This window comes from Artibeus jamaicensis, unplaced genomic scaffold, assembly GCF_021234435.1.
Source record: "Artibeus jamaicensis isolate MK-2021 breed Jamaican fruit bat unplaced genomic scaffold, CSHL_Jam_final scaffold_847, whole genome shotgun sequence".
NCBI lineage: Eukaryota > Metazoa > Chordata > Mammalia > Chiroptera > Phyllostomidae > Artibeus > Artibeus jamaicensis.
In genome coordinates, this window is record NW_026522057.1 from 2,545,944 (window position 1) to 2,677,731 (window position 131,788).

Consider the following 131,788-nt stretch of genomic DNA (forward strand, 5'->3'; position numbering starts at 1 on the left):
AGGTTTGGTGTGGATGAAGGTCCCTTTCTCAGGTGAGACGGCTGGGGGATGGGAGCCCCTCACAGGGCTGACGAGGACGTGTGCTCAGGGTGGAAGCAAAATGTGGGGCCTCCTGAGAAGCTGGGAGTGAAGATTGGGGGACAGAAAGAGGGCTCAGGCAGCCCCGGCTATGGGCCCTCTTACCACCAGATTACTTCTTGCCTTAGGGCCAGGTCAAACACCTTCTCTTTGCCCATTTAGCAAACATTCATCTAAGTCCCCTACTTTGGGCCAGACTAGGCTGGGAGGCAAGTATGGCCCTTGACTTCAAGAAGTTCTCAGCCCAGTAGAGGAGACAGATGAATCAAACCATAATTATCATGTCAATTTGCATTTCATTTCTGCACTGTGGCCTGGAGGATTTCTTTGGCATTCCCCCACCCGCCCCCTATTTTAGTATGTGAACAGCAGAGGAAAGAATAACAATTTCAGCACAGTGCTATGGTTACTAGACCAGCAGTACAGCTGAATGTGAGGCTGTCTGGCTGGGTGTGGGGGAGGAGGGGCTAAAGTGGGATTCCCGAAGGACCTGGTTTTGGATGCAAGGCACCAGGAAGGATGCCAGGCTCATACAACCACAGCATGGCGTACTTTCCTACCACCGACACATTCTTAGGAAAAAATTGTGTGTCAGTGGTAGCAAACCAGAAAACGCATTTAAAACCGGGAGCATCATCACCGGGAAAAATCACAGCTGACATTCTGGTGTATACCCTGCCAGAGAGTCTCTGATTTTAACGCTCATACAAATACATTAAGGAACTCTCAAAATACAAATTCTGTTTCAGTAGGTCTGGGGTTGTGACTGGGATTCTGTTTCTCAAATGTTCCCAGCTGATGTGTGTATGTATTTTGGGTTGTTTCCAACTTTTCAGTATTGTGAATGATGTTGCCGTGAGTTTTTGCGCATAGATTTAAAAATTATTTGCTTGTTTCCTGTATATAAATTCCTAAATGTGTATCACTGGGTCAAAGGTAAAGCGTATTTTGAGACTTTGGGTAGATACTGGAATTTCTCCACTAAAAAGGTAGAACCAGCATAGACCCCCACGAACACTATGACTGCCCAACCGCCCCCCCCAATACTGACACATAACTATTGTCAATTTGTTCAACAGAACCTGATCTTTTATGTCGGTGTGCACTTCTTTGATTAATGGTGAGGCTCTGTAGAAACAAAACACAACAAAAAAGAAGACAAATTTTAAAAAGGAGAGAAAAAAATAAAAAAAAATAGCAAGGCTCTGTATCTTCCAGTTTCACAAAACTTGTGTATCTTTTGTAAATTGCCGCTTTGTGTCCGTGCCCACTTTTCTACTAGGATATTTACTTTTGTTCTTGTTGATTTGAAAGAAGCTCTATTGATCAGGGATGTTACCCTTGACTTTTTACAAATGTTTGGCATGGTGTGCTTAAGTATTAAATAATACTTAAATACTTAAGTATTTAAATAAGGCTGGGGCCCTGGCTGGGTAGCTCAGCTGGTTAGAGCATTGTCCAGATAAGCCAAGGTTGAGGGTTCGATCTCCAGCCAGGGCACGTACAAGAATCAACCAATGAATGCGTAACTCATCAATCTCTCTCTCTCCCCCTCTTCTTCTCTCTAAAATCGATTAAATGATTTTTTAAAATTTACATAAGGCTGGAATTAAGCAGTGGAGAAGAGGTGGGTCAATGTCACAGAAGAGTAAGCTGAGTTTCAAGTTCCAGGCTGTTACCAGCGTGGATGCTGAGAGGCCACTCGCAGCCCCCTTGTGACACTCCGGCTGTCCTCCCGGAAACTGGGCGGCTGCACTCCTCAACAGCGTCTCCTCCCTCCCAGCAGCTTACGCGGGTCCCGAGGCTTCCTTTAGACTCCAGTGGGCTTTCCTTCACGTGACACATATTCTTCAGATATGTTATCGTTCATTTTATCAAGGAACACTGACACCTGTAACCAAAATTGAGGGAGGGGAACTTTCCAAAATGAATCTAATGTCCATTTGGAAGAACACTGGGGACCAGCACTAATTAATTGTGAAAAACTACAAAGATGATGGGGGGGACCAGCTGTGTCAGGTGATAAAACAAAACCACAAAAAGTACACGAGTCGTTCTGGCTTAGGACAGACAATGAATGAAACAGACCCGAGGCCCAGAAGTAAACTCTGCGTTTAAAACTTCAGATGTAATTTTTTTTAAGGAAGCATTACAAATCAGTGCCCAGAAGAAGGTGATCTAAACTAATTTGGGGAAGAAAACAATTTAGATATTCACATTAACCATACACTAAAATATTTTTTAAAATAAGAATTCCAAAAGAGTAAGCAATGGCAGTGGCTGGTATGGCTCAGTGGACTGAGCACTAGACTGTGAACTGAAAGGTCAGCCGTTCGGTCCCCAGTCAGGGCACGTGCCTGGGTTGCGGGCCAGGCCCCTGGATGGGGCGTGCGAGAGGCAACTGATCAATGTTTTTCTCCCTCTCTCTCCCTTCCCCTCTCTCTGAAAGTAGATTTTAAAATATGTATTTTTTAAGAGGATAGTAAGCAATGGAATCAGATTGACAAAACAGAGTGAAGGAAACCACTGCCTAAGATGTCTGAGTCAAGGATCGTTCTCCCCACAGAGGGCTGGACAAATTTAATTTCAGAGTCTTCAGGTAAAGAAATCGAAGTGCACGGTGCAGCCAACGTCAGGGGCGTTTGCTAACGGGACCCACGAGCAAGGCCTCAACAGTCGCCGTCCAGCCTTCCTCCTTCAACAGAAGGTTAATGCAGAATCCGACACGGCATCTTTAATGGTTTCTGGGGAAATCTTTGAGCACAGATGGCAAAATTAAAACTGAGAGTGAGTCTAACAGAGATTTTAAGACCTACGAGAATCAGAAACTTCGTAATCTGAAGTGAAAACACTTCACGAGGGAGCACTTCACCCAAGGAAAGGCAGAGACTAACAGGCCACCCCAGGAAAGTGGCGGCCGAGTGCAATCCAGCAGCGCAGGGCAGGGAGGAAGGATCGGGAAGACTTACTTGAAATGAATGCTCGAAAGATTTTTCATAAACATGCAATTAAAATGCTGTTTATTGATTTTCAATTTTTAGAATGAAAGACTTAATTACAGAAATAGAACAGGAAGTATTATAAACTTGACAATGTGACATAATAAAAAAAAAAGGTAGCTGGAAGGGGATGGGGAAAGCGAACTAATTTCCTCATTCTTCATAGAGGGTAATCAATAGGTACCGCCTCAGGTGCTAAATAGATGTTTAAATATATTAAAGTCATGGGGGAGCTCCAGAAGAATTAAAATACTGTATCTAACAAAATCAGAAGGCACAGGTGGGAGATCATATAATTTAATTAATCTGGCATTTTCCTGTGGAGTCACCTGGAATCAGCAGCTGAGATGCCACCCACTGAGGATACGATGCTCACCACCCGAACTAGAGGGGGACGCTCCAGGGCGTGGAACTAGAGTTGGGGAGAGATTTTGTATCCTTCAAGACTGAATTATTTTGATCTATTTTATTGTGCACATCCACTTTGTAAATAAAAAAGCTATACTGATAACCATTTTTTTAAATTATGGCACATCCCTAACAAGAGTATGCAGGGGCCTACAAAGCGAGAGACACTGACGTGGAAATTCACGGTACACTCGGATGAAAAGGACAATTTGCAGGAAGAGGTAACATGATTCTCGTATGAAAAATAAAGTTTATAGCCCTGGCTGATGTGGCTCAGTGGACTGAGTGTCAGCCTGCAAACCAGAAGGTCGCTGGTTTGATTCCCTGTCAGGGCACATGCCTGGGCCAGCTGGGGGCATGTGAGAGGCAACCACACACTAATGTTTCTCTTCCTCTCTTTCGCTCTCCCTTCCCCTCTAAAAATAAATAAAATACATATTTTATAAATAATAAAAACATTGTATAATTTTTAAAAATTTGTATTTCTAGAAATTAAAGTGCTATTAATTCTTTATTAAGTGCTATTCTTTTTTTTTTTTAAAGATTTTATAAAAGGAGGAAGAAAGAGAGGGAAACATCAATCTGTGGTTGCCTCTCATGCGCCCCCTACTGGGGGACCTGGCCCGCAACCCAGGCATGTGCCCTGACTGGGAATTTAACCAACGACCCTTTGGTTTGTTTGCAGGCCAGAGCTCAATCCGCTGAACCACACCAGACAGGGCTAAATGCTATGAATTCTTTACAGAACATATGGAAAATTATGAAGAAAGAAAGAAATGCAACTGGCCATCATCAGGTAATTCAGTTGGTCAGAGTGTCGTCCCTATAAGCCAGGGCTGCTGGTTCCATCACCTGGTCAGGACACATCCAAGTAGCAGCCAGTGAATGCATAAATAAGTGGGGCAACAAATCAATGTTTCTGTCTCTAAAATTTTAAAAAACCACCTCACCTCACAACATTTGGTCTGTTTTCTTCCAGATATTTTTTCTCAGTGCACCCGACTCCGTTTTCAGATAGAGGCGCCTACAGTGGGGAATGAGCCCTGCAGCCAGGCAGACCCAGGAGCAAGGGCAACTCCGCCACCCTCCCACTGGGAACCTCGAGCAGGGTCTCAGCTCTCACCACCAGCCTCATCCTCTAGCTGGCAGGCCAGACTGTGGGGTCTACCTTGACCCCTCTTTCTTTCCACCCACTCTGTAAAGAAATCCTTAGTTCTACTTCTAACATGTACCTAGCTACTTTTCACCAAACTTGGACATTCATTCCTTCTTTCTAAAAAAAAAGATAAATAAATATTTAGAGAGGGGGGGAGGGAGAGAAACATCAATGTGCAAGAGAAACACTGGTCATCATCTTTTGCATGTGCCCCAATTTGGGACCAAACCCACAACCCAGGCATGTGCCCTGACTGGGAATCAAACCCACAACCTTTCGCCTCACAAGACGATGCTCAATGCCACAGTGCTCAGGACTGGATTTTTCTTTCTTCTTTTAATCCTACATTTCTACTACCCAGAGGGAAGTGGTAATGTTTTGTTTTATTTCCTTCATTTAAAAATATTTTTTAATTTATTGATTTTAGGGAGAAAAGGGAGAGGGAAACATTGATTTATTGTTCCACTTATTTATGCTTTGATTGATCCTTGTATGTGCCCTGAACGGAGACTGAACCCACAGTCTTGGTGTATTGGATGCTTTAACCAACTGAACTACCCAGCCAGGGCTCACCACACCTGGACTCCGCCACAGTCCTTGGCGCCGGCCCGTTCACTCTCTGACCTCATCCCTCACTACCCTGACGCCCTCTGTTCACAGCACCACAGCTACACCAGCCGCAACACGTCAGGCCCGTTCCCTCCAGGGCAGGACCTTTGCTCCAGCTGTTCCCTCTGGCTGCAAGCTTGTTTTGAAGATGTTTAGGCAAAAATCTCTCATCACCTCCAAGTCTTCCTTCAAATCCCACCCTTTCAATGAGGCTTTCTCTGACCACCCTAATAATCAAACCCCTAATCTCCGCACCTCCACTTCTTAACAAACTCCCTATTTTTCACACGCATCATGTTTCATCTGATGGGAGTGTAAATACCACAAGGGCAGAAGTCCTTGCTCTGTGCACTGGTATGACTAGTACATAGCAAATGCTCATTAAGTACGTGTTGAATGAGTGGATGAGACCTAATTTTCTCATCTACAAAGGAGTGAAATAGGATCCACCGTGTACTTTGCTGTGATGATTACGTGTCTTTCCCTGACTGGATGCTAAATAAAATGAGTGAGAAAAGATAAGTATCATATGATTCTACTTATATGTGGAATCTAATGAACACAATAAACTAACAAACAAAACAGGAACAGAACCAAGAGGGAAGGGGCTTGGTGGAAAAAAAAAAGGTGAAGGGATTAAGCTAAAAAAAGAAAGACACAGATAACAGGTGATTATCAGAGGGAGGGAAAAGTGGGTGGGGGGAGATAAGATAGGGCAAAGCAGGGATAAATGGTGATTGAAGATCTGACTTGGGGTGGTGAAAAAAATAAAGTGAACCACTACTCACCTCATGAAACATTCAAAGGGCCAGCTTACGTCACCTCCTCCAAGGAGCCTTCCTTGACCCCGCCACAGGCTCAGGTGTTGTCTCCGTGTGCCCACAGCACCTCTGTGGCAGGTCCCTTCACCATGACTCTACCAAGTGTATGTCTGCTCCCAGTCCAGGGAGCTGATCCCATGGGGGGTGCTCTGTACAGGCACTGGTGGCTCAGTCTTCAGAGTTTGTACCCGCTCCTCTCAGAAAGTGAGCGCCATGCCAGGAGCCGGTCTTGTCACAAATACTCAAGACACACCCCTGGCTCCTTAGGAGCAGGAAGTCGCCAGCACCTACCCTTAGGTACTAACTTACAGAGCTCAGACTCTGGTTCCAGAAAGAGCTGAGACAGAGGCCTGGTTTATAAGAAATCTGATTATTCAAATTTATTACCATCAAGAAGTATGCAATGATGCTGTAGTTCTCTTAACAAATAGAAAACAGACTGTGTACAACAGTGAACTCTACAGCACTAGCATCCACAAGGTAAAAATGAATGTTTCATCCAACATTACCAACCCTGGATTGTTGATCTTGACCGAGCCTAGCTAGATCTTGGGACGTCTGCTTCACGTCCCTTGGCTAAACAGCTATGCACCCTTTCCCGCCCCCACTTACCTACCTAGATAGTGCTGCCCAGAGGAAGAGGCCCTCTCCCTGCCCCTCAGCAAGCCAAGATTATAAGGATTGATTATAGTACCATTAAAAGAATTCCAGTAGTCTTGCCACATTGGTTTACGAGGGCATCTTGAAGGAGTGGAAAAGAGCAATTCTCTTGGGCTTTGAAAATAGCTGCAAACCAGGGAGGAAGATCATCTGACCCCTTCTCTGAGTAAAGACATGTGCTACCTGGCCCACTGGCCCGGACCTGAAGGGCCTGCCGTGCCCCTGCTTGGCCCTGAGGTGTGCAGGGTGTGGCACACACCCTGACCTGTGCCAACTACCTTGGCCGCATGGCCAGACCCCCAACCTACCAACACCACACCACGCCGCCACACCAAAATGCTGGGGACAAAAGCCAGCCTCTGTGGGTCCAGAGGTCAGCTTGGCAGCTCCCCTGGGGAGCCCCGGGCAAAGGGAGCCACCTCCCCTCTCAGGGGTTTGAAGCAGAGGCCAGGAAATGACTCTTTTTTTTAATCTTTTCCTCTTTTTTTGTTTTTTTGGATTGTTTGTTGTTTTTTGTTGTTGCTTTTTTTAACCTTTGCAAACACAATGGTGATGAGAACGCCTCGCCGGGCTCCCCCAGACACGCCTGTGGTTCTGGGCTGTGACTTACACACACACTGGAATAGATGACTGGGGCTGAGTGTTTCCTATCTCTTCCCCGCCCACCACTGCCTGTGGCGCCTAAAATAAGGCTCTTAAGGAAAACAAAACTAAACTAAAAAAAAAAAAATTGTTCCCTGCATTTGGCTGAAACGGGATCTTGTCTGAAAGGCCTGGAAGATCAGTGAGACCCCCCCTGCTCAGGCTGCAGCCCCAGCTCCACATGCATGAAGAAGGCATGTTCATCCTTCAGCAGTAGAAGTTATACAAAAAAAAAAAAAAGAGATCTGAGTGAACTCAAAAAAGAAAGGAGATAATACCCCAATCCCAACAGCAGCTCGTTCTGCAGCTAGGAATTTGCAAAAGGACAAGTCAGAGGGAAGAGTCTAGGATCCCTTTGTCTACTCCACTTAATGTATAAAAGGAGGCCTTGCCCCATCCCCACCCTGTGAGAAGCATGAGAAATGCGGCAGCGGAACAGAGACTCCCAGCAAGCTCCGGGCAGGCCTGGAGGGGAGAGACGGCTGCCTGCTGGCCCACCCCTCGAGGGGGGTTTCTGGGCTCTCTGTTTGGTGTGGCAATGTTCCTGAAACGCTGTGATCCCGGTGGGCTGTGCTCTGCCAACAATGGCATCCGTGCAGAAGGGCTGGATGATGGTCGGTATGGCTCAGAAGAGCTGGGTCCCCTCCGGAGCCCCCAGGTAGGGGCGGCGAAGGAGAGGCTGCGGTAGTTACGTTGCATAGTGATCAAAGCTGCCGAGGTACTCCAGGGCCGCACGGTAGCACAGCTGGTACTGGTCCTGCCGAGAGGGGCATGGTCAGCATGGACAGGGCCAGCAGATACCCCAACACACTGCCAAGGGCACTCACACTGCAGTCGGTGTGCCATGGACTTAGCCTCTGCTGGCCAGGAGCAGGTGCTAGGTCCAGACATCTGCCCCAGGCTATGTCCAGAGAGCCCGAAAGAACCTCTGAAAGCCCATCTCACTCCCCTTCCCACTGCCCACATTCACCTACCGCTCCCCTCTGAGGACCCCTACATCCAACCCCAGGAGGAGCTGGGCACACCACTGGTGCTAGGTGCAGAGCTGCTGAAGGAGGCACACGACCCGCCCACCCTGCCCCAGAGCCCCAGGCAGAGCTGGCCACAGTCAGTGTCCGTGGTGTGTGCCCATGTGCCGGCCCACATACCTCCGTCTGCACCATGGCTGGGCGCTGGGTGCGCAGGGTCTTCACCGTCTGGAACATGTCCACCACACCCTCGTAGCGCATCCGCTCCAAGACGATGCTCAGAGTGATGAACACCCCAGTGCGGCCCACACCAGCACTGCTCGGGGACAGCATTAGGTCAGGGGTCCTGTCTACCAGGCCTGCAGGTCATCCCCGCCCACGACCCTGCCTAGCCCTCCAGCAGCAGGCCCCACCTGCAGTGCACCGTGATGGGCCCGTCCTGTCCAAACTGCTCCTTGGTCTTATGCACCTGCCCGATGAAGTCGATGAAGCCCTCCCCCGTCTTGGGCACGCCCTGCTCTGGCCAGTCTGTGAACTGGAACTGCCGGATTGTCCTCGACTGCCCGTCCTGGGAGAGACAGGAAACCAGGCTGGTGCCTCAGGCTGCAGCCCCACAAGGCCAGGAGAGTAGGACAATGACACAAGGAGGCACCCTGGGAGTTGGCCCCCAGCCTCTTCTCACTGGAGCCTCAGACTCCTGCAGCTGGAGCTGGGGCACCAGGCAGGCAGCCCCTGCCCCACACGTGCTCAGGCAGTTACAGACATGCTGTTTTGCAAATACACACACTCCCCCTGTCCAAACTCACCCGGGCGTCTGTGACCTTGAACTCACGCAGAATATACTGTGGCATATTGTACTCGGCCATTGGGTCAACGACAAAGTACTGGTAGCGAGCAGAGCGCTCCGCTGGCCAGTACTGGTGGCATTTCTCCTGTGGACAAAGGGCCAGGCCCCCATGATCAGGTGGGGAGGAAAGGGAGAGGGGCGTTTCTAGGCAGCAGAGGATTCCGGGACAGTACCCCTCAGGTGGTGATAATGGGGGGGGTGGGCAGAGGCTATGCTGATGGAGGCTGGGTTATGAAAGGAAAGAAGAGAAAGGCAGAGGCCGGTGTACTGCCAGGTGTAAGGGGCGCCCTGGGTGGGGGTGGGCTCACCCTGCCCATCTCCCGAAGCCTGGTCAGCATGACGATGATGGTGGAGTTGTGCTCCCAGAGCATGCGCCAGAAGTCCTCGGTGCTCTCTGCCAGAGGCCCTTGTGTGGCTATGTAGGCCTTTTGCTGTCTGGGGTGGACATAAACTGGACATGCTGGAGGTGCTGTGCTCCCAGGGTCTCCCCAAGACTGCCTTGTCCCTTGGGGTCCCACCCAGGTCACCCTCCCCAGGAAGTCTGGGCAGGCCCTACTCTGTTGTGCCCCCAGCCAGCCAGCCACAGGCCTAGGTACCCACAGGGTACGGTGGGCAGACGCAAGCATGCTGACCTGTAGCCGTCCAGGAAGCTGGCGTTGATGTAGTCGGAGCCCTCCACACCCCGGATGGGCTGCAGACACACTCGGGTCAACTCGTAGGGCATGATGTTCACCAGGCGGTTCTTGAACTTGTTGCAGGGCAGGTTGGCGCTGATGAAGCGGGACGTGTGGGCCTTGGAGCTGGCCAGCAGCTAGGGAGAGGGAGGGACCGATTGGGCCTGGCTTCCTGGGGTCTCATCCCCACCACTTGTCCAGGCCCACCCCTCGGCCCACCTTGAACTCGAGCTCCATGGCAGTCACACTCTCCCCGGGAGGCACTTGGCCCAGCTTCTGGATGTGGGCGTAGAGGTTGCGGGCAGGCACCTCTGTGTGTCCACACGTGGCGGCCTCCAGCAGCGCCTCGTGGATGAACACGTACTGGTCCTCCGTCTGCACCATGTAGTTGCGCTGGGACCGCATGCACGTCACGTGGCCGTAGATGTCCACCGTCTTCTCGTGCTTCATGCGCTCCAGCATGGCGTCGATCACGATGAAGCAGCCCGTGCGGCCCACGCCCGCGCTGCAGGACACGGCTCAGCGTGGGGCGGGGGTCCACCCCCCTCCCGCCCCACCCTTGTGGCGGCACTGTACCCCCTCACCTGCAGTGGACCACCATAGGCCCCGCATCTAGTGGGTTGCAGGCCTTGACCCGCCGCAGGAAGGCCAGGATGGGGGTCGGGTACTCGGGGACTCCGTGGTCTGGCCAGGCCATGAACTGGAACTGACGGAGCTCCCGCTTCTCACTGGAGCCGCTCTGGAGAGAACGGTGGGGAGAGATGTGTGACTGGGAGACTCTGCGTGCCACAGGCTCAGGGCGGAGCAACCCGGAGCTGGCCACGGCAGCACACTCCCACACTGCCGAGTCCCTAACCTCTGACCCCAGTTCCCGCCTGCCCATGCCCAGCACGCCACAGTCAGACTGCTGTCCTCACGGGGCGTGTGCGGGGGCCAGGCACCGCAGGCCATACCTTGTGGAGTGCAAAGGTGCGCACAGTGTACGTGGCCAGCTCCACTGTGTCCAGCAGAGTCACCTGAACGAGGCCGTAGGTTTCAGTGCCACGGACTGGCCAGTACTGATCACACTTCACCTGCAAAGTGACAAGCAGGGCAGAGTGCAAGGATGTCTGGCAGTGCCCAAAGGTTTGGAGGGACAGGGGGCCCAGGGCAGAGGCAGGGAGGGCGGTCTGGCCCACTAGGTTCCAAGATGCCCCCAACTCTCAGCTCCCCTCTGCCACCCCCTCACCAAACCACGTCAGGTGCTCACACTACATCGCCACCTCGGCCCTGGCTGGGGGGCCTGGGGGGGCTCAGGGCCGTAATTGAAATTTATTTATTCATGACCAGATCGCACCAGGCACATTTGCTGCCAAATTTACCCATAACGTTTAAGTGCCATTTTCAAGCTCTGTAAATTTTACGTTCCAGTCAACACTTTGCAGCGCAAAAGCAGATAACAGCAGTTCTCTCCACTAATTAACTGAGGAGCTGCGTTAGTGCCCCGGGAACACGCCGGCATCTGGGGAACACGTCAACATTCCGGGAACATGCCAGCAACCGGGAACACATCAACGTTCCCAGAAAACGCGGCATCTGGTGCAACATATTAACATCCTAGGAACCCACTCATGTCTGGGGACTATGAGCATAACACCCCAGGAAAACAGCACTTGGCGAGTCCCTTGCGGAACTTCTTTCCACAGGGACAGCGCGAGGTGCCCGGACTCGTGTGGTGGTCGAGGCTTCACCACCCCACCTCCTGGCAGAGCCCTGCACCGTCTCACCCGGGACTTCTCCTCCAGCCGCGTCATCATGACCACGGTGGCTGTGCGCTGCTCCCACACCATCCGCCAGAAGTCGCCCATGGTTTCGGGCAGTGGGCCCTGCGTGGCGATGTAGGCGTTCTGCTTGCGGTAGCCGTCGATGTAGTTGGCGTTGATGTAGTCACTGCCTGGGACACCTATGGATGGGAAGGGACATGGGAGAGCGTTACTCCAAGGCCCCCCTCCCCACCCACCACACCTCGGTGCACCCCCAGGACTTGAGGGCCTCTTCTGCAGGGTGTACTGTGACCCCAGCCAGCAAGGAGGAGAGCAGGGGATGGGAGGGGGCCCGCCCTTGGCTCACCATCGATGGAGGTAAGGATGACACGAGAGTGGTCGTAGGCAATGACATTTGCGTAGCGGTTCTTGGGCTTGTTTACCTCCAGGTTTGAATTCTCCCACGTGAACTGCTGTCCAGGGTCAATGGACTACAGAGAATGGAGGAGGCAGGTGGAGAGGGTGAACACGGAGGTCTGCCTCCTGCCCCCGAGGGGGTCCTAGCCTTCCAGGTGGCACCCACATCCTATCTTCGCTCCTAGGACACGGCCTTCCCCTCTAGTCCAAGGCTCCCATGAGGAGTGAGCTCTGGTTCCCCCAGCCATGAAGTTCAGGGGCTGCCACACGACTTATGGCTACGGTATCTAACCCCCTTGGCTGTAGTGATTGGGAGTGAGCTGAGTGCAGGGGGAAGTCCCTCGGGCCCTGCACTCAAGTAATGAAATGAGCACAGAACCAGAGAAAGCAACGGCAGCCCTCTATGCTGTGCCTGCCGCTGCCTAGGGCCCTGGACACCCATGCGCGGCCTTGTCTGGTTCTCCTCCTACCTCTCTGGCTGGTTCTCCTTGGACTCCTCCCCTCCCACCCGTTCTGCAGGCAGGGCACAGTGCTCTTCCAGGGTTCATTCCCCAGCCCTCTTCGACCTCTACAACCCCTCCTGGGTGACCTCATCCTGTCGCAGGATCTTACATCCGTGTGCTGGAGCTGCCCATAACTCAGCCTGCAGCCTCCAGTCCAAACAGCCAGCAGCCTCTTTACACGATAAACAATCCTTACACAATGTAGATCTAATGGCCAATTTCCTGCTTAGTGACTTCCATGGCTCCTCATTGCCGCACCTCAGATGATAATAATAACAGCTCAATCTTCGCGAGAACTTACGGCATGCTTGGCACTGCTCTGAGCACTTTGCACGGATTCCCTCATCTAAACTTCCTATGAAGCAGGCTCTATTATTATCTTCCCTTTACAGATGGATTCAGTCCAGTTCTCAGCACAGCACACGGTGTCCTCCATGTTCTGGCACCAGCCCACCGCTCTCCTCAGGACAGCCCGCACTGCTCCGTGAGTCCGCCCAGCACGCCCGCCCCTCAGCCCACCTTCTCTGCACCCCTGTCACATTCACTATTGAGCCATGTTGTTCTACTCCACGTTGATTATCTGTCTGCACTCACTTCACCACAAACTGAGCTCCCTGAGGCCATCTGTCTCCTTATCCCCACCACAGAGACGGCACATGGCAGGTGCTGGACAATGAGTGATGAGTGACTGACTGACCATTAAAGGTAACAGAACTATGGGATCCTAGCTGAGGGAAAGCCCATGGCAGGCCAGGGTAGCCAGAGAAGACTTCCTGGAGGAGGAGGGTCTTATAAGGAAAGCCCGGACTGAAGGACAAAAGTGGGCAGAAGGTGGACGGGGGAACCCTGGGCCTGGGCAGGCAGCACAGAGCCCCACCGGAAGGGAGGGCAGGCGTGGGACATGGCACTTAGTGTGCACGGGCTGAAGACCACGGAAGGCCTTCCTGGTCAGCTGACAAACTGAGGGCAGGGAGCCCAACTCCCTGGAGTTTTTACACTCAAAGCGGAGCCTTACGCAAAGCAGGGCCCGGGGGGTGCTCTGTGGGTAGAGGCGGCACTCTTTCCTCGTGGCAGACACGTTCACCAACCTGCCCGCCAATCTCAATGTCCTCTGCAGAAACCCGTCCCACAGCCCTTGGAACCTGCCTGCCCACAGTCAGGTTCCTAGGAAGGGGAGCCTCGGTGCCCTGGATATCACACACACGGCCTGGACATCTGACCAGACAGGAGCAAACTGCCAGGCTGGGCTGAGCCAGCCTTTCCCCCATCACTGATCGAGGGTTAATCCCGTGTGAGGTCTAGGCCCGAAGCAGGGGGAACAGCGGGACCAAGCCACAACGACAGCTCCTTCTGTGCTCCTCAGAGGAGGCAGGGCTCTCCTTGTTACCACCTTCACTGGCAAAGTGCCTCCCAGCTGAGCAACTTGGAAGCCCTCAGACCCCACACCCAGGGAACAGTGCTCTGAGTCCCCAGCAGAGAGGAGTCGAGGTCAGAGTGAAGAGAGTGTGAGGAGGGCCCTGCACGGGAGGGTTCGTGCAGCCTGAGCTGAGTCCCGCAACTCCCCGTGCAGCTCTGACAGCATGTGAGCACTTGCCGGTGCAGGGCGCAGGCGGGGCTTGGTGTCAGGCAGGCCTGGGTGCGAATCCTACCTCTGCTACTCATCAGCTGTTTGACCCTGGGCATGCCACCTCCCCTCTCTGAGCCTCGGCTTCCTCATCTCTAAGACAGAATAATCCCAATACCCACTGCACAGGGTTGTGGAAAGGACTGAATGCAATGATGTATGCAAAGTGCTTAACCTGGTGCTGGCTCACAGAGAGCTCTTGATAAACGCCAGCCATTGTTATTGACACGTGTGTGAATGTGTGTGTGCACGTGACCCACTGCCTGCCTTGGTGAGCACCTGGGCAGGTGTCTGAGTGTCCAGGCCCAAGGTACTGGGAGGGCCTCAGCCAGGCTCAGCACCTGAGTGGCTGAGTACCCAACTTGCCACTGCTGACCCCTCCAATGTGCGCTCTGGGGAAGCCCTCGACCCACAGCTGGGACTTGACAGAACAGATGCTGGCATGGGGTAGGCTTGGGCCACGCACCTGGCCGGAGGTGGGGACGTCTTACCTCATACTCCTGGGAGAACTTGAGGCCATCGTTAGCTTTGAGGCGCTCAATGTTGTCCGCTAGGTCAGTGATGGGGATGGGCGGGTGGTCTCGCATACCTGGGGGCACACACAGGGTAAGTTAGCATGAAGCCTGAGGTGAGGTGGTGGAGACAGCCCCGACGCATGTATGTGCACATATGAACATGTGTGACCATGGAGCATGTGGCACTGGTGGCATGGACACAGCGGCACATGCGGCGCAGCAGGGATGGCGGAGCACACAGCGGCTGGAGAGGGGAGAGGACAGGGAGGGGTGTGAGCATGTCGCTGGGACTCGGCACCGAGTGGGGGCACCAGGGCCCCACCTGGGGGGCTTCATTCCTCCCAGTCTGGGCTGGAGCCCAGGTTGGGGGCAGCTGCAAGGAGGGGCTGTGGGCTTCCTCAGCCTGCACCCCCACCCCAGGGGGTCTGCCTGTGGACAGCCCTCCTGCCCCTCACTGGCGCCAGTCACCGTGGGAGACTCCATGACATCACTGGATGGAGTGAACACGAAGTACAGAGACGTGGAAGAGTGATGGAGAAGGACTTGGAGACAGAAGCAGAGGTGAGGGGGGAGACGTGGAGGCAGAAGAGACACCCAGAAAAGTGTCAGACTGAGGCTGGAGGCCAGAGAGGCGGAGAGACTGGACCAGGCCAGTGAAAGGGAGAACAAAGCTGGAGGAAGCAAGGAGGAGAGGAGGAGGACGGAGAAGGGAAAAGATGGGGAGCAGGAAGGGGGAAGGAAGAGAGGAAAGGAGAAGAAATCAAAGGAGAAGGGTGGTGATGGGGGCGAGAAGAAGTGGAGGAAACAGACAGAAGCCAGAGCAGACCCCAGACATGGGAACTTGGAAAACTAACTTGAGATATTCGGGCAACTGGGGACACTGGAACCTGCAGGGGAAAACAACAAAACAAAACAGAACAAAACAAATAGCAGGGCAAGAGAAGAAATCCCATTAACCTTCTCTGGTTGCATCAGAGTGGAACACAAGGGGGGTGGGGGTGGGGGGTGGGCGGGCGCAAGGTGGGGCAGGGGCTGAGAGGGCTTGGGAGGGGCCCGCAGGAGGAGGGAGGGGCAGGGGGCAGCGAGCCAAATCCCAACACAGGCCTCCTCCTGCTCCCAGAGGGGCACAGACCACTTTCCCACCCAGAGCTGGGCGCTCCCAACTCCCAGGGGCCTGGGAGGCCTCTTTTTATAACTATATTCTTGCTCCAAACCAACCCTCGTCCCCTGAGGTACCAAAATTAGACCTTAGCTATTTTCAGACGATTTGGCAAAAGCTAACTATGCTTTTGTACAGAGAAATGAGGCACATGTGGCAAGAAACGAAAGGGTCAGTCTGCCCGAGGACACGCAGACGGTGACGGATCACTCCTGCAGCTTTTCTGCGCAGTTGAAAAATTTTCAGAATAAAAATAAGAGGAAAAAAAACGCAGAGACCCTGAGCCATGGAGAGTGCCGCCGTCCCCACTGTCCCTGTTTTTACTGTATTTTTTTCTCCATCACCATTGATCCCTCTGATAACCCCTCCCCCCATGTCCCTTGTTCTTCTAGTGTCCCTGGTTCACTCACCCCTGCCTGTGTCCACAGGGGCACCTCTCCCAGCCAGCAGCCTTAGTTCCTTGATCTCCAGATTTCTGGTGACACTCACCATGCCCCTCCCCACTGCCTGACCTGGGCTCCAGTCCTTCTGGCCCCTGGGCCCTGCACTTGGCTTCAAACACCACTGTGGACCTCCTTTTCTTTCCTCCTCCTTCCCTCTGGCTCCTGCAGTCACAGGAGTCAGGATCTGTCCCCTGGGCACTTGGGCTTCTCAGCAATCCTCCCGGGCATGGCATGCACATACCCAGGCCAAAACCGATCTCATGACCCTGCTCTGACCCCTTCCCTCTCATCCTGGAGAAAACAGGCCCAGCGCCAAGAACTCCAGCAATGTGTCCCCTTACACCACCTCATCTGCATCCCGTTACCTCCTGGTCCAGAGCTCAAAGGCACCCCCAACACGCCTTTCCCAGGCTAACTCATACCCCACACCCAGTGCTTGAATCCCGAGTCTCAGATGCTCACTCAAATGACCGGTGTCCATAAACAATGCCATGTGGGAAAGAAGAAAAGTCCTTTTTGGATCTCATACCCCTCTCCTCCCTTGCCCTGTTCCTGCCCCTCCTGTCCATCGCACTTGGCCTCTGAAAGGGTTTCTCCCCTTGTTCCTTCCCTGTTCACTGCTCCTCAAGGCGCTGAAACGATTCTGCCCTCGGGACTTGGCTGCGATGCTCCCTCCAAGGCACCTACTGCCGAAGCCGATGGTCCCCCCACCCCCGGGTCTCCAGCCACTACACATCACCAAGTCCTCTCTGGCACAGCCCTCCCTGCCCCGGCTTCCGGGACACTGCAACCCCCTTGGCTCCTCTTCATCCACCCTTCCTCAGTGTTTCCCCTCCTTCCCTGGCTGTTCTCCCCAGCCCTCTCTTCTCCTGGGCTGCCCATCCACTCTACTTTGACCATTGCATGCTCCTTGGCACCTCCCACGCCTGTGGTTCTGGCCAGAATGTCAGGGCCAAGGTGCAGACTGTCCAGAACCCTGCTCCTACCCCATTACAGGCCTGCAGTGAGGAGCCATCCTTCATGGCCCCCAGCTTCACCCCATGTGCAGTCAGCCCAAGCCCTGCTGTGCTGTCTCCTTCATGCTTCTCCGAGCCTGCCTTCCCCTCAGCCCCACTGCCACCTTCGAAAGTCCAGGCCTCAGCACCTTCCACTTATTTGGTGGCCTTCTAAACAGCCCCCTTCCCCAACTTCTCCCCCTTCAATCTGTCTTCCATGCAGCAGACAGAAATATTTTTAAATCACAATTCTGACCTTGGTGCTCCCCTGGTGAGCCTCCCTGGTCCCCTCAAGGGGAAGCCCAAACCCCTGAGCCTGCTGCTCAGGTTCCTCTGTGACTGGACCTCCACCTAACTCTGCAGCCTCACCTCTGGGCTCTCAACATCCCCAGCCCCAGCGCGGCAGAACACTCAGTGCCTCTGAGCTGCGCCTGTGCGTGTTAGTTCCACCGACGAGAGCGTCCTCCCACCCCCCTTGCTTGATTAATGCCCATATGGCTTGGCATCTCCTCTCAGAGGAGGTTTCTTGGCCCTCCAGGGCCCCAGCATCCTGGAGCTTTGGTTCCTCACAGATACCCGGGTTGCAGCAGCCTGCCAGGCCTGCCTGGTCCTCTCTCTCTCGTGTGCCCTCAGAACTCAGTCACCATGTCGTAAGGGAGCCCAGGCCACAGGAAGAGGCTTCGCGTGGCTGTGACAGCTGACAACTCCAGGTGGGCATGGAGCTGATTCTAGCATCAACCACCAGACATGTGAACGAATGCGTCTTCAGAATTTAGGGATCAGCAAACTTTGCTATGAAAGGCCAGACAATAAATATTTTTGGCTTTGTGGACATAGTGTATTTACCACATCTACTTAGTTCTGCCTTTGCAGTGGGAAAGTAGCCATGGACAATGCATAAATGAATGAGCACAGTTGTGTTCCAATAAAACTATCGGCAAAAACAGGTGACTGGCCACAGGCCATTGTCTGCTGACCCCGGCTTTAAATGATTCCAGCTCCCAGACTTCAAGTCTTCCAGCGGAGGGCCCAGACACCCTAGAACAGAGACAAGCTGTGCAGGCCACCGTGCTCCTGTCTGCCTTCCTGACTCACAAAATCTGTGAGGGATGATACATAATTACTGTTGTTTTCAGCCAGTAAGTTTTAGGGTGATTTGGCATGCAGGAATAATGAGCTCCTACACACACAAGCCCGTGTGCATGTTAGTGCACTCCTTTGCACCAGCGTCGTGTGTCTGTGTCACGGGCACCCAACAAAACCCCGCCGTGTGCACAAGATCAAGGATGACGGATGGACGAGACGTGGCTCCTGGCTCCCCAGAGCTTGGACCGTCATTGACGCACTTCCAGCCCAGGGTGGGAGGTGTTGTGACAGAGGAAGCAGAGAGGTTCTGGGAGCTGAAGGGAGCCTGCCCCAGGCCTGTGTGCGGTCTGGGAGGTATCACCCAGGGAGAGGTCTGAGCCATGTCTGCTGGGCACACGGAGGGAATGGCACTTTGGGTGGAAGGAACAACCAGAGAGTCTGGTGAGAGCGACTGGGAAAGGACAAGCAGACACCAGGCCCTGTGCAGGCCCCCCATGCTCTCACGGGAAAGCTGGGGCCAGCCTCCAGGATGGGTCCCATACGTGTCTGATGTGGCACTTTCCACCAGCACAATCCTCTTTTACGTGAAGGGGCCAGAGCGCCAGTGCATGGCGGGGAGGTGGGCTGTGTGAGGGTCCTCGGCCTACGTTTGGACAGACCAAAGACAAGGCAGGGCCTAAGCAGCCTGGCCTCCCCTGACGAGCTGCTGGGCCCTGGAGGACCGGTCCAGCTATTGGATCTGGGGCTCCTCAGTCACTGCAATCAAGTGGCTGATGCAGGGAGAAGGGCAAAGAGGAGCAGGATTAGGGCGTGAGGCCAGGGTCCCTCGGCAGAGACCCCAGGGACCTGCAGGCACAAGCTGGGGCAGGCAGGCTAGAGGAGCTGCCCTACCTGGGGTCTGGTAGTTGAGTCTCCGCATCTCCACAGGGTCGGAGGAGTGGGCCAGCAAAGAGTCCTTCAGCCCAATTGATTGCTCGTCCTTGGAGGACGGGGAGTGGGTCCTTTTCCTGAAGAGGCAGAAGGGCATTCGGTAAGAACCCGGGGTCCAGGCAGAGGGCAGAGATGCATGGTGTGGTGTCCACGGCTCTGTACCCCACCCCAGCCCCAGCCCCTCCTAGGGTCTCTGAGCGCAGGGGAGCCAGGGGCAGAGCAGCCTCAACATGGAGAACACTGGGTGGGGGTGGGGAGAGGACAGAGAGAGGTACAGCAAGGGAGAAGGGGTGGTGGAAGCTGGTGGCTCCTTCTGACAGAGGACAGGTCACTGCTGGGCAGTGGCTGCTGGCCCCAAGGCAGTCATAGCTGAGACAGGAGCCACCAGGAATAAACATGCAAATGACACATAAGATACGCAAACATCACAGGGCGCCAGGCCCCAGCTGACTCTTAGTATTAGGATAGATGCCCAGGGCAGCAGGGACAGGACAAGGAGAGCATCACCCTAGCCAGGCAGTCCTCCCTCGATGGCCTCAGCTCCCCTGAATACAAGGACAGGGTCAGAGACAGACGATGGCTCCAACTGCTGACAAGCACCCAGGGGCTGCCGCTGCTCAGCAGAAATGGGTACGCGGGGTGGGGTGGGGGATGCTTGGGAGAGAAGACCTTGTGTGAGTTTGCACAAGTGCGCAGCGCACACACTTCCCCACTGCCCTACAGGCAGCGCTCTCTGCACACGTGCAAGACTCTGTCTCCTGTAGCACTTAGGTGACACAGAACAGGGAGCCCGGTGAAGGCTCCGGGGTGCTCAGAGCCAGTCTGCGCACACAGGGGGTGCATCGGAAGTCTGTGCTATGCCTGTGCCCTGGAGAAAGGGCATTCCTTGTGCAGGGAGCTAGTGGAGAGAGGGTCAGAGCCTACCCCAGGGCCTGCTGAGCTGATTGGTCAGCCACAGGCCAGGAAGCTTCTGGTCAAAGCACTGCCCCTCCCTGCTGGGCCCGCAATGTACAGAGGGATAAGAAGTGATGGGGGAGGCGTGTGAAGAGAGAAGGAATGACTCCTACCTTTCTTGTTTACTAGGTCCCGAAAGATAGGCAAGGACAGAAGAGAGAACGGTCACTGTTTCTGCCAAGAACTCAGGGCCTCTCACGACATGGGGGACACTGTGGCACCTACTTGGCACGCACAGGGAGGGGGCTGCCTCTCCTGACGGACACCAAGACCCAGACGGGAGTGGAAAGGAGGATAAGTGGGTAAGGGGAACAACCTCAGGTCCCCACCCACAGGTGTCCGTGCCCTGGACCAAGACAGCCCCTTCTTCCTATTCACCCTGGAAGGAAGGAGCCGGCTCCTTAGGAAGGAGGCAGTGGGTCCAGGTGAGTGATAAGGGACCAGGGAGAGATGGAGCACAGAGCACAGGACCGCACACGTGAAGACATGTTCAGACACACAGCCCAACACGCATTCACTGACAAGCATTCGCCCATACGTCTTGTGGGTTTAGTCTCGTGCTGGGCGCTGGAAATGCCGGCCCAGTGACATGCCCAATGAGGCGGGGACAGATGGGGACAGTATGGGGAAAAGGTGGGGGCCCAGAAGAGCCTCGCAGGCCTGGAGGGGAGCCCTGAAGGATGAGATGGCAGTTGCCAGGTGGGCAGGAGCAGGACAGCTGCAGAACGGAGGGGACACAGTTTGAACCGGCAGGGCAGCTGCATGAGTTCAGTGTGACAATGTCAGGGTGGTAGCAGGGACCAGACTACAGAGGTGTTTGATTGCCAGGTGACAGAGGTCAGGGTTGATCATGGGAGCCACTAAAAAGACTCAAACTGAAGTGACACAATGAAGTCTTTGGTAATACCTTTCAGGCTGTGAGGTTAATGGGCAGAAACGAGACTCCGAGAGCAGGGGCTGCAACTACCCGAGAGAGAGAGAGAGAGGACTGAGGTGTGCTGTGTGCCGGGTCCCCGGCTGCCTGCTCGTGCATTACCTCGTGGGGAGCCCACCGGGACAGGAGGAAGAGCAAACCCATAGGCATTCAGGAGAGGACTCGCAGCAGGCAGTGGAGCCAGAGGAAGAGGAGGGTGGAGGGCGACACCCAGGTGTGACTGGTAATTGGAGGGATGGGAGGAGGGTTTGGGAGAAGGTTCAAGAAGCACTGAGTACAGGACAGCTGAGAACGCCGTGGTCACACGGCAAGCACTCGACCAATGCCCACCAAGCAAACATCTGTGGGCATGTGGGCCTGGCCTCCCGAGGCCCGAGCAGGAGCGCCGGGCTGAGGAGTCATCTCAGAGAGGCAGCACAGGAAGTGCTGAAGGTAGGAGACTGGGAGAGGGCACTGTCTCGAAGCTGAGAGACAAACACACTCACATCCACCAAAACAGACCAACAGACAGACATGCCCATGGATGCACGTGAGCCAGCCCTCTGTGAGGCCGAAGCTTCTTATCACACCCACGCAACACACCCATGTGCACGCACACCACTTCTGCTCTTCCTGGCTCCCCAGTGAGCCCAGGCCAGGGTGCAGGCCAGAGTGGTTGCTCTGGGCCTGGATGCAGCACACCCAGGCAGGGCCTGAGAGACCAGGGGCAGGTGGCTGTCCCCTGGAGTCCTGAGCTCGGCGCTCACCTCTTGAACAGGAGGATGGCGATGACAATGAGGATGATGAGGATGACCGCCAGGACAGGGCCTGTCACCCACAGCATCTCAGGCTCCTCCTGCTGTTGCGCTGGTACCACCTGGACCACAATCTCATCGGAGTAGGGGCTGGCGGCATAGCGCTTCTGTGGCTGAGGAACAGCACAGCTGGTGAGCTCCACGTGAGATCTCCCACCCTGTGCCCACCCAACCCAGAGAACGGACTCAGGGGCTGGGCTATGCTGGCCGGGTGGGACTCGTCTCCCCTACCCAACGGCCCGGTCGGCTCAGTGAGTCCCTAGGACAGCTTATGTCTGACTTTCTCGTTCCCAGAGGCTGGTGTCTTGAGATCCCTTGTGCAGATCTGGGGTCTCTGGGGCTGCCCCAGGCCTGGGATCTCAGGGTGTTGGAGCCTGGCATGGGGTCTTGGGGTGCTGAGGGCCCAGGGGCTCAGGCAGACCTGGTCTGCAGATTCCTTCAGGGAGGCGAGCACGAAGCACTGGTAGCTCAGGTCCGGGGACAAGGGTCGGTTGTAGAAGCCCCGGTAGCTCTTCTTGTCCCCCAGGGTGAAGGTTTCAGGGAGTATGTCCACCTGAGCAGCCACATAAGGCTTCAGCCGCTCTGTCTGCCGCCGGCGGCGGCGCTGCTCCCTGCCGCCCTGCTCGATGGCCTCCAGGAGCTGACAGAGCAGAGCGCAGAGTCACACTGGGTCTTGGAACACGTGTCCCTGGGCTGAGACCAGGGCTCACCTTCTGTGTAAGGTGAGGGCCCGAGCCCAGCCCTGCCTGCTTTCCTCGCAGAGAAATGCCGGACACCAGACGGCAACGCCACTCCTTCCCACCAACCTGGTGAGATGATGCCCTCTGGTAACCTGCCTCTCTGCCTAACCAGAATGGACCAGTTCCACACCACTCAGAAGATGGGGACTCCAAACATCCTGGGGGCTCCTCGCTAGTCCCACTGAGGCCTTCAAACCTTCAGGAGCCTCTAAAGCCTACAGAACTCGAGGTTTTCCAGACCCTCAGAGATGTCTGTATTTTTTCCCACCCTAGGGAGTCCCCCATAAGCCAGTTCTCTGAAACTCCTGGGGGCCACCTCAGAGTCCTTCTCCCCTAGGAGTTGCCTGGTTGCCAAAAGAGGTGGCCAGAGTGATTCCAATTTGGGGGAGCCCTGGGGGCTACAGCCAGCCACTGCCACAGGGCTGTCATAAGTGCTGCCCTGACCCATCCCTGCACCTCGTCCAGCTCCAGCTCCTCGGGCGTGCTCCACCGCGACGTCAGCATGCTCCCACCCACACGGTCGACGGGCACCACCATGATGTAGAACCATCTGCGTGGGCAGAGCAGGGAACAGGACTGTCACTGCCTGTGCTCATGTCGCTAGCCCTACCCTACTCCCCACAGCCTCGCCTGCACACCTGACGAGAGAGGGGTCCTGCACGTGGGGCATGGAAAGGGTGAAGCGGCCGTCCTCCATGTAGGCAGAGGCAGGCAGCGGCTTGTGGGGCAGGAGGTCGGGGGCCGTGCGGATGGACACCAGGTGCTGCAGGCCCCCGGCGCTGCTGCCCCGGTTCATCAGCACGAATGAGTACTGTGTGTCCGGCTGCAGGTCTGCGATCAGTTTCCGCATCGAGTGCCCGTCCACCTCCACACTCTGCCCGTTGTACAGGATCTGCGGGGAGAGGGGCCCCATTGTGAGCCTGCAGGGCAGAGCTCACGCATGCACACCCGACCAGGATCCCGTGTCACAAATGCACACAAGGGGACGTGGCTGAGGCAGTCCTGCGCTGGGGCTGGGTTGGCCATGGCCACCACCCACCTTGAAGGGTACAGCCGACTTGTAGGAGTCGGGAACCTCCCAGCTGAGTAGCACAGACGTCTTCATTGCAGCCGCCACATGGAAGTTTTTGGCAAACACTGCGGAACATAAGGAGGAAGTCAGTGCTGGTTGTGTGGGTGGGTGAGCAGGACTGAGAGGCTCCCCACTAGGAAGATACGGACACTTGTTGAGGTGCCAGGGTTAGGAGTGGATGCAGAGAACCAGGCACCCCACTCCCAGCTGGCTTCCAATCACACAATTCAGCTCCCAGCCCCAGCTCTTCCACACAGTGAGGACCCAGCCAGCAGATGCCAGAGCACCCATGCCCTCCACAAGTGCTTGCTTTAAAGCTGGGGGCTCACAGGCACCTGGGCAGAGTGGCCACAGGTGAGTGGACCCGGTCGTGAGAAGCACGTGGCCGAGCACCAGAGCAGTGAGTGGAGCACGTTCATTAAGAAGCTGGTAGGTCACGGCCCCGAGAGATCAGTGTCACGTACCCAAGAATGGTGATACAGTCAAAAAAGCTCAGTGGGTCAAGGTCACAAGAGATTGGAAAGTCACACAGCAGAGGTCAGTAGGTCAAGACAGCAGAGGTCGGGGGGTCACACACCAAGAATGTGGCGCCCGTTCGCTAGAGGTTAGTGGTCATGGTCATGAGCGACCGGAGGGTCACAGAGCAGAGGCTGGTGGATCAGTCGCCAGAAGTCAGTGGGAGCAGCAGAGTTCCCCGGGCGCAGCTCTGTGGCCGCGGCACACACCTTGATCCATGGGCATGGTCCGGGACTGGATGCTGGGGCTGAGCGGGCCAGCGCCTTTGCTGGTCCACGCGCGGACCTTGATGTCGTAAGTGGTGTCCGGCTTGAGGCCGGAGAGAGTGAGGCGGGTGCCGGCAGTGGTGTCCCGCAGCTCCTGCTGGCTGTTGATGTCGCGGTAGACCACGGTGTAGTTGGTGATGCGCCCGTTGCGTTCCGCCAGCACCGGGGGGTCCCAGGTCAGTTCCGTGGTGGAGGTTGTCAGCCCCACCACGTTCAGGTTTTGTGGGAAGCCGCTGGGCACTCCCTCGGGGGTCGTGACCTCCTTCTTGAACTCCTCACCTAGGCCGGCCCGGTTCTTGGCAGCAAGCCGGAAGACATAGGTGGCCCCCTTGTGCAGGCCAGTGACTGTAAAGTGTTGGTCATCCTTGCCAAAATCTATGGTGTTGGGCCTCGCCTCATCGGCCCGCTGGTACTGCAGCCGGTAGCCCAGCAGCTCGCCCGGCAGCTCCTTGGGGGGGTGCCACTGGAGCAGCGCGGTGTTCATGGCGGTGGCGCTGACCATCATGGTGGGCCGGCCTGGGACTGAACAACCACGCACTGGGCTCTGGCACGGCCCTCCTTCCCGCCCCCCCAGCTCCATCTGCACCCCTCGCTCACCTGCCCCCGTCGTCGTGACGATCTTGGGCTTGCTCCGGGCACCGTCTCCTTTGGTGGTGTAGGCGGCAACGGTGACGGAGTAGGTGGTCTCCGGGGTCAGGCCACTGATGGTGGTTTCCTAAGGAAGAGGGAGGAGCCTGTTCCTACCACGGGACGGCAAGGAGAGGCCGGACTGGGCCACCACCTCAGGGGCCTAGCCAGTGGGGCGTCCCCAGGGCCAGAGGTCAGGCAGGCAAGACATGTGCCCAGGAAGACCCCGCTGGCTCCCGGAGCCGCAGGCCTGGGGCAGACAGCTCGTCCTTCCTTTCAGACAAGAACAAAAGGCCACACTGTTCCTTCCCTCCACTGTGCAGTGACTGACACCTGGTGAGGTCTGTGCACACGCGACACACAGGGCACAGGGCCACGCACACACACACGGAGCGCCTTGCATGGCTCTTGGCACACACATTCTGTAGCCCGCAGCCCTTCCTGAATAAGCAGGTGGAAGGCCACCTGCAGGTATGAACACATCCCCATGCACACCCACAGAGCAAGGTAGAGGCATGGTCCCAAGTGCTACCCTGCAGGACCAAGTCAGAACCCCACCTGAACCCCATCGAGGCACTAGTGCCCTGAGATACCTCCTGAGACAGGGAGAAGAGACAAGGACAGGAAATGCCACCCTGGGGAACACACTTCCCCATCCCCCCAGTGATGCCTGAAAAGTCCCCTTGCCTTGGCAAGCCCTGCCCCTATGCCCGTGTCCAGCCAAGGCGTCATTTCCAGACATGCTGAGAAACCATGGGAGTCTAAACGACATCACACAGAGGAAGAGTGGGAAGAAAGGAGGGACCACCGTGCAGTGGGCACAGAGCTGTTACCGCCAGCCCTGGTGTCCCTCCAGCTCAGCCTTGGGTGGGCCACTGCAGCCACCACCAACCCCTCACAAGCCCCCTCCAACCCCAGCTGGAGGGTGTCCCAGGGCTGGGACTCCAGAATGCACCAATGCCAAAACCCAGCTCTCCAGACTACCCCCCAGCCTGGGCGCAGAGCAGGTGATTTTTCATTCCCGGGATCAATAAGGCCTAACAATCAGGATCGGATTTAACTCCATCCCTGTCTGGCCAGAGCTGGGGCCAGGCCCTGGTCAATCATGAACATTGGCCTGAAATTGCTGCTCAACAGGCTAGAAGTAAGGATTAGAGGCAATGCCAATTGCTGCTCAGCTCGGCGCTCCCATCTAAACACCTATTTTCTCCAGATGCAGCTGGTGCCCTGTGGATCTTGGTAGCTCAGGCTGGGAGGAAAGGCAGGGGAAGGGGAGGGGCCCATGAGCCCAGCTTGACCCAGGTCTTGCCCGCACGCGCACACCTGTTACTTACATAGTCCTCGGGTTCCTCTGGCTGCCACTGACCGCGGAGAGGGAGAGAAAGGGAGACAGGATGTGAAAGACTCAGGCTGGAGAGCGCCTGGCCCATGGAGCGCGGATGGAGGACGAGGGCCTGAAGTGTCCAGGGGGTGGCAACCCACAACCACTCCCCTGGTTTGATCCCGGCCCCTGCCTCGTGAGCCCATTTGTGTGCGGCAGGGCTGAGGAGGGGAGGGCTCCCAGCCACTGAGGGATCAGAGCGCACCACCTGAAGGTGCGTTGGGGGCCAGGCCAGCAGACAAGGGGGTGGGCAGGACCACTCAAGCAGAAGGGAGGGAACACACCATGGGATGAGCCGGAAGGGTGACTGTGCGACCCAGTTTGCCTGGGACAGTCCTGGCCTAAGTGTGTTGCCCTGCTGTGATCCCGGCGGGGGTGACAGACTACATAGCCATCCGAGGCAGAACGAGTGTGCCGGGCCGAGAGGCCTGCATCGGTTGCAGGTGGGGGCCCAGGGCAGGCAGGACAGCAAGATGACAGAGCTGTGAACGGCCAACTCGAAGCCTGGGCCCTGCCCCATGGGCACAGTGGGAGCACTCAGACCCTGTTCCTTCCTGGGGGTGTCTAAGACCTTGTCATGGTAGGAAGGCATGTGCCAGGGCTGACAACGCTGCTATTCTCCGGTGCATTCTTCTCTAGGCCACGGGGCATGGAGCTGTATTAGCTGGACAGGTGGAGAGAGTGATGTCTCCATTCTGTGGCCCTATGTCCCTGGGGGGCTGGGGACTGGCAGGTGGAGAGCACGGCATGGAGAGATGGTCCAGGACGTCTCCGAGACAGGGGCACTTGGGGTCCTTCAGCCTAACCACCCTCCCAGTGCTGCTCTGCCTCTGTCCACTGTGCCCAGTTCCTCCTGCTCTGGTTGAAAGGCTTTGCAAGGAGAGCAGCGGAGGTCGTTAACAGGCCTCTGCTGGCCACGGCCACTTTCCAGTGTGTGGCTGGGCCCACCTCTGCCCTAGGTCCCTCGCCTGGTGGGAGAGCTTCGCTGTGCAAGCCAGGCCCAGTCAGGAGGGCCTCACAGGGCACCTCTCCTGCACTGGAGGCAGAGGGAGAGAGAAGAAGGGAGAGACAAAGCGGGGGGAGTGGAATGGGGAGACAGAAAGAGAAAGGGAGGGCGGGAAGGAATCAGGGGAGAGGAGACAAAAGGTAATGAGACAGACAAAAACAGTCAGTGAGAGAGACGCAAACAAAAGAGAAAGACAGACCACGAGAAAGGGGCGGAAGGACACAGGGAGGGACAGTCACGGACCAGGAGAACCAGAGACAAACCCGGGGATGTAATAAAAGGAGGCGGGTCTGGCCACGCACCCATGGGGGGCACGTACCCCATGGTTCTTTCAGAATGGACAGGGGCCCTGGGCCTAGCAGATGGTGCTGCTGGGGGAAGGACAGGCTGTGGTGTCCTTGATAGACCATTCAGGGGACAGTTGGGCCCTGTGGCCAGGCTGGGGACCAGGCCCCATCTGCTCTCCTACCGGCTGAGAGCAGAATGACCCAGTCCCACGGGGGCCTCAGGGACAGGCCTTTCACTTTCTGTCGGCTTCCCTGGAGCCTGAGCTCATGTTTAACTCCCACAACCCTCCAGGTCACGGGGTGCTGGAGGCACAGAGGGCAGAGTCTCTCCTCCTCCTACGGCCCAGCTTTCTGCAAACCACTTGGGACCAGAAGGGGGCACCCAAAGTGGCTTCCCCAGGGCCTCAAGGCTGACAGCTGTGCTGCTGGCCCCTCGGAGGGGCGGGGCCGGAGGGAGCCCATTCCCGAAATGTTTGTGAGTGGGTGTGTCAGCTGAGGCTCCAGGAGAAGCCCTCAACCTGCCCCAGGAATGCGGGCGGGTACAGACGCCCGCCTCCTCACCCCCTTGTTCTCTCAACACCCACAGACTGAGTGGGGAGAAGGCGCCCTTGCTGCAAAAAGGAATTCTGTTCGGCGGGCTGGGCCCAGCGGGAGGCACGAGGGCCCCGTTGGGGTGGGTGAGCCCACTGGTAAGCACAGCACAGGCATGGGCTTGCACCTCTGATCCCCACCCAGGTGGGGGAGGGTGGCTGGTCCTGGGGCGAGTCTAGGCTCCTCCCCTCAGGGTAGCTCAGCGCTGCCTCCTGTGGACCCCCAGGGGTCCTGATTCAGATGGGCGGACCCTGAGAGCCAGCACACCAGATGTCAGGACTCTTCAGCTGAAGATTTTGGGAGGGAACCTGCAATAGCAATTACAGCCCTCTTCCCAAAGACCCCGAGACTTAGCTTCTTGTCCAAGCTCAGCCACCTACTTACACTGAGAAATTCTGGACCCCTCGCATCAGCTCCTGGGACCCCAGGTTCTCCATGTAGACGGCAACCCAGTGCTGAGGATGCCCTGGGGACCTCACCCCAAGCTCACGGGCAGTCATCGACCCCCAGGATGGAGCACAGGGTGAGATGTGAGGTTGGCTGGCAGGCCCAGCACTTGAGAGTAATCACAAGGGGCTAAGCCACCCTCCTCGGGGCCAGGCAGAGACCAGCACCCAGACTGGCCATTCACAGAACTGGGCAATGGCCAAGGGCCAAGCTGGGGGGAGAAGACTGCCCAGAAGAGCTTTCCTGGCTCCTGGCCCTGGGAGGGGCAGCTGGCCAGCTCGGCACTGTCCAGGAGGCAGGTACATCTTGAAAGCACAGCCTAATGGACGGCGAGGGTGCTCCCTCCCAACCACCAAGGAGAACTTCAGGGGACTGAAGTCTGGGCGTGGTGACAACTGGGGCCTGTGGTGACAGACCCTTAGTATGTGCTGGTGGCTGAGCTGCAGAGGTGACTGCAGGCCTGGCACTGTCACCAGGGCGGAGAGATGGGGCTGGCAGGGCCTGTCCCTGGAACCTGGCCCTAACTTGGTCAGCACCTCCCGTGCCTGACACAGCAGGATGTCTCGGTGTCAGTCCCTCTGAGGGCAGACAGCAGAGGGAGGCAAACCTGGGCTCCAAAGAGGCCGAGAGTGTGTTGCCGCCACCACCTTCCCACCCCACCCACCGCCTCCCGGGGCATACCTGGGCCTCAGCCAGCATGACATCCTGGATGACGGGCGGGCCACGGGGCTCACCGTTCTCTAGCCGCACGTAGGTGACCTGGTAGCCGCGGATCTGGCCGTGCTGCTTGCTGGGGAGGGGCAGCTTCCAGGAGACGTGCACGGCAGTGGAGTTCAGCGGCTCTACCTCCACCTTCCGTGGCGGTCCGCTGGGCACTGGGGACCAGGGAGACAAGGAAGCGGGGCCTGGTGGCGTGCTCCTGGCTCGGCAGGCACAGCTCACACCAGTGCCTTGCCTTGGTGACCCACTGCCCCCGGAGGGGCCTTGATACAGCCTCCTCAGACCGCCTGTCCCTGGAGAGGAACTTGCAGGGTTCCCTGCCTGAGAGCAGGGAGAGCCCAGGACCTGCCAGCTCTCTGGCTCAGGGCTGCCTCACTCGGTGGGGAGCAGAGAGGCCTTCAACAACCCCAAAGTCAGTACAGCCTGATGATTCTGTTTTGAGTGTTTCTTGTACCAATATTACCAATATTCCCGGTTCTGACCCCTCAAATCTTGGAAGGGGCTATTTCCACTTTAGTTTTTTAAGGCTCTGGCTGCCTTGGAAAGAGCCCCAAAGGCTGGGATTTGGGCACAGGCTACCCCATAAGCTACATCTCCTCAGCCTCAGCCATTCTGCCTGCACCAGAAACAGGACTCCTTCTGGGCTGTGGGAGCAAAGGCCTTGGGCTGCAAGGCAGATGGTGTCCAGGCAGAGGGCCTCCCCTCCCTGCCCTTCCCCGTGGGTACCGCTGCCTACCGTCCTCGTTGGTGCGCACCAGCACCGGGCTGCTCTCGGGGCCGGGGCCCACGTCCGTGTGCGCCCGCACCCACACCCGGTACTCCGTCCACTTCTCCAGGCCCACCAGGTCCCAGCTGGAGTGCTCGCGGCTGATGCCGTTCACCACCTGCCGCCGGCGGTCCTCGCCGTCCACCGCCTCGTAGGCCACCGAGTACTGGGTGATAATGCCGTTTTGGCTGTCGGCCGGCGGTGGGACCCAACTTACCCGGACTGTGGTGGAGCCCGTGCTCACACAGGTCACCTTCTGGGGAGGGGCAGAAGGGGCTGGGGAAGACAAACGGGGGAGGGGGGAAGCAGGCAGATGGAGGGGGTGTTCGCAGGCACGGCAATGAGTCACAGAGGGGAACTCACCCAGGCAGGTCATTCCCCAAGTGCGCCATGGCCATCCCAGGGCCCCCAGGCTGGCTACAGCCACTGCTGCCACACAGCCCTCCTGCCTCTGGACCACAGGCGTGTGTGAGCTCCCGCTTGCTCTCTCCCCCTCTCCCCCCCCCTCTCTCTCTCTCTCACACACACACACACACACACACACACACACACACGGTGTCTCCCACACACATATGGGGCTCTAACCCAGTGCCTCACGCACATATGCTGTCTCGCCCCAAACACAAACGGCATCACATACACACAAGCCCGGGCCATGCCACCCCACTCCCACACCCCACACACATATCCACGCACGGAGAACCTCTCCAGATGCTGTTCCCACAGCTCTTATCTTCTGAGGACAAGCAGCCCCACTGGCAGTCCCAGCAAAGGGATGTCCCGGCCTGTGCCTGCCTGGACCGGGCGTCTGCCTGAGCCACAGGTGACCACAGAGGCTGGAGGCCAGACGTGCAGGGGGCCAATGGCCCCTGGGGTAGTTTGGAGAAGTACCTGCAGGAAGTGCTCTCAGTCACTGGGTCCCCGGGGTTATGAGGCAGGTCTGTGCTTTCCTTGTTCCCAGGGACATTTCCGGACCCTACTCCCACCCAGGACTCTGCTGCCATCACATGGGCCTCCTTGCCATGTCAAGTTCTGCCACCAGCCCCTGCCCAGGTGACGTCAGGCCTCTTCAGCTCACCGGCCCTGGAGTGCCCCACTGCCGAGACTTTCTCCTTCCCAGCACTGCTGTGCCCAGGCCCTGGATGACGCTGCTCCTGGGAACAGCCCTACTTCCCAAACTACGGCCTCCAACAGCCCCTTGTAGACCTCACCTCGTGTCCCAACCCAGCTGGGCTCAAGGCCCAGCATGATACCTCCTCTCCACATCCCAGAGACCTCCGACCCTTGACCTGCCACCTTCCCACCCCCAACAGACACTGAAGCCCTCCACCTCACCACTAGCCTGAACCCCCTCACCTCCTCGTCCCGCTCCTGCCTGGCCCGCTCTGAGCTCCAGATGAATCCACCTCTCCACCTTCTCTAAGGCAGCACTGGGAGGGTAGAAAAAGCCGCCTGCCCCATCAGGGTGGCACCCTCCGAACACATGCCCCAAGGCTGGCCCGGGCCTCCGTGCCGCCTGCCGGTCTGTTTTCTGCCCACCTCACTCTGCCACGTGACAGAGTAATTCCAGTGACTCCAGTGATTCCAGTGACTCCTCCATGCTTCTCAAACTTCCAGCTCCCATTGCCTCCCTTCCTCAGCACATGACCTGTCTCCTGCTTTGCAGAGAAAAATCAAAGCTTCCCAAAGGCAGCTCCCTCCATCTCTTGCTACCTAACCCACCAACAGACCTGCATTGGCACTGATTCTTGTCTCCCCACCGCCCAGAAGGGGGGCTGTACTCTCCTGTCCCAGGCCAGTCACTCCCATCACCCGTGCTCTGCCCCTTTCCCCTTCCTGGGCCTCCCATGACTCTTTTTTCCCGTATTTTCTACATCACCCTATCAACTCCTTCTTTGTAGCATTTAAATATGCTCAAGATTTTCCCACCTGAAAAGACAAATCCTCGGCATGGAGGCCCACATAATGGCAGGATGTCAGCTCCTCTCTCCCAACTAAACAGCTGATGTCCGAGCTTTCTGTCTCTGCTTCCTTGCCTCCCATCATGCCTTGCATCAGTCCTCATGCCACCAAAACTCTCGTCCAGGCCCATTCATTCCTCCACGTTCTGAACTCCAGAAGACACGGTGTGTTCCTCTAGCCCTGACCTCTGGCAGCAACACCTGGTCTGCTTCTTGAAACTCTCTTCTTCCGGCCTCCAACGCCCGTCCTCTCAGGGACCTCCTGCCGTCTCCGGCCACCCTCCTCACCATCCCTGACCTCAGTGTGGACCCTGGCTTCCGGCAGCCTGTCAAGCATCACCATGTGGGTGGAGAATAGTACCTGAGCTTGGGTCCTGCTTCTGTGCCATTTCCTACCCTCAGAAGAGCCACCACCCTCCTCCCAGGTCTACTCATCAGAAGCACAGGGTCCACCTGCTGTTCCCTCTCCCTCACCCCCCACACCTCACCTGTCATCGAGCCCCGGGCAGCCTGCACCCCAGGGAGCTCCCACGGCCTCCACCACCGTCTCGCCTGAGCAGCTGTCTCCTGCCCAGATCGCGGCACAGCCCCCTCACCCCTGCCTTCGCACGCAGTAGCGTTGGCCCTCCCACCTGTCCTTTGCCCCTGTGGTCAGGTGGTTGCTCCAGCCACACTGGCCTGTTGCTCACCCCTGGCCACAACAAAGCACCTTCCTCCTTCAGGGCCTGGGCACCTGCTGACCCCTCCCTGAGGCCTCTGTGTCATGCTGGGAAGCCCCCGACCCCCCAGGCCTGATAAGGTTCCTGTCCTGTCATCTCTCCACTGTCCGACTCCTCCACAGCAGTTCACACAAATGTAATTAAAAGCTCATTTGGATAATCGCAGGTTCAAGGGCTGTGTGCCCACTAGACTAGGACTCCCGTGGGCAGAGGCCGTGTTGGCCGTGCTGCCAGCCCCACAGTGTGCATGGACCCTGGCGCCCAGCAGACTCGCAAGAGCTGCGTGTGGGATGAATTTGTGAACACCCGGCCACACGTGGCCTCCTGACATCACTGGCACACTCGCGTGTGGCGCTGCGGCACGGGCTACCTCACAGACACTGCCATGCTTTAAGGCCATCACATGTGCTTCCTGTCTCAACACCATGACCCCGCCCCACTGCATACCCCCGGCACTCTCAGCACAGAGAGCTCACGGACAGTGGTCTGCTGCGGCCATGCGACCAGACAGCAAGAGCTGCGGAGACCTACAGACAAGGTCATGGGTCAGATGCCCAAAGACACACTTGCTCGGTCCCAATCCTAAGAAGAGTTTAACAGACTGAGACCTGGCTGGCATGGCTCAGTAGACTGAGCACGGGCCTGTGAACCAAAGGCTCACCCGTCGGATTCCCAGTCAGGGCACGTGCCTGGGTTGTAGACCAGGTCCCCAGTGGGGGGCACATGAGAAGCAACCACACATCAATGCTTCTCTGCTTCTCTTTCTCCCCCTCTTTTCCTCTGTCCCAAAATAATAAAACCTTTAAAAAAAACGAAGAGCGCCCTGGCTGGTGTAGCTCAGTGGATTGAGCACAGGCCTTCAAACCAAAGGGTCGCTGGTTCGACTCCCAGCCAGAGCACATGCCTCAGCTACAGGCCAGGTCCCCAATTGGGGACGTGCAAGGAACAACCACATGTTGATGTTTCGCTCCCTCTCTTTCTCCTTCCTTTCCCCTCTCTCTAAAAAATAAATAAATAAGACCTTTGGGAAAAAAAAAAACACAAAAAACCCCGAAGAGCTCCACAGACCCCCTGGGAGGGACACAGAGACTCACTGACCCACACCTGCAGGAGATGCACGGCCAGGTGGTTGGACGTGACACACACTCACAGCACCAGTCACACACGTGCGGCATGCAATACACAAGTTATCACACACACAGCCTCGTGGACAGCCCCACACACAGATGGCCACAGGGTCCCAGTGCGGGCGCATGGACACGCTCAGTCCCATGGTCTCACTCCGACAGGTGTGCTCTGCGGGCCTGGTGTGACTGCACAGCTCAAACACACTCATGGTGCCAGGCGCAAGGGAGGGGACATGGGCTACAGGGAGATGAGATGCAGGGGTATGGGGAGGGCGATGGCTGCCACAGCAGGTCCGGGGCACAGTGAGTGTGGTGGCCCACCACTGATGATGGTCTAGTCAGCGGGTGAGACCAGCGCAGAGGCAGGTTGGGGGAGGAGATGAGTCACACACACAGAACTTACCTGGGTGGGGCGAGGGGGCGTGGTGGGGACAGAAGTCAGGCAGGGAGCGGTGAGTGCAATAGCCGCCTGGCCGCGGACTAGAGGGCACTTACCTGTCCCTCTCTATGGGTCCAGACCTGGAGCCCAGGCCAGGGTCTAGTGCGGGGCCCAGCGGACCTGGCCGCCTGCCTGGGCGCGGGGGAGGGGGCGTGTGTGTCTGTGTCCCAGCCCAGCGGTGGCACGCAGTAGTTTCCGAAGACACTTACTGGACTGTGCTGTGCGGGCCTCAATGGTAGGGGTGAAGACGCCCACCCCCATCTCAGAGCGGGCGGCCAGCTGGAAGCGGTACAGCGTGTCGGGCTTCAAGTCCTCCAGGGTGTAGGAGGAGGTAGGATCGAAGGTCACCTTGTGCTGGAAGAGCAGGGAGCACTCACTGACTGCTCTGACCTCAAACAAAGGTCACTCAGAAGCTGTTCCCCAGCATGAGGTACAGCTGACCCCTGTGGAGCCACCGGGGCTCCGGGGCTGCCTGCTATGCCACTGGATACCTGGCCTGCACGAGGGACGCACAGCCCCAGGGGAACTCTCGGGCTCTGCCAGTGCCACGTGAGTGGCAGAACCTGGGAGGCTCAAGGACAGACCTAGTGACTCTGCCCCCAGCACAGGGTCACAGAGACTAAGAGCCATAAAGGCTGCATGAGCCACAGAGTCCCAAGGAGAGCCCCAGGGGCTACAGAAATCTAGACAGGCCTACCTGGGCAGGCCCAGCACAGACACTGAGGGACCAGGAGAGGCCCTCCCCCTCCTGCCCTCGCTGAGCGCTCACCTGCTGGCCTTCGTCCTCTGCGGCCCAGTATACCAGCTCATACATGATGATCCGCTCCTGAGGGGGCAGCAGCCACGAGAGCTGAATCCTGGTGTCGGACTCCGCCTCGGCCTGGAAGTCCGCGGGCTGAGCAGGCACTGCAACACCCCAGGCCAGGCGAGGTCAGCCTCACTGATGCCCCCAAGGGTAGGGGCGCCCAGGGGGAAAAGGCAGGGGAGGGCAGATCTTCACCCCCACACCCTTAGCCTGCATTCCAAGCGACCACACATAGCTTTTTGAATACAGGCTCTCATCCTCCCCGAACCTCTAAGTGCACAGCCTGAGAACACAGCCACTACTTTGTCCCCACCCCCAGCTCTGCTGCGGCTGCCCAGCCAGCGCGCTGCCCACACCTACCTCCTTGCTGCGTCTTGACCTGGATGGTGGGGCTGGGGGGTCCATCACCTACAGCGGTGAAGGCCAGCACACGCAGGCTGTAGGTGATGCCAGGCAGCAAGCTGCCCACGGTGGTGAGGAGCCCTGCATCTGTGTTGTGCTTATGCCAGGCACTCAAGGGGCGGCGGGAGTCGGGAGAATAGTAGACGCGGTAGCCCCGCACCAGGCCGTTGGGCTCCTCGGGTGGCTCCCACTGCACCAGCATGGTGCTGGCGCTCAGCATGCGTGCCTGCACGCGGCGTGGGGGGCTCGAGGGCGCCTGCTCCCCGGTGCGTGCCCGCACCGCCTCGCTGGGTGGCCCTCGCCCGATGCTGTTCACTGCCAGCACACGGAAGATGTATTCTGAAAAAGGGCTGAGGCCGCCAATGCTGTAGCGAGTGGTGGCCACACCGTCCACCTCCTGAAAGGGGCCCTCTGTGCCCGATGCGCGGTACTGAATGCCATAGTAGGACACAGGCTCCGAGTTCCCAGAGTCCCAGGTCAGGGTGACGCTGGTGGCGGTCGTCTCTGTCACCACAAGGTCAATTGGAGGCTTCGGCAAAGCTGGGGACAAAGTGAGAGGCTCAGGGCTGCCTGGGGTCATAACCCCAGGGGTCATGTAACCTGAGTGTGGTTGAACTCCACAGCCCACCTTGATAAATGGCCTGGAAAGTAAGTGGTGACCTCTGAGGGAACCTAGTGGGGGTTGGCACCTGTCTGTGACCCCAGAGGCCTTGCATCATCCAGTGCCTGCCCACGTCACTTCTGGGACTGCCTGGATCTGCACACCAGCCCCTGTGACTCATCTATCAATCAGACCCAGACGAGACACTGCCTGCCTGGGTCCCGGGAAGACAGGAGACATGCAGGCTGCGGTTGACACCTGCTTCCGCAGCCTGCCTGGGCTCCCCTGTGGGTGCATACGTATAGCAGGGGCCAGGGAAGGGGAAGGTGTTTCCTTGGTGAATGGCCCTGAATTTTAGAAAGAGTGATGGGCCGCTGGCCCACAGAGCCAGTGACTTGGCTGAAATTACAGCTAAAGAAGCCCCAGGCCCACAGCCAACACTGAACAAAGAATTGCTGAGTGTCAGGCACCGTGCTATGCGCCTGCTCACATGGGCTTAAATGCCAGTGTGAGAGGTGAGCACCTGGCATGTCGATAATGATGTTGATGTGGGCAAGGACAGCAGAAAGCAGGGTGCTAGGTGGGAAAGAAAGCCAGGGACTCTCTTTAGATGGGGTGACCAGGGAAGGTCTCACAGAGCTAAGACCTGGACAGCAAGACAGAGCCAGTGATGGCCAGGGCTAGGTGAGGCGCCTAGCGCGTCAGTGCGGGTGCGAGGCGCCTAGCACGTCAGTGCGGATCCTGGTTTCTATCCCAAAGCCAGGGGCAGACATTGGGAGGCTCTCCCCTTCTTTAAAGGGAGAGACACAACCCTGCTGTGCAGGATGAAAAGAGCACTCAGGCTGCAGAACGAGGAGGACGGATCGAAGGAGGCAGAGCAGGGAGGCTGGGGGAGCCTGCCACGCACATGCACTTGTCCCAGGGCTCTGGGAGCCCACACGCCCCTCGGTTACTGTTTATCCTGTTTTATATCCTCCTTGCCAGGAGGCTGGGAAACCCTAGGGTCTGTTGCTATGTGGTGGTTAGAGGCGTGTGCTGTGGAATCAGACCCCCAGGGTTCAAGTCCCAGCTCCATTATTACTTCTGTGTGACCCTGCATCTCAGTTCCTTCACTTGTAAAAGGGGGATGGGAGTACCTACTTCCCAGGGTGACAATGAGGCTCAGTAATGTAATCTGTGCTTCCCAGCATGGCCTCTGCCCCCAGGACTCAGTACTTGCTAGCTACTGCTACCGAGACTATGAATGGAAAGCTCTCCTTCCACCCCTGGGGCCAGGAGGACTCCAGAGCCAATGCATCCAGGAGAGGGCAAGACTGGGCCTGGCCCGGCCCCGCAGCAGCCATGCATGCTGGGACTCCGGCAGTGCACTGCGACAAGGCCGGCCTGTGGCACTCACCTTTCACTGTGACCTGGGCTATGGCCTCGATCATACCCAGGGAAGAGATGGCCACACAGGTGTAGTTGGCAGAACGCACGACATTGCTGAGCTCCAGCACGTTGCGGCCGACCGGCATCTCGTCCTCCTTGGTGAGTTCCTCGGCGCCCATCATCCACTTCACATAGGGCATGGGCGCACCCACCGCGACGCACGTCAGGTTCACACTGCCACCCGGCATCACCTCCTGGCTAGTGGGAGGGATGGAGAAACGAGGAGCCACACGGCGCACTGTGGGAGGAGGGAGAGAAGCACTCACAGGCCGGGCAGGGGATACAGGGGGATGGAAGGGCAGGGGCCCCTCGTCCAGGAAGCCCCTCTTGTCAGAGCGAAGCCCACCTCAGAGACAGGAGGGGCGGAGTCCCTGGGCCCTGGTTCACCACCTCCCACACCACTTTCAGGATAGAAGTCGCCCCTGCACTCAGGGACTGTCTGGAACACAAGAGATTCTGCAACCAAGCTCCCATTTGACAGCCAAGGAAACTGGGGCCCAGAAAAGTCCTATCTGCCCAAGGTCAAACAGGGACTCAGTACAAAACCCGGGCCTACTCAGGGCCACAACCCCAGTCACCTTCCAGTGCCTGCCCCTACCTGCTCCTGACCTTCCCCCCACAAGGGTCTGCAGAGGGGCCCGCTGGGGCCCCCTCGAGAGAAGTGCAGGCACCCTGGTGGGGAGGGTCCTCGGAGCATGGCTGGGGCCGGGCGGAGGACCAGTCTAGGAATGACACAGAGGCCTTCTCCAGAACTGCCGCCTCCACCTCCAGGCCCCAGGAGAGATGAGGGCCGTGGCACAACTGCCTGCCGTGACCTCAGCCCTGCTCAAGGCACAGCCCAGGAACCCAAGAGGAGAGGCCGCCCCCAGGAGGGACTGGCCAGGGGCAAGGGGTCTGGGTGGGCCAGGGACGTGGTCCACGGGCAGAATGGGCATGACGATGGCAGTAACATGATGAGGGAGTCGAGCAGACGGCTTTCCGAGCCAATGAACAAGGACCTCAAGGGGGAGGGTGGCTGCGCCTGGCCACAGCCTCCGGCCTTGGGCTTCCCAGGTCAGAAGCTGCTCTGAGCTTCTCAATCCAAGGCACAGCCAGGTGACCCGCCCCCCAAAGTTGCAAGCCTGGCACAGACATTTGGAACATGCAGAGAGAGGGCAGGCATGCTCGGCATGCAGACAGGTCATGCAGCTGGCGGGCAGAGGGGGTGTGTGTCCTTCACGGGCACCCCTGCAGACAGGGCTGGAAGAGGCAGGCGGCAAGGCTAAGTGACCAGCAGGCACCGCTGAGAGTGCGGGTCTCACAGGACTCCTGTGGGGGAGCCCAGGCATGCAAAAAAAGACCATAGTGCCCCACCAGGAGCGCCTCCATTGGAGGTTTGAGGCTCTGCTGCTTGCGCAGCCTAAAACCACAGAACTGGGGCTGGAAGCAAATGCAGAGACCACCCAGTCCAACCTCTGAGCTCCCTGCACAGGGGTCAAGCTCTGGCCCAGACACCAGACATCCAGCAAACCACCAGGTCCTGCTAATGCACTGCCTGTGCCACCTTTCAAACCCACCACTTCCTCTCCAAATCCACGGGCAACTGGCAACCCGAAGTCCCAGCCACCACCATCTTTCTCTGGATGGCCGCGTGGAGTTTCTCACTGTTCCTCCTGCCTTGCTGTCCTCCAGGCCCGCTGCCAGGAATGGCCCTCCACAAACAGCTGGCCCAAATCTGCTCTCCCCACTTCCCTGGTAAAGAACTCCTGCATGGCTGCCCAGGGACCACTCAGCCCCGACCACACGACCTACCTTACCGAGCCCCTGCCTCAGCTCCATCTGTGCTACCTCACTCTGGGGCCTCCCGACAGAACTGGAGCCCCACCAGTGCCCTGAGCAGGCCAGGCATGACCAGTGTCATGGGCTTGGCCATTCCCCCATGTCCCTAGGCTGGATGGAGTCTCTGCACGTCTCAAGGACACGCAGCATTCTACCTTCTAGACTGGTATTGTCATTTCCTCTAGGGAAGCCATCCCATTCTTACCCCAAGAAGTACGTGACCCAGATCTGGATAATGTAGTCTTTAGACCTTTGTAAAAATGATTAGAATGGTGGACCTCCTCTCTCTACTTTGGTGGCTAACTTTAGAGGGAGTGGGGACAACATAAGAGGCCCTGCTGAGAATGAAGCAGTCAACTGACTGACGAGAGCAAAGCTAAGAGACAGGGACAAATGCCCGCCCAAACTGTTTAAACACCTGGATCCAGCTCTGCCTGACACCAATCTCCATTTCTCAGTCTGGTAAGACAGGAGTTTCCTTGTTTTGCTTAGGCTGATATAAGTGGGTTTCTGTCATCTGTCCTAAAGCTGGGAGTCCACACCGAAGGACAACAGCAAGTCACAGGTAGAGCAGCTCTGTGTGGCAGAGGACAGGTGGACCCCAGCATGGCTGGCAAGAGGAAGCCACAACAAAGAGCTCCCTGAGAGCATGCCTGCCCCCCAGACAGCACAGAGGTGAGGTCAGGAGGCACAGGATGAAGCACAGCCCGGCCTGGCGGCGTGGGCACCCCTGGCCTCTGGAGCTGGGCCTGAGGGAGGGCCGGGGGGACAGAGGTGCAGATAGATCTGTTTGCAGGCCAGGCCCAGGCCTGCGGAGTGTGTGGGGTCCAGCACAGCCCAGGCTGGACAGAGGGAGCAGCTTTAACTGAGCAAGTCTTTACTCTCAGACAGTGGCTGCCCCATCTCCTTGTTCATGGCAGTTTGGGGAACGGGAACCACTCTTGAGCACCTACCACATGCCCGAAGGTTTCCCCAGCTATCACCTTCCAATGACAGATAGGGAACTGGCTAAGGCACTCTCAGTGACATGCCCGCGTTTATCCGGGTACTACAAGCAGCCTGTCTGATGGACAGCTCATGCCATTGGTGCCTGGCTGACAGGGCTGAAGAACAGAGACCCAGGAGACTTCCAAGAGAAGCTCCTGAAGCTTCCTGATTCTGGGTGGGACCTGGGGAACCTGTGTCAGGTGAGAGGGCTGGACGGCAAGCTTGGCCCCAGTCAACGGCTGGGTCCCTGAACATAAGAGCCAAGAGCCCCAGGAAAAAAGGAAGTAGGTCCTTGATCCACAGACCCTGGACTCCAACCTAAGCAGTGCAGAAAGCTGACTGGACTTCAGCCCACAGTCCCCGGAGGACAAGGTCTCTGCCCACTGTCAGTCAACGGAGCACCTTCGGGCACTGAGAATAGTTTTGCTTTTATTTTTTTGTTTCCCCACTCCTAGAGGCAGGTGGAAGGGAGAACTCCAGGGACTAAGAATAAGATGTGACCCTCAGGATCATCCCTAGCACTAGGCAAGGGACTCCAGCCCAGAGACTGCTGGGTGGGCGGCCCTTGACCCTTATGGGCTGCAGCTACAAGGCGAGAGAGGCAAGAGACACCCTCCCAGGATCACCACCACCTGTGGGGCCACATACCCTGGACCTGCCCGGAGAAACAGCCCCCTTCCCACAGCCACAGTGACAGCCGCGCTGTCGCCCCCCTGCCCCCCCCCCCCCCCCACTGCCACAGACACAAGGCCTCCAAAAGGGACGGCACTCATCCCGGACTCAGTTGCTGACAGAAGCAACAGCAGGGAAGGAAAAGCCAGAGTCGGGAGAAAGGCACTTAGGCGTCTAACGTTGCCTCCGACAATGCCAGTCTCTCACCGTTCCCTGTGCATCCTGAGCGCTGGCGTTTTACAGACAATTTCCAAAACAGGGCCCTGCCATTTTTGGATTATATTTGAGCTGTAACTTTTAAGTCTAATTATTTGCGCTGACAACCCCTATAATAGGGCGGTGCGGCGCCCGGAGGGACCGGCATTCAGGGGAGTGACAGCCTAATCGCAGGGGAAGGCTGCCCCGCAATCTGCATTCACTTGCGGAAATTTCTCTGATGAAAATAACACAACATTAAGGAGGGGATCAGGGGCAGTATCCACTGTATCAAGATAAAATAACTCTTTAATAAATAACCTTGTGGCTGCCGCAGAGCAGTAATTAAATGCCGGCGCGCTCGGCACACAGTTTTAAGTAAAGCTGGAAAAATGTAAGATGTAATTATCAGCGCCAAACAAATTACCAGCCCAGCAAATCCCCCCGGAATATTTAGAAACTCATTTCTGCCTTCCCATTAAATATTTGTGTACGTGCTTATTTTTGGTGGGACCACCGAGAGGGTGGGGAATGGACAAGGGAACAGGAGGGTGGGGAAAAGGGGTGCAGCGGGAGGCAGCTGCAGGCTGGGCCGTCTGCTGATGGCTGGTTTCTGAATGCCCGGGGAAGATCCGCCCGGTCAGCAAAACGGTGTAACCGAAATGCCCCAGAGCTCAGGAGAGCATCTGGGTGGATGCTCAGGGCTGTTATCTGAGCCGAGGCCACAGCCCTCCTCCTGACTGGCTCCCTCGCCCTTGAGTGGAGGAAACTCAAGCCACGGAGATGATACAGAGGGGGCCAGGTGGCCCAGCTCTGCTCCCTGGGGCTCAGCCCAAAGCCCTGTGGACAGGTGACCCTCCCCTGGCCACTCAGACCTCGGGGCACAAAAAGAACTGCTCTCCCCTGCAGGGGGGACTGAGAACAGGGCCCATGTGAGACTGCTATAGTACATATTGGAGCGGAGTCTTCAGGAAGCCCTTTCCAACCTGTGGCTCCCAAGTGGGCCTCACTAAGTTGCAGTTGCCTATTCAAGGGGTGAGCTCCTTGGTTGGAATGCCCAGCACCCAGCATGGGGCTGAGGGAATGTGAGCCATCTGGGAGACTTGGGCAGAGAGAGGGGCCTAGGGCACGTGGGAAGCCTTGCATTTAGATGTGGCCAGAGAAGAAAGGGACAGAGTGTAGGGGACATCTTCAGTGGGCCATGATAATACCACCCACCCTGTGTCATGGACACTAAGCTCAGGAGGCAGACCGGGGCTGCTGCTGGGGGAAGGGACAGGGCCGGGCCAACGCTGCAGGACTTTTGTCCTGTGCTGCAGGACGTCGAGGGGTGAGCTCGTTCTTCTCACCTAGACAAGCGTTTTCCCTGTCTTCTCAGTGGCTTTAGCTGAGCTCAGGCAGATGGGGAGTCGAGGTGACTGGGGGTTGCGGAAGGCCCCACAGGTGCACATAAAGCACTTCTGCTCTTACAGTGCCCACAGCCACACCTGAACCCCACCCAGAACAGACAGCTGGCCCGGCCTGGGCACAAAGGTGAAGTGCAGCTGCGTGCCATGCACATGCCCACCTGAACACCCCTGCAGGGGAGCCCTGCTGAGGGGACATGCAGACGCAAGTTGTATCAGGGACCCAAGCAGCAGAAACATGCAGTGCAGGGGGCATGCCCACCCACCCCTGGTTCTGCCTGCCGGCCGGCCCAAACAACAGACAGCAGAGCTCAACTGGCAGGCAGGCCTGGCTGGAGCGAACCCCAGGGAGCTGGCCGCACCCACTGGTCCCTACTGACAGGAGCATCCCATCGATGGGCGGACTGTAGATGGATAAGAAGTGAAAAGGACCAACCTTCTCGCTGATCTGAGAGATGAGAGTTTGGGTTGATGGCAGAGTGCGATGAGGATGAGGAGGGAATAAAAAAAAGACAAGGAGAAACACAGAGAGAGTAAAAACAGGCCAACCCTCATCTGCCCACACAGCACGGAAACGAGACAAGACTCTTGGGCCCCACGCACACACACGTGCACGCAGACCACACCGCTCACAAAAGACTCAGGACTCATGGAGGACACGGTGGACAGGGCTGAGTCCCCGGGCAGGCGCTGGGATGCCAAGGGCGGGGCGGGGCCAGGCAGCCCGGACGTGGGGCACAGGCACGCCCCCCTGCCTCACGCGCACCCCACGGCTCAGGCAGACCCAGAGAGCTGGGCTCTGGGGTCAGGGCCCACCCAGCCCACAAACCCACCAGGCACACAAGCCACCAGAACCCCGCCACTCTGAGGAAGCCCCACACCGCATGGTACCGCAGTGCAAGGAGCTGGTCTGGGCACCTGTGGGGAAAAAGGCTGTGAAGACTTCACCCTGTTCAGAGACACTGCGGCCTAGCAGCCAGCTCCCTGCAGAGAAGGGGAAAGTCGGGGGCGGGGAGGGCGGGCTCTGCGGAGGGCGTGGCCACGCCCTGACCCCCAGCAGCAGTACATCCTCTTGAGAGCTGGAGGAGAGACGCTGTGGACGGGAGAGTGAGTCACTCCGAGCAGGGAGTCAGAGTGTGGGGGAGAGCCGGGTCCGCCTCGCACGCCTGGGCCTGCTAGACCGTGGGTGGAGCTGTGGGCAAAGTCGGAGCAACCAGAGGACACGTCTGTCTCCCGGCAGAGCTGTGCTGACAGAGGCGGCGGCAGTTGACGGCCGAGCACTTCCTGCGTGCCTGGCGCCATGCCGGGAGCTTCACACTCGCTGTCCGATTACACGCAGCCAGCACACGCCCTCAGAGAGGTAGTGGGGACCCTGAGAGTCTAGAGGCAGGATCAGAGCTAGACATTGAAGCCAATGTGAGGAGGAGACACAGCCTCGAGCTTGGGGGACAAGAGTCAGAAATGGACGGAGATGACCATCCCCACGGGATGCTGACCATTCGGGGCAGTTCTCACCTGGGGGGACTCCCCCAGGTGGCCCTAGGGAAGGTCTGGAGACTTGCTGGGTTGTCATGAATGGGCGTTTACTGGCATCCAGTGGGCCAGGGATGCTGCTAGACATCCTACTACAATACACAGGGCAGCCCCAAACAACTGAGAGTTATTCAGCCTGAAATATCAAGTGTCGAGGTTGAGAAACCGTGGGCCACAGTCCATACTGGTCTGGAGGCTGAAGCTGAGGTCCTGATAGCTGGTGCCCCACAGGGGCCTCCCTCCGGCCTGGAGGGTAACAGGCAGACACGCTGCTGGGAGGCGGTGGGCACAGACAGCTGGGCAGGCTGGCACTGGGGGTGGGGGAGCGTTCTCTGTGGGAGCCTGCTCACAAGCAGGGTTTGGGATACGGAGCTGGTGGCTAGCACAGCAGGGCTGTCCTAGAGGAGATGGGACTGATGGGCCCTCGGTACCGCCGGGGCCGAAAGGTGGACACCCCCGTGAAGCTGTATTAAGCACTTAGCATGATGAAATCATCACTGTAAGGAAGTCGCATCCACTTTCCTTTACAAATCCCTCGAGGGAGCTGGTTTCACTTTTAATGATGCCCATCTGTGCAGGAGGGCTGAGGGGACAGTGGGGGTGGGGTAGAAGGGGCTCTCAGGGCTCCTCCTGGGCACCATGCACGACCGACCTAGCCTGTTCACAGGAAACGGCAGGTGACCAGCTCTGGTGGCCCTTAGGCTGTGAGCAGAGCAGGGACTGGACACTCCAAAACAGTGCCCGGGTCCTCTGCTGGGTACCTGGACTTGTGAGAATGCATGATACACTTAGTCCCAGCAAGGAACACTTGGAACGTAGTAGGTGCTCACCCACAGGGCTGCCTCAGCTGCAAAGGGTCCTGGTTGGTGACAGAGCACAGCTGGCTTCCCCTCCAGGAAGGCGCCAGACAGATCTGGCCAGAGGGCAAGCACAGCTGGCCGGGAGCCCACCCTGCTGGGGGAAGGACAGGACAGACTCAGGGAAGACTAGGCAGATATACACACATTTACACACAAATGTGCATGCGTGCGCACACACAGGTCTGCTTGGAAGGCTCTGGACTCCCTTGAGGCTCTGGGCCCGGCAGGACCTACAGGAGATACAAATGCTCCCAAGAGTGGCTGCTTCCCCGAGGGCCTGCAGGGAAGGAAGGCAGAGTAGTGGTGACAGGAGGAGCGTGCCGGGCGGGTGGTGCTGCTGCTACGACTGAGGCAGAAAGAGGTGGGAAGGAGAGAGCGGGCCCAGGGCAGCCCCCCTGTGTGTCCATGTCCAGCAGGGCAGCTCCGCTCATGGGGACAGGCCAGGCCCTGCACTGCCAAGTCCTTACCTCGCACATACAGGTTCGCAGGGGCCGAGTAGCGTGTGCCTGCAGAGTTGGTCGCCACACACTCGTACTTGCCTTGGTCCGACTCCTCACTGCTCTCAATCTGCAAGGCACCTGTGGGGACAAGAAGACAAAGCTCAGGCCTGGAACACTGGGAGGAGTCTCGACATTTGTGACTTGTGTTGTCCAGATGTCGCAGACATCAGGGCCACACCCCAGATTCAGTGCTGCTTCCAGGAAGCTCTCACTGACTAGCTCAGTGGCCTCCTGGTTGGAGCCAAGGGTTGTGCTCTGGAGCCCAAGCCTGCCCTGTCCCAAAGCGCAGTTGGGCCTGCCGGCTCTGCCAGGGTCTCTAGTCCCAGTCCCCAGCTCCACTGAATGTCCGCCATGCTCCAGTCAGCCGGAACCTGTTTGCCAGTGAGCATCCCCGTTAACGCTCCGGCGGTGCCAGCCCACTCGGAGCCAGGCGTGGGTGGAAGCAGACAGCAGACCTGCTGGCCTGGGGTGTGCGAGCATGTAATACCCGCATTGGGCAGGAACCTGGGAACCTGCCACCCACCAGAACCCCACAGGAGGGAAGGGGCTTGCCTTGGGGGCCTGGTGCCCAGCAGCCTCGGCTCACAGCACCCATCTTCCCCTCCTGCCCCACCCCCACCCCACGAGCCCCACCCATTCCGGCTCCTCTCCTCAGCCTGGTCCCGCTAAAGTGCTTCGACCCACCACGGCTCCTGCATAATTCAGGAGGCTAATGGAGGCTGCAGCTCCCACTCAGGCCGGCGCCCTGAGGGGCTGCTCTGGCCGCAGGCGGACAGACAGGAGCCAGGAATGGGGGGTGGGCAGCTGAAAAGGACCCTCACAGCGGGTAGAGGGATCCTGGGCTTGGGGCCAGTGCTGGTAGGTCCAGGCCAGGCTGGGGAGCCCGAGGCGAGGGTGGTGGTGGGGAGTGAAACCACGTGACTTGGCCAGTCCCCGGGCCCTGGAAACAAATACGTGAATAAACTGCTGGGGAGCACACTGGGAAGCTGTCTGCAACGGTAACACCCTGGGGCACAGGTAGCACGCTTCCCTGGAACAGGCCGAGACAGCCACACCCACACAGCACAGCCCAATGACAGTAATAACCCCACCGGACATGGCCTGAACAGAAAACACCGCCTGCACAGGACAGCTAGAGCGACCTAACAGCCCAGTCCCCACAGGACCCAGGGTGGCCGACGGCCACACCCACCCAGGACACAGAGAACCTGCTGGCCCCCACCTGACAGGGCTGGACAGGAGCCACAGGAAGAGTGCCCAGCCAGGCTCTCACAGCCCAGGCCCCAGGGGAGGAGCCCCAGGGATCCGAGCTGCAGCCCCCTCACCGCCTGACACCCCTCTCCCACACCCCAGACCCAGGGCAGCAGGAGGTGCTGCGAACACCCAGGGGTTCGGGAGATGGAGACGGGGAAGGGGCTTCGAAGGTTCAGCCCTGCTGCAGGTGAAGGGCTGGCCTGCTCTGTGGTCCCCGAGGCATCAGGGAGCATGAGGGCCCAGGACACATGCCCAATACCCTTCTCCTGGGAGAGCAGCCCAGTGGGCACCCAATAGGTCATGTTCATGGGATGGATGGACGCTGTTACAGAAAACATTCATTCAAACGGGTGGGGTTTACACCCCTGGCTGGGGCTGCACTAAGCTCGGCTCAGCCGGGGGTGGTGCCACAGACAGGAACAGGAAGCGTGCCTGGCGGGCATCCTGCGGGAGAGGGGGCTCCCCTGCCCTGACAGCGGGACTGGTCAGAGGCCTCAACACAGAGACCCCCGAACTGGAACCAGCCTCCACAGGGCGGCAGCTGCTCCTCCCAGCCCCGACTTCCGTCCTGAGACCACCGTGGCCCTGAACTCTGAGGGTTTAGACGTGCCCGAGGACACTTGGAAGGTGGGGAGAAAGTGATGTGAGTGAATACAGTACAGAAGCAACCATTCTACAGCATGTCTGCTGTGCCAGGCGCCACCCGAGCCCTTATCCTCTCCTCTAATCCTCAGCCCCGGGAGGTGGGGCTTTGGCCCCAGTATAAAAAGGGGGCCACAGACTTCTGAGATGAATCGATTAACTGAAGGTCACACAGGTGGTGAGTCACACTTGCACCTTGATCTTTGAGTCCAGAATCTGGGCTTTGAACCTCAAGGCTGCAGGGCTTCTGCACGAAAGCAGCCAGGGATTAGTAGGTCGGGGGTGGAGTCACACAGGACCCTGAACTTCTCGGCTGCCATCCCACCCTCTACACTGAAGTCTTAACTACACGTTCCTCCTAGTGTTTGCTGGGCTGAGGCATTTATGGACGCTCCTCATTTTACCAAAGGGCCAGGATGTTAAAGGGGAGTTAAGTAATAATGGAGGGCCCCAAGACAAAGGAGTTCTCAAGAGGAAAGGCAAGGCTTAGTAGCCAAGCTCCCCCACCTCACAGGAAGACTCTCCCCTCTATGGCCAGCCTTGGGGACCAGCACTTGGCTTCACTGCAGGAGCCAGTGGGTCTCTTCTGTGGGGCTGGCCTTGGGGGCCTGGGCAGTAGGGCTCGCCGTCCCCAAGGTGGGGTTCAGCTAGGTCTCTCCACAATCCAGACTTGCAATGGATGAGTCCACAGGAGGGAATGACCGAGAGTGGAAGTGTGTAGTGGCTGGTGGCGCTGAGGGGGCCAGAGCTGGAGATGAGGCTGGAGAGGTCGGGATGGGGATGGGGGAGGTGACGGACTGGACTGGACGGGATGGAGTGGTGGTGACAGCAGTGGCGAGGCGTGGCGTGGCGAGATGCACGGACAGCATTCTTACCTCTAATTGGTGAACCACCTGGCGAGGTAATTTGAATGCAAATAAGATCAGAGAGAAGCATTAGTACAAAAGGAAGGAAAGCCACAAAAAGCCCATCAGATAAAATAAAACACTAGAAAAGGGCCTTAAATACACGGGAAAGTCGAGGCCTGAGTTAGGCCCACGCAGGTTGTGTGTGTGGGGGCTGCGTGTGGGTGAGGCTGTGTCCCCTAGGGCCACTGGCACTGCTCTGAGGAGGGAGACTGTGGGGTGGGGCTCAGTGGGGCCGGTGGGCATCAGACGGCCAGTCGGGGCTGCTGCAGACCCCACTGGCTGAGGCCAATGGAGGGCGGAGGTGAAGAAAAGGGGGCAACCCCACCCCACAGGGGTGCCCAAATCCACAGGTGGGTAGATTTCAAAACAAGGCACTTACCCAAACCAACCAGGGCATTTAGGCAGACAGAGAAAGGGCAGAAAGGAGGGCTCGCCACAGGCGGGCACCAGACTGGGTTTCCCCGAACACACTCACAGACCAGCCCACCCTGCCACGCACGGAGGCCGAGCTCACAACCTAGCGGCAGACCCCCTGTGCAAGCTCTGCCGAACAGCTTCTCCCTAACCTGACTGGTGAGAGCCAGAGGCCAGCGCCCACCCTCATCTGGTCAGTCATCCAGGGGAGCGGCAGCTGAGAGGGCCAAGCGCTCACCCTCCAGCAGCCTGGGGCAGGGCGAGGGGGAGGTCTGAGCAGGCTCCCTCCCCGCGGGGCCTCCTCTGAGGCTGCGCTCACACCTCACTCACCTCACCCGGGGGAGACAGCGTTTTGCCTGGGCCCACCCACAAGCTCCTCCAGCCTCCCCGCCCATTTCTGGGGAGGGACATGTGCCAGGAGACAAACACTGATCACCATCCCCTTGCACCTGATGACACCGCCCAGGAGGAACGATCCATCTCCAAGCAGAAGGGAAGAAACAGAGGTTGAGAGAAACTAAGTGACCAAAGCCCAAAGGTCACACAGCTTTTGAGTGAAGCGACCCAGTGTGTCTGACTCCAGGCTGCCTGACTCCTGCAGACACAGAGGCTGGAGGGGCGAAGGCAGTCTGCTGGGACCTGGGGGTGTGTGGCAGGGGTGCAGAGGGACTGTCTAGAAAGAGCCACCACCATGACCCTCCAAGCTCCGTTCGGGGACCTTTAGTGTCCCCAAGACCCTTTCAGAGGGTCCACAAGGCCAAACCAATTTTCATCACACTAAGAAACAATCTGCCTTTTTCACGCTTGTTCTCTCACACGGTGGGGTTTCCCAGAGGCTCCGTCCGTGCTGGGTTTCAGCACCCGACCAGATGCAGACGCGGGCGGGAGAACCTAGCCGCCGGCCAGCAGTGCAAAGGATTTATAAAAGTGTAAAACAACGCTGCTCTCTTTTCCAGTAAATGTTTTGTTTTAGAGAATATGATTACTTTTCATTAACATGTAATGGAGTTTTAAGTTATTTTAAAGTAGATTAATAAATATTTAAGACCTTCTTTATCTTAATATCTGACATAGCAAATATTGATAGATAAAACCTAAAACGAAAGCTCTCTGGGGCCCGGCCCTCTGCTATTTACAATCAGAGGTCCAGAGGTCCTGAGACCAGAAAGTTGACAACCACCGATCCACTCCTGGGGTCCTGGCCTGACCCGGGGGACAGGCGGTGTGAATGGCCCAGGTCTGGGACCCCCTAGCTTCTGGCCTCAGCTCCTCTGAAACCTAACCTGCCTCGAGATGAGTCTCCGGGCATCTCAGAACAGCCATTTCCCCTTCCCAATGAAGTGAGGACTCGCCTTTGCCATTTCACAAGGTGGCTGTGGGACACCGAGGAGCCTGGGAGCCAGCCCTGCCTGTGAGAGGCGCTGGTGTGCTCAGGCCAAAGGGAAACTGTGACCACGTGCCCACGGCACGTCCTCCTGGCAGACCCGGAGGATGGCAGGGTGGAGCCGGGGGCGGGCCAGCAGAGCGGGGGCTGCAGGCCTCAGGCCCACTCCAGGGATTGCTCTGCACTCCCCTCTGGGTCCCATCCACTGGGGTCAGTGGGCTTCCTCTGGCAGCCAGATGTTGGCATCTCTGCTCCAGGCCCTGCAGTCTCAGCCTGGGGGCTGGGGGTGTGGAAAGAGATGGCCTGTAATTACATTGTCCTTGATGCATGAACTGTGATGGGAAGGGCAGCTCACACGCTCTGGCCATCAGGGTGAATGGAGCACAAGAGGTCTTCTTAAGACTCTGTCCACTCTGTCCCCACATGTGACCCCAGGGGACTCCCTAACTCAGCTGTAAAGTGGGCACGGTAATCAGAGCCTGTCCTACTTCTCAGCGTCGCAGAGAATCCAGTGCAACCAAAGGCAGGAAAGCGCTTTGTAAACTGTTAGTGATGCGTAAACCGTGAAAGGCCCTGTAAAACAGCCGAGTGCTCGGGGGCCTGATTTTACTCCACAATGGGATGTCCCTGTAAATATGCATGGGAGAGCCCAGCACATTCTGAAGTGGTAACAGGACCGGGTAGCAGCTATTGGGATCAGGGGCCGGGGGCCAAGATCAGGCAGTGATGGGGGAGAGTCCTGTTCATTACCTCCACCTGGAGGTGAGATGACTGCATCCCTTCGGTGCCATCTGGCCCCATCCTAGGGGCTGGGTTTTGGGCCTACCACCCTCGGATAACAGCTGCCCAGGGGCAGAAAAGGTCTAAGAAAGAGGTCTTTCCTACACCTGGGAAGCAGAAGGAGTGGACATCAGTCTGCAGATATGGGGTCTGAGGGTCACACTCACGAGGTAATTCATCAGCAAGGGCTCAGAGACACCTGTCCTACAGCTGGGCTAATGCAGGGCTCTGGGGGGCCCTCGCAGGGGGAGCCAGACCCCGGCCCTCCCTATAAGGCGCACTCAGCCTACGTGAGCAGAGCTGGAGCCAGGTGGTAAAAATCAAAGTGGGATGAGCCCTAAAGGAGTAGGTTTGGGTGACAAGGAGAGAAGGGTGGGGCTGTACATTCTGGTGAATGTGAGCAGAGGGCCGGAGGGGGTCAGGCGGCTCAGTGGGAGTGGGGAGGGGCCAGGAGTACCAGGGTCATGACCCCAGAGCCCTCACCACATGCCAGGCAGTGAACTAAAGCTCTGACTGCCGCTGTCTCACTGCGAGTTTCCTGCAGCTTCTTTCCGAAGACGAAAACAAATGAAGCTCCAAGAAGTTAAATAACCTCACTGAGGCCACAAAGCCTGACATCGGTGCAGCCGGGACCCAACGAGATAAAGCTGCAGGTGTGAGCCGAGGAAGACATGGAAGGGTTGCGTGTGTCTCGTTGGGGGCACGCACCTGCCTGTGCAGGTGATGAGGGTGTCAGAGCACAGAGGGACAGGGGCAGGAAACTCTGATGTCTGCTGGAGGAGGGACGCCAGGGCAGAGCCTGGAGGCAGGGAGAGCAGTGCTTGGTGACCTGGGACACGGCCAACGCAGGCAACGCAAGGAGAAAAGGGCACCAACCTGGGAGTCACGGTGGTGACAAATCAAGAGGAGCTGGTGGTTCCTTACTGGAGGCGGAGCCAGGGTTTCAGGTGGGGAGGCTGCCACTCACAGAGAGAGGGTCAGCGGGAGAAGGGTGCAGCTAGTTGGGAAGGAGTCATCGCTCATCAAGGTCAGGGTGACGCCCGGGAGGCAGATACATTTTTTGGTCTAGAGCACAGGCAAGATGTTTGGGTTGGAGAGACAGATCTGGGAGTTGCAGGAGTGGAGAGGGTACCTGAAGCTATAGGAGTGAGTGAGCAGGCCCAAGGGGAAGGGCTCTGTCCGTGGGGTGAGGGCAGAGTTAAACTGCTTCCCGGCTGCAGGAACGAGCAGTGTAGGAGGGGGCTGCAGGGCAGACAGAGAAAAGCCGGGGAGCCCTGGGAGGGAGTGGTCGAGCAGGAGGGCGGGGTGTGGACTGCCGCTGAGAGGACGAGGCGGCTGTGGCCTGAGCGGCCCTGGGCGGAGTGCTGGGCAGGAGCCAACTCCCGGGGCAGTGAATGGGCGGCACAGGGCCTGGCACTCAGCACATAAATACGTGACGAACAAACACGTGAGATAGCGTGTCTTCCCAGCACTGCTGCCACGGACAGTACTGGGGCCATTCGGGGTGGAGGCCAGACCTGCGGGGAGGGCCATCTGGCTGCTGGGGGAGCCGGCCTGAGGGAGGGCAAGGGAACAGAGGAGCTGAACCGTGCCGGCCACCGGGCAGCGCCGGGCAACGGCTGCACATGCAGCCGGACTGTTTCCTGCTTTGATTATGACTGTTTTAATTAACTGCACTACAGCTGCCTCCATCTTGTTGAGTTTTAATTAAATTAAATGAGCTAACACTTTGTAGGCTGTCTCTGGCGGCCGTGGCTGGGGCCAGAATCCTGCCCCTGCTGGGCAAATCATCTCTCCCTCCTCCCTGAGCACCAAGGGGGTGTCCACTGGGTGGGAGCCAGTGGGAAGGGGCTGGCACCCCAGGGAGAGGCAGGGGTGCCCCTGAAGCCAGCAGAGCCTGAAAGGAGCAGAGTCATGTCCTTCTTTACAGTGTTGACATCACAGCTGAGGTGAAGCAGGGGCTCTGGCTGGCACTGGCCATCCCGCCCGTGTCCCCCATCTAGCAGGAGGACTCTGGACCAAGGCCTACTGGTCCAGCCACGCTGGCGGCAGATGCAGAATGCAGCCAAGCTGATCCTGAGTCTCCTTTCCTGCCTGCTCCTTACTCACAAAAACGGAATCAATTATCCTGGCGGGAGCCTCGAGGGCAGATCGATCAGTGGGGCGACACCTCCCGCCTGGTCAAGACGGTATCCTTGCTCCCAGGGCTGCGTGCTGGCTCCACTGAGACATCTAGAGGAGACTGGTGGCCCTGGTGGCCGAGGGACGGCAGCGACTCTCCCTGATCCCAAGCTCTGAAGTCCAGCCTTTTGAAGCCTGAGGAATCAGGCATCTTTGGCCCCTCTCCCTGCCGTTTGGAGAAGTGAAGAGAAGCACCACCCAGGCCCCCCTCTCAGGCCCGGGCACGACCGCACGCCGCGAGGAGCAGGGCTGCGCCGCAGTCTGGAGTCTGACCACCGAGGAGCAGAAGAGAACCACCGCAGACTAGCCCTCGCTGCCAGGCTCTCTCCCCGGGCCAGGTGGGTCTAGAGCAAGATCTGGCGCACCCACTGGGTGCCCTCTGCTCAGCCCTGGAGGGTCGCCCCCAGGCCGAGGCCCCCAAGCCTGAGCTGGAAGGCAGTGCTGGGTGTGGGCCCCACACCTCCCCTCCCGTCTCCGCAGCCCTCTGCTCACCTGAACGCAGCTGCTTGATGCGCCCGTTGCTCGTGGAAGGATCCACAGGGAGGAAGTCCTTGAACCACGAGATCTCGGGGTCCGGATTCCCGCCCGCGGCGCACAACATGGTGGCCGTGCGTGCTTTCTCCACCACCTTCAGCTGGGGCCCCATGTCGATGGAGGGGAAGCCGGGAGGCAGCTGGTCCTCTGCAGGCAGAAAGAAGGTGTGCACGTGAGGGCTGGGACGCCCGACTCCCAGGTCAGGTTGGCTGGGGTCCCCAAGATTCAAGGTTCTGCTCTCCCAGATCCTGGACTTCTAAGCAGAGTCCTGCATGCCCCTGCCCCGGCCGACCCTTCACAGGCCCGGGGGCGGCAGGGGGGCCCACCCTGAAACAGTGCCTCAGACCACCCCTACCCTACCAACGAGCCACCCTCAGCCCCTGATCCCTGACTCTGACTGAGCTGTGACCCTGACCCTCCCCCTTGCTCAGTCCTGACCTGGGATCCAGATTCAGGCCAGGGGCCCATATCTGGACACGTGCAGGCTAAGGAAACACAAAAGCTCTGAGAACACCAAAAGTTGATGGGGGGAGGGGGAGGGGGAGGGATGGGGCAAAACTCCTCCCTAGCTGTTTCTTCCGGCTCACAGGAGTCCCCTCCACCAGTCAGCAGCACTCCCCACTGCACACAGACTCCTGCGCCGGCCCTGAGGGTCTCCTCGCCCATGGAAGCAAAGAGGTTGGGAGCACAGGGTCCAGACTAGTGCAGACCATGGACTCCCCCCCCACTGCCCAGCTGTCACCTTGGTGTGCTACAGATCCTTTCCATGGCTCCGATTTTATCTGAGAGGGGGTTCAAGCACCTACCTTGTAAAACCATCATGAGGGCATCTGATAATACGCATAAGGTACAGAAGAGTGTCTGACAAGGAATCTGCAGCCAATGAGTATTAGCTGACGTTACTGTAACTAGCGAGGGCTGAGCCACTGGGGCAGACAGGTATCAGGGCCAGGGGTGGGCGGGGGTGGGGGGGCAGAAGGCCCTTCCCCAGGAGGAAACCACAGCCTCTCCACCAGTGTGGACGCTGGGCGTGCCCAGCAGGGTGAGGAGAACACTGTCCACTGTCTGTCTCCCGGTGAGGGAGTGGGGTCCCACGGCAGGGGAGACCGGGAGACTAGCAAGGTTCCCTTCTGCAGGCCTGGCACAAGGTGGGTGTGTGGGGACACGTGCCGAGACCACACTCCTGTGCCAGGGAAAGGCACGTGGCATTCTCAGAGGAGAAATGTAAAGGACGGCAGCACTGTCCTGCCTGAAAACTCTCAGAGGCCCAGGGAGGCAGACAGGGCGAGGGGCTGGTGGGAGAGGAAGCTGAAGGAGCCCTCTGTCTGGCCCAGACCCCGGGGGTTCTCTGCCAAGGCTCTAGCAGCCAGGGTCATCTGAAGGGGCTGCAGCCCCATCAGAAGACGGGGTCTGGAAGGGGAGCAGCAGGACTCCCAGGATGGCTTCACCTCCCCAGGCTCCCGGCACTGGCAGGACCTGCAGCCCTGCAAATCCCAGGTGTGACCCAAGAGTCTCTGTGGCTACACATATGACCCCACAGAGTCCTAACTTTCGGCTCTGATTTTTAAAAGGGAAATTTAAACAGTGACATGAAAAGAGAAGATGGAAATGAGGCAGGACTCGGGGTGCACCAAGCAGAGGAACAGTTTTGCAGGAAGGCCTGGGGCTCCCCTACCACCCTCCCTGTTCTCCCCAGCAGCGGTGGGGGGGCAAGCAGGACTGCCAGAGCCATCCTAGCCCGCCAGTCTAATTCCTCCCAGACTGAGATCTCTCAGTAACACCTGCTGAGCCCTCCCCGGGTAACGGAGGTGGGGGTGCACAGAGGGGACAGGCCTGCCAGAGTTAGGGCCCAGCCGCCAGCCGACCCCAGCCCCACCAGCAAGGTGCTGATCAGGGAGGAGGGAAGAAGCACGAACACCTGTAGCCCCATGGCCTAGGAGTCTGCTCCGAATTCTAACACAGGGAAGGTCTTCGGGCTGTACGCCAAATTAAGGACAATTAATTTTCCTCCCTCAGCGGCTCCATCCTTGCCTCAGAGGATCCCCTCAGGCACTGCCACCAGAGCCCAGAGACGGCCTGAGCGAAGGGCTGCCCGTCAAACAGCAGGGCCCAACAGCCACTCCCCTGTGCCAAGGAGGCTTCCAGGCAGAACTCACAAGGCGGCATTCTGCCCTTCGGGAAGGAGAAGTATGTTTCACAGGAGGACTCCACTCCCTCCAGAGTGACCCCTGCCGCCTCTTCTTTCTACGCTCACCTGGGCGCCTCTAGCACGTTTACACACAGCTGAGGGTAGCAGCCGGGTACTCATGCCCCCCGTGCGCCTCGGGCAAGGTGAGCACTGGGCATGCAGTTGTAAACGCCAGGGACTGGCACCTTTACCCCCTGCACTCTAGCGCCCTGCCACACGCCCTGTGGTGAGGGGCAGGCAGAACCACTCAGGCTAAAGACCAAGGCCAACTCCACTGCAGGGGTCACATGATCACTCCAAACCACCAACGACTGGGAAACTGAGGCCCAGATACGAGGGAGAAAAGATTGTGTTACTGGAGCATTTACTACCTTACAGGCAGAGTTAAAATGCTTAAATAAAACTATTTAATCTCTCCAAAACCCTGAGGTATATAAACAAATGGGGGCTTAGAGAGATCTAGAAACCTGTCTAACACAGTTTGATGGGAGGTGGGGCTGGGATGAGACCAGGTGGTTGGACCCAGTGTCTGGCAGGGCTGGGGGCAGGGCAGGGCTAGCCGAGGTGAGCGCACCCCTGGGGACACCCTGCCACCATTGGACTCACTTCCCCAAGTTTGGCTCAGCCCCCGCCAAATCACACCCTCCGCTGTCATCCAGGGCTGGCCACTGGACCGCAGGACCCCTGCACACAAGCCGTGGCGTTTTCATCTACTGCGAAAGCACCGACAGTTCCCATACATAGCCACCGCTGGGAAGACCATGCACCCAGGTTCCAACATCCGGATATACCCTTCAGGCCGAGTCCGTTCAAAACCAGTCCTGCGGAGAGGGAGGGGAGATAGGGCCCCTCCCCCTTCCAGGCCACCCGGTAACCATAGCAACGGCGGCGGCGCCGCTGCGCGTGTCCATGCGGCTTGCAGTTGTCGCCCCTCCCTCCTCACTTGGGTGGAATCCTTGCGCCCCCTGCTAGGGCCCCCACCTCCAAACCCCAAGGGCCTCTCCCACCTAGGCGTCCTTCCTGCTTAACGGACAGGAGGAGGTCCTCACACACCTGCAGCCTACATGCCGGACATCTGCAGTGTTTGTCCCTCCCGGGGCCAAGGTCCCTCCATCCTCCGATTCAGAATGGAGAAGGCTTTGGGCACCTGAGGGGCAACAGGAGCCCAAGGCGCCACAGCTGTTTGTGGACTGCAGCTGCATCCAGCTGCGCACACAGGCCGCACCCACATGCTCCCAGGGGCTACCCCCCCCCCCCCCCCCCGTGTACTAGCAGGGGTGGGCGCACGGGTGCATGGGTGGCTCCTGCTCCAAACCGTGCTGGCTTCTAGATGCTGCAGAGGGAGACCTGCACCCTCTCCTGCAGTCCCCTTTGGGCAGAGGAAAGTGACTGGTGTGTCCCTGCAGGTGGAGAGTTGGGAGACTAAGGGTCAGAAAGGGGCAGGGGCTTGGCTGAGGCCTCACAGCACCGGGTCAATTCACCTCCACAGCTCACCTGCCCTGGAGGAGGGAGAAGATGTAAGCATAGGAAACACTTGAGCTTGGGAGGCGGGAGAGCTTTCTGCAGTGAGGGAGGGACTGCCTGAGCAAGGGCTGTGGGAGAGTGGGAAAAGTGAGTCTGGCTGAAGCTAAGGAAAACACTGGGGTCCTGATAGATGAGCCGAGGGTGGGGGTGGACAGGGGATCAGCTTAGGCTGGCTGCAGTGACTGGGAGAGGGGGGCTGCTGAGGCCCCCCCCACACGAGCACACAAGTCTCTTTGTCAGCTGAGCCTGAGATGCCTGAGGCGGAGTCTGGGCCAGAGGGAGGGGCTGCACCAGGAAGGCTGACAGATGGAGATGCCTTGCAGGGTCTCAGGGTGGGCAGCACCGTCTGTCAGCAGGACTGCCTCACCCTGGTTTACCCAGCTTCTTGGCGTCTGTGCACACGCAGGCACACACCGGCACACACGTCCACAGGCTTCCTGGGGCAGCACTGTTTGTAAGCTTGACCTCCCTCCTGCCTGTGGGTGAGTGTTGGGCCTGGTCTCGCCCTGTCTCTGAACACACACACATGAACACACACACCTCTAGAAACAAGTACAACCACAGAGATACACATGGTGAAAGACAGGTGTGAAAACAGACCTACATCTGCAGTGACAAGCACCTGTGGAAAGGCTCGTGCAAGCAGATCCAGAGGTAGTGCACACAGACCTGCAAACACGCACGTGGAGGCATGCAGTCAGTTACACATGTGTCGAGACCTGAAGACACAGGGATGGAGACATGGACACACAAAGACACGTCAAGACATGTGAAGGAAGTTCATGGGTAGCTACTGGCTTGCCCCTGCCTTCACGTCCTGTGAGAAGCCGAGGCCCCCTCAGGCCCCATCCCCAAGGCAGCTCCACTCCCAGCAGGGGCAGGCCGAGACATCCCCAGCAGGTGCGAAGGCCGCTCCAGACCTGCAGGATCCTACCCTTCCCAGAGAGCCCAGCCTCGCCCCCAGGCTTCCAGGAAATTAGGGGGGGTCTGTGGGGCCCTGGGTCCATCTCCCTTTAGAGCTTTCAGCCTTGATTTTCAGCTTTTTTCTAAGAGAAAACTCCCACCTCTTCTAGCACTCAGATTTCATCAAACTTGGCATCTTAAAAGCCTGTTTTGTTTTTGAATCTGAGCTGTTTGGGGCCTGTCGCAGCCGTGGCCTCCCCCTCCCAGTCCCCACTGTCAGCCAGGGCTTCCCTGGCACTTCTCACAGCCCCACTCAGCCTGGCTGATGCGACATCCCCACCACACATACCGAGTGGCCCCAGGGGCCACTCCCTGGGCACACACCCTGCCTATGCTCTGGTGTCAGGCCCTGGCCCGTGTTAGACTCTCCTCTTGGGGTTCCCCACCTCCATCCTCCTTCAGGAAGACTCTTTTGATCCACTTACACTACCCTCGCCCCCCAAGGTTCAGGCCCAGTCAGACCACTGACAGCCGCCCACTCACTCCTCAGGCCCCTGCGGCCCAGCTGCCGTCCCCGCCCCACCCACTGCTTCCTGCCGGCTCGCTCCCCATGGTCAGCCACGATCAGCCATGGTTCCAGGGAGGTAAGCCCAAAGGACTCTTTCAGCGTCATCCTGCCTGACCTCTGGACAGCACCCCACCCGCTGACCACTTCCTCCCACTTCATGTCCTCTTTTCTCTTTGGTCCGGGGCCTCCAACCTCTCGAGGCCCCTCACCAGATTCCTATGCAAACACTCCTCCCAGTGTGAAGAGTTTGGCTTCTGGGGCTCCACTCAGGCCCCCTTCCTTCCCTCTCGTCCCTCGCTCCCTGAGATTTGCCATTTCTTGGCCTTCAAAACTCCACCTCCAGATATCCCGAGTGCCAGGGAACCTGAACAAGAACTCCCCGACACCTCCCCTGGACGTGCACACACGCCTGATTTCTAACAGGACTCTTCAACCTGCCCTGTGAACCAGGTCCTGCTCCTGTACCGGAGCCTTTGAAAACAGTACCACCGCCTACCTGGCCAGAGCCAGCAATCCAGAGCCTCCCACCTCCGGGGTCCCACAGGTGGCCAGGCAGGTCTTTCCAAATGGTTTGTAACCCAGTCTCCCTTGCTCTTGTACCCACTGCTTGGGTCTGGCTTGTGGCCACCTGTTGCTCATGGGCTGCAGAGCTGCCCACCCTCCCTCTGGTCTCCCTCCACCCCGCTCTGCACGCCCAGGGCATTTCTGAAGCATGTATCTGATCCAGTCACTCCCCCGATTAAAACCCTCTTTCCTCTGGCAACCAGAGAGATGGGGCCCCTCACCACGGATGGAGGATTTGCACCCACAGGGTCATTCAGAACCTCCAACTTGACCACCTGCTGCCAGAGCTGCCAGCTCCACTGTGGCCATGAGGCTGGGGGACAGGGGGCAAGCGAGAGGGCCATGCACACAGCAGGGCTTTGCAAGCACCCATGACTACAGGGTTGGGGGGCCACAGTGGGCACAGGGGAGGCGCCGGCGTGTTGCGGCTAACAGAACTGGCCGCCCCACAGGAGGGCCCATTCAGAAAGAAGTCCGCTTGGGCCCTTGAAAGCAGATGAGAACTAGAAAAAATGGGGGATTCCACGGACCAAGAAACCCAGGGTCTGACTTTCAAGGGCCTCCTGGCAGTGCCCACCTACTTGACATCTTTCCCACCCCCATGCCTGGGGCCCAGACCTCTCCAGGAAATGGATGCAGAGTCTCTTATCTGCATGGTCTCAAATGCCATTGTGGTGAGGGTGTGGAGCGGGGTGGTGGAAGGACAAATCGCAGAGACCACGGTCACTGGACCCAGAAGCACCTAAGTCAGGCCGCAGCTGCAAAGGAAGGGGCAGAAGCTGGCCTGAGTTCTAGATCTCCTGTGGCCACAAACCAGGGAGGTGACAGGCCCTGCTTCCACAAAACCAGCCCACTACCCTGACACAAATGTGGGCAACGGGAAGGGGGCACCTCCTGCCACACAGAAACCCACCCTTTGCCAGCGGAAGCCCTTCACCCGCCCCAGGCCTGGACCAGGCAGGGCGGGAGCAGTCCCTGGGAAAAGGCGGGCTCCCTTCCCAGCTCAGCTCCCGGCTGGCCCAGCCCAGGACAGCTCAGGACAGGAGTGTGTGTTGCTCATTCCCCCTCATGTTGCCAGGGCTGTTTCCAAAGGGATTATGTGTGGAGGTAGGTCAAGGGGGGTTCAAGAGGTTCTTCATCACCCCACAGGTCCCCACGCCAGCCAGCCAGGGTCAGAGCCGGGACAGAACCCAGGGGTCCAGGCCCAGCGCTGACCGCTCCCCACCCCACTCGCTACCCTGCACTGCCTGACACCTGCCCCAAGGTAGGAAAGAGCAGGCACTCGTGCAGGATTCCTGGCCCCACGTGGCATGAGCGGTGTGTTCCTGGTCCGCCAGCAGACACCAAGGCCAGGTGGGAACAGGTAAGAGGCACCTGGGCTTGGCGGCAAGGAGGGGGAGAGGAAGGAAGGGGCTCCGAGGTCTGGGCAGGATCCCCGCCTGGCGCACCCTCCCTCCTGGCGGGCTGGAGAGGAACCACCGAGGTGCATCGCAGGCACTGAGAAGAGGTCAGACCATCCGCTCTGCCCCGTGTTCCTCTCTGTCCCGCTGTCCCAGCTGACCCACAGCTCCGAGTGAGGATCCAGTGGGGTCCCCACGACAGTGAGCCCAGACCCAGTGTCTCTGACCTCCCACAGCAGGGGACTGATGACACGTGCAGCTCAGGCTGCTTGCTGCACACCCCCTTACTGTACACACAGCCTGTAAGGCGCAGACCACCTTGTGGATGCACCACACCCCCCACACACACTGTTTAATGTGTGTGCACACGTACACTGCACGCTGTATACCATCTGCTGTACACAGCACATCCCCACACTGCCTGAAGCACACACACACCCCAGGATGTATACCACCTGCTGCGTGAGGTACCACCTGCTGTGTACACCACACCCCCAACATAACGCCTGATGTGCTCTCTCTCACACACACACACACACACAGTCTGCTGCACACCCCCTCCTATATATACAGCCCGTAAGGCACCGCCGGCTATAAACACTGCACCACACACACTACCCTGCACACAGCACACAGGCCCCACCCCCACAGAGTCCTCAGAGCCAGGTGCCCAGGACAGAGTCAGAAACGGCTCGCCCCTGCACCTCAGCCCATCCACCCTCCATCTCCCCTTCCTTCTTGGCCCTTCCAGAACCTACCCAAGTTACTGGGGCCCTGCCGCACCCCTGCTGTCTGGCCTCCTTTGGGGCTCTCCTGACCACTGGCCTGCCTGGCCTGGAACCCACTGGCCCAGAGAAACCTGGGCCCTCCACACTGAGCTCCAAGAACCTCACGCCCCTCCAACCCCCTGGAGGGAGAGGCCAAGAAGCAAGGCCTGCCTCCCCTCCCCCTCTGTTCCCCCTCCCTAAAGAGGGAAAATGTCAGATTCCCTGTCTCAGTGGTGGCTGCGGGGTGGGTTGGAGGGGGAGTGATTCAGCCGCCTCGAGTGCAGAGCGAGAAGAGCTTTTCCTGCCATTACCCAGCGAGGGAGAGGCTGGCTCGCTAATGGCTTCAATTACCACTCAGACGGGGACACTGGGCGGCGGGCTCTGCGCTCCTCGCAGTCCGGACGGGCTCGCCCCCAGCCAGCCTGTGCTGCTGAGCAGCCGCCTGGGGGTCACAGGGCAGTGGGGGCTCTGCCTGGGGAGCCGAGTGCAAAGGCCATGGTCCGGGGCGCTCCCAGGGGCACCAGCGGAGCTGAGTGTGAGGGCAGCTGGCCCTGGTGTGGAGCAAGGCAGAGGAGGGGGCATGGGGCAAACTTGCAGGCCGGGACTCCCTTTTAGGGGCGCACTGACCCCTCGACTGAGCCAGGTCGCCCTGGGCAGCCTTCAGCCACTCCCCTGAAGAGCTCAGCTTGGGGCGGGGGGGCCCGGCCCAAAGCACCAGTCATTCCTACACACACCCGGCTTTCGGGACCATATGGGAGGCCCGGGGCCAGGGCAGTGTGGGGTGGCACTGCCACAGCCCCCGCTGCTCTCCTCCTCCCCGCCCCTGGCACCTTTGAGGCCTCCCACTCCACCCTTTTCTGCCAAGCCCAGAGCTGGTCAAGGTTACACAGACCAACACGGCAAGTCAGCATTTCGTCTTCTGGGTGCTGTGTTTCAGGGGCAGGAGGGGCTCATTCGGGCCCATGGCTCCGCCCCCATCCACACAGGGAACCTGGGTGAGACAGGCACCTGCCCTGAGCGCTCCGCCACCTCGCCAGACACCCCCCCACGCCCTAGGAACACAAACACGCCCCAGGTCCTGCTAAAGAAACTCTGATCCAAGAAGGCCGCTCGGATGGAGAACCCCCTGCAAGTCTGAATCCCCCCCTCAGGCCCTGGAAGACCATCCTCACCCTCCCCGACCCTTTAAAAGTTGAAGCGGCCCAGGGCGGAGGTGGGGGTAGGGGAGTGCCCACTGAGGACCTGCAGGGAGAGCCGGGGCCAGAGTTAGGGCCCAGGGCTCTGGGGGCACCTCTCGTTCAACGCTGAGGAGGAGGAGGCCCTTTCCCCAACGCGAGAGCCTGAGAAGACGCCCTCTGGGCAGCGGCCGCAGTCCAGCCTTTCGGCCAGGTCCCAAATGCCAGGGCAGATGGGGGCTTACTGCTGGGGCAGATACCAGCAGGAGGGGGATGGTGCTGGAATACCTGTCCTCAGGTCATGAGTGGGGACACTGAGGTCAGGGGGTGGCAGAGTCAAAACACACAGCAATCAGTGACCCTGGTCCAGGGCTTATCCTTGGGATGCCCGCCCCACAGGTAAGTACCCCCCATGGGAGTAGAAGGTAGGGGTGCCACGCACCAGGGACGACAGGCACTACCAGCTCAGATATCTGTGCCTCAGGATGTGCGGCTTCCAGCCCAACATTCTAGCAGCTGCCTCTCATGACAGAATCCTGTGAAGTACTCAACTGCATCATATTTCATCTTCCAAACCAGCTTGGGCAGTAGGAATTACATGTACACCTGTGGACACAGGTGGAGCAAACGAGGCTCAGAGGCATCGTTATGGCCCAAGGTCATCAGGTGAGAGAGTAAGTAGTCAGAGCCCTTGCTCTTGACCACTGTCCACCACTGCCCCTTGATGCTGGAGGGCCCGGCCCTGCCTCGCAGGGGACACACAGAGCAGAGGAATTACTGAATGGGTGCGTGCACGAAGCCATAAAGCCACAGTGTGCAAACGGCCAATGTAAAAATATGCTCCGCCGCTCTTGTAATCAAAGAAATGCAAATTAAATTGAGATGTCATTTTTTGCTTATTAACTTGGCAAAGATATTTTTTTAACGCTAATTCCCACTGCTGGTAAGGATGCGCGGAAAAGAGCCCTCTCGTGACCTGCGTGGTGAGAGTCTAAACTGACACAATCTTCTGGAAACATTGGAAACCTCGCAAATGCACGTGCCGTTTTGATCCAGCAGCTCTACCTCCGTGAGTCTAGAAGAAGGAAACAATCGGGAAGGCGAGCACGTCACGTCTGCGCGGACGTGCACAACACCTTCTTTATGAAAGCGAAACACTGGACACGCCGCGTCTGTCCAACAATAGGGACGGCTAAATAAATCAGGGCGCTTCCACGCAACACTTACCCACAGCCATTAAAAATAATGATGCAGAAGAATACTTAATGAAGAGGAAGATGTTCATGATATTTTTTAAAAAAACAGCAGCCCGCAAACCACTGGGCAGAATGTGATCCCATCTGTGTTATAAGGCACACAGAGAAAACAGAGTATAAGGAACCAACCCAATCTTTTTAGCAGAGGTAAGATAACAGGTGATTATTTTCCCCCTATGTGCTATTTTTCACTTATCAAATTTGTAATAGTGAACAGGTATTGCTATTGTAGTTTTGTTTAAAGCAACAATCGATACCGTACCTTGAAAACACACGCAGACGCATTTGGACCGCCAGACCCACTGTGGCCGGGGGCTGACCGCCTCACGTTCCTCACCTCCTGTTTCCCAGGGACGCGACCAGTTCTTTCCCCCTCTTCTCTCTGTGCCCTGCAGCTTCACTCACCCTCCAAAACAGCTGCACTCTCTCCGGCCTCTGGGCCTTGGCACACCCATGCTGCTCCTCCGGCCGGGGCCCCACCCAGCTCTACTCATTCCCAGATGCAGTTCCGACAGCAGCTCGCTCCCCACCTGCCCCATGCTCCCCAGCCTTCCAGGCCGCCCCCGCAACACTCAGTGGAGGCTGAAGTCCTGATGGCCTGGTCAGATGATCCTCTGGACACAAGGCAGCATTAGGGAGTCTTTGTGAGTGAACAGAGCAGCCATTAGGTGAGAGAAGACACTAAACTCTACGCACAGAACCCCACCCTCCTGATCCGGGACCCTTGCAGCAGGAACACAGCTCTCTGAAGCCCACCAGAAAGCCCACACGAAAATCCGATCTGTTGCCACAAACCACGGAAGCCAAGCAGTACACAGCGGCAGCCCCGCCTCAGGTCAGACCCAGACGCGCCAGGGCCGTGCCCGTCCCAGCAGAGTCCGGGGACCAGAGGCACACTGCTGCCTAAGCACAAGCCAGACAGTCCAGGCTAAATCCGATGACCACCCTGTCCACCGCTGGCCTTCGCCAAGCCCAGGTTGGCCAGCTCTCCCTTCTGCCAAACACACACCGGCCCACGGCGGGGCCATGGGTGCCTGGCTGCTTCTTCCCAGACGCCAGTCTGCCCGCCCGCCTGCCACGTCCCTCCCCGGCACGTACCTTCCAGCACCGAGAGCTTGGCACTAGTGTTGATCTCTCCCAGGCTGTTGGTGGCCGTGCACTCATAGATGGCTTCGTCTCGCTGCGCCCGTAACGGCTGGATCCGCAGCACGGACCCCGCCCCGTCATCGAACTCAATCACCTGCCAGAGGACAGACACCTGGTCACAACGTGCTCTGAGTCAGCCATCCTCTGGCCTCCAAACACCCCAGGGAGAGAGACCAAGGGAGTGGACACAGGACCAGACTCTGAAGTGGGTGGACCCTGGGCCCCGCCTGCCCCTCTTCACCCGAGGACGTACCTCGAAGCGCTGGGAGCTGACTTTCTTCCCCTTCTTCATCCATGTGATACGTGGCTTGGGTTCCCCTGTGGCTTGGCACACGAAGGAGGCCACCCCTCCCGATAGCCCGGTCTGGTTCTCGGGGACCTTAACGAAGGCAGGTTTGCCTGGAGAGATGGGGACACCAAGTCACCACAGCACAGCCAACACTAGGTGGCAGTCACGGGGTGGCGGCAAAAAAGATCTACAGAAGAAATAACAGTGGCAATCCATACCCTTGTACAGTGCTTACTAGGTGCCAGGTGCTCTTCAAAGAGCTGTAGGAACATGAGGTGGGTGCTGCAATTACTTCTGCTTATAGAGAAGGAAATCAAGGCACAGAGATGTTAAGGGGTTTGCCCAAGGTGACACAGCTAGCTGATGGGAGAGCTGAGATTTGAACTCAGGCACCATGAGTCTGGAGTCCACGTTTGAACCACTACACTGTCTCCGATGCTGCCCACCAAACTCCAGGACAAGGGCACGCAGAGAGCTGCTCAGAACAGCCCCAGCATCTCCCCCAGACTCATCTCTCCCCTACTGCTGTTCTCCTTGGTGATGGGACCCCCATCTGCCCCGAGGCTCAGGCCAGACACTGTGACTCCTCCTCTCCTCCGCCCCCGCATGCCAGCAGTCCCCAAGGCCTAGACCTTCTAAGCATCTCTGGACGTGTTCCCAGGTGAACGCTTTCCTGTAAATCTGCCCTTCCGCCCTGCCCCACTGATGGGATTACTGCCTTCCCACAGCCTGGATGTCTCCCCAAGTGTCCACAGGGAGGCAGGGGGAGAGGAGAAGGGAGAGGCTCAGACACCATCCCGCCATGCCCGCATCACCTGGAGCCCACCTGGAGCGCCTGTCCCGATGAACCCCACCACCCGGGGTCACAGGACCAGAGCAACCCGGCCCTCACTGAGATGCAGTAACACCTCGTTAATCCTGACAGCAGATCCATTTCGTATTAATCAGGCCAATGAACAGCTCCAGGAAGGCTAATACCGTGAGAAATGACCTTTCAGTCCACCTGCTCAGTGCTGATGCATCCAGGCTTGGCCTGGTCCCTGGCAAAGAAACATGTGTGTGCAATGATAATAATACTTCGCTAAGCACCTACTCTGCACCGGGTACTTTATCTCATTTAGTCCTTCATTATCATTATCCCGTTTACAGGCTCAGAAAGGTCAAGTCGCTTGTCCAAGGTCACACAGCCAATGGCGCGGCACATCCAAGACTGGAATTCAAGCCTGTTTGTTTCCTCGGGGCCGTGAAACCATTCACACGGTATGGTTGGAGGCCTTGTCAAGAACAGGGTCAATGGTGTGCTGGGTGCCAAAGCCGGACCAAAGAAGGTCACAGAGTATGAGCTGCAGTGGACAGAGGGGCTAAGTGGCATTTAAACAAGATGGGCTGGGACGGGGAAGATAAAGAAAATGTGGGGCCCAGAGAGGGGAGGGTTGGAGGAGGCTTCCACACAGCTATTTCTTTTTTCTTTCCTCCACTAAGAGGTGAAAGACAGTGTTTAAATGCTGACGGGAAGACACCAGCAGAGAGGGACAGGGTGCAACTCCAGTGGACAGAGGAGGGACGGCAGATGAGGCAGGGTCCCAGAGGGGGGAGGGTCCAGCGGGGCCCTCAGGGTCAGGAGTGACAGCTGTGGGGACTAAGCAGAGGGGGACCCGTCTTCCTGAACACCCCAGGGCCTGGGGGGCTCTGGAGGGGTCACTTAATTATTAAGCAAATCCCCCCCCCAGCCTCCATTCTCTCATCTACAAAACGGCGCTGCTGACACAGGCCCGTGCAGGTGAGATGCGGCGACCTCTACAGACCGCCTGCACGGGCTGGACACTGGCGGGCCCGGCGAGAGGGCGGCCACCCCTCTCCTGAGCATTACCAGTCTTAAAACCATCCCTCACGGCAGATCGTATTACCACCCAATTTCTAAAGTGGAGACTCGGGAGGTTAAATAACCGACAAATCACAGAGTGATTTGCGGGGGAAAGCCAGGGTTTGAGCAGGCGGTCCAAATCCTGGAGCCGGGGACTCACCTGGCTGCTCCCGAAGTCATTAGAGGGGGCAGGCAGCCTTGGCGGGAAACACACAAGCCTGGTGGGGACCAGAGTGACATGGGGACAACATAAAGGTTCAGGAGGCCTCAGTCTGTCCCCACCCTTGTCCCGAATGTCCTCTGAAGGAGGCTCTGGTCTGCAGTTGTCAGCACAGCGTGGCCCCTTCAGATAGGTCCTCGCAGGTAGGACGCTGCCCACTCAGGTTCCGCTGGCGCAACTCCACACACACGCCGTGCCCCTCCCGCACACGTGAGGCGGCGGTGCCACCACCTCAGCCCAGATACCACCCGCCCTTCCCTGGACCCTCCACCAACCTGCCAAGCAGTGTCCCTGCCCCGAGTCTTGCCCCCTCCAGTCTTTACTCAGCATTTGGGACAAATGGACAGCCTCTCTCCCCTGGTCGAAACTGCCCAAAGCGCCCCCCCCCCCCCCCCCACTGCTCTCAAAACAAAATTTAAACAATCGTGGCAGACAGAGCCCTGACAGGTCTGACCCGCGCCACTTTTCAAGCTCCAGAGCCCTGGTTGGCTTCTCAGCCCTTGGATAAGCAACCTCCCCTGAGGCCACAGGGCCTTTGCACAGGCTGTTCCTCTGCCACATACCTCACCTCTTGGACTACTCTTTAGCCACCAACTCCTATTCACCTTTCTGAACTCAATTTAAACATCATTTCCTCAGGAAATGTTCCTCGGCCCCCCATCCCTGCCTCCACTAGCTCAGTTCCTGGTTTAAAGCTCTTTGGAAACTCCATCTGCCCTTCTTACAGCACTGCTCGTGGTCTGTTATGTCGGTGTGCGAGGTTATTGCTTTGGCTCACGGTTTGTTACGTACATGTATAAGGTGACTGATTACTTTTTCCACATTTTGGGGAGTGTTTGAGTCACGGCTGCTTCCCCACCCAGAACAATAGCCCTCGGCAGGGCAGACACCAGGCCTCCCGGTCCCCAGCCCTGTTGAAGGGCTGGGCCCAGTTCCTGGCATGCAGGGTCCAGGACAAAGAAAGAAGCCACTGACCAGAGAAAGCCTGAGGAGGACGGGGTCTGAAGCCCCTCACACACTGTGGGCAAGGCCCCTTTGCCAGGGAGAGAAGTAGGGGCAGAAACCCTCCTTGGCTCCAGTCTCAACGTGTCTGCCTAGAAACCAGAGGCTGGAACCTGCTGAACCGGAATGGCCAAGCGAGTGTGCCTGGGGGCGGGGCGAGGCGGGGCCTCAGCACCAAACAAAGAACCAGAAACTGGGGAGTGGCTCGCAGCCAGGTGTGGGTCTAGAGAGAGCAAGAGAAGGAGAAAGGCCTTAGTACTATGTGGAGGCTGGACTGGGCCCAGGGCCTGGGGCCGTGGAGGAGGCGGAACACCCCTTTGGAGTCTGGAGTGGGGCCAGAGCCCCGCCTGGCCACCCACCCGCCGGAGTTTGGCAAGCCTCGCAGTGCAGCCCGAGCCTGGTACCGCCCATGGGTCAGGTCCCTCCCCTCAGTCTGGCCTCGCCCTGGCTTTCCTCACCTCTCCCCAGCCCCCACCCAAGAGCACCTCACCTAGCACGGGAGTCAAACCAAACTTCAGTGCGTCCTCCTTTCAAAGCCCTGCCGAGCCCTCGCCCCTTTTGTTCACCAGGAGGACCTCTGGGTGGCAGAAACCTGACCATGTCTCTCCCCAGATCCAAACCCTCTGTCTGTCTCCCTGCTCTGCTTCCCGAACTTGCTCCTGCTAACCTCTCTGGGCTCACCTATGTTGACTCTTTCAAAGAACAGCACCTGCGATGGGCCATACACTGTCCTGAACCCAGTGGACTTGCCACTCCCACCCAGCCTGCTCCAACAGGCCAGGCCCCAGGACACCTCCTTGCCTTTGTGTGCCCTGCTCCTTCAGGCTCCGCATCCTGAAGGATCTTCACATGCCATGGTGACTAGTTGGGTCCCCAAGCAGGTGCACAAAGCCCAGCGTTTTGACCAGTCTGTCCAGTGCTGACCCAGAGCTGGTGTTCAGTGAGCATCTGAACTGAGACCACAAGCCAGGAGGGGCTTTTGCTCCACCACGGTGTGACTCCCTCAGCCTGACCCCCTCCCCTTGGGGTGGCAGCGTCTGTCTCTGCAAGCATGCCCTGGGGCACAGCGGGAGTGGGCTGGCCTGGTAGTGGGTAGACATGCCCCCCAGGGTCCAGCCCTGGGGACAGCCAAGCCAGGCCACCTCCGAGGGTCTGCCACCAGAGACTGACTGCTGTTACTCCGCCCTCCCTGCGAACAACCCTACACACGACACACACAGCACACGGAAGCAGGGAGCAGACACGCAGGGACTGCCAGGCAGGGGCAGGAGCTCCCGGAGAGGTGATTTCCCAGGCCCTGAACGACCTAATGAGCTGGGGACTCATTAGTGCTGGCTCTTGTGACTGCTCCACCCACTCCCCCAGAAGCCCACCCAGAGACAACCCTGGGCTCCAGGGGACACTCAGGGAGCCCTAGGCCATGGCCTCCTATGGAGGGAGCACGTACTACATGCCAGGCGCCTTGAACAGGTGACCTCAGTCAACCTTTCCAGGTAGGAGTGATCACCTTCATTGCGCAACAGGAAAACAGGCCCTGAGAGAGAAAGCAGCCTGCTGGAAGTCCCCAGGGGACAGAGTCTAGACGGGACTCCAGGCCCTCCATACCCGTGAGGACACATGGAAGAGCGCTGTAGAACTGCCTGCAGCGCCCTGCCATGTTCCAGCCCCACAGGCTCTAGGGGGCGAGGGAAAGGTATGCCAGACACATCCTCAGCTACTTAGGCCCTGGCCCCCACCCACCACCTACCCCTCCAGCCATGAGGCATCCTGTGCTCAGATGCTGAGGTTCCAAGTAAGTGGGCCATAACCAGGGTCCTGCATCCCTCCTGTCCCACAGGATCTCGGGACAAAAGGAGGATGGTACTCACTGTGGATCTCTCATGAGCTCCATAAAGGAGCCCAGGCCCATGCCTGCTTCTTCCCCCCCGATCTCTCATTATGCAACACTCCCATTAGCAAGTGCCCACTCGCCCTTCAGGGACCCCCTCTCCCAGGACCCCTTTCCCAAGATGCTCAGGCTACCGCCTCTGTGCCAGTGCAGTCCCGACACAGCACCCACAGCAGTAACCCACGCGGCGGGTTCCAAAGGCAGGCCTGTGTTCTTCCCACCCCCACACACAGCAGATCAGCAGAAACCTCTTCCTACTCAGGACCACCTCTGGCCCCACAAGACTCCCCCTTGAGAAGCCACAAAGCCCCAGTCTGGGGGAGTCGCCCAAGCCCCACGAACCCAGGTCTCCATCAGAGCTGATTCGGCACTGATGTTGGGGCATCTGGGCTAACTCTCGCAGCTGCTTCCCCACCCCGCCCCCAGCTCCCCTCAGAGGCCAGGGCCCCCATTCATTTGTCTCGTTAAGAGGCCTATAGAAACACATTTGTCCACTCCGCGCTTCACTGCTCCAGTCGTCAATTCTCTGGGGTGCCTGCCCTACCTTTCGCGGCAGCTCTGGCTGCATTTGCAGCTCGCCGCTGGCTAGAAGTCTCCCAAGCCCAGCTCAACACTGGCCACCACACTGGGACAGATCCAAAAGTGTGTGCAGTGAGTGTAAGGCGGGCCTGGAAGCCAGGCCCTGCATCCCAGGCCAGATCACCACGGCCACTGGCCCAGGCCTGTGTCCCATTCGTTCCTCTCTGGCTGGAAGCAGAGACTAACCCACGTATTTCAGAGTCTCTGGCTGGTTCCTACATCCCCGACCCTGACCTTCAGGCTCTGATCCTTAAGGGACCAGCATGAAGGGTCTTGGACTCTGCTCTAAAAACTGTTCTGCTCTGCCCCAGTTCCTACTGGGGGACCAGGCCTGATTCCACCCCTTCACTCACCTACTACACCCCAGGACCTGAGCTGGACAATGACCCGACCCCTCAGAACTCACAGCCCAATGGGACAGGCAGACCCAAAGCAGACGGTCGCAGTCACGCAATCTGGCAGGAGCACGGAGGAGTAGCACCTGGCCCAGGCCCGATGGCTCCAGGTGAATGGTCAGGTGAACAGGATGGGGAAGAGGGTTTGGAGCAGAGAAAACAAGAGGACCAGAGGCCTGGGGAGAACATGAGCGACTGAGAGAAGTCAGCATGGCAGAGTTGGGGTGGGAGGTCAGCGGGCAGGACGAGGTCAGCAGATGCTTGACAAAGCAAGGCCTGAAAAAGGGCCAAGAGCCCTAGGCTATATCCTGAAGGCAAATGGGAGTAGAGCGCAGGGTTTTAAACTGAAGGGTGCGATGCAATCAGGCTTTCATTTTGTAACAGGACTTCTACTCCGGCATGAAGAGTACATTATGGGAAAAGAGACTGGAGGCTTGGAAGCTCTCAGGAGCTGTTGCATACAAAAGCTCCAACCAGAGCTGAGGGTGGCTTGGGTGAAGGGAGCAGGGAGAAAAGAGGATGCATTCCAAAGATATTTAGAAGGTAGAAACAAGAGAACTTGGTGATGGATTAGATGTGGGGTATGAGAGGGAGGAGGCCGGGAGGAGGCCCAGGTTTCTGACTTGGGTGGCTGGGTGGGTGGTAAGGCCATTCGCCAGGAGAGAAAACAGGAAGACGAGCAGGTTTGGGTGGGGGCTGGGGGTGAGGGGTACAGGCTGGGGCACGTTGGGTCTGAAGCAGGAGGAAGAGGCAGTTCTTCTCCCAGGAGGTGCTGACTCTGAAAGCCCAGCTGGGCAGCCCGCCCTCAGCCTTCAAGCTCCCTGTCTGAAGGCCCTGAGAGTGGCCAGGGTGGGGGTGGGGGAATATCCAAGGGCTAATGACCACACCTGACTCTCGACAAGCCTTCACCTCCCTGCCACTGTGGGAGTCACACTCGATGACTTCTACCCCAACCTGCCCCTACAGGCTCCAGCACTAGCTAACCAAGCCTGGAGATCACCCCCACCCCCTAACCCCACCCTACTAGGGCCTGTCCAGCCTTCTCACTGCTAGCACCTCAGTGCTTCCATTACCCCTCACCCCAATACGCTCCCCTCCCTCTCGCCCTTCTAGCCCCACCAGGGCCCAGCCAGGGAGGACAAAGGGCAGGAGCTCCAGTCCAACCCCTCTCCAGATCTGGTTCTGAATAATTAATAAGCCTCTGGAGAAAGGACCTGGGTGGGGCAAGAAGAGAATATCTTTGCCTTACAGACTTGGAGGGGGGGGCCTACTGCCTGCTGACCCCCAGGGTGACCCCTGGGTTGGCCCTCCGCCACCTCTGGGCTCTGTACAGGCTGGGAACATCCCCTTTCCCCCAGGGACCTTGGCTCCGACCCCGCCCCTCCCCCTCAGTGTGCAGATTGGCTAAATCAGCTCTATGCCCCGCCTCCTACCAGTAACCAAGCAGTGGTAACCATGGTGACGGGGCGGGCTGCGGCCAGTCTCACAGTGCCAGGCAGGGGGAAGGGCGGCAGGAAAGGGACCAAAGTTCGGAGTTGGATCTGGGCAGGGGACAATTCCACCTCCCCCAACACACACACAGAGGGGTGCCGGGGAGCAACTTCCTCCTGGCCAAGTGCAATTTCCGCCAGACTCCCCGGGGCCGAGGGGCTGGGAGAGGGGGTCGCTCCTTTGCCTTGAAGATCCAGGGGAGAGGGAAAGGAGGGGCTGTGCCTTCACACCTGCATACCCGGGGTCTAGCACCGGGGAAGAGCTCTAATGGCTCTGCCTTCTGGGTCCTCCCTGGATGTGCGGACACAGGTGGCATCCCATTCCCAGGTCCACACACATTCCTCATGCGTTGCCTGCCCACCCCCCTTCCTGGGGCTCCACTGTGCCTTCTGCACAGACCTGCAGTGGCGCACAGGGCACAGGCCTGAGCACATCGCCCAGTGACCACATGAATCCCAGGCAGGTCTCACCCCTAGCCCATAAAAGGGAGTCACGCTTCGACACACCCAGCCCCGCAGTGTCATAGGGACATGCAAGCATTCCGAAGGATGCACCCAGGATGCAAGGAGCTGGGTGCTGCTTGGACAGGGGCTCTCCATGTTGGGGGGTGGTTCTCTCTAGGACACAGAAAGGTCTGGAGAGGCATCTAGCCATCCTGTCTGTCCTCGTAGCTGCTCCTGTCACCCATCCCAGAGTCCTGCTAGGAGGGACATCGTGACCTTTTGACCTGGGAGATCCCACACCTCAAGGGGTCAGACTTACTGTCACCGTGGGCACCCGCCACCAAGCCAAGCATCACAAGTGCAGGCACAAGGGGCACCATCGTCCTCCCTGGGGCTGGTTCAGGGGCCATCCAGGAGTCCAGCACCACGGCCAGCCACAGCCCAGGACAACCGACCTGTGATGAAGAGAAGGGCAAGCCAGTCAGCTGGTGTTCTCCAATGTCTCCACTGCCCACCCATGCCACCTCCTGGCCTTCCTCCTCACCCAGACCCCTGCTCATCCTCACTGATTATTGATCATCCACGGCGCAGAAAACAGACCTGCCCTCCTCAACTATACAATGAACGCCCATACCTTTTTTTATTTTAAAGATTTTTATCTATTTTAGTTTTAGAGAGAGGGGAAGGAAGGGAGAAAGGGAGGAAGAGAAACATCAATGTGCGGTTGCTTCTTGCGTGCCTCCCACCAGGGACCTGGCTCGCAACCCAGGCATGTGTCCTGACTGGGAATTAAACCCCTTAGTTTGCAGGCTGGCACTCAGTCCACTGAGCCACACCAGCCGGGCTCACCCATACCTTCTGACCCCTGTGACTACCCGGGCTCCTCACAGATCCCCCAGTGACCTCCAAAATAGTCCAAGAGTCACATTATAGGGTGAGGCCTTCAGGTCATTCCTCAAACCTGAACAGGGGCAGAGGGTACCAGAACTGGATGGTGTACGGGGACGCTCCATCCCAGATCTGGAGTTTCCTACACACCTCGTGAGGGAGCAAGGACAGAGGACCAGGGTCAGAGATACACAAAGACCAAACAAAAGAAGACAAAAACAGGGGTCAGAGAGAACTTAGCAGACCCCCTCAGGCCAGGGACTCCAGAGTCCCTGGGGTACCTGTCCTCCCTCCTCTCCCAGCAGGGAGGAAGCGGGCAGGAGGCCAGACCCCACAGGCTGCGTGCAGACCTAAGCGCAAACTTGACAGTGGCGGACAGGATCCAGGTATCAGGGGCTCGAAGTCAAAGCCACAACCTGTCCAGGCTCGCCAGAACTCACTCTTAACAAGCTGCAGCTGCCCACCTGGCCACCCTCATCCTACCCAATTCCCACGGCACCTCCCCACTCCAGAGGGAAGCTACAGAGAAGCCCTGGTGGCCAGGAATAGGGGTACTGAACCCTATATTCAACCCCACACCTCCTTGCTCTTGTCCCAGCAGGGCCACATGCTCCAAAGTGCCGCCACGCTGAGAGAGGAACCTGTGCAGGGGGAGGACGTCACCTGGGGCGGACCAAGCCTTGCTCCCAGGGCTTCTCCGCACTCCCTCCTGGCTCTGCCAGGAGCCAGAGTGAGAGGCCTTCGACCCGGTGACGCCGTGCAGCAGGACACACTGCTTTCTCGGCCAAGCCCCCGTGGGGAACTCCCAAGGGCCTGTCTCCCATGTTCCCACACGGGGGGCTGCAGGGGATTCACACCGGTGCCCACCAGCTTTGTTCACACCTTCCTCTGGGCAGGAGCTGGCATGCACGTCCCTCACTGATGCTCTAAAAATGCCACAAGACAGAGGAGGAGTGAGTGACAGAGAACACACCTTAGGGACCTACAGTGGTACCCACTGACTCCGGTGGAGGGTCACGATCAGGGCCAGGCTCTGGCTGACCCACAATGCTAAGAACATTTGCAAGGAGGTGACAGGACTGGTGATCGTGAGGGGCACAGCTGAAAGACGGTTCTGCACCTTCCTAGAATTTGAACCCTAGTCTCATCTGAGAAAGTCAAAGGTCGTGAGACCAGAAGTCAGTAGGTGAGCAAAGGTGCTGGGACAAAGCAGGCAGGACTGTGAAGTGGGATGGGGCTGAACACAAAGGGAGAAGGCTGGGGGATGTCCCTGTCCCAGATCTTGCCAAAAGCCTGAGATAGGAGCTGAGCAGCAAAAGCAAGAAGCTGAAGGGGCGTGGCGGGCAACTACGTCACCCCTGCGGCTGTGCTCAGCGGCCACAGAGCTCCAGTGACCGAGACCTGGAGAGAGGGAGCCCCCACAATGAATAATGCCCTGCACAGCCAATTTGGGATGGAGGTCGAGTATCACAAAGCCCCTTCTGGGCTTGGCTGTCAGGCCCTGCAGCGCGGCAGGGCAGCCGACAACAGAATCCGACATCCTAGCAGACATCAGGTGGCGAGATGCCCGGCCAGGCGTCACGAAGGCACGGTCCCCTGACACCATCATCCCGTAGCCCCTGGCACAGATATCACGGCTCACAGCACAGCAGTGTATTGCACCAAAGGACGGGGCAGAGGGCCTTGTACAGACATCATGGGGGGCAGCAAGGCAACACAGAGGTTTAACCTCAGCTATAAGCAGCTGGTGTGAACCCCCACAGTGCAGGTCCCACAAGGCTCCCCCCCAGGGGCACCCATCATGGGGCACAGCTCCCTGGCACAGGCACGAAGGGGACGAAGCCACATGGGACCGACAGCATGGAGGTGCCACTGCACAGCACAGCCACCTGGAATATGTGCCACCAATACCATCCTCACAGACGTGACTCCCTGTGGCCGCCCTGGTACCCACAGCGACACAACACCAAGTGCAGACATCACGGACGTGCAGCTGTCTGACCCAGACACCATCGGGGTGACGGTGGGTCCAGGCGTCGAGGGAGAGGAGCCGCCTGACAGACATCCTAGAGGTGTAACTCCCGTTATAGACATCATGGAGGTGTCGGTCCCTTCTACTTGTACTGGGGACATGTGAAAAGGTTGTGTGTCTCCAACACAGCCATCACGGGGTGCAATGCAGAGCAGGTATCGTACTGGACAACCTTGGATGAGATTCTGATCATGGGTGTCTCGGCCTCCGGTAACCCCAGGCCCCTGTGGCAAACACGAGGGGCTCTCACTTGGGGACTCTGGGGGTCCCCTGTTTGTCTGGGCCTGCTATGTTCGTGACCCTGCTTGGATCTAGAAAGCAGAAGAGACAGAGGTGGATACGCTGGAAAGATATTTCCTCTCCTAAAAGATAAGCTGAAAAGAAAGATGTGTCCTGGGCCCACGGACACAGGGAGGTGGCTGCCCAGAGAGAGGGATGACATGGGGACACACACGCAGACACGTTCCCGGGGAATTACTCAGGCAGCCACGTGGCTGTCAGGGCCTCTCCCCTGTCAGCTCCTGGCAGGAGCAAGCTGCCCTCCCCTCCCGCCCCGGAGTCCAGGAGCAGCGCCTGTCAGGCAGTGCAGGCTGCTCCTGGTTCGAGGGCCCCCTCGCTCGGAGCCCCAGGTCCCCACTCCTGAGGGCTCAGGGTTCCTGCGGGGAAAAGGCAGAAGGGGATCAGGGAGGCGGGGCAGTGCTAGCCTTGTGGGGGTGGCAGAGGACCTACTGACCCCGGTGCCACAGTGTGAGAGCAGAGCGCCACCCTGGCCGGCGCGGCTGGGTGTCTGGGCCCTTGAAGCCTGCGCCGGACACCAGGCCGGACGGACACCCGCACGCCCGGGCGTGTCGCTGACCTGCACTGTGGGCCATCGGCTCTACCAAAATGACATCCTTGGGCAGGAAAACGACTCTGCTGTATGACAGAATGTAATTAAATGTAATTCTTCTGCGTTCTGAATGGTTCTAACACACCCTTTTCCTGTGCTCCGTCGGTAGCAAGCTGCCGAGCACCCTTTCTTGGACAGAACTGTCCTTTATTCTCAAATTTTGTCCTTGGTGTTAAAATGTCCTTTCTTGTATGAAACGATGGTGAAAGCAGACGGCAGTTATTTTTTTTTTTTAAATCACGTCCTTACTTGGTAAAATAAAAATTGCCAACCCCATGCCTGGTCCCCAAGTACTTTTGGAAACTGTACTGGTTCGTGAAATCAAAGACCCTGGGAGGCAGGGTCTGAGGGACAAAGGAGGAGGGGCCAGCTCTGCACCAAGCCACAGGACTCAGAAACAATCATCACGGAAAGGCACGGCACACGGGGGTCCTGTCAGCTCCACGCAGCCCAGCCTAACCACCGGGGCCAGCCCCACCCCCAAGACCACGTGACGCCAGAGACGGGGTGGGGGTTCCCTGGCTGGAGAACAGCTGGGATCATGCCGACCTCCTCATGAATATGCCAGCACAGATTGATTTGTTTCCCTTGGGCACGTGTCATTATTCACAAATATTAATTAATCTCCAAATACCACCTGTTCCTCCAGCGTCCTCCCGGCCTCCTGCCCAGGCCAGGACCCTATTCCCAGGAGGCTGGGGCCCCAAAATGGACGTCCGCAGAAGGAAGGGCACCCAGGGCCCCACAGAGCGCTGGCCAAGGGGAAAGGCTGGTGTTTGAGCAAGAGGAGCCCGAGGGCGGGGAGGGCTGGAGGCTGTTCATCTTCTCATCGGCGGGCAGCTAACCGAGCCCCTTTGTCACGTCTCGGACAGTTCACCGCGTGGCACTGCAGCAGCGGCACTACAGCAGCGGCCACGGAGGCGGGAACAGGCTCGTTACACTTGGGAGAGGAAAACCAACATGTTTCCAACTCTTACCAAACCAACCGCTGGATTATGACGAGAATAAACCGAGGGCTCAGCCGGGACCCTGGCTCTGCGGGAGGAGCCACGGACAGCAGGCTGCCTTCCTCCTCCAGCCAGAGACCAGCATCTGTGAGCACAGCCAGGAACAGCCCGCCCGCCCTACCCATTCTCAGCCCTCAGCTGCTCAGTCTCCCCTGAGCGTGCAGGGGGATTGAGAGAGGGTCCCAGAGTCTCCAGGAGGTAGGGGGCACACGGCCCAGCACAGGCTTAGCTCCAGGGCAGACCAAGGGGACCGGCAGGTGCACCTTCCTACAGCTGCCAGCTCCAAGCCACCAGCCCGCAGCCTCCTTTCCCGGGAGTGGGGCCTCCCTTGGGGAATGCTCCCCAGCGTGGCTGCCGACAGGCCTCGGCACTTGCTGCTCTCTCTGTGGGGAAGAATGCCCTTCTCCTGCCCCGGCCACCTACTCACCCTTCAGTACTCAGCTGGAGTGGCCCATCACTGAAAATCCGGTCTTCCCCAGTTTTCCAGGTTTGTACAGATTAGTAAGGCAGCAAGAGGTGATGTAGCCCAGTGGTTATCAATCCAGGGCAACTCTGTTCCCTGTAGGACACTACGCAATGTCTGTAGACACTTGCTAGCACTGAGCACAGGGCTGGGGGGCAGGTGCTACTGGCATCTCGTGGGAAGAAACAATGGATGCTGCCAGACACCCTAGAGACATCCTGTAGGAGGCCCACCCGCCACCAGAGGACTATCTGGTCAGTTCGTCAGTGCTGAGGTTGAGAAACCCTAATGTGGACAGCAAGCTCTTTTGCAGACATGGCCTAGGGACTGCCCTGGCCCCTGCCCAGGAACCCAGTCCCCCGTGAGCACCCGGGGGCCCGCACCCAAGGAGGCCTCAGCCTGACTCAACTCCTGTATTAGCTGTCCACGGGCCTCGGGGTCTCAGAGCATCACCCACCCCACCCCCACCCCACCGCCTCCAAGTCAGCCTGGCCTCCAGAAGGCGAGTTTTACACTACACCCGCCCCTTCACACATGGTGGTCTCCCCAGAAGACAGGGGGTTGCACTTTTAGGCGCCTTTTCTGTTAAGGCTGGGCTCCTGGGTAGGTGAGACCCATCCTGTCATAACGGACAGGTAAAGGGACACAGGTACTCCCACACCCACCCTCTCCATACGACCTTCCTAAACCGTGCCAAGTCCCTCCTGTCTGCAGCTTGTCCACCTCGCCACGCACAGGACCCGGCCCCCGGCGGACACCCGATACACGCTCGCTCCCCTCCCCTGCCCTTGGCTTCTGTGCCCGATGCACTCAGCCGTCCTTGCAGAGCGAGGTGTGAGCCAGGAGGTGGTTGATGAACAAGACGGCCCTGGGCTCTGCCTTCGGGGAGCTCACAGAGGGTGGCCCAACGGCAAGTCGGCCTCCCCATCCCGCTCGGCCCCCAGGCCCCCAGGTCAGCCACAGCCACGGGGCCAGCCGGGCCTCCTCCAGTTCTCTCTTCTCTTCATGCCATACACCCAGCTGATCAATACGGTGTTGTTGGTTTTTTTTTAATTTTAAAAGTATGTTTATGATGAGAGAGAGAATGAACGAGAACATCAATCGGTTCCCTCCCATACGTGCCCTGACCAGGAATCAACCTTCCAGCCTTTTGGTGCCTGGGACAACGCTCCAACCAACTGAGCCACAACCGACCGGGGCTGGAAGTTCGAATTGGCCTGACACCCATCCTGGCCACCACGTTAGTAAGAGCTGCCACCGCTGGCCTCTTAAGTGGGCTTCATGCCTTTGGTCACTCCTTCCAGTCTGTCCTGCACACAGACCACTGCCCCCTTTAGCTCACAAACATGCAGATCTGATTGTGCCCCTCAGCCACACCTTGTCTGCCTCTTTTTTCCCCAGTAGGCACACAGACAGCGTCTCGTGAGTAGAAAAAAGGGCAGGGAGATGGATAGACGAGCGTGTGGAGACTGCTTCTCTGCTTAAGGACCTTCCACGCCTCCACATCACCCTCAGGAAAAAGCCCCAAGTCTTTAGCCCAACACCCAAGGCCCATCACGCTGACTTCAACTTAACGCTCCAACCTCATTCCCTGCAACTGCAACACACCCACTTGTGCTTCTAACAGAAAGTAAAGAGGAGAAGCGGACTGACCTCAGGGAACAAGGAAGGGTGCGCCCTGGACCTGTGGGTAGCCTACGCCTCCTACCACAGCCAACGGTTGGTGAGAATAGGCTTTCCTATAGAGACGCGGCGAGTGGAACGGCAGACAGATCCCAGGATGCCACCGGGAAGCCTATTTCACACCTACAGCAGCTGACAAGCTGTGTATCGGTCCCCACCCACCTCCATCATCCACCCCAGTCAGAAACCCGGGCGACATCCCTGACGCCTCCCTCCCTGGTGCCCCACATTCCGTCCTTCACCGTGTCCTGTCAACTCCGCCTCCCTAAACAGCACTGGAACGCCTTCCCCCCACCTCCATCACCACGCCTCCGTCGTCCCTCAGCCACACGCACCCCGGGTCACATCGTGCCCCTAGTGACACCGCTTCTGCCGCCCTCCGCCAGCCTGTGTCAAAACCCAAGTCACTCGGTCGGGCCCACAGGACTCCTCCGCGTCCCTGCCCCTGCACCCCTGGGGCACACTCACCCAGCCTCTGCTTGCTCACACCAGTCACTCCTGGAAGACCAGCACCGGGGGCCGGGCACCGGGGCCTCCGCTCCTTCCTGGGGAGAGAGGAAAGAATGAGAACATCAGGCATTTCATCACATCGGAGTATGTACTGACACAGAAAGACATTCAAATGTGCTACTTATGCGGGGAAAAAAGCAGGTGATGGAACTGTTTGTGAAGAACGATCCCCATCTGGAGAAAATGCCCTTCTCCCTACTCGCTTGCCTATTTGATATTCCTGAACACCTACTATGTGCTAGGCTTTCTTCCAGCCATCCGGCATATAGATGTGAACATCCTAAACCAAGTCCCTGGCCTCGGCAGGTAAACTGTGTCCAAACTCCTCAACCTAACCCTCCAGCCCCTGCAGCCCCCGCCCAGCTCCCCTCCCTCCCAGCCACTGACTGTAAGAATGTCCTCTTCGGATCTGCACACGTGCCACATTTCTTCCAGTGGTCAGCCTACACCTCCGCCTGGAACGTTCTAGCCATGAGTTTCTAGCCAATGACCCCTCAGATCTCAGGGCTGATGGTACTTTCTCAGGTGATGTCCTAGACTACATGCTGGACCCTGCCTTGGAGCAGACACCAGAAATGCGATGGTTAGTTTATCTATGCATTTGCTGAGTGGCCACTGAGTCACACCCATAAGCCAGGTGTGTGCCTGGTTCACCTCTGTATCCCTAGCACCCAGCAGAGAGCTGGCACACAGTAGGTGCTCCGTCAGGGTTTGCTGAACGAGTGGATGAATGCATGAGTGAGTTCATGGAAAACAAGCCGGTGTGGAAGCACCACACCAGCACACATGCAGCCTTCAAAGAAGCTTCAGAAGCAATATTTATGTTTGACTTTGTGCTTCTCTATAATTTTTAAAATGAAGGTGTGCCCTGGATGCCTGTTCTGCTGGCACACATACAGCGACAGAGGGGGCCCTTCCCTCTAGAGCCATTACTGAGTCCGCGCCCGTGTGGGCACTGTCCCGGGCAGGGGCCAGGCACGCCCACGCCGCCTCACCACCACCTCACCACAGTTCAGCAACTTGGCGCTGCTGGTGCCCACGAGGCGCAGGCTATGCCTCGCAGCGGGCTTCCCCTCAGCCTCCTGCCCCCCCCCTTCGTGCATGGCCATCCCTGCCCCACACAGCAATGCCATCTCAGCTCCTCCCAAATCGGACGCACAGACTGGAGTCCAGGGAACACCCTCACAGGCCAGGCCGGCCTCCTGTCCCTGGGAATCACTTGAGACTGACAATTTTGTCAACATGGGGGACGTCCTCGCTAACTGAAGACTCACCAGCCCAGGTCCGTCCGTCCACACTGACCCTGCGGCTCTCAGGCTCCCCTGTCTTCCTCACCCTGCAGTCCCCCAGGAACCAAAGCCCTGGGAATCACTCCGAATGGCTTCCCTCCCCCAGACCACTGAGTTTCTCCAAAAAGTTCCCTGTGGCTGCTGCTCCCGGCCCACAGGCTGCCAGGCAGGTCTGGCCAGACAAACCAGCTTCCGTGTCCCAAACTCAAAGGCCCATTTGTCTGGGGATGCCCGCAGGGCCTCATAGTGCCCGATGTGAGGTAGCTGTTGGCTCTACCGTTGCTCAGGGACCCTGAGGCAGAGGGGTGGAGTCCCGGGCGGAGAAGGCAAAGCCAGCAGGCAATACGGCCACGCCCACGGCCTCACCAGGAGCACTGGGCCTGGTGCCTGCAGACTGGACCTAAACTGAGCAGGGGCCACACCTGCAGCATGCACTCCACTGGCCTGGAGAACGGAGGAAATGGGTACTTGGAAAGACCCTAATGCACACGGAACTGCACCAGGCCAGGATTCTAGGACGGCACCCAAAAGCACACCAGTCTGGGAGCAAACTGGCCCCCAAACCACCTAGAGAGCCACCTCTCGATAAGCCCAGAACAGTCGTTGACTGCCGGACACACCCAGAGCACCAACAGGAAAGCAACTCAGAGAGAACTTGGCTGGTCTGGGAAACAGGTCGGAAATCTCCGCCTGGCACCCAGGAAGGCCTCAGAAGGGTGAGGTTGGCGGCCAAGACCAAAATCAGGTACGGCGGCCTTGGCACAGACCCAGGGGCCGGCCCCCAGCAGGGGGCTCCCTCACCCGCCAGGCCTGCAAGCTGGCCTGGCAGTAGGACCAGGAGGAGCTGAGATCTGGAGAAGCACGGCCGCCCCGCAGGCAGCGCCTGTGGCTGCACCAGGAATAGTCCCCAGACGCAGCAGCTACGACACTGCCGAGGAGTGGAAACCACTTTTCCCGGATCTAAAGGGTGTGGATGCACAGGATCCTGGTGCGTCAGACGTGTCCCCGTCCCACGTCCACCCGGCGCTCAGAGGCAGGCGTGGGAATAAAGAACCGCACTAGATGCCCAGGGTCCTGGTGGGCGGGGGACATGGGCGACTAAACTGCCCCTCCCCCGTTCCAAACACCAGGTCTCTTCCCCAGGACGTCTTCCTTCAGTTGCCTCGTGCCAGCCCACCTGAAGGTCAAAAACACCTGAGCGACACACACAGTCCCAAACATAGCATGAGGGGTGAGGGCAGGGCACTGCCTTGGTTGAGCTTCCCCAACTTGCTAGCCTCAGCTCAAGACGGCAGCTACTTTAGGTGAGCAGGCGCCCCTCATCGACACAAGGTGGTTTGTAAAGCCCACCCCCCCATGGATGGCAATTACAGGGAGGTTCTCTGACACCGAGACCGTGCTCACTAGATGCCAGGCCTGTCCTGAGCACCTTCAGCACATTAACTCTCATGCCTGGAAGGCACAGGGTTGCATCACACACACTGGACACATGAGAAAACCGATTGGGAAACGCTCAGCGGCTCGCTCAAAGCCGCACGGCGGTTGGTTACTGGAGTTGGCCCCGGCAGTCAGCAACCCGAGCGGCGCTCTTCACCACGGAGGCTGTCTTCTCCCCACAAGCACAGCTCTGCACTCATTCACTGTCCGTCCTTTCTTGGGCCCAGGCTTCTCTCTCAAACTCTAGAGGCTCACCCCCACCCCTCCTGTATGTCCCCTCCACCCCTGCCCCAACCTCACACGCTGCATCGCAAACACAACGCGTCCGACCGTGAGCTCATGAGCTCATTATCTGCCCCCCAAACCTCCCTCTCCTCCCAAGTCCCTAGGTCTGAGAAGGCCCCACTTCGTCACTCCCAGGAACATGAACCTCTCCTGTTCCCCACCCCACATCCAACAAATCATCCTGCCCTAGTAAATGTGCCTTCTAAATGGCTCCAGGATCCTGCCTTATCCAAGCCCCCACCATCACTCCCCTGACTTCCCCAAACAAACCCTCCTCCTCACGGAGCACCTTGGCTCCATCCATGTCCCACAGCATCAGAATCTTCCAGAAACAAATCTGATAACATACTGCACACGTCCCACCCCAAAGCTTTAATCCTCTGGGTCCCCCTTCTGTGTTCCCAGAGTGAAGTCCTAGCTAGGTAAGAGGGCATTTGAAGCCCTCTGTGATCTACTGCATCTCTGAATGCTCCGCAAGGGACAAGACCTCTGAGTCTTCACTCATATTATTACCTTTTTCTTTTCTCTACCTGGAGCACTTTTCCTTCAACTGAAGAACTCCTATTCACCTCTCAAAACCCAATTCAGATAGCCCCTCCTTGGGGGACTTGTCTCATGCTGACCCTGGATCCTCCTCTGCATTATCATGTTGAATCCCTGCAGTTTCTCTAACCTCAGCTTAGAGCTGTGGCTGCTCAGCTAATGCTGAGCTCAACCTCAGCAGCTACTAAGGGGTGGTGGGCTGCCTCTTCCACACAGCTGTCAGTCCCACAGGAAGTGAGGCAGCCTGGCTGAAAGTGCCTAGCCCAGGGTTTGGCACACAGTCGGCAATCAATAAGAGGTTACTGAATTGCTCTGCATTCCCATGATGCAATCTGTTCCCCCAGAGACCATGAGCTTCTCAAGGGCAAGGCCCAGGCTGCAAGCTCGGTCCAAGCACACAGCAGTGTCGGTCACATGAGAAGAGATACATACCCCTGCTGCTGATGCACCACCCCACAGTTCCCTTGGATTCTCACAATAGCCATGGCACCTGACCAGGGTCAGATTAGCTGACCCATTTTTCAGGGGGTAAAACTGAGCCGCGGGGAGGAAGGGCGCTCCTTAAGAGCTCAAGCTGGAAAGTGGGAGAGCTATGCTGTGTGTCACAGCCTCTGTGGAGAAGGTTGGGGTCCCCTTCCCCCTGACCAAGGGCCCTCAACAATGGACTCCCAGTTAGTGCAATGGGAGGGGCAGCATAGATTGCCAGAGCCAGTATTTTGTTGCGCACCAGTACAATTTCCAAGAAAAGTTTTAGGCAGTCCATTACTGTAGCCCCCTGCCCAGACTGCTTCACCAGCACTCAAATCCAGCCTCCCCCCTTAAGTGTCCCATTACAACATCCACTCTGAAGGGGCACAAAGCTGAACTGATAGCAGGTAGAGCAGCAGGTGGGAGAAAGACAGGGAGGAAGAAAGGAATTATATTAAAACAACTTCCTTGTTAAAGGAAAGACAAGAGGGGAGAGGAAGAGCAGTGGAAAAGAAAACACCACTACAGAGACACTGCAAATCATAAGGGGGACTATGAGCAAGCAAAAGTGTGCAAGAAAGTGTGCCTGAGGATGCACCAAACTGCGAGTGTGCACACACCCCTTACTGGATGTGCGCAGCAGCGCTGTGGGAGCATAAACACGAAGCAGTGCATGGCATGCAAGCACAGCAGATTCCCGACCTCTGGCTGCCATGCAGCCCGAGTGTGCAAAAAACTGTCTGGGCAGGAAGGCCAGTGGATATATATATGTGTGTGTGTGTGTGTGTGTGTGTGTGTGTGTGTGTGTGTGTGTGTGTGTGTGTTGGGGGCAAACTGAGAAGGCTGTGAGTGTAGGGCCTGGGGCTGCAGATGTAGATGCGGGAGGGCTGTGCTTGGGGAGTTACACCTGCTCCTTCTTGAGGCCCTAGGCTCATTCATACAATCAGTGAAAAACTGGGATTTTCTTGCTCCCTGAAGCAAGAGTTCCTAAGGAGACAAGCAGAGAATTTCCTCAGATTCCCTGTCAGAACCCTCCTCTGGATCACATCGGATCCCTGCTGCCTCCCCAGCGATCCCTCCGCAGGTCCTTTCCCTGCTCAGGGGATTCCTCACCAACAAAGACCCCACTGGAAGCAGCACCGGGGCTCCTTTTCCAGGCCTCTCACTCCCAGGCACTTCCTGGATTCTCCGCCAGATCCCACACCAGGTCACTCTGGATCCCCACCCTTGTCTGTTCAGTAGCCAAAGTAGAGCCTTTATCACCACCAGCAGTCCAGCCTCCCAGCTCTGCCTCGCTGCCCCCAAGGGAGTCCAGAGGATTCCCCCCACACTGGCAGCCTCCCTTCCGTTTCACAGCTCACACAGGGGCAGGACTCCCCCCCCCACAACCTGTTCCAGCTCTTGGGGGGGGATGTTGAAATAGGGAGAAAGGCAAGCCCTTCCCCCACCCTGGGGTGGAAGAACCTGAGGGGCAGCATTCCAGAGAAATGGAGAGGGGGCCTAGCAGAGGGGCCTGGAGACACCAAGAGACCGGTGAGAGACACGACAGAGAGACCCGGGAAGGGGGACTCGGAGATGTGGGCGGGGACCACAGAGAGCCCTGAGGAGGGAGCACAGAGAGACCCGGGGAAAGAGAACAGGGAGACCCAGGGAGGGAAAGCAGAGAGACCTGGGGAGAGAAAGCAGAGAGAGAGACCCTGAGATTGCGGGAGGGGGGAGGGGAGGGAGGGAGGGAGTTTGGGAGGCAGTGACACAGGGAGACAGATACAGAGACGTTGAAGGGCAGAGATAGAGATAGAGACCGAGACACAGAGGAAAGGGGAGAAAGAAGCGGAGAGAGAAACGTGGGCACCGCGATGAGGACCAGGGCACACCCGAACGGGACGGGACGCGGGGCGGTGACTGAGTGAACTTTCCGGAGCGGGTCCGAGTGGACACGTCCTCCCGGGACAGGGCGCTCCAGGGCCGTCACGTCGCTGCACTGGGGTGGGGGTGGGCCCAGCATGCCCCGGCCCCTCACCAGCGCGCGCTGGCGATTGAAGGGGGGGGTGGTGACGGCTCCAAACTCGCGCCCCGCGCACCCCGGGACCGCACGTGCGCCGAGGCCGCGAGAGAGACTGGGGCGCGTCAGCTGCGGATCCCCTGCCGGCTGGGAGGGGGCGCCGGTGCGGCGGGGGCGGGGGCGCGGCCTGGACCCGCCCGGGGTTGGGGTGGTGGGTGGTGGGAGGTGGGAGGTGGAGGGCCGCCCCCGGAGCGCGCTAGCGCTGGTATAAGGGGGAGGTGGGGTTGGGCCGAGGAGGAGGAACACAAATGCAAAAGGGAAACTTTGCTCTGGGGGGGGGGCTCGGATTGCGGCTCAGGTGCTGCGGGGAGGCCGGTCTAGGCGGGGGAGGGCGGCAACGGGCCGGCTAGCCGGTAGCGGTGGGGGGCGCGTCTGCCGTGGGGTGAGCGCGGGGAGGAGCCGCCGGGTTTGGCGGGGGGGGGCTGCTGAGCAGAGGCTGCGGGCGCGGCAGGTGGGGGCGCGGCCCGGCCTCAGCGGCGCCCCTAGCCCCCCGGGACCGCCCCCAGCTCCGCTGGGTAGACGCGGGAAGAGGGCGGGGGAAGTGGAAAAGGAACCTATACGGAGGGGATTGGAAGGGGGCTCGGGGGTCACTCACCGCCTCTCCAGGGGCCGTCGGACCGCATGTCCCCCCCAAGCCGCTGGGGCCGCTGCTCCCTCTCTTCTGCCGCCGCCCCGGGGTCCCACTCCCTGGAGCTAGAGCCAGAGCCAGAGCTAGAGCCGGAGCCGGAGCTGGAGCCGCCGCCTCTGCCGCCGCCGCCACCGCTACCGCTCTCGCCGCTCCCGCGCCAGCTCCAGCCGCGCGCCCCTGCTCGTGCCCGGGCCCGCGCCCGCGCCCCTGCCGTGCTCGTCCCCGGCGCAGCCCCTCCCCTCGTGCACTCTCGCTCTTAGAACCGCGGAGCCAAGTAGGCCCAGGGAGGCCACAACCCAACCCTGACTGCACACCGACTGGAACTCCATGTATTGAACCAGAACCCCAATAATGAGCATGTACAGGCCCAAACTCCCATACGAAGTCCAGATCCTATTAGCAGACTTCCCGATTCTAATATGACCCCCCCCCAAAAATATAGTAGTGTGAACCCAATACTACCCCATTGCCTCCCCATACTGATCCGAATCAAATGTTCGGCCACTCCCAAACTCAAAATTGAGTTTAAACCCCTCAGTCTGCCCTGAAATTGGCTCAAGTAATGATTTAAATCTGAAGCCCCTTATTGAGTCCAAAAAACGATTCTGACTCTAAATCTCCTTGTCACCTCTAACTACTAGCTTGATAGGACCAACCTGGATCTTGAATGGACCCCAGCACTAATACTGATCCCCTGTCACTAAACGAACCATAATATCCAATAGTTGTTATGAACCCCAGTACTTTCTGCTGAACCCCAAACCTTACATAAAACTCCTTCCAACCCAAATCCCAGGTCGATGCCAACACACTTCCTAAATTGGGATCCCCAAGTTCTGAATTGAGATTGGGTCACCAGAAAAGAAACTAACACAAATCCTGACCTCAAACCGCCCCCATCCTTGGGGCCATTTAGGACCCTAACTTGACCCAACTCTAGTAATAATCTTGGAACCTAAGATTAATGAGACAGGCCTTGCAGAAATCCCATGCAAAGCCATTTCATCCCCATGTTCACCCCTACTTCTCCGACCCAAGGTCAGCCCCGAGTCGAGGCTTGGCAACACCCCAATATTTAGTCAATTTCACCTGGGAAGCTGAATCAAATCTGGAATTGGCCCTTGAGTTCAAGACTTGGTAATGTCCACCAAACCTGGTAGAAACCATGGTATTGAGTTTCTGACTCCGCAAACCAAAGTCATATGCTGACCCTGTACATTTCTGGGCTAAACCAATAACTTACGTGAAGATTTATTCTGCCATAACTCACAGGAACTCGATGAACTCCAAAGCTAGAGTCGCACCTTGGCACCAAAGCCTCCAGCTTCCAACCCACCTTCCTGGCCCATGCCCCCAGCACACCAGCCCTCTCCTACCCACCCCCCGGGTGAAAGATGGGGAACCTGCCCCTACTGCCCCAGGTCAGGTGAGAGCCCCTGTGGAGTGACTAATCTATGGGGCCTTTCTGATATATTTGTTGAGTTTGGGAGGTCAGAAAAGAAATGAAGTTTGGGAATTGTCGAAGCCCCTGGATTCAGGGATCACAGTGTAATGTACAGGGCAGGAGTGCGGGTGGTTTTTAAGGATCCAGGCTGAGGGGTCAAGTTCTGATCATCACCTAATTCGCTGCCTGCTTTTGCCCAGGACTTGGATTCAGCAACAGTGCGTGTGCGCCCCCTGGTGTGCGAGAAGGGGATGGGACTGGCTCCAGTGACTGGGCAAACAAGTAGATCCTCAGGCCAAACGGATCAAAATGAATACTCCCAGTCAGTGGGGCGAGTATTGAAAGTTTTATGCAGCTTTATATATTTTTGCCAGTGTTTCAGAATTTAGGCTGGATGTAGGTTTTTGTTTTGGGGCTTCCCCCCCCTCCTTCTTCCAATTTAACAAAGTACACTTCTCAGCCAGTTATGCCTGCTCACTGCTGACTTGTGAAAACAGTCCTTCCCCTCGGCTGCGATGGTCTGGACTCTCCTCACTGGCCACCCTGTGTCTCTTCTGGCCCATCTCCTGCTCCTCCCCACAGCTGTCCTCGCTGCCCCTTCTCCCTCTCGCCCACCCACAACCATATATTGATGACTTCCCAATCTCTGTCTCCAGTCTGGGCCTCTCTTCTGAGCTGAGGACCCACATAACCAAGAACCTCCTTCATCCCCCTCCCGAGTGTCCCTCGGGTAGGCGGAACTTACCCTCTCTCCCACCTCAACCTGCGGGCTTCACTGGTCCCCAGCTCAGGCAGTGGCACCCTTGTTCACTCAGTCGCTGGGCCAGGAATACCTCCTCTCCAGCGTCCCCGTCACATTAGTCACAAATCCTGCAAACCTAGAAAAAACAGAGAGACTAGAGACCATGCGGCCCTGGGAGGAACACATCAGACAGAGGAAGGCGGAGGAGCGGGGAGAGAAGGAGAAAGGAGGGGAGGGTGGGGGAGGGGAGAGACAGAGAGTCAGACTTTGAGGTTTCAGACCACACAGAACCAAGTCAGTCATACACTCTCTTGCACAAGGTCCTAGAAGGAGACTTAAGACCCTTTAAGACTTGCTCTGTGTTGAGTGGGTTTCAGTGCCTTGAAATCAATGGTACCTGTTTAGAACCCTTACTTCCTCCCAGAAGCCATCCCTAACCCCTGGCTGGGTTGGGGGCTTACCTGCTGAAACTCCGAGCATTGGGTCACTGCTACCCATGTCTGTCCCCTGACCCCACACACTGTGGCTTCCTTGAGGGCAGGAGGGACCAGCCTGCCTTGTCCACTGCCATATCCCATTGGCCAGCGTGGGGACCTGCCACACAAAACGTTCTCAATACATACGTGTTAAAGGAATGAACAGGTAGCTTTCACCCTTCTATGCTCAGGGACCCACCAGACTAAGTGACAGGTGGGGAAAAGCCCCTTGATCAAGCCTCGGCGCTCGCCTGCACCTGGGGCTTCTGTAGGCCTGGCCTGAGCTGAAGGGGGGCTGTGGTGTCTCCACACTTGGGTGTCTGCTAGCCTGGGATCTCAGTAGGTCTGCTGCTCTGGTGGCCCGGCTCCATCTGCCCAGCACGTCTACTCTGGGAACATAATACTTAGAAGGACGGTGGGCCGGGGGGACCTTACACTCCTGTGGATGAAGTTGGCAGACCTGTCCGTCTACTGCTTTGCTGACCCGGCTCTTGCTTCAACCCCCACACAACACAGGCGTCTCAGAACTCCACCCACTGGTCCCTAGGCCCTGCTCACTCATCTTTCGGTACCACCTGTGGTCAAGTGTTTGCCGCGGCAGGGTGCAAGAACGCCTGTGAGCAGGCCACCCGGGTCTCAGCACACCCGTCACCTGGAACTGGACACAAGGGCAAGGCAGAAAGCCAGAGGCCCAGGCCCTGGGAACCACACAGCAAATAACCTCAGGTGGCTGGGTCTTTGAGTGTATGACGACCTGGAGGGAGAGGAACCAAGGCTTTGTTCAGACTGCCCAGCTCTGACCGCCGGTCCGTGTGGGTCTGACCTGCCATCCTGCTCCCGGGGCCCGTGGGGAGGGATGTCCTTGTGCTCATCTGTGAAGGGTGGGCAGTACCATGTGGTAGTTCTGTGTCTGCCATGTCCTGGCCCCAGGGTGCAGGGGGAGGGGAGAGCCAGATGTCAGCTCCTCCTCACTGTTCGCCCTTTGTCCCCCAGGCCCACTGGACACTGCCCAAACTCCTGATGTAAACACATCGTTTGGTCTAAATCAAAGTAAATTTAGCTTGAGTCCCTACCCTGACCAGACTGGCAAGGATCCCACGTCACTCACAGCCCTCCTCACCTCCCTCCAATTGTCCGAGGGCTCCGGGGCTCACGCAGCCCCCAGGGTGGTCAGTCCATGCTCCACAGCCCTGTGGACAGAGGCCGAGGTCTTTTCTGGATCATTGCTGCTGTGGCAGACATTAGCTGTCACTGTCATGGGGCTTCGAGTATTTGTCCCCCATCTGCCGGACCTCACTTGTCCAGCTGGGTCCTTAGGAAGGGGACCCCCCCACTCTTTTCAGCCCAAGCTTGTTCGTTCTTTCATTTGTTTTTTCTTCCTCCCTTCCTCTTCCTCCCTCCCTCCTTCCTCCTTTCTCCCTTCCTTTCAGATTTCATTTGTTTATTTTTAGAGAGAGGAGAAGGAAGGAAGAGGGGGTGAGAAATATCAATTAGAGAGAGAGGAACATTGATCAATTGCCTCTCATACACCCTTTGATTAGGGACTGAACTCGTAACTCAGTCACCTGACTGACAAGGAGGGAATCAAACCGGCGACCCTCTGGTTTGCGGGACAATGCCCGACCAACTGAGCCACACTGGTCGTGGCTCATCCCAGGCTCTTTCAAGGGGGCCATGCCTATAGGCCTGCAAAGTTGCAGGCCTTAGTCTCTAGCATGTGCAGTGACCCACAGCCACTTTCCTGGGACCCATGTCAGGGTGGGATGGGAGTGCCTGCTCTGCCCCCATTTCCATGCTGGACAGCCACCGTCCTAAGATGCAGTGGTACTCTCCCTCTTAGCCAGTCAGAAGGGGCTCTAACACCAGAAAGGCAGAGCAGTCTGGGTGCCTTCTCAGGTGTGGGGTGGGAGAGAAAAAGGTCCCAGTCTCGGAGCTCGAAAGCCTGGCTAAGACCTTTCAATCCTTCCTGAGTCATGGGGTGAAGGTGGGGGGATGAGACAGGATTTAATTTCTCAATAGCACACTCTGTTGGTGACTTCACCTCAAGCTTGTCTGAGAAAACAGGAGCCACCAGAGAGGACTTCCTCACCCCCCCCCCACCAAACCCACTCACGTCTAAGCCCTCCCCTCTGGTTCCAAGGAGGGTGCGCCCTGCCACAGAGGGGGCTGGCCCCCAAGATGCTTCGTTTTGGCTCCTCCAGAATTCTGCTTTTCTCCCTTCGCCCCTCCCATCCTCTTTGCTATATCATTTCCATATGCTCCTAGTTAGTCTTAATTCTTCCACATCCTAAAAAATAATCTGCTTCCTTGACCCACCCCCCACCTCGAGTGGGAGAGACTGAGCATTTCTTAGCTCTTCTCATGACAAATTCAAGAGCTGTTTGTACGTGAAGCCTCCACTCTCTCATCCCCTGCCTACGCCCAGCCCACCACAACCGGCACTCGGAACCAGCGCTCCACGGAAGTTGCTCTCAGCACGATGACTATTCACCTCTGTTTGGCCAAATCTGATGGCTGTGCCTCTGATTTCCGCTTAGTGGACTTCGCAGTGGCCTTTGCTACTTCCTGCCATCTGCCTGGGTTACTTCAGTGCCAGAGAAGGCAAACCATCTCCTGCAGGTCACCCGGGCCACCCATTCTGACCGTCCTCCACGGGACCTTGGCCCCTAACCATGCCTCTGCCGCTCCCACCTTGCTCGTGGGACCCCAAGATAACTGTTCAGTCTCATCGTACTTCTGTGCTATTGGCCTCTGCATTCTCCTGATGTATCAGCTCCCTCCTTCTTTCTCCTTGTCCAATTTAGACGCCAAGGCCCAGCATTTCAATAACTAGCTTGATAATATCCCAAGCCCCTTGGCCTCTCTGCCTTTTGGTCACATCTGTCTGGCAAATTACCAGCTCTGATGAGGCCTCCGACCTGCCTTCTTGTGCCATGCTCAAGGACTCCCCAGGTCAGACTGACATTCCCATAAATCACAGCCATGGACTGCAATGGGGCCCTGGACACGTTTCTCCAGTCAGCTGGGAAGCCCGCTCTCCTCAGTGGCTGTGTCTCACCTTCCTCTTAACCCTCCATTGCCTCAGTGGTAGATGTGGCCTGGCCTCCTCTGTTGCAGGGAGGATGAAAGCCACCAGAGGGGAACTCCCCCAGTTACCCACTGGCACAATCACCCGCCTCCCTACTTCTGTCCCCTCTCCTGAAGCATTAAGGAAAGTGCCCCTCCTCCCATCTCAGGCCAGTGCTCCTCCCATCCTGGATCCCTAGCCCCTCCTGCTTCTCAGGCCCCTGGCTCCATCCACAATCCCTTCCCTCTCTGAGCACTAGATCCCACCCTCTCAGTTGGATTCTTCCCATCCTCCTGCTCCCTGCAACCTTAACTCCAGCTCCCGCCCCCACTTCCCCACTCATGGTCAATACAGCATTCCAGTTCACGCCCACATTCAGTCAGATGTGGCTTCCGCCTCTCACAGCTCCCCCCAAACCTGATGTTGGAGCTATGACCTCCATGTCTCAAAATTGGATGGGCATTTTTTTCAGTATTTATTTTTTAGACTTTTCATCGACTGCATTCTTAAAACACTAGTTTCTTTGCCCTCCTTGGCACCATCCTCTCCTGGATTGGTCTTTTAACTCCTTGGTCTCCCTCTCAGTCTCCTCCACATGGTCACCCTCTCCCATTCAGCCTTTAAGTGCTCCCATTTCTCAAGGCCCATTCCTAGGCTGTGGCCCTCTCTCATCGTGGACTTTCTCCTTGGTGATCTCATCCACGCCCATGGCTTTGATGGCAATCCACTTGGTGATGATTCACGCCCTTCTGTCTCCAGCCTGGAGAACTTCCTACCTAAGTTCCGACCAACGGGAGCCTGGCCCACTGCCTAGTGAACATCTCTACCTCAGCGTCTCAAAGGCACCTCAGCCCCAACGTGCCCAAGACCTAACTCGTGATCCTCCCTCCGTGACACCTTCCCAGTGTTCTCTCCACCTAATCGGCAAACCCTGGGAACCGTGACCACATCTAATTGTGCCTCCAAAGCATCTCTTTAATCTGCCCCTTCTCGTCATCTATGCTGATACCTCACTGGTCCAAGTTATCATTACTTTTTTTTTTTTTGCATTTAAAGGAATAAAAATAGAAGGAAAGCTTAATTTAAATATAAAAATATTAGAAATTGTCTGAAAATAAAATCCAGTGGAGCAAATTAACTCCTAAAAAAAGAGGGTTGTATCTTGGTGATCATGTTTATTGGAAGGGTTGGAGAACAATAAAAATGCCATTTAACTTAAGAATTTGTTAGTTATCTGCAAATCAACTGATTTCAGGAGTGGAAGAATCCTTAGTCATTTCTTAAAACTTTATATATTTATTTTTTTTAGAGGGAGGGAGAAAGAGAGGGAGAGAAAATATCGATGTGAGAGAAACATGGATTGGTTGCCTTCCAAACACACTTGGACCAAGGACTGAACCTGCAACCTGGGCGTGTGCCCTGACTGGGAATCGAACCAGAGATCTTTCCCATTGCAGGATGACACCCAACCGACTACACCACACCAGCCAGAAACTGGGCCATTTCTTAATATCCAAGTTTACAGCCTTGGCTTGTGTGGCTCCGTTGGGTTGAGTACCATCATGTAAACTGGAAGGTCGCAGTTTTGATTCCGGGTTAGGGCACATGCCTGGGTTTCTGTTCGGCCCCCTAGTCTGCTTGGCCACACCTACAAAGCAATTGAGGTTTCTCTCCCTCTCTCCATCCCTTCCCCTCTCTCTAAAATCAATAAGTATGTCCTCTGGAAAGAAAAAAACTACACACATTTCTCTTTTGACTATCTTCTACATTTAAAGAAACGACCATACAAAGTCTCCTACTTTTCATACAGAATAAATTCCTTGTTTCATCCAGCTCTCAGTGAAGGGACAACTAGTAAGTACAGCATCATCTCCCTGGAAAGTATTCCATTGGAATATTCCATTTTGTTAACTTACAGATCTCTTCACATGTTCCTTCCCCAATTTCCACAGTACGCACAGTTTCTTCCACATCTCCCTGTGTCACATTTAAATGTTGGTTATAAGCATGTAACTTACCTCAAAGCTGCCATTTCTCATTTTCACATAAATTTGCTCATCTGGGCTGAGCCTGAGGAGACCCAGGATCTCTGCTGCTGTGTTGGCGGTTTGTTGCTGGTCCAGGTCTTCTTCCTCCACATTTTGAACCTCTATTAGTGCCTCTCATCTGGGCTCCTGCAGAGCCTCCTAACCGATCTTATTGGTCCCTCTGCCCTTCTCCAGGCTTATCAAGTCATTCCCCTTTGAAAATCTCTGATGGCCTCCCCGTTGCCCTGGGGATAAAGAGCCAGCTCCTCCACTCCGTAAATGCCTTCCTTTGCCCACCTTCTGTCAACATTTAGCATCATGCTCCCCTCCTGAGTTCCCTCCAGCTTCCTTTCAATTCCTCAAACACACACGTGCCCCCGCCCCACCCCAGGCACCCGGCCTCCGCATTTTCTTTCTAGAGGACTCTCCCACCCCGCTCACTTCACATTTCAGTTCATCCTTCACTTCTAGCTCAAACATCACTTCTTCCGGACAGCCTTCTCCGGCCCGCTGTCTAGATTAGCGTTGTTCGGTAGACGTTTTCACAGAGCCCTGCTTCTTCCATGTATAATTATGCACAGGTATCTCTCTGCGACCCCAGCCCTGTGTGGAAGGCGGTGGAGTCCGTGGCTGTTCCGTGTGGGCAGCAGGCTCCAGTAGTGTTGTGGGGGGGCTCTGGGCAGGGGCTTGGAGCGGCACAGGTGCATATCCTAGACACCTCCAGGTTTCCAAGAACTCCTCGTATCCTCCCAACACCACCGAGGCCACAGTCAGGCCAGACCAGCTGCTGGCAGCGGCCCGGCCTTTGGAGATATACAGGCTTGGTCCAAATGATGCCCTTGGCCCTTAATACCTGTTGGGTCTTGAACAAGTTACTGCCTCAGTTTCCTCTTCTGTAAAAGGGGGCTCCTGCCTGCTGCAGCATTGTAAGAATGACGACATGATATTGTGTTCGTCAAGAGCTTTACCAGAACTTTTCTTCCTAGGTTCTTGAAAATAGAAGCCATTTGATGATTATTAGAACTAGCATAATTAAACCTCTAATAGCACAGGCTTGGAGGGCCATTTAAAAGCCAATCCCAATGGGCCACATTTCCTGGTAATCCTCAACAAGTGTCTCAATGAGAGAGTCCAAATCATCATCCACAACCTGCTGCACTTCCTTGCCCTCGCCTTCCCCCCTCCCCCAACCTTCCTCTGTTGCTCTCCAGGAGCCTTCATCCCCTTCCCCGGGTCCTTCCTCAGATCCCTGCCCTACTGAGCATGAGCACCCAGCAACGGTCTCCAGGGAAGCTGCCCTGCTCCCAGCCACAGAGTAAGGAGGAGGGGCAGAGCCTTCTGTGCTCTCAAAAGCCACTCCCAGATCATTATTCCTTCAGCCTCATGGAAAAATTCCTGCTCATTTAAGACTCATGCCATCTGGCTCTTGCAATTCATTCATTCAGTCAAGATTTATCGAGTGCTTTCCCCTCTCTGGCTCTACTTTACTTTCTTTCAGAAAGAATTTAGGCGACCTAAAAACATGCAAAGGTGTGTGGTGCATAGTAGGACTCTCTTTGTGTTTTTAAACAAATGAATACATTAAAAAACATTACACAGATGTTCACTCCCCCGCAGGCCCCCCTTCGGGGGGGTTTCATCTAACACACACAGAGAAGTAGCAGGTTTGGTCTCAGACCTGCCCTGAGTTCTGAGTTGTTCAGCTGGGAGCTGGTCCACGATTTCAAGTGTTCTCATTTCAGCAGAGGACCATGTGTCACATGCTGGCCACCACCTGGAGTCTGCGGTGTAGATCCCTCAAGAAAACTTCGTTTTCTCCCCCTGAGCCCCAGAAAAGAGGCAGGTGTGGAGGGGGCCCTCTGCCCCTTCCCCACGGCACCCATTTGTTCTCTCGAAGACCATCTTCTGAGGGTGGGCTGCCGCGTGGGACACTTCCATGAAGAGTGAGCCAACTTACAAAGGAATTACAAGGTAGAAAGAGAAAATTATAGCTGGGTAAGAACTAGGATTTCCTCAGGGACCGAGGAGAAAAGTATGTCCAGAGTCAAATGCTAAAACCACTCTCCTGTCCTCCACTATTTGGCTTCTCTCAGCACTGCACCCCCCGTCAGCGCCTCCTGGCAGCCCACTTTCGGAGAATTCTTTCTCTCCTCTGCAGGGTGGGGTGTACCTGCTGGGTCCCATTCAGCTCCCCGAGTCAAGCTAACTCATGAGTCATGTCCACAGGGCTCATGTTTGCATCCGCACCTCTTCCCAAAGGTCACACTCCAGGGGAGGGGCCTTGCCATCCTGCATCCCGTGCTTCAAGGTGTGTTTCTCTTCCTCGAGAGCTTTCTTTTCAATATTCAATATCCACAGTGTTTCTTAAAAAATATTGAACCTGCCAAACAAATACACTCATACCCATAACTCAAAGACAGACATTACTGTTTAGGTCTAGTACACTCTAAAGCCACATTGAGAAAGAAAATAATTCCTTAACTGCTCACAATTAGCAGTGATTCTTCCCCTTTCCTTGGGAATTCAGTAAATCCGATTATTGTGGCGAGGGTTAGAATGTCTGTTTGTTTCTTGATCCCCTTTGGGATGTGTTCGAATAAGAATATGGTCAGAGTCCCTTTAATGACTTCTTAATGATGCTCACAGGAGAGGCTTTGATTACTTGACTTTGGGAAGCCTTGATTACATGCGAGCCAAGAGCTAATATCAATTGAGGGGGAGAGAAAGGAGATGACCTGCTCTCCCATTCAGTAAACTTAAAGGTAAGTATATGAAGAAACTGAGAAAAAAAAAAAGGAAAAACAAGAACAGTAATTAAGAGAGTGTGATAGTGGCATAAGGATAGACATACAAATCAATGGAACAGAGCTGAGAGTCTAGAAATAAAGCCCTTACCTTTGTGGTCAATTGATTTTTGACAGAGGTGCCAAGGCAGTTCAGTGGGGAAAGGGCAGTTACTTCCAGCCAATCGTTCTGGCACAATTGGACACCTATATGCAAAAATGCTAATTTAGACCGCTACTCCAGGCCACATTAAAAAATTAACTCAAAATGGGTCATAGATCTAAATGAAAGAGTCAAAACAATAAAATTCCAAGAAGAAAACATAGGCATAAAACCTCATGACCTTCAGTTAGTGTGAGTTCTTAACCATGACGTCGAAAGCACAAGTAACGTAAGAAAAGAAACAATAAATTGGACTTCATAAAAATTTAAAACTTTTCAATTAAAAAAAAAACACCACTGAGAAAGTGAAAACAAGTCACAGAGGAGAAAATTTCTGTATATCTGATGTCTGATAAAAGGATTTGCATCCAGAATATATAAAGAACTTTCATAACTCAATAATAAGACAAATAACTCAATTTAAACATGGGCAAAAGAATTAAACAGACACCTCACCAAAGGCACATATGAACGGCCAAAAGCACATGAAAAGATGCTCCTCATTCGTCTGCAGGGAAATGCAAATGAAACCCACTGCACACCCACTAGAATGGCGGTAATAAAAAAGACAGGCAATAATAACAAGTGTCGATAAGGATGTGGAGAAACTGGAGCCTCACACATTGCTTGTGGGAATGTGAAATGGTGCAGCACTTGGAAAAACAGTTCGGCAGATTCTCAACATAAATTTACCATGTGACCCAGCAATTTCACTTCTAGGTGTCTGCCCCAGAGAAGTGGAAACATATGTTCTACAGGAGGACTTATACGTAAAAGTTCATAGCAGCAGCATTCATAATAGCCAAAAAGTAGAAACAACTCAAATGTTTATCAGCTGGAGAAGGAATAAGTAAAATGCAGTCTACCCATAGAGTAGACTACTGTTTATTAATAAAAAGGAATAAACTACTGATAGCGTCTACAGATGAATGTCAAAAACATGAAACTCGGTGAAAGAAGCCAAACACAAAAGACCACGTATTGCATGATTCCATTTATGTACAATGTCCGGGAAAAGCAAACCCACATCAGACAGAAAGCGATCGCAGTGGCGGCCTGTGGGAATGCAGAGAGACTAGGAAGGAGCACAGGGATTCTTTTTGGGCTGATGGAAATGTTTTGTGATGACTTTGCACAATGTCGTGCATTTACTAGAAATCATTCAACAATCCACTAAAAACAACAACAACAACAAAGACACCAGGATAGGAAAGAGACACACGCAACTGAAGGAGACACTGGTATCTGAGGGTACACATGATAGAGGCGGGCTCTAAATTTGGCTGAGCTTCCTGGTAGACAAAGGAAAAAAGGAAACAGCACTGAATATGGAACTCATACTGTCATTAAGATTCAAAACAAAATGAAACTACCTAGTCGTTCAAGAGCGGCTGCGCTGTTTTCAGTCTTCACACCTGAGAAAATTTTTTTCTAGTGAAAGGATAGTAGATAAATTAGTCTACATGCTTACCATACTACAGTCAATCTAATTCCCAGGGTGTTTTTTTTTTAAGTTCCATATGTCCTTCATTGTCAGTGGGAGAATTAGGCTAGAGTTATGTTGTCTGATAGGTATAGACAATAAAATAATTAACATGAATTAATTTCAAAAATGTAGTTTCTCAATTACCCTGGCCACATTCCAGGTGCTCAATAGCCACACGGCTGATGGCTGCCGCATTGGCCAGAGCATCTGCAGAACATTTCCGTCCCTGCAGGAAGTTCTTTGGGTCCTGCTGGGCTGGAGGGCAGTTGAGTAAAAACACGTTTGGAGTTTGGAATGTTGGTGAAAGAGTGATTCTGTCTGGCACTGTCGGGGGCAGAGCTTTCAATCTACTTTCATAACTTCATGCGTTTAGTGCAGGGGCAGAAATATGGGTTGGGGACAGGAGTGGACATTTCATTAAAAAACAGGACATGATGTGACATAAATATGTTTCAGCTTCTTCTTACATTTGCACATGGAGTGGTAGCATAAACTGAGACACATCAAGGGGCTACATTGGGTTAGTCTAGCTCCTTAGCTAATGACTGGGCTTTTGTTTCTAAAGCCCTCTTTGGCTGCCTTTTCTTCTACTGATTGGTCTATTCCAGCGGGCAGGATTTTTGTTTAAAGAGAATAATTCTTTTTTTTTTTTAAAGATTTTATTTATACATTTTTAGAGAGAAGGGAAGAGAAGCAGAGACAGAGGGAAATATCAATGTGTAGTTGCCTCTCGAGCATCCCCTGCTGGGAACTGGCCTGCAACCCAGGCATGTGCCCTGACTGGGAACTGAACCACGGTTGTTTGGTGTGTAGACCCGCCCCAGCCAGGGCCCAGCAGGTAGGATTTTGATACACAAAGCAGGAAAGGGCCAGAGCCAGCCTGGCAGGGCCAGGCCGGGTGACTAAGGGGAGGAAGGGGAGAGTGTGGGTCCTGCCTGGGGAGAGGAGCTGGAGGAGGAGCATGGATCCGAGGGGATTCTGCTGTGTGGGGTCAGGCAGCCTCTTCCAGCTCTCCAAAACACTTCCGGTCAAATGGGAGTGGGGGGATTTCACAGCGTGTAAACACTGATTTCCAGTCCCTCCGAGAGTGGCGGAAGCAGTGGCTCAAGGATACCAGTCACCTGGGGGTTAAAAGCTGGGTCTTGTCCGGGATGTTTTCCTTAGCAGGGGATACTCGGCTGCATCTCCGATTAAGCCGTCCATCTCAAACTCCGGAGTACGAGCTCCCTATGACTGCCAAGCGTGCAGATTCCCAGCACGGAGAAATGAAGATTGATTGGACGTGAGCTGTGGAGGAATTTGGAATCCCATCTCAAAGCCAGGGGAAAGCCGTGGAAAGCAGTCTGAGATAGAAACGACAACTGTGGTGGCACAAGGTCCCCTCTGGGCCTGTATCTGCCTCCCTGAAGCATGGGACATACAAAAACCAGAGTGACAAAGGGGCCTGTGGCCCTGTGACACCTAAGAGAGCAGATAACCGCTGTTTCTGCCTAACAACACACAGGCCAGATATTCGTGGTGTGAAAAGCCCGTCTTTCTGGTAGATATTCTACCATCAGTGGTCCTCACCCCCACCCCCATCACTTCTCCTCTGAAGTGCAACCAGACAGAACTGAACAGCGGGCCGCGTGTACCGTCGTCCAAGGGGGCGGGCTCCTGCGGGAGGGAAGGAAAGGACTTACAGGACGCAAACTGGTGGAGCCGAAGAGAGTGAGAGGGTTCGAGAGGGCTTGTTGGTTTTGTCCCCTTCCCATGTCTAGAGGGTGCTCATTTTGGGTGCAGAGAGATCCTGTGTGGAAAGGTCCTGGCCTCCTGAGGCGCTGCTCGGTGCAGCCACCCCCGAAAGCCGTTCTCCGCATATTCTCCCTACGGGTTGGAAACAAAACTCAAGCCAGAAGTCAACATTGATTTTGTACATTTTCCTGCGCTGTAGGCGTGTGTTTTTTTTCTGGCGAATAGTACAGTTGTTTACGTAAACGGTGCTTCTCCCTCTCTTCCACGTTTAGAGCGTAGTGCCAGAGTGAAAACCATCCGAAGTACTACTGACCAAGGCCCGAGTCAGCTGCGACCAGACCCCACCCTCCCATGGATTTGAGCCACTTTGTGCACCGCGGCACCGGGGAAGCCGGTAGGGAGTCCTGTGCTGCGGTCCGGCTGACCCACCCGGGCTCCGCCTCTCTCACCACTTCCCCTTGGAACGTGTATTAGTCGGTACTTTTCCCATTGCGCTCGGCCAAGAAAGTGTGAAAGTCCAGGGTGTAGAGGAGAAGGTTTAAACACTCTTGTGTTTTTAAATGTTTTCCCCTGTAATCAGTATTTGCTTTTCTTGCATAACCCCTGCAAAGGAAAAAAATTAAAAATACATTTTCCAAATGCCAAGAAGCTCTGCATTCTTATACTGCCAGTTGGTTTAAGTAAAACAAGAGCACTGCTGCCATAGTCATCGGGTTAAATATTACATAGAAGTTCAATTTCCTTTAACAAACTTACAGAGTAAGTACGATGAGTAAGTACAATTTTCTACAATAAACAAGCATCATAGTCCCAAGGTTAAGGGGTATAAAACAATAAACCATTGTAGTTAGAGTAGAACATTACAGGAGAGCTTCTTGCATACAAACCACTCTGTCATCACAAGATGCAAAAGAACAAATATGAAATAAGATCTTAACTGTATGTGATTAACTGTCTCTCTCATCCATGTACTTTTCCTTTAAAAAGTATACTTTATTGATTATACTATTACAGTTGTCCCAATTTTCCCCCTTTGCTCCCCTCCACCCAGTTCCCCCAATTCCCTCCAACAATCTACCTTTAGTTCATATCCGTGGGTCATGCGTGTAAGTTCTTTGGCTTTTCCATTTCCTATACTGTTTTTTTTTTTAATTTCTTTATCTTTAGTAAGGGAAGGGAAGGAGAGAAGGAGAGAAATATCAGTGTGTGGTTGCTTCTGGTGCACCCCCTGCTGGGAACTGGCCCCTGCTGGGAACTGACCTGCAACCCAGGCACGTGCCCGGATGGGAATCAAACCACGGTCTTTTGGTTTGCAGGCCCGTGCTCAAACCACTGAGCTACACCAGGCAGGGCCCTTTCCTATACTGTTTTTAACATCCCCCTGCCTCTTCTGTACCTACCCGCTTGTACTTCTTAGGCCCTGCACCTTTTCCCTTACCCGCTTCTTCCCCCTCCCAAAACCATCCAAATGAGTTCTACATCTATGACTCTGTTTCTGTTCTGCTTGTTTGCTCAGTTTATTTTTCAATTTAATTATTAATAGTTGTGAATTTATTGCTATTTTAATGTTCCTATTTTTTATCTTTTTTTCTTAAATAAGTCCCTTTAACATTTTATATAATAATGGTTTGGACCCCTGGCTGGTGTAGCTCAGTGGATTGAGCACAGGCCTGTGAACCAAAGGACCGCAGTTCGATTTCCAGTCAGGGCACATGCCTGGGTTGCAGGCCAGTTCTCAGCAGAGAATGCACGAGAGGCAACCATACATTGATATTTCTCTCCCTCTCTCCTTCCCTTCCCCTCTAAAGATAAATAAATAAAATCTTTAAAAAATAATGGCTCGGTGACGAGGAAGTTCTTTTGCTTTACCTTGTTTGGGAAGCACTTTATCTGCCCTTCGATTCTAAATGATAGCTTTGCTGGGTAGAGTCATCTAGGTTGTAGGTTAACCTAGATTTTCCTCACTTTGAATACTTCCTTGCTTTTCATCACTTCCTTGCATCACTTCCTTGCTTTTCATCACTTTAAATATTTTTTGCCAGTCCCTTCTAGGCTGCAAAGTTTCTTTTGAGAAATCAGCTGACAGTCTTATGGGAATGCCCCTGTAGGTAACTAACTTCTTTTCTCTTGCTGCTTTTAAGATTCTCTCTTTACCTTTAAACCTCTGGCATTTTATGTGTTTTGGTATGGTCCTCTTTGAGTCCATCTTGCTTGGGACTCTTTGTGCTTCCTGGACTTGTATGTCTATTTCCTTCACCAAATTGAGAAAGTTTTCTTTAATTATCTTTTCAAATATGTTTTCAATTTCTTGTTCTTTCTCTTCTCCTTTCAGCACCCCTATGATTCGAGTGTTGGTACATTTGAATTTGTCTCAGAGGCTCCTTAGACTATTCTCATTTTTTCTCGATTCTTTTTTCTTCTTGCTGTTCTGATTGAATTTTCTTCTTCCATGTTCCAAATTAGATCTGATTCCTGGCTTTATCCACTCCACTGTTCATTCTCTGTAAATTTTTCTTCATTTCACTTAGTGTAACTTTCATTTCTGCCTGGGTCTTTTTTATATCGTTGAAGTACCCAGTGAATTCCTTGACCATCCTAATAACCAGTGTTTTGAACTCTGCCTCTGATAGATTGCTTATCCCCATTTTGCTTAGCTCTTTTTCTGGAGTTCTGTTCTGTTCTTTCATTTGGGCCATGTTTCTTTGTCTCCTCATTATGGCAGCCTCCCTGTGTTTGTTTCTATGTATTAGGTAGAGCTGCTTTGACTCCTTGTCTTAGTAGCGTGGGCTGATGTAGGAAAGTGCACCCATAAGTTGGATGGGGCAGAGCCTTAGGTAATCACCAGAGTGGGCCAACCTGTGTGAACCAGGTTGATGGGGTCTCACATATGGTGCAGCCATTCTCTGGCTCTGTGTGGGAGAGGGCTCAGAAAGGGGACAATGGCCATTGCCTGGCCTCTAGAGTTTTATGTGGAATGAAGCTATTTCCTGGTACTCACCTTGATGCTTGTCACTTCAGTTCCTCCCCGTATGCCACTGGTGCCCTTCAAACTCCTGCCGCAGTCCTGGAGCCCATAGGGAGTGAGTCTGCATAAGTCCTAAGTCCGTTGTGGGTCTTTTAAGAGGAGATGCCTGAGAATCCCGCAGTTTCTCCTGCTATCCCAACCCCCACTGGTTCTTACAGCCAGAAGTTGTAGGAACTTATCTTCTTGGTATTGGAACCCTGGGCTGGGTGGTCTGATGTGGGGCTGGGATCCCTTGCTCCAGAGATGTCCCTCCCAATTTTTATCCACTACATGTGGTGTGGGACTGCCTGTTTCACGTCTCTGCCTCCACCCCTCCTACCCTCTGAATGAATGGGACTTCTTTAATTCTTTGGTTTTCGGACTTCCACACAGAGTGATTTTCTGATGATTCTGAGTGACAGTCACTGTGTTGTTTAGCTGCAATTTTTGCTTTGATTGTGTGAGGATGTCAGCCATGTTCACCCACCTCCACCTTGATCAGACTCTTCCTTGTACCTTTCAACGCGCTCCTAATCTTTGACACATAGAAAATTATACCCAGCTCACTGCTTTCCCATCTCAGATGCCTTAATCCCAATAACTTATTCTCTCAAGCTTCCTTAGTTACAGTTATTAAAGCCTCTGGTTTCCACTACAATTTTAAACACTGATGAAATAAGAGATTGGGGGTTTATAATATTTTATTTCCTGGAAAATGGCTGGGTCTAGGGGCTCGAATGGTGATCAAAGTTATCTCTGTTTTCGCCTCTCTCTCCACCGCTCATTGCTGTTTCGTCTCTGATCCAGCAGGCTTGTTGGCCTCATTCTCCTGGATTGCAGAGTCTTTCCTCTGTGTGGCCCATGAAATGACCACCTGAGCCCCTGCTCGCACTGCTGGAGGACGAGACAGCATTCTCTCGGCAGGTGTGACAGAAAATTCCCAGGGAAGAGTTGGGTTGGCCGAACTTGGCCATATGCCCACCCTTGAACTGATCACCATGGCTGTAAAGATGGAATAACCTGCAAGCCTGTTTCACATACCCACCTTTGGGCTCTGGGGGTGGGGGCTGAGTGGAGATCAGTGCCACCCAAACCACATGGAATGAGGGAGAGTTCTTTCCCCAAGGGAAAGGATGCCAGACAGACAACTTCTGTCTAAGACAGAAGGGTGGAAGGTAGTGCTATACTAGGTAAATGGTGATAATAAAATTTGCTCATCGATGTCCATCTGACAGTGATGCTCAATACTCCATCAACAGACTAGAGTTTTGGATGCTGAAGTGGATTGTCAAGAACACATTTAAAGAACATGAGTGTGAAGCACGCTTCCAGGTGTGCACTGCTGCCTACTTCACTTACCAGCCCTGAACTGGGTATCGGGAGACGTGCTGGGTGGAAGCTCTGATGGCCTGTATTTCCAACGTTGTTATCATCAGCGCTGAAGGTGCAGCTGCTGTGTTGAGAAGGTCACATCCTCAGGTCACTGAGATCATTTTTAACGAGGGAGTGTAGGCCATTTGGAACGGCAAATCGGTCTGGAAAAGAGGCTCGGCTGACAGCCTGGGGCAACCCTCAGAAGCTGTACTTACAACCTTGAATTACATAACCCAGATCTGCTTCCCTGCCCCAGATGGAGGTGGGGAATCAGCAAAGAGCTTTACTAGGAAGTGAGCAGTGGTTTCCAGTGAAGGGAAAGAGGTGAGTCCTGTTGCCAGGGAGAGCCCAGAGCTCTTCTTACGGCCCGAACAATCAGCTCTGCGAGAGACAGAGGCTGCACTGATTGTTGGCCATTGCACAGGATGCTGCGTGCCTTGTAAATGGACAGTGAAGGCAGTTGGAGCTGTTTCAAAAAGGCTGCCCCACAGCACCGACATCCATGCAGGACGATTTGGGGCCCTGGGGAGGGAGCAGATGTTGGGGCCAATCAGGGTATGGTTCCTCTGGCCCAAGACAGAGGACATGCAAATAAAGTGGGACACCTGTGCCCAGTGCATAAGTGGACAGCACTGCTCAGCAGCCAGCCCGTTTGGAGATGACTCAGAGTGGCACCTTCTTAGAAACGTGTGCTTTGGCTGTTGTCTCCTAATGGACAGTTAGAACAGAGTGGCACAGTTCCTCCGTGCATGGGATCAAGCCACCAAGGATCACAAAGCAACATCTGTGTCGGGGTGTAGTGGGAGACGTTCTCGGCTTGTGGGCTTCCTGTTTTGATACATCCTTTCCAAAGAATTGTGAGATTTTTGAGGATCTTTTTGCGAGCAGAATTGTACTTGACAGGACTAAGGCTGCTTCCCTATAGGGAACCCCCTCCAACCCAGAGGATTTCACAGAGCTTTATCAAACGTGCGTGGACTGCTCAGTCCAGATCAAAAGTGGCAGTGCAGCCGGGAGACAGAGGCCATAATTCGCACGGCGCCCTGGGAACGATGCTGCCGACTGCGTTCTCTCTATCATGATGGTTGTCCTGGGGCCACGGGCACTTATTCGTCTGGTTTCGGGTTTGACCATAAGAGGACTCACAGAGACAGTCTCACTCGGGTACCAGGCACCAGGCTGAGGGAGATGCTCTACAGCAGCACCGTGTAACACTGCACAGAAAACGAGACCAGAGCCAGAGAGCAGACCTTTGTGGGTTGGGCCTGCTTGGAGGCCGTTTCGCCTTCTCCTGGTGGCCACACCCCAGTTTTCGCTTGGAAACCACACCTCAGCTACTCTCAGTCTGTGGGGTTTAGTGGTCAGCACTGAGGGGAACCGAAAATCCTTTGGGTGAGAGGTCAACGAAGATTTCTCATGATATTGGGGTTGGCAAAGCTTTTCTCTGAAGGGTCAATAGTAAATATTTTCAGCTTTGTGGGCCATGAGGTCCCTGCTGCTACTACTCAACAACAGTCACAGAATGACAGCAGCCGTGGACAATGTAAGTAAAAAGCACAGCTGTGTTCCAGCAAGCAGTTACGTGTAACACAGGTGGCCAGCTAGGCGGAGCTTACAGGCTGTAGTTCACCAACCCTTTGCGGAAGCACTTGGATCCAGCTGAGCCTGAAGCAACAGCCCTTGTGCCTTTTCCATGAACAAACCAGTGCATTCCCCTTTCACTTAAAGCAATTTGAGTGGGTGTTTTTGTCAACACAAGGGAGAAGTTTCTTATGGATACACCTGGGTACACAGCCAGGGCTGCAGGCTGGAGATGGGGTTTCATGATGGTTTTGGGGGCCCCAGGTAGGCAGGAGACAACCTGGTATTTGCTAATGGAAACCTCATACCTGATAGGGAATGGGTCAGGATACCTGATAGTGTATTCTGTGCAGCCAGAAGCCAGACACCTTTTCCCCAAGGGAGATGTGGAAGGGTGGGAATCGCCTGCCTGAGGACACTGACCACAACGCCCAAGGCCAGCTGCGCAAGGCTCCCCCAGTGATGCCAAGGGGAAGCCAGGCTTCTCTTGGTGAGGGCTGGTGGGAGATGGATGAGGACAAGAAGGACGGTGACTGGGGCCGAGGGTGCCCAGTGAACCTTTGGAATGGGGGCCCATGGTACCTTGACCCCAGCTGGGGGTGAGACACCCACCCTTCCCCATGGGGAGGTGGGGAGTCCTTTCCATGACACTTTGTCTGGAGACAGCGGAGGATAAGGGAAAAGGAGAGAGCAACATCAAAGGAAGGGTGGTGGGTGCGGAGCTCGGGTGCTGGAGCAGAGGGGCAAGTTTCAGCCCCCACAGGGCACAAGGAAATCCCCGCCAGAAACTTAATTGATGAATTAAAGCACAGTTTTGCTCGACAGACACCCCTGCCTAGCTGGAGGCATGCGGAAGGCCCAGGCCCTCGCTACACCTCACATCAAAGAGATTTGTGTCTACCTTTGTGAGAAAATAGGGAACTCCGGTCTCAACAGACTTACGATTTCTTAAGGGGTTGAATGTTTTCCTGGAGAGGAGAGGGGCTGAGAGAAGACACTGGACTGATTTGGGGTCCAGTAATGTTTCTCCTACTCGCTGAGCAGATGCCAGGGGACCGGCCACAGAGCCACGAGGCCCTCTGCTCTCAGGGTGGGAGGTGACTCAATGAGTCAGAGAAGTGCGACAGTGCGGCAGGTCGCAGATACGAAGAGTCTGCCTGAAGAAGTGATTACAGAGAACCCGCAGCCGGTGTCGTTGTGGCCTTGCCCACGCTCCCCTGGACCGTGTCTGCATGCCAGCTCCCAGAGTGCTTTCCAGCAGCCTGCACTCTGTCTCTGTCAGGGACTGAGCTCAGGCAAGGGCCTGGGAGTTGACAGGGGGCAGCGGCAGCCTCTGCCAGTGACCACAGGGCTCCCCTGCTCCCTGGGCCTGACGAGCCTGCAGGGTGGCTTAGAATCCTGCTGCTGGATTGAGCCAAAGTTGCCCTCCTGGGATTCAGTTCAATAGCTCAGCTCACTTGACCCTCTCCCTTCTGGCCCCAGGATCCTTAAATCGCCTGCGTACAAATCTCCTTTCCGGGTTTGCTTCTGAAGATCCAGTCACATCTCTGAGGCCCCGTGCAGACGGCTGTCTGTAACATGGGCTCAGGGGCGTGGGGAGGAACCCCACAGTGCACATGGGCTCCAGACACATCTGGAGTGAACTGGCTGATGAGGTGCATGGCACAGCCTGCAGAATCGGGGATGGTGAAGCCAGTCACCATGGGAACAATCTAGCCAGGTTTTTCTGAACAAAGCCCCTCAAGAATCTGGGGGAGCCACCTGTGTTCCAGCTCTTGGTGAAGGGAGGCAGAGGGGGAAGTTAGGATCAGGGCTGGAATCAGAGGAGGACAGACGCGGGGAGCGGGAGGTGGTGCAGGTGAAATTCTCAACAGATGAGGCCTGGGAGGGGAGAGATAGAGCCCTACTCTGAGGGCCTCAAGACGGGCACTGGACCTGGCTAGATAACCCTTCCTAGCTTGTCTTTGAGGTAACAAGTTTGGTCCATTGGAATTTCTGGGTATCTTTGCAGGCACCCCGCGGGCCTCAGCAAGGGTCAGATAGCCTCAGGGACCACCTGGAACAGTCCAAGGCTTTGCAGCATGCAACCCTCCTGCCTCTCACCCTGCAAACGTAAATGGATGGTGGCAGTGAAGGGCATCTTATAGCAGACTCAGTCCACGGGAGCAGGGCTTGGCAAATGCTGTTTCTCTTGGGGAGGGGAGACTGCAGCGGGCAGAGCGCCTGCCCAGGCTGCTCCTTGGGAGTGAGGGATGAGAGACAGGGAATGGGCGCCCTGGAGCCTGGCCACAGGCTCTGCTCGCCAGTTCAACTCCTAGTGAACCCCACAACCTGTGGGTTTGCCTCAGCAGCAGTCACATGTTCTTGAACTCCATGGTGTCACCAAAGGCTTTGGTGACAACTGAGGGTCCTCTGAGGGCCAGGGGGCCTGAGATAGAGGCCCTGGAAGAGAGAATAGCTGAAGAGCCAGTTTGGGGCTGGCAAGCAAATCCTCATGAGAGCTTCAGGGGTGAAGGCAAGGATAAAGAGGGAAGGGAGGAGGGGGCACTGGGCTGCGGACGAGCCAGAAGAGACTCCAGGACCCATGCAAATAGCACACTCACTTCTCTTTGCTGGGGGTCAAAGCATTTCCTAAAGCAGGAGAGCATGGGGAGATGAACCAAGGCCTTCCAGGGGATGCTGGGGGAGGGGCTGGTGGCCCCTATCAGGCTAAGGGTGCTGGTACTTTACACCCTCATTTGGAAAGAGAGCGGTGGGGGCGGGGGTGGTGGTGAGAAGGGAGCAAGAAAGAAAGGCTGGAGAGAGCACAGGGAAGGGCTTGGGGGAAGGAGCTGGTGGGGGGCGCTGTCAGTCCTGTCATCTCACAAACCCTCGGAAAAACCGCAGTCTCCATCTCTGCATTTGGAGTTGGCATCTCGTTCACTGGGATGCCAGCACCGGCCTGGAGGCTGTCAGAGGGAAAGCAGGCACAATCCTGTGCGGCCCACGCACAGGCGGGCCACACGACAGGCCAGTGAAATCCAGAGAAGGTTCCAGTGGGGTGTGAGAGAGGCCCTGTGTTTGGAATCCAAATGAGAATCCCATTTCTGCTCCTCCCTTTCCAGGACAAACAGGACTCCATGCAGGCTGAGGGGGGGTGGTCAGCGTGGAAGAAGGGCTTTGGGACTGGAGAAGGCCCCCAGAGAGGCTGAGGGGAAGGCTTTGCTGCTTGGAGACCAACTCCAGGCTGTGACGTTCTGGCGGCTTCCTTGGCTGGGTGACATTTCAGGGTGCTGACATGGGCAAAGGGGGTTGGGGAGCCCACAATGTCTGCCTTGAATTTGATCCTAGGTCCAGGAAGTGTCCTCCAGAACTGTAGGGGCTTCTGGAAAGAAATGGAAGGACTCAGCAGACCCCAGGATAAGCAGTGGGCTTGAGCAACCCCAGAGGCCACTGCCGAGGGAAGGAGGGGCCCCCTCCCCAAGCCTGTGTGAGTTTCCAGAGCAGCCGCTGGGGGACCAGGAATGTGTGGGCGAGATGTTTGTGGAATGAGCAAGTGGAGAAAGCTGAACTATGGCCACTTCGGGGCTCCGGGGGTATCACAGGCTGATAAACCTGGTTACGCCTTCACCGTGGATTTCTTACTAGAGAAAGTAAGAAGGCTCCGAACAGAAAAACATGCCCCTCATTGCCGACACCTGCCGAGCTTCTAGACTTTCGTGCTCAGCTCCGTCACACCCAACACCCACCTAGGACAGATATTTTTGACACCCCCTTTACTATTCTGAAATACATGCATAAGTGAGATTACCTACCATATACATAGTTTCAAGTGTCCAAACTGTTCAAACGTCAAAAACATCCACAGGAGGCCCCGCAGTCAGAGGGGGAAAAATAGAGGGAGACTGGTGCGTGGTGAGGTGGCCACGTGTCGGTCAGGAGATGCTCGGGCATGGCCGCCCTGGCGGCAGAGTGAGGGCCAGATGCTTGCGTGTGGGTGTGAAGTCACTGACCAGCAAGTCTACAAATGCAGTGTGTCTGGAGTGGAAATACCTCGAGGGGCTTCACTCTCAGTAGTTTTCCAAAATGTGAGCAGCTATTAGAAAAGTTCTAAGGAACAGAAAGGTCCACCTGCCCTGGATCGACACGGTAGTTGCTGCATTCCTGGAGGCGTTGCCCTGGAGGGCAGCGAAGTGGCTCAGGACCCGGGCAGGACCCGGGAGCTGGGAGTGCAGAACAGTAGACCCTGTTTAAAATCTTCAAAAGAGGAGAAACAGTGTGCAAACAACCCCCCAGGAGGTGTTTAGGAACATTGTGGGGGCATTTTTGGTTGCCCTAATAATGAAGGGCTGTCCTTGCATTTCGTGGTGGGGGCCAGGGATGCTGGATGCTCTGCAAACTCAGGACCATCCTGTCAGTGAAGAGTTGCCCTACATCCTGCCCAACATGGGAACGGCCTGTCAGACTGTCCTGCAAGTAAGTAACCTGCTTACAATGACCTGAACCTAGACCCTGATTCTGTGTTACATGGCACCACAGTGTGCAGTGCCCTCCAACAGTGTGGCCCTGGGAGCTGTTGCCTCTGAATGGAAGCAGCAAATGCCGCCAGCACTGCACATGCACAAAGGGGAGCCCTACCTGGGCCCGCCCCTGGCCCACAGCCAGGGAGCTGGGCATCTAGACAGCCCCGCTGTGGGCCAAGAGCCCACTGAGGAACGCGTAAAATCAGTCTGAAAGTTCTCCTAACCTGGCCTTCAGGTCCTGATTACAGAGGTGCCAAATGATCTGACTGAGACTGGGGCACCTGCCCAGTGGAGTATCGGTATGGGACAGAGTTCCCCAGCGTATGTGAGAGCTATCTGCAGGCACTGTCCTCAGAAGGTAGCTCTGTGTATAGCAGGCTCAAGGTTCCCTCCATCTCCTACCCTCGGCAGAAGGGCAGCATGTCCAGGAAACAGCTACTCAGGAGAAGACAGAGGAATAGACTAAGAGGGAGAGAGAGATGCAAAGCACCGGCTGCAAAAAGCAAAGAGTGCAAGTAAACACATCATGCGATGATGGGCAAATACTGCATTTGAATGAGTGGCCATTTCTTTCTTCTTGGTGGTAGCACCTGCTGCTCCTCTGGGGTATACCTCCTGAATTTTGAAGACATCTTGGCGTGAAGGTCATGGTGTCCTGCCCACCTGACTTCCCTCAGATCCTCAAGGAAAGGTGTGCCGCCCAGGTTTGGCCCATCAGAAGGCCCCTTTCTCTCTGACAAAGTGATCAGGCCAGGGGAGTCACGTGCCCTAAGCCGGACCAATCGCCCTTTGTCTTGAGCTCTGCAAACACACAAATGCTGAGAAAAACAAATGCTTTTCCCCTGGTGTTGCTAAGCTGAGAACATATGAATTTAGAACTGTCAGCACCCATCTCCTCTGGCAACTTGGAGAAATCCATGTAGAGCCGGTGGGGAGAAGTTCAACACAGAGAGGAGGACAGAGGAAGCCCTGCTGGCATTGAGCAAGGCTCCGGATCCAGCGGGGCACAGTGCTGGAGCCGCCCACGAACCTCCCACTGGAACAAGCTGAGGGACCCATACCCCTCCCTTCTCCTTCTTTTTCTGCTGTAGCTAGTTTGAGATGGATTCTAACTGGAAGAGTCCCAACTTCTACAAGTACCTTTAATTCATCCATTCATTCATCAAATGTCCATCGAGTATTCATCACATACCAGGCACTGTCTCACATATCCTAGAGCTTTGAGAGTGAACAAGTGACTTTGACCCCTGCCCTCAAGGAGCTTACCGTTCTTGTGGGAGAGACAGAGTAGAGCAATTTCACAATCAATTATTCTGTGTAATAATTCTAAGAAGTGCTATGAAGGAATACCTGTAGAATTAAGTTCTGTGAGGGCAGGAACCTTTGTCTCTTTTGCTCACTGATGTGTCCCTAGGTTCCAGAACAGTGCCTGCCACAGAATGGACATGCAATCAACACTTACTGAAAAAAATGAAGAGAAAGACAAAGTTCTGGACATAACAGAGTGGAGGTGCGGAGTCAGGGAGTTTTCCTGGCAGCAACAAGTAAGCTGAGATCTAAAGAACACAGAGAAGTTGGCAGAAGGGCAGAAAGTGTGAAGGTGGGGCGGCGGGAGCAGCTGTATCTGAAGGAGGAAGAGGAGGCTAGCGTGGCGCACTCACCAGAGGTTGCAAAGGCCACGCCCAGGATTTGAATCCTATTCCCAGAGCCATGGGAAACTGGTGTTCACAGCAGTGAACAAAGCAGTCAGGGACCTTACCCTCAAGGTTTGTAAATGGAACCAGAAGAATGAAAAGGGAATAGGGGACTGAGTGAAAGCAGAGAGACTAGTTTGAAGGTTGTTGCATTCAGCCCGGTGAGAGAGGATGGAAAGGAGGGCACAGCCAAGAGACATTTATCATCATTGCAATCAAATGCACAGAAGTAATACTCACATACCCAATAGGAAAGGACTTCCGGAGCTGAGAAAATGATTGGGTAAATAAATCAACGAGTTCCAGGGAAAATTAATAAAAATGTTATATGCCAGGACATATCCTAGTGATGAAAAAATTCTTTTTCTAAGATGAAGGAAAAGTGTTACATGGACCCACCCGTGCATTAAGTAGGGTTGCAAAGAGGAAGTTCTAGGGTGGTCTTGGGCCCTGCCTCAGCATTTCTGAGTGCCAGAGATAGGGAGCGATGGTTACAGTTTTGAGTGAAAAAGGGTGGGACACAAGAATTCTGAACCCAACAAAGTGTCCCTCATGTGCAAAAACAACAGAAATATATGCCGGGTTTAAAGAGAAGGACGTAGAAAATGCACCGCTCATGAGTTCTCCTGAAGTGAACAACTTGGAGACACACTCTGGCTGCTCAAGAGGTGAATTACAATTAAGAACTTGAAAATGGAAATACTATAACATCAAAGATTTGGTTGCAAGCATTAATACTGACCTAATCTATCATAAGAATTGAACAAAAAATGTATCCTTAGAAAAAAATACACATGATTGAAACGCAAGTTGAATTTATAAATTCCCAGCACATTGACTGGAACAGGAGCCAGGAGGGAGTGAGGCAGGTAGAGAGCCACTAAAATCTTCATTTGACACAAAGTAAAGGAGTTAGAAGATCCTGATTGTTCTTAACTTTCCTGGTCAGAGAACGAGCGGTTTAAGAATGTATTTGGTAAATATAAAAGTCATTCACTAGTAAAACTAAAAGACAGGATTCCTGCTTTGGCCAGGGTGACTCAGTTGATTGGACTGTCGTCCTGTAGCCAAAAGGTTGCGGGTTCGATTCCCCATGAGGGTGCCCGCCTGGGTTGCAGATCATTCCCCAGTCCAGGCCCTTGCAGGAGGCAATGGTCAAGGCTTCTCTCTTGCATCAACATTTCTCTCTCCTTTCCTCTCCCTCTAAAAGTAATGAAAAAAAAATGTCCTCCAGTGAGGATAAAATAATAATAATTACAGTTATTATTTTTAAAAAAACCCAGGATCCCTACCTTTTAAATGATGGTAAGTGACAAAAAGAAAGCAGGATATTCTCTGTGGCAAAAGCAGGAAGTAGAAGATTTCTAAGTAACAGCGATACAACATGAAAAAAGGGTTTAAATATAATGTAAGATTATATTTAAGGATTTCAAGTGGCTAAGGTACTAAGGACTAAGATTTCAACTGACTTCAATAAAACAGGGGAAAGCCGGGGTGAGGAGTGGATTTCAGGGGTTCTAATGATCTTATCTTGTTTGGGGGGAAGTTATTAATTGATTTAATGTTTTAAAAGATTCTATTTATTTATCTTTAGAGACTGGGGAAGGGAGAGAGAAAGAGAGAAAGAGAAACATGGATTGGATGCCTCTTACACACCGGGGACCTGGCCCACAACCCAGGCGTGTGCCCTGCCTGGAATCAAACTGGTGACCCTTTGGTTCTTAGGCTGGCACTCAGTCCACTGAGCCACACCGGCCAGGGCTCATTTTTGACATTAATGGAAAAAAATTTGTTTCCCTATTCATCGAAATATGCAAGGACAACTACTAAGAGCATAGAATGCAGAACTTCCAGACCACAAAAAGAACAAAGATACACTATTAAGCCCTCAAAAACAGGAAGGGGAAAAGAAATCAGGAAGCGTGATCCACAGAAAATATAGAATAAAATAGCAGGCAAAAGTCCAAATACATCAGCAATCACAATAAGCCATTATTTGCAAATGATATGATGTCTCCCTAGGAAAGAAATAGTACTCAACTGTAAAACTATTAAAACCAAAGAAAATGTTCAGGAAAAAAGCCATTCTATTTGTCTGTAGTTAACAATTAACAACAACTTCAAAATACCTAGGAATAAACTGAAAACAATGTGTGCAAGAAAAGCAAACAGTAAACTACCCAATAGAAATATAAGCAAAGGTTATAAACAGTCAGTTCACAGAAAAAGAAAAATGGTCAATAAACATAAAAACATGTTCAACTTCACTAGTAATCAGAGATATGGAAATTGAAACAATATTAATATCAGAAATGAAAAATGGTTCTTCATATTTAGTGACGGTGCGGGGGAGCAGACATTCTCATAGGAATAAAAATCAGCAAATCATTTTTGTAGGGCAATTTTGGAATGTTTTAAATTTAAATGTCTTTTGACCCAGCAGTTCTGCTTTCAAGAATCTATTCCACAGAAATATCAGCCCTTGTGCCAAGATACTCATTGCAGAATTGTTTATAATAATAAACAAGGAAGAAAACAAATACCTACAAGTAGAGGAATGGATTAAATTACAACATATCCATATGTAAGAAAGTACCAGGCAGTTACCGCTCTTTTCTGCTTAGGTGGATTTACTATTTCACCTTGAAAGCAACCTTCTCCATCCAGGAAGGATAGCCTTAGTGAGATCTATGATTTATGGCGGATCCACTATTTATGGATAGGCACCCCTCGCCCTGAGAAAACGGTGACATGAAGCCTTATGGGGCTTCATAAAAGCAGGATTCTTGCATGTGCCCTTGGTATGTGGAGGCTCGGGCCCCCAGGAGAAGGTAAACGGATTTGCATGAGAAGCCCCAAGCTCAAGAAGGAAGGGATGGTGATCACAGCCCCTCTCCTCTGCTCTTTGATGTTAGGGTGGAGGGCTGAAGTCTGCTGGTGGGAAGAACACCATGGTTTCCAATAAGGAAATCATCATGAAGGAAGGAGGAACCTGGGCTCAAAGCAAGTGTCTAAGAGATCATAGGGAAAGCTGTGCCTTCAGGCCTGAGTACCTCGGCATGGTATTGCTTGGGGGAAACTATAGTGGGACTGCTGCTCTGATAAGAAAGACCTAGGCCAACAAGGTCATTACCAGAGTAGAAAAGCATTTATTGATTGTGGGGACCAGGTTCGACAGAAACAGCGTGTAGTAAGAACTGAAGAAAAACTGCTAGAGGTGTCACGCTGACCCACTTCTATGGAATGCCATGCGAAGAGCGATAACTACGGTGGCCTCGAGGCCCCTTGTTACATGGCTCCTAGAGCGAGACCTCCAATCACTGCCCCTCACTCACTCTGCTTTGGACACATCAGCCTCACTCTTGCTCCCCAAACATGCTAGCATGTTCCCGCGGAGTGTTCTGCTCTTGTCACTGCCAGGAAACTTCTTTTCTCATACAACTTCACTTCCTCCAAGTCTGCTCACACATCACCTTTCCGGCCAGGCCTTTCACTTTTCACCCTTTGAAAAACTTTGATTCTCTTCCCCTTTCAAAGAGCTAGTACTTCTTATGGTGTTTCTCACTTAAATTTTCTCCACAGCACTTAATACCTTACTTATGTATTTTGTTTATTTCTGATCCACCACTTCCCACCTTCCCTAGAATGTAAGCTCCATGAAGTCAAGGGTTTTTTTTTTTTTTTTCATATGTTTGGTTCACTGGTTTAGCACCAGGATCTAGAATGGTGTTTGGCACATAGCAAGTACTCTATGAATATCTGATGAAAGCATGAGTAGGTACTCATAGAAAAACTCTAAAATATGTAGTAGGTGAAAAAAAGCAGATTGCCAGATGACATGTATAGTATCATACCATTCATGTATGTGTGTGTGTGTGTGTTTATAAAGGGTAAATTAAAAATCTTATAAAGAGGGGATTAGGAGGGGGTATTTAAGTGATTTATTTATGTACAATAATTAGTTAAATTAATTTTCCATCTGTATATTTCTGTACCATTTGGCAATTTTAAAATATGGGAGACTTCCCGCCAAGATGGAGACATAGGTAGACACACTGTGCCTCCTTGCACAACCAAAATAAGGACAACAACAATTTAGAAACAAAACAACAACCAGAACTGATAGAAAACTGAACTGTATGGAAGTTGGACAACCAAGGAATTAAAGAAGAAACAATCATTCAGACCCTGAATGAGGGGAGGGAAGAGTTGGGCATCCAGGCAGAGAGGGATCACAACACAAAAAGCAGTGGCATCCCAGATGCACAAGACGGTGGTGGGCAGACCCTGAGTGAAGGGTGGCAATGGACAGACCCAGCAAGGTGGTGATTGTGAAGTCAGGCACTGTGCTCAAGGTGGCTGACCAGGTGGTCCCACATTCACATGCAGATAAACCACAAACTGGGGAGCCAGATAGACCGCACAACACAGGGTCCCAGTGCCAGAAAATAAAGCCTCAAAACACCTGTGGGGGTTGAAGCGCGGGGAGAGACTCCCAGCCTCACAGGAGAGTTCATTGGAGAGACCCACAGGTTCCTAGAATCTACACAAGCGCACCCACATGGCCCACCCAGAAAGGCCCAGTTTGCTTGGGGGAAGCAGCAGAGGGGACTGAGATCTGATGGAGAGCGGAGCAAGCACCCTTGTTCCCTCTTGGACCCCTGGCCCCACATACAGTGTCACAACCCAGCCACTGGGTTGCCCCTCCCTGATGAATACCTAAGGTTCTACCCCTCAGATGTAACAAGCACAACAAGACAAAAAAATGGCTCAAATGGAGGAACAAATCAAAGTTCCATAGCAATACAACTAAGTGACCAAGAGATAGTCAACCTATCAGATGCACAGTTTAAAGCACTGGTGATTAGGATGCTCACAGAATTGGTTGAATTTGGTCACAAATCAGAGAAAAAAATGAAGGCTACACTAAATGAAATGAAGGAAAATGCATAGAAAACCAATAGTGATGGAAAGAAAACTGGGACTCAAATCAAGGGACTGGACCAGAAGGAAGAAAGAAACACCAAACAGAAAAGAATGAAGAAACAAAAATTCAGAAAAATGAGGAGAGGCTTAGGAACCTCCAGGACATCTTTAAGTGTTCCAACATCTGAATTATAGGGGTACCAGAAGGAAGTGGAAGAGCAACGAGAGGAAAAGCTATTTGAGCAAATAATGAAGGAGAACTTCCCCAATTTGGCAAAGGAAATAGACTTCCAGGAAGTCCAGGAAGCTCATAGAGTCCCAAAGAAGTTGGACACAAGTAGAAACATACCAAGGCACATCATAATTACATTAGCCAAGATAAAAATGAAGGAGAGAATCCTAGAAGCAGCAAGAGATAAGGGGACAGTCACCTACAAAGGAGTACCTATCAGACTGTCAGCTGATTTCTCAAAAGACACCTTACAGGCAAGAAGGGGCTGGAAAGAAGTATTCCAAGTCATGAAATCCAAAGACCTACATCCAAGATTGCTCTATCCAGCAAAGCTTTTATTTAGAATGGAAGGGCAGATAAAGTGCTTCTCAGATAAGGTCAAGTTAAAGGAGTTCATCATCACCAAGCCCTTATTATATGAAATGTTAAAGGCACTTATCTAAGAAAAAGAAGATCAAAACTGAAGAGTAAAATGACAGCAAACTCACAATTTTTAACAACCACATCTAAAACAAAAACAAACTAAGCAAACAACTAGAACAGGAACAAAACCATAGAAATGGATATCACATGGAGGAATAGCAACAGGGAGTGGGAGGAGGAGAGAGGGGGAAAAGGTAAAGAGAATAAGTAGCATAGATGGTAGGTAGAAAATAGACAGGGGGAGGGCAAGAATAGTACGGGAAACATAGAAGCTAAAGAACTTATGACACATGGACAAGAACTAAAGGGAGGGGTGTAGGTAGGAGAGGGTGTGCAGGGTGGAAGGGAATAAAGGGGGGGAAATGGGATGACTGTAATAGCATAATAAATAAAATATATTTTTAAAATTTAAATATGAATATTTATCAGTTATATAATAAAACAGATAATAAATGAATAGTTTTAACAACTAATATTAAAAGGTAACAGTTCTGGAACAAGGTCCTGACTTTGGGTATTGGCACAGTGGTTTATATTGAATTAATTATTTTAAAGATAAAAATTACAAAACTCTGGCCAAAATATTTTTAAAAATTACTCGAAGCTACTGGAGAATGACAAAAGGCAGGCAGAAACATGAGGGGATCCAATTCTTGAAAGAAGGGAGCCATGCTGGTGAGATCCATGTGCCCACAGTTTCTCCTTGCAGAGCATGAGGCCAGAGAGGAAGCAGAAGCTGCTTCAGGGAGGCATAGGACAGAGGGTGGGGCTGTCAGAGGGAAATTAAGGAGGAAAATCTCCAAAGGAGGGAGCTACAAAAGGGGATGCACTGAATCTATATACAAATATTTCTTTGATCTTTGTCAGACCCCTAAACTACATGAGTGGAGAGGCTGCAAAGAGGGGGAGATAACAGCTGGGAGCCCGAAAGAGCTGAGCAAAGATTAATATCTATTATAAATATGGATGCCAACATCCTCAACAAAATTTTAACAGTCTGAATCCAGCAACGTATAAAAGAATTATACACCTTGGACGACTGGGGATTTATCCCAGGAATGCAATCCAAATGTTAATTTAATGCCTCCAAACCAATTAATGTGATATACCATATAAATATACAACAACCGCAACTACATGATCATCTCAATAGGCCCCAAAAAACACATGTGACAAAATCCAACCCCTTTTCATGGTAAAGCACTCAACACACTAGGAATGGAAGAGAACTTCCTCAATATTATATGGGACATCGATGAAAAAACCACAGCTAACATTTAACTTAATGGTGAAAGACTGAATGTTTTCCCTCTAAAATCAGAAACAAGACAAGGATGTTCACTCTTGCCACTTCTATCCAACACTGTACTGGAGGTTGTAGCCAGGATAGTTGGGCAAGAAAAAAATCAGTAAAATGCATCAAAACTGTTAAGGGAGAAGTAAATATATCTCTATGTGTGGATAACTTAATGTATGCAGAAAATTCTAAAGAATTCACTAAAAAACTATTAGAACTAGTAAATGGGTTAAGTAAGGATGCAGGACTCAAATCATATACCAAAGTCAATTTTGTTTTTATATGCTAGTAATGAACTCTGAAAATGAAATTGAAAAACAGTTCTATTTACAACAGCATCGAAACGAACACAGCCCTTGTTGGTGTGGCTCAGTGGATTGAGTGCTATCCTGTGAACTGAAAGGTCACTCATTCAATACCCAGTCAGGGCACTTGTCTGGGTTATGGGTCAGGTCCTCAGATGGGGGCGTGCAAGAGGCAACCCATTGATTTTTCTCTTGCACATTGATGTTTCTCTCCCTGCTCTCTCTAAAAATAAATAAATAAAAATCTTTTTTAAAAAAGCAATGAAATAAATTTAATAAAATATTTGGGAGACTTTTACATGGAAGATTACAAAACATTGTTGAAGGAGATTAAAGGAGACCTAAATAAATTTTAAAACCCCATTTTCATAGTTTGGAAGACTTAATATTGTTAAAATGGCAATACTCTCCAAATTGATCTAGAGATTCAATACAATTGCCATCAAAATTTCAACTACCTCTTTTGTATAAATAGATAAGATGATTCTAAAATCCACAGAGGACTGCAGAGGACCCAGAATAGCCAAAAACCAAACAAACAAAAGACAACTTTGAAAACAGAGAAAAAAGTTGGAGGACATAGACTTTCTAATTTTGAAACTTACTTCAAAGCTATAGTAATCAAAAAAGTATGGTACTGGTATAAGGAGTGCCATACAGATAAATGGAATAGAATTGAAAGTCTATGGTACATTGATTTTCCACAAGGATGCCAAGATCATGCAATGGGGAAAGAACAGTCTTCAACAAATGGTGGTAGGACCACTGATTTTCCACATGCAGAAGAATGAGTTTGGACTTCTTGTCATACCATGTATAAAGGTTAACTCAAAGTGGACCTAAGTTCTCAATGTAGGAACTAAAGGAAATATAGGAGGTAAATTTTTATAACTGTGGATTAGGTAACGGTTTCTTAAATGTTACACCTAAATTACAACCAACCAAGAAAAAAACAGGTAATTGGATTTCATCAGAATTGAAATCTTTTGTGCACTAAAGCACATTATCAAGAAAATGAAAAGACAACCAACAGAATGAGAAAATATTTGTAAATCACATATCTGACATAGGGCTTATACCGAGAATATATAAAGCACTGTTTTTTTAAACAAAGATTTTATTTACTTATTTTTAGAGAGAGGGGAAGAGAGGGAGAGAAACATCTATGTGTAAGAGATAAAGAGATAAACCAATTGATTGCCTCTTGCATGCCCCCAGCTGGGGACCTGGCCACAAAACTGGCATGTGCCCTGACTGGGAATAGAACTGGCAACCTTTTGGTTTGCAGGCCGACATTCCATCTACTAAGCTACATCAGCCAGGGCTATATAAAGCATTCTTAAAACTCAATAATGAAGACAAATAATTCAGTTTAAAAATTAGGTTATTTTTAACCCAAAATAACCCAAAGGATCTGAATAAACACTTTTCCAAAGATCTACAAGTGCTCAATGAGCACATGAAAAAATGTTTGACATCATTAGACATCAGGAAAATGCAAATCAAGACCATAATGAGATATCACATTACACCCACAAAGATGGTTATAATAACAATTTTAAAAGGACGATAACAAAAGTTGGTGCAGCTGTGGAGAAATTGGAGCCCATACAACATTGGTGGGAATGTCAGGTGGTGTAGCTGCTGCCAAAAACAGTTTGGCAGTTCATTAAAAAGTTAAACAGAGAGTTACTATATGACCCAGCAGTTCCACTCCTAGGTACATACTCAAGAGAAATAAGAGCATAAAAATGTGTACATGAATACCAGCATTATTCTTAACAGCCAACAAGTAGAAACAACCCAAATTTTCATCAACTAGTGAGCAAATAAACAAAATGTGGCATATCCATATAATAAAATATTAACTGGGCATAAAATGAATGACATACTGATCCATGTTACAACTAGAATGAACCTTGAAAACTTATAATTAAGTGGAAGAAGTCAGGCACAAAAAGCCAAATATTTTATGATTCCATTTATATGAAATGTCTCAAACTGGCAAATTCATAGAAACAGAGAGTAGGTTAGTCTTCCAGGGATGGCAGAAGGAGAGACTAAGAGGTGACCGCTAATGGCTATGGATTTCTTTTTAAGGTGATGAAGATATTCTGGCGTTAGATAGTGATGGTAGTTGCAGAACTTTGCAAATATACTAAAAACTACTAATTAACTGTACACTTTAAGAAGGTGAATTTATGATGTGTAAAGTCTGTCTCAATGAAAAATAAGCATATTGGACAAAACAGAATCAAAGGTTAGGGAACTTGAAGACAGGTCAATATAAATAATCTAAACTGAAGAGCAGAGATTTTTTTAAAGGTTGAAAAGAAAGAGAAGAGCTTAGTAGTAACCTGTGAGATAGCATCGAGGGGTAACACCAATGTAATTGGTGTCTCATAAAAAGAAGGGAGAGAGAATGGAGCAGAAAACATTTTAATTCTATTTAGAGAAGTTTTGCTTGAAAATACTCTAAATTTGATTAGAAATACATAGCAAACTCAGATCCAGGAAGCTCAGATAAATACAAAGGAAATCACACCTGTGTACATCATAGCCAAACTGTTGAAAATCAAATATAACAAAGAAAAATCTTAAAAGCTGCCAGAGGAAAAGACACATTATATACAGAACAATGGTGAAAATGTCAGCTGACTACTCCTAGAAATAATAGAGCCCAGAAGACAATGAAATGTCTCTGTAAGTGCAGAGAAAAAAGATTGTCAACCTAGAATTCTATATCAAGTGAAATATATTTTTAAAATGAAAGTGAAGTAAAGACATTTTTAGATAAGCAAACACTGAAAGTATTAATTGCCCACAAACTACACAAGAACTACTAAAGGAAGTTCTTCAAGAATCAGAGAAGTATTATCAGACAGAAAATTGGATCTACAGGGAGGAATAAAGAGTACTGGAAAGGATATATATATATATCCGTTTCATATATATATATATATATATATATATATATATATATATATATAAATTTAAAGGAAAAACAACTATTTTCATTTTAAAAATTCTTCAGAAGTCAATTGTTAACAATAACAATGTACTGTGGTGTTTATAAAATATACAGAGGTAAAACATGACAATACCATAAGAGAATAGTGTGTAGATGGAATTGGATCATTGTACATGATCTTATATATAATGTGGTATAATATAAATTCAGCAAAGATTATGGTAAGTCATAGATGAATATTGTAATACTTAGAGAAACCACTGAGTAACAATAGAAAGAGGGACAAGATAGAAGTGTAGGTAGATACGCTTTTTTTTCTCACACAACAAAAGAAGGACAACACAAAATTTAAAAACAAAGAAACAACCAAAGCTACCAGAAAATGCAACTGTATGAAAGTTCAACCACCAAGGAGTCAAAGAAGAAACATTCATCCAGACTGGTAGGAGGGGTGAGATGGGCAGTTCAGGCAGAGAGCAAGGTAGTAGACCAGACAGTCCCACATTCACATGAGGATAAACCAGGGGGAACAACTGGGGTGAAAGACAGACAGTGCAACCCAGGGTTCCAAGGCAGGCAAAGTAAAGCCTCAGAACCTCTGGCTATAAAAATCTGGGGTTGCAGGGTGGGAGAAACTGCCAGTCTCACAGGAGAGTTTGTTGGAGAGACCCACAGGGTCCTAGAAACAAAGGCACCAACTTGGAAATCAGCACCAGAAGGGCCCAATTTGCTTGTGGGTTGGGGGGGGTGGTGGGTTGGGAGTGACTGAAAATGGGGTGAGAGCTGAGCAAGTGGCATTGTTCCCTCTCTAACCACTCTACATACAGCACCACAATGCAGCGAAGTGGGTTGCCCTGCCCTAGTGATTACCTAAAGCTCTGCCTGTTACGACATAACAGGCATGCTGAGACAAAGAAATATGGGTCAAATGAAAGAACAGATCAAAACTCCAGAAAAAAGAACTAAGCGACAAGGAGATAGCCAACCTATCAGATGCAGAGTTCAAAACACTGGTAATCAGAATGCTCACAGAAATGATTGAATACAGATGCAAAATAGAGGAAGAAGTGAAGACTGTGAATATTGTAATACTTAGAGAAACCACTAAGTAAAATAAAGCACTAAGTGAAATAAAGAAAAACATACAGGGAATCAACACTGAAGGGAAGGAAACCAGGACTCAAATCAACAATTGGGAACAGGAGGAAGAAATAAACATTCACTCAGAACAGAATGAAGAAACAAGAATTCAAAAAAAAAAAAAAAAGAATGAGTAAAGGCTTAGGAACCTTTGGGACAACTTTAAACATTCCAACATCAAAATCATAGAGGTGCCAGAAGGAGAAGAGGAAGAGCAAGAAATTAAAAAACTTATCTGAAAAAAAATAATGAAGGAAAACTTCCTCAATCTGGTGAAAGAAATAGACTTCCAGGAAGTCCAGGAAATTTAGAGAGTCCCAAAGAACCGGGACCCAAGGAGGAACACACCAAGACACATCATCATGAAATTAGTGAGATTAAAGATAAGGAGAGAATCTTGAAAGCAGCAAGAGAAAAAGAGACAGTTACCCACAAAGGAGTTCCCATAAGACTATCAGCTAATTTCTCAAAAGAGACCTTACAGGCAAGAAGGGGCTGGAACAAAGTATTCAAAGTCATGAAAGGCAAGGACCTATATCCAAGATGACTCTATCCAGCAAAACTATCATTTAGAATGGAAGGGCAGATAAAGTGCTTCTCAGATAAGGTCATGTTCAAGGAGTTCATCATCACCAAGCCCTTATTTTATGAAATGTTAAAGGCACTTATCTAAGAAAAAGAAGATCAAAACTGTGAAGAGTAAAATGGCAACAAACTCACAACTATCAACAAATGAACCTAAAAAAACCCAAAACAACCTAAGCAAACAACTAGAACAGGAAAAGAATCACAGGAATGGAGATAACATGGAGGGTTATCAGTGGGGACTGAGATGGGGAGAATGGGAGAAAAGGTACAGAGAATAAGAAGCATAAATGACAGGTACAAAATAGACAGAGGGAGGTTAAGAATAGTACAGGAAATGGAGAAGACAAAGAACTTACATGTACAACCCATGGACATGAACTGAGGTGGGGGATGCTGATGGGAGGTGGGGTACAGAGCAGAGGGGGAGAAAGAGGAGAAAAATGGGACAACTGTAATAGCATGATCAACAAAATATACTTAAAAACAATAGAAAGAGGTATAGGTAAAAAAACTATAAAATTCAAAGCAGACATACTAATGGCTAATAAGCATGTGACAAGATCTCAGCATCATTCACCATCAGGAAAATGCAAATCAAAACCACACTGAGTTATCATTTCACACTCACTAAAATAAAATAAGACAGACAATAAGTATTGGCAAGGATGTGGGAAATTGGAATCCTTACACATTGCTGGTGGAATGTCAATGGATCACTATGGAAAACAATCTGGCAGTTCATCAAAAGTTTAAACACAGAGTTACCATAAGAGCCCAACACTTAAACTCCTAGATATATATATGCAAGAGAAATGAAAATATATGTTCACACAAAAGTTTATAGCAGTATCATTTGTTACAGCCAAAGAGTTGAAACAACTTGGTGAAAGAAATAGAGAAATAGATTGATGAACAGAACTTGGTATATTCATACAGTGGAATATTACTTGACAATGAAAAATGAAGCATTGGCACATGCTACAACATGGACAAACCTTGAAAGCACTATGCTAAAGGAAATAAGACAGGCAAGAAAGGGTCACATACTGTATGATTCCATTTAGATGAAACGTCCAGATTAGGCAGTTCTACATGGCGCAGAAAGTTGGTTGACTAGAGCTGGGAGAGAACTGGTGGCTGAAGGAAGGGGAACTAAAGGTGTGAGGTGTTTTTGAAGGAGTGAGAAAAAGGTTCTAAAGTTGATTGTGGTAGTGGTTGTACAACTCTCTGAATATACTAAAAAACCTTTGAATTGTATACTTTAGTTAGGTGAATTGTATGGCATGTGAATTACATATTCATAAAACTGTATTTTTTAAAATGCCAGCGGAGAAGATAAAAATGAAATACTAAAAATACTTTATAAATCCAAAGGAAGGCAGAAAATGAACCAGGAGAAAAGAATATAGGGAATAAACAGCAAACAAATAACAGGATGGTTAACTAAAGTGCAGCCATAGCTATAGTTATATTAACTGCAATTGGACTAAATACCTTGGTTAAAAGGTGGAAATGGACAGCCCTGGCCAGTGTGGCTCAGTTGTTTGGACGTCATCCTGCAAACCGAAGAGTGTCCCAATCAGGGCACTGGCCTGGGTCATGAGTTTGGTACCCAGTTGAGGTTGTGGCAAGGGATGAGCGATCGATGTTTCTCTCCCTCTTTTTCTCCCTTTTGCTCTCTATAGAATCAATCTTTTTTTTAAAGGTAGAAATGGACAGACTTGATGGGGAAAAAAAGGAGGACCCTTTAATTCTTTTTGAACATTGTTCTGGGATGCAACTAAGTTATTTTTAAACAGTTCCATCCTTTTAGATCTTGCTTTTATGATGTGCTATGTAGGTCTGCAGAAGTGCTCAGTCTAAGGCTAATTATTCCCCGCTCTGAGTCATTCTGTGCATTGCCTGGGTGCTCTGTCCAATGTCTGCTGAATTTAGAATTTTCCAGTCTGGCTTGTGTGAGCGCCAGGCATCGTTCCTTCTAATTCTTTTGACGGCTCCTTCTCCAGTCTCAGAGAGTTTCTTCGCACACACCTTTTGATCAGTCCTCTGCTGAAAATGAGTGGGATCCTCTGTAAATCCTCAGGGTCCCCACCTCTGCAGCTCTCCACTCTCTCATGCTCTGTCCTGTAAACTCTAGATGCCTTTGTCTCCAGACTCTGTTTCATGTTCTCGACTCAGGGCATCTCCAGGTTGTGCCAAGTTTCCCCTGACTTATGCTGTGTCATGCGAACTCTCTCAAGGCGGTGAGTTGGGGCAACCACAGGGCTCACCTCATTTGTTTCCCATCTCTTGGGGATCACTGTTCCTTATTGCCTGATGTCCAGTGTCTTTAAAACTCCTGTGTCACACACTGTGTCTGTTTTTGTTTGTTTGCTCTTTGTTGGAAGTGAGAGGGTAAATCTAGTCCCTGTTACTCTATCTTGGCTGGAAGTGCAAGAAAGTTGGTGTGGCCAGTTAATATTAGAAAAAAATAGACTTACTGGAGCATTATTAGAGATAAAGATGCCATTTCTCAGTGCTAAAGGATCAACTTCTCAAGAGAGAGGGGGTTGAAATCCCCAACGATTGTGGATTTGACTTCTTCCAATAGTTCTGTTAATTTTTGCTTTAGGTATTTCAAAGTTCTGTTATTTGGTACTGTTTTGGACTGAATATTTGTGCCCCCTTCAATGTATATGTTGAAGACTTAACCCCCCAAATGGTGGTATTTGGAGGTAGGGCCTTTGGGAGGTAGTTAGGTTAAAATGAGACCATGAGGGTGGGCCCACTCTGGGTGTAGAGTCCTTATAAGAAGAGGAAAAGACCAGCGCTCTCCCCCCAGCATCTGAGGATGCGGCAAGAAGGGTGACTGGCCCGGAAGAGGGCTCTCACTAGGCACTGGGTCTTCTAGTACTTTGGTATTAGACTTCCTAGCCTTCAGAACCGTGAGAAATAAGTGTATGTTGTTTAAACCACCCCATCTGTGGTATTTGTTATGGCAGCCTGAGCTAATTGATACAAGTACATGTAGGTATCTTAAATTGTTATGTCTTCTCAGTAATGGGTAAAACAAGTACAAATAAAATAGTAAGGATACAAAAAATCTGAACAACACTATCAACCATTTTGACCTAACTGACATTTACAGAACACTGATTCGACAACTTCAGAACACATTTTCTTTTCAAGTGTACAAAGGACATTTACCTAGATAGACCATGTGCTGAGCAGTAAGACAAGTCTCAACATGTTCCAAAGGGCTGAAATCATACACAGTATATTCTTTGATCACTATGGAATTAAATTAGAAACAAACAAAAATAAAATAAAAAACCCAGAAAACTCCCCAAACATTTGGATATTAAAAAAATACGTTTTTGACCTGAAGCTCAACAAGAAATTACAAGGGATATTCAAAAATATTTTGAACTGAATGATAATAAAATTATAACATGAATATTGGAGGAATAGAGCTAAAGCAACACTCAGAAGAAAGTGTATAACTTTAAATGTTAATATTAGAAAAGAAGAATGTTTTAAAACCAATTATCTAAGATTTTGCCTTAAGATACTAGAAAAAGAAGAGCAAATTAAACTCAAAGCAAGGAGGATAAAGGAAAAAAAACAGAGACAAGAGTAGAAATAAATGAAAGAGAAATAAACAAATACAGAAAAATCAATAAAAAGAACAAATTATTGATACATTCAATAACATGGATTAAATCTTAAAAGCATGTTAAGTGAAAGAAGCCAGAACAACGTGGCAATCTAGCCCAACGCTTGTTTGTGTATGACCTTGAGCTAAGAATGTTTTTTCTTAACATTTTTAAAATGTTGTAAAGAAGAAAGAAGAGGAGGAGAAGTGGTAGTGACAGAAATTATATGTAGCCTGTAAAACCTAAAATACTCATATCTGTCCCTTTATAGAAAAGTTTTCCAATATATAATCTAGACAGACTAAGTTATGGCAATGGAAATTAAAATAGTGGTTACTTCTGGGCGGGGAGGTGACTGGAAGGGGGCACCAAGGAATGCTCTTGTGTAATGGAAATATTTAATATTTTGATCATGATGATTACTTGGATATATATTCTTGCCAAAACTCATTAAAATTTGAGCATTTTATTGTATACAAATTTTACCTTGAAACAAGAAGTAGGAGGTATTTTTTCCCTCCATGAGTTATGTTCACTGATTAAAATTTAAAAAGCATTAAAAATATATGTTTAACTTGCCTCTCTGTATCTTTCCTTCTAAGTAGGATTGATATTTTAAATAAAGAGCTTTGTTCTAGAGATCTTCTTTGATATTTTTAGCTTGATTGAGAGCTAATCAAATAAAAAACAGTGTTTATAGAGCTTCAGAAATTATTGTTTCTTGAGATTGTCTACTCAAGCAACAATTTAACATGATTAAAAATATAAATTTAGACTTCCGGTCAAGATGGCAGCATAGGCAGACATGGCTTGCCTCTTTGCACAGGCACATAAAATTACAACTAAAATATACAATGACCATCACTCACTCACAACCATCAGAAATTGAGCTGAATGGAAATCTGACAACTAAGGAATTAAAGAAACCACATCCATCCAGACTGGTAGGAGGGGCACAGATGTGGAACAGGCTGGTCCCTCACCCATGTGTGGTAGATAAAAAGTTGGGAGAGATATCTCAGAGCAAGGAGTCCCAACCCCCTATCAGGCTCCCCAGCCCAGGGTTCCAGTGCCAGGAAGATTAAGTCCCCACAACTTCTGGCTACAAAAACCAGCAGGGATTGAGTTGGTGGAAGAAACTTCTATAGCCCCAAGCAGTTCCTCTTAAAGAAGCCACACACGAACTCACCCACTCAGATTCACTCCCTCTGAGCTCTAGCACTGAGGCAGCAGCTTGAAAGGCACCAGTGGCATATAGTGAAGAATTAAAGTGGCTGGCATCAAAGTGAGCAGAGGCTATTGTCCCTGTTCTAAACCCTGCCCCCACAGAGTCAGCTAGCTTGTGCTATATGTGAGACTCCATCAACCTGGCTAATACTATTTGACCCACCTAAATTACAAGCCCACTCAAGCTGCTTTTCCATATAAATGGCTGGTTATGGCTCATGCTTCACAGATTCCTAAAGTTCTTTCAAATAAGAAACAGCTGGCCTCAGTGAGCCCCAGGCCTGGCACTAGCAGCAGCTGGCCTAGATTCACAGCTTGGCTTCACCTGGGAATCTCCAAACCCAGCACAAGTAGCAGCCATCTCAGATTGCTTTATGGCTCAGGCAGAGTGTACCTGAGGCAAAACACAGGTTGGGGCTAAACTTGGCTTGCAACGCCCAGGAAACCCCAGGGCCAGAGCACCCAGTGGACAGCTACAGACCATGTCAGAGCACCACCATCCTGCCCCTGCATGGCTGATCCTCCACAGAGGGCAGAGATTGGTGGTAAGTGGTCACAGTCAAATTTTGCAGATGACTGGCCTGGGTAAATCCCTCCAATTGATCTGCCAACAACTAAGGTTCAACTACAAGAGGAGGGTGTACTCAGCCCACACAAAGTGTACACCTCAAGTACCCAGCTTGGGTGAAAGGGGAGGTTGTGCCACTGTCCCTACCTACTCCATTAGGCCACACTACCAACACACGGAGTCAAAGCAGCTCTGCCTAAAATATAGAAACAAATACAGGGAGCCTGCCAAAATGAGGAGACAAACAAACATGGCCCAAACGAGAGAACAAATTAAAACTCCAGAAAAAGAGCTAAATAAAATGGAGATAAGCAATCTATCAGAAGCAGAGTTCAAAACACTGATTATAAGCATGCTCAAGGAACTTAGTGAGGATCTCAACAGCATAAAAAAAATCCAGTCAGAAATGAAGGATACACTAATTGAAATAAAGAACAATTTACAGGGAAACAACAGTAGAGCGGATGAAGCCAAGAATCAGATCAATTATTTGGAACATAAATTAAGCTAAAACAACCAATCAGAACAAGATGAAAAAAGAATAAAAAAAAATGAGCAGTATAAGCAGTCTCTGGGACAAGTTCTAGAGGTCCAACATTCACATCCAAGGGGTGCTTGAAGAAGAG

General features: G+C 54.1%; 1 protein-coding gene across 4 annotated transcripts; it reads right to left on the bottom strand.

Moving 5' to 3' along the window:
• Nucleotides 1-6,425: 6,425 nt before the first annotated feature.
• Nucleotides 6,426-87,949, bottom strand: PTPRF (protein tyrosine phosphatase receptor type F). Of its 4 annotated transcripts, XM_037149225.2 has the most exons (34): nt 87,741-87,949; nt 81,020-81,096; nt 73,909-74,044; nt 65,672-65,817; nt 65,371-65,512; nt 53,886-54,074; nt 45,798-45,908; nt 37,828-38,097; nt 35,789-36,370; nt 35,393-35,529; nt 34,833-34,977; nt 30,348-30,653; nt 29,573-29,766; nt 26,514-26,540; nt 25,150-25,267; nt 24,496-25,074; nt 23,738-23,835; nt 23,337-23,590; nt 23,155-23,248; nt 22,380-22,598; nt 21,911-22,071; nt 19,238-19,353; nt 14,640-14,737; nt 11,972-12,095; nt 11,629-11,804; nt 10,816-10,935; nt 10,447-10,601; nt 10,082-10,367; nt 9,821-9,999; nt 9,497-9,623; nt 9,148-9,273; nt 8,755-8,909; nt 8,522-8,657; nt 6,426-8,130 (listed from the first exon to the last, which is right to left on the bottom strand). In XM_037149225.2, exons 3-34 carry the CDS (start codon nt 73,997-73,999, stop codon nt 8,062-8,064), a joined length of 5,730 nt encoding a protein of 1,909 aa, XP_037005120.2. In that variant the 5' UTR covers nt 74,000-74,044; nt 81,020-81,096; nt 87,741-87,949; the 3' UTR covers nt 6,426-8,061. The 4 variants fall into 4 exon arrangements, with proteins under 4 accessions (XP_037005120.2, XP_053516284.1, XP_053516283.1 ...); XM_053660309.1 differs by lacking the exon at nt 30,348-30,653; XM_053660308.1 differs by lacking the exon at nt 26,514-26,540 and having other exon boundaries at nt 87,741-87,948.
• Between the last annotated feature and the right edge of the window lie 43,839 nt (nt 87,950-131,788).

Excerpts from the sequence above, each read along its gene's own strand:
- PTPRF (XM_037149225.2), bottom strand. The coding sequence starts at position 73,999 with ATGGCCCCTGAACCAGCCCCAGGGAGGACGATGGTGCCCCTTGTGCCT. Across the intron at positions 30,654-34,832 it reads GGCCCGCACAGCACAGTCCA|CCCCTTCTGCCCCTCCCCAG; the intron begins GTAAGTGTCTTC and ends TGTCTTCCCCAG. Across the intron at positions 11,805-11,971 it reads CATCCTTACCTCCATCGATG|GTGTCCCAGGCAGTGACTAC; the intron begins GTGAGCCAAGGG and ends TCCCATCCATAG.